Source organism: Cajanus cajan, chromosome 4, assembly GCF_000230855.2.
Source record: "Cajanus cajan strain Asha chromosome 4, NIPB_CcT2T_4, whole genome shotgun sequence".
In the NCBI taxonomy this organism is placed as follows: Eukaryota; Viridiplantae; Streptophyta; class Magnoliopsida; order Fabales; family Fabaceae; genus Cajanus; species Cajanus cajan.
The window spans coordinates 71,808,147-71,946,695 of NC_138520.1; the positions used below are offsets into that span (position 1 = coordinate 71,808,147).

Sequence of the window (138,549 nt, forward strand, 5' to 3'; positions counted from 1 at the left end):
CTATTTTAGTTCCTCTAATAGGGAAGAGCTGCAAAGAGAACCCAGATAGATTCTATTGTAAATGTTACCAAGAACCAGATGGAAGCTCCCAGGGGATCTTCTGTGATGAATCTGATGGTCGGGATTTCCCTGCAAAAGTGGTTGCTGCTTTAGGTATTTTTGTCCGAACCCTCTTCATGAAGAATCAAAATATACTTGTATTGAAATTTTGGATTTTGATTTTTAACATAGCATAGCTATTATTTGTGAATCACACAACACCCATAATGAGGTAAAGGTTTTGGTTGTTGTTATGCATCACCTAGCTGAGTGGAGGCAATAGAGTCGTATAAGGTCTTGTTTTAAAACTATTTTCAAACACAATTGTCTGTTTTCTAAAATTTATTTTTCCCTTCAGCACATTTGAATATGTCCCTAAACACATTTCTGTTTCTAAAAGTTTGTCCTCTAAACACTAAGAAAACAGAAGAGGATGACAAAACATCTCCCAGCTGTTTTTACTTTTTGGTTTTTAAAACAATGTTCAAAACTTATTCTGAATGTAAAATTGATTGCTGATTAGTGTGGAATTGTTTTAGAAAACAATTTAAAAAAAAAATGATAAGGAAATCAAATAGACCCTAAATGACTAGAGTAGTAACACCATGCCAAGATTTAATTTTCACTTAAATATACTGAGTACTTTGAACTTGCAACTTGCTATATACAAATTGTTATAAAACATGAGGATCTTTAGTGCAGTTTATGCTTCCACCTGAAGTTTAATATTTTTTTAATTTACAGGTGTTGGACTTGGTGTATCCTTTCTGTGTTTGTTTCTTTTGGGGTACAAGTTATATCAATGCATACAGAAAAGGAGAGAAAGTATCCGTAAGGAAAAGCTATTCAGGCAAAATGGTGGCTACTTGTTACAAGAGAAGCTCTCATATTATGGAAACGGAGAAATGGCAAAGCTTTTTACAGCTGAGGAGCTACGAAGAGCAACAGATAACTACAACAGGAGCAGGTTTCTTGGTCAGGGAGGCTATGGCAAGGTGTATAAAGGAATGTTACCTGATGGAACCATAGTTGCAGTTAAAAAGTCCAAAGAGATTGAAAGGAACCAGATAGAGACTTTTGTCAATGAAGTGGTCATTCTTTCTCAGATCAACCATAGGAACATTGTCAAACTCTTTGGTTGTTGTCTTGAGACAGAATCTCCCTTACTAGTCTATGAATTCATTCCCTATGGAACACTTTCTCATCATATCCATAGGAGAGACAATGAACCATCCCTTGCTTGGGAAATTCGCCTTAGAATTGCGTGTGAGGTTGCTGGCGCAGTAGCATATATGCATTTTTCAGCCTCTATTCCCATTTTCCATAGAGACATCAAACCCACCAACATACTTTTAGACAGTAACTACAGTGCCAAAGTGTCTGATTTTGGAACATCAAGATCAGTGCCAGTAGATAAGACTCACTTGACCACAGCTGTTGGAGGAACTTTTGGGTACATAGACCCTGAATATTTTCAGTCTAGTCAATTTTCAGATAAAAGTGATGTGTATAGTTTTGGGGTTGTGCTTGTGGAGCTCATAACTGGGAGAAAGCCTGTTTCATTCTTGAATGAAGATGAGGGTCAGAATCTAATTGCACAGTTCATTTCTTTGATGAAGGTGGACCAAGTTTCTGAAATTTTAGATGCCAGGATTCTCAAGGAAGCAAGGAAAGATGATATTCTTGCCATTGCAAATCTTGCAATGAGATGCTTGAGACTTAATGGGAAGAAAAGGCCAGCTATGAAAGAGGTTTCAGCAGAATTAGAAGCATTGAGAAGTGTTCAAAGCTCCTCCCAGATCAACCATGATCATGAGCACACCACTAGTGATACAGTTCATGAATTCACAGAGGAAACCACGTCATTTTCCTTACGACTAGAGTCCACATCCTTCTAGGAAACCAGATTGATGTAAAGCGATTCTTCTTTAACTATGCTGTAATGTTTCATTTTCATCTATTAGCATGTGTATACCCTAATATGCCTAATTATAAATGAAAATATTTATATTTCTCCACTTGAATTGCTGTTTAAAATTAGAAATACTCAAGTTTAGTAGTGATTTGAAAAATCTCCATTCACACTTGTGAATAGTTATTCTATTATAGCTGATTTTATCTTTGTTTTTCATCCTGTGCAATATCACTTAGTATGCCAAAAGTAATATTAGGTACGTTAATTTTTTTTTCTAAGAAAAAAGATAGTTCCAATATTAAAAGAGTAATTAGATATTGACATGCGTGATATACGGATTCATATATAAATGTAAAGATAGATTTTTAGACTAAAAAAATAATCATCTATTGTGTTTTATATAAATTTACTTGAAGGATATCATAATAATTTATTATCTATTTTTTTAAAAAAATAAAATTCATTTATTTCTTATATCTCATTCATTCTCTCTCTTCTTTCTTCTATTCATTTCTCTCTCCTTTTTCATTGTTTAGAATGATTGTTCTTCTTCTACACATGTTCACTCTTCCTCCACCCATTTTGCTTTGATTCTAAGAAAAAACAAAACCACATACATATACAATCATTTAGGAGTTTAAAGATAACATTAAATGCTGAAAACAAGGGGGGAATGTGAAATAAAATCTTAAATAATTTTCTATTTCATTTGTATACACGAGGATAGCCGACCAGACCGAACATGTCTAATGTGGCCAATCATACTGAATAGACCTAGCCCAGTCCACTCGGTCGACTCGGTACAATTGGAGTTGGTCGGCTCGGCCAATAAGAATCATATACTCGAGGACACGGAGTTAAGTCAAGTGAATTAGGACAAGATTAATTCACTTAATACATCAGTTTATTCTCCTAATTTCTCGGGGTCCATTCCCTAACCACGGCCCAACAACAACTAGTATAAATGGACCATCAACGAGATACGTAACTAACTCTAACTACCGCATTTAATACGCCGATCACTTAGTTGAGCGTCAAAGTGTCTTTTGCAGGCACCTCCCCCTCCTCGAATCACCTAGAGCAAAACGAAAAGACCTAGACCAAAGATCATGATTGTGACAACTCAGATAAGCAAGGTGTGTCTCCTGATATAGGAACAATTTGTTTGTCATGGGCATTCTCTTTTAACATAAATAACAACAAAGAATATAAAATGTCATAGTTCATCAAAAGGGAATAAAAAATGTTTCTATTGTGATGTTCCGGTAGCATTAGATTTTCAAGAGCAAAGGAGACGGTCACTCTTAACAATGGAAGAGGAGAGAGGAATGAGTGGAGGAAGGAAAAGAGAGAATGAGTGGATATGAAAAATAAATAATAAATTATTATGATATTTTTTTAATAAATTTATTAAAACATAAGAGTTAATTTTTTTTTTCAAAAATTTTGGTGTTGATGTTAATGTAGTCTAACTAAAATTAAGGTAACAATATGTTAGCGATCTCCATTTTTAAAATCTAAAATTAAACTAAAGTTATTTTCAGTTTTTGAATGGAAAAAGAAGAAAACACAATAGCATGTGATATAACTTCATTGATATTTACTTTTTCTCTTCTTTTCAAAATATCTATTGTTTTTATAGTCTTTGTAGAAGAAACAATTTTACTTATGTTTTGCATGCTCCAGTTGTTTCTATATTTTGTATAACTTTTTTGTTTATATCATGCAGGTTATTTGCATAGTTTTTTTTTTTTCTAGTTTATGATGTTGTTTTCTCCTTATTTTCTTTGACCATTAATAGATGTAGCGCATGAGACACCAAATATTTCTCTCTTTTTTTCTTTAGTTTGAGCCATGCTCCACAAATATTTCCTTTTTCAATTTTAACTTATTCCAATATAATGTAAAATTAATTGTTTAATAAAAAGATTAAATCAAAATTAAATCTAAAATATTTGTTACGTACAATTCTAAAACTAAAAGATAATAAAGTTAAATAAAAGATGCATAATTTTTAATATTATATATATATATATATATATATATATATATATATGTGTGTGTGTGTGTATTACAAGCATAATCATAAATAGTATAATAAGAATATGGGATACGATCATCTATAATTATTTTCATTGTGATATTTTCAATGTAATATTGTTATTCTTCAATTATTTTTAATTATCTTTTCTAACTATCAATTATTAAGAAAACGTATTATTATTTATGTACATGTTTGACGGCACATTAGTAATCTTCTTGTATCCTAAATGTCGACTGAGAACTCTAAGTGGCAATACAAAAGTGGGAGGTACTTGCAAAAGTCAATCTAATACTCAAATCAGGACAAGCACGAATATCGATAGTATTAATAAATGAATAGTAATCATATCTCATTTTGTACGACTATTTATACTAACCATAATGGGCCCAGGCGTGGTGGGCCTTGTTCCATGATTACCAAATTAGGTAATACAGTGTGTTACCCTTGCTAATTGTGATTATCGCATACTAATCATGTCATTGTCTTGGCTTTTTCGGTCTTTGATCGGGTCGAGAGGTTTGAGCCGTTTGGTGAAAACCATATGTTTCTAGTGGTATACTTGAGTATCTCGGGTGAGGCAGTGTTTTCGATTCTCGGTTGTCGAAAAGGTCGAGATGGCCTTAACCGTTTCGAGGAAGCGTTACAATATATGTTTCGTTTGCCGAGACAGTGTGATCGGACGATTAAAGGGGTTAGAGAAGACATCGAAATATTTGTTCATTCAGTCATCTCGATTGCCAATATGACTGAGACAGTGTAGTCGAATAGTTGACGTCGGAATGACTAGGTGAGTTGGTACCTGACATGTGGCAGGTCATGTGTCATGACATGTGGTCACCTCATTCCTTCCGGTACAATTTATTTTAAAATTTGTAAATTTTATTAAAAATATATTTTATAATTTTCTTTTAAAATAGTTAAACCAAATAATTTTTTGAATATTTTCATTTTCTAAAATTAATATTGTGAAATTAAACTGTTTTCTAAATTTAAAAATTTGAAAATGAAAATTATTTTTTGAAAATGAAAATAGAAACAAAAAAAATTGAAATAAAAAAACCTTTATTTTTTATTTTTCTCCATCTAATGTTTAATTCATTATGTGAATGCTTATAATTAACACTAATTATAAAGATAAGAGTTATGAAAGTTTTGATATAATTATAATGACACTTTATTTGATCCTTTAATTTTAGTCACGTTGTGTCAAAAGTACAATACACTAATTATATAGAGATGAGAAATATGATAAAGGATGACACATTATATTAGAATTTATATAAACATGTTTTATAAATAGATGTCATCATTATATGATCTTTAACATCATTTTCAACAAACCATGCATATCTTAAAACACATATCAAATCATCATCATATTAAACATAATATTTTCTCAAACATAATCACAAATTTGGGAATGTCCTAATTACAAAAATTCACTAATCTATGCATTCATATCCAAAAAAACAAGCATTGCAATACACAATATTTTGTTAAGATGATAATAATTTACAATAATAATCAAGATTTAAAAATGCCCTAATTACAACATTTGTAATACACTACAAAAAAAATAATTTAACTATTTATGCACAATAATATATCAATTCTTTGATAAAGTATATCACCATCAAATATACAGTTTTTACATATTATCATTATTATTCAATTGTTGCTTTAATTTGTAACCAAATAAATACTAAGAAAATCAAAAAGGAATAAAAATATAGATTTTCCCAAAAATAGCTAATACCAAAGAATGCATTACTGACTAATCAATATTAGTCATTTTAATAGATTTAGAGAATGGGCATGAAAAGGGTGGGAAGGTGGCAAGGGATAGTACAAGTGAGGGAAGAGACATTATCATACTAGTTAAGAAAGATGGAATAGAATGTCGACACAAGAGAAGAGACGATTATGGGACAAACAAGCGTAAACGTGGTCTTGGTGTGGATTGGAAGGTCAAAGGCAGAGAAGAAGAGGTTGATGTCAGTGACGTCTTGGAGGAGGCAGTGGAGGAGAGGATGATGAACATATCACAATCGATATATTAGATCCACACTCAACAATAATAGTGAGGTTGTCAATCTTCTTAGTGGGTGTAAGAGAGACTAAATTTTCAAAAGTGAATTTGTGGTTAAGTTTACATAGATGGATATATATATATATATATATATTAGGGGGAAAAGATTATAAAATGATATCAGTATGTTTACTGACATGATAACACCTAAAGTTTATTTTAAAATGACGTGTCATTCTAATACTAATTAATATTAATTATAAATAATAATAGAGTAATATTAATTAATATTAATTATGGATTAAAATATTCAATCATTAACTTAGTATTTAAAAATTTAATTTTATTAAATTATCCGTTTCAAAAAATAATAATAAATATTATTAATATTAATGTTAATTATAAACCATCATTAAAAAATTTACTTTTGCTGAAACCTAATCCTTACAAATTAAAATACTATGATATTTTTATAATTAATATAGAGTCAGATACTTTTAAATTATTATTAATTGACATTTATGTTCATTAATAAGAAAAATAATAAATTTTTTATTAATATTAGTTTTAAACAATAAAAAAAAATTGGACAAACCTCTCAATAATTGGATTTATATATAAGGAATTATATATATGAAAATAATGAATATATGTATATTCTTTATTATTAACTTATTAATTTGATAAAAATATTGAAACAAATTATTTTATAATTCAGTTATAGAAAATATTTATTTGAATATATTACCTTTAACTATAACTTCTTTAAAATATTTATTCACCTAACTCTTATATTTTTGAATTTGAATCTAATAAACAAAAATAAAGAATGAAAACAAAAATTAATAATTTAAAATTAAATTATAAAAGATTTCATTCCAATTATTATTAATATATTACAAAATAATTTCAAACAATATTTTGTTTAAAATTATAATACAGTATTTCAGTCTTTTTAAGTATTTAATTTATACGATATTTTTCTTCTCATTTTATCCATTTCATTTTGATTTTTATTTAACTCTACCTCTTTAATAAATACTAAAAAAATATGAGACATATGACAATCTATTATTTCAGTGAAATAGTCAAACAAAATACTTTAAAAATTTAAATACAATTGCATTACAATATTTTTGTATATGTTGCAAAAATACGATAACATATAATACATCTTTAAATTTGATTTGCAAATGATAAAAAAAAAATTTGCTATGCATAATGATAATTGATAAAGACATTAATATATATATATATATATATATATATATATATAATTTTAGTAATAATAAATGTAAAATATAAGATTAAATAAAAAAAATCACACATTTAAAATATGAGAGAAAAAAGTTGCGTTAAATGAACTCATTTATTCAAGTATGAATTTTTTTTATTTTTAAATAACTTATTGAGTTAAATTTTCTTACTCTGAATTAAATTAATATAGATATATTTACAAACAAATTCACTTTAAGAAAAAAGAGTAATAGACTTTTTTCTAATTAAAATTATTCCACAAACTACTAGAAGTGGGTATCGAAAAATCTATCATGAAGCTGATTTAATTTCTGTCACACATAAATCAAATAAGTAACTTTAGTATTATTTTTTTACTATGAATAGTAAATATAGATTTATTTTTTATCTCATTTAATCTTATTATTGTTATTATATTATGTAATTTTAGTATTAATGTATAAATGTTTGAATATTCATTTTAAACTAAGTTTTAAAGAGATTAATGATAGATTATTTATATAAATATAAATACCAAAAATATTTGTAATAATATTTTTCTTTACAAACAATAATAAATTTATTTGTTGTAAAAAATCAATAACAAACTTATATTACATAATTAAAAAAATTATATTTAAAACTTATATATATAACTAATAAAATAATATTTTTAATTTAAATAATTTTTTTAGTTGTACATTGCACAAATTTATATCTAATTTATTTATAATATAAAAGCTGAATCATTTTATATTATAACGACATGTCATTTTAAAATAAATTTTAAGTGTTGTCATATAAAATATTGTCACATTATTTTATAATTTCTTTTTTTTTCTAATATATATATATCCATCTGAATAAACTTAACTACAAATCTACTTTCAAAATCTTAGTTACAAATTCACTTTCAAAAATCTAGTCTCTCCTGCATCCGTCAAGAAGATTGAATCCTACCACTTTATTTATAATAAAAAGTTAAGTTATTTTGTATTATAACAACATATCATTTTAAAATAAAATTTAGGTATTGTCATGTTAACAAAAATAAAGACATGTCATTGTATAATCTCTTTCTTCTTCTTTTTTCTCTAATATATAAATCTCCATTTATGTAAATCTAACCACAAATCCAATTTCAATAATCACAAATCCACTCAATATTATTTTTATTTTAAAATCTTAATTATTTTTTTATTACAATTATCTTCTCTCAAAATTTAATAGAATACAAATATATAAAATATAACTTTTCCGTACTAATAATTAATAAATACAATGCGATATAATAGATAAGAAATCATATAACATTTTTAACACTCATTTATTCTCCTCTTGTATTTCTATCATGTTGTTCCTTCGAAATCATAAAATTTTCTTATATCCTTTGTGACACATCTTAATTAACTTCTCATTTCCATCATGTTGTCCCTTTGAAATCATATAACATTTACTTGTATGCTTTGTGACACATCTTGATTAATTTCTCCATTTTGTATCATTGATCCCAAATATTTTAACTTAAAATAAAGAAGTATACCATTTTTTCCCAATTTCACTTCCAAGAAGTCATATTCCTCTTAACTACAATATATATATATATATATTCCAACTTACTCTAACTCAAGAGAAAATGCTTTATTCCCAATGTTTGTCTCTAAAGTTCAAGTTTAAAATTAACCCTTAATTCTTCTATCAAAATTATACCATTTGCAAAAACCAAGCAATTAAAAATCTTTTATAAGTCCTTTATAAGCACGTCCAGTATTAGATTAAATAAAGCACACCCCTTGAAAATGCAAGAACAAAATGGTGTTTGACTTGAAAATGCTTCAGATTTAACAAATAGATATTGATATACAGACAGATTGGAATTTCATCAACCTATTTTTTTTTCTCTCAACCTATACATAAAACCTGATAAACTTTTTCAAAAGAGCTTCTAAGAAAAACATATACGAAAAAAATAAATAAATAGATCTCTCCAAAAAATAAAATAAACATAAGCTTCTTTGTAATTTTTTAAGAGAAGTTATATAGAGAACTTTTCCATATTAACTTGTACATAAATAATTTTTAACTTATCATAAAGAAACATCTCATTTTCTTTTTTTCTCTTCTTGAAAGTGCTTATGAACGAGTTTATCTATAAAAAAATAATAATAAAAATAAAAACATAATAGCAAAATAGTGCATTTCATCTTTTACTGTTTCCTCAAATAAATGGAAAGCATTTAATACCCCTAAAAAATTCATTTATAATATAAAATCAACGTTCATTTAGCAGCAAATCACATAAATCACCTACGTTATACAGATTGCTAAGCTACAAAACCATGCATCATTCACCTACAACCTTTCTACACCTTACAACAGTTATTAACCAAAGTTACCATTTTATCAACATCAAATTCATTCTTCAGAATCTACAAGCTGGCACGGTGATCATCAGATATGGTCTCTTCAGAAGAAGTGTCACTATCAATGATGATCAAGTCATCCGGTTTGCGGACACGTTGTTCCAGAGACTTGTTCATCTTCACCACCCCACATTTTCTTCTTGAATAGGTTGAATAGTGAGAACCATTTGGCATATGTAACTCATGTGGCCTCAAACCATTGAACCAGTTTTGAGGTACAAAGCATGACTTGCCGGCATTAAAGCAACGATCTGAAGCTCCTGGCATCTCGGGATGAGAGCTCAACGAAATCGCTGCCGACATATTTGGCACAGCTGACTTCAGTGAAGGAGTGTTAACTGCTTCTCTGAGCCAGTGGGGCAAATTATTTGTCGTAGCCGAACAATTAAATAGATAATCATTTGAGTAAGAGTTTTCCCTGGAAATACTCGAGCTTCCTGGAGAATTGAAAAATCCTAACTCATACTTATCTATGTTGTTGCAAGAGGCCTTTCTGGAACGAACAGTTGGCCTATGACTGTGTGCAGTGGTGTTACTTTGAAAATTAAATCTGGCAAGAGGCTTCTTCAAGGGGTTACTCTCCCAGAAACTTGAAGTAGGATCCAAGTAGCAAAAGTTTCCTTGCAATGACGCCGCTGTTGCTGTCCTTTCAGCCGCTGGATACATGAACTGTGGAACACCAATATCGTTCAAAAGTTTTAATTGTTCATCCTCCCACCTCTCAGCAAGTTCCCTTGGTACCCTTGATGGTGAAAACCGCAATCTCGGATCCCTTAGCATAGCATCCCAATTACCCCTACCATGTCTCCTCACACCAATCCACAGAAAATCCAACTCCTCTTCAGACCACATGATAGGGTGTGGCCTCAAATTTTCTTGAAAATTTCCTCTTTCACTTAAAGCTCTTGTTCTGTGTGCAATGTTGTCAAGCACTATCTGGTGCCTGGGAAGCAATGGTCTCCTGTTTGGTGATGATGACCGGCATAATCCATCTTGGACAATATCTCTAGTTTCAGAGGTTGAATTTGACAAAGACAACACTGACAAACTATCAATGGAATTGTTGCCTGTCTTGAGATCTATAGGCAGGGACAAACCCAAAGAAAGAGAAATCATTGGCATGGGTTTTGGTTGATCAATTTTTCCTTGTTGAACATTCATTCTTTCTTCATACATCATTAAACCAGCTGACTGAGGTTGAGTACTACTTGAGCAAACAGCATCTATAGCCTTTCCCTCTGAAATCAGCTGGATATACAAGAGAGCAAGCAGAATCAGATATCAATAATGAGCAAAACTATCATCTTGAAAAGGAAAGATATAATATGAACTTCTTAGTTGATATTCCCAAACAGCCACATGCTATGCACATATCTCCAAATAAGGATAAACATTTATTTCCTAGTTTTTTTTTTTTTTTTTTTTTGGGGGTACATTGTTTGACCACTTAAACACTATTTCCCCCTTTGGTTAATTCTTCCTAAATGGGAATATGTTTGCCGGGATTTGCAACATAGTAATTTGTTCTTTCTATAATATAAAATATAAAATATCATCTTTGAAATTATAGAGATGTAAAGGAAAAATATCCTTTATACCTGTGTATTTCTAGAGTTTAAAAAGTCCAGCTCAGAAATTTGATCTTCAGCAATGGCAGAACTACTGCTTGTTGATTCCAGTTTGGCCCCAAGAGTTCTCGTCCTCAAATGAAGGGAATGCTTATCAGCACCCAAGCTCAAATCAACGGTGTGCTCATCTGTATCACATGCAATATGAACTCTTCAAATAAAATGAGAAAAGCATGCTGAAGCTTCCCATAGAAATACACAACACTAACAACTTCATGATTACAGAAAAAAATATATTCATATTCATGATTTCAATATTTAAGGCTAAGTGACAAACCATACCTGCAGAGTTAACAGGCAGGTCAAACTGAGGTTGGTGTTCTCCAATTTTCATCATGTCATTGCACCGAACATTTCCAATGACCTCACATGCCAAGAGCTGGGACTTCTCTAGATCCTGATCAGCAGTTGTGGCAGCAGGATAGAGATCTCCTGAATCAACTTTAATAGAGATTCCTTGGCAATCCTTATGAGGATGTTGGTCTTCCTTTTGAATCAGAAAACTGTGGCTCGGTTCTCCTGTTGTGTCTGTATGGGGGACATTTTTTACCATGTCTTCCCCATGACAAAGTTGCTCTCTCATGTCTCCTATACTGTTATAATAAAAACATTGATATACAATTTTCCCAGCAGCTAATGATTTTCTATTGCATTTATAATATTAAAAAATTACAGTTTTGAGTTATATTAAAATATACCAGGTTTCAGAAACAACGCCAGGGGAGCATGGAGAATCAGTACTCTTCACCTGTCATAAAATTAAAAGTTACTGTGATTCACGAGGTCTGCAATCAATTCATTGATGATCAACATTAAAATTGGTCACAAACTCAATCTCTCTATGAAACCAAGGAAATTTCAAGATCAAGATTTCCATTAGCAATGCTTAATATTTTAGAGTTCTATTATAAGCATGCTTACTCTCATGTCATTTAAGCTATCTATCAGTTGACTTTGTCACTAAATCTCCAATGCATATTTGGTATTAAGCAATAAAAAGAATTAAAAGAAGAGGATACAAAACTTTGTATCCAAGTTGGATAATGAATTCTAAACCAATTAAGTATTAACAAACATTTTAGGATTAATTACATTTTTGGTCCCCCTCTAGTTTCAATTGTGTATGGTTTTGATCCTCCAAGTTTTTTTTTCAAGCCTATTAAGTCCTTTCATTTTTAAAAATTAAGCAATTTGGGCACCTTCCTCCCTTTTCTTCTACATAAAATCTTTAAATCCTCATTTTCTTACTAAAAATATTCATAAATTGAATAAATAAAAATGTTTTAAGCATCCTTCATATGTCACACTAAAATACCAAATTTCATACAAAAGAATATATATATATATATATATATATATATATATATATATATATAATTCCCACTTTAACCCCCAAAATGATTTCATATGTCACAATTCAAACTAGAAACCAAAAGTGCAATTAAGCCAACTTCTTAAAATAAGTTGAGTGCAGAATAGGGCATGAACATCATTCATGGATAAATACTCGGGTTGAATTACAAGATGATTTTAGTCATGATCTAAAAAAAACAATGTGGAAATACACAAATCCATGGAAAATAACTACTTGCAGTTGCACTAACATACCAATCGTGTTTCAATAGATTACATGTTCGCTTGGACAGTATGAGGTTTCCATGCTCAAACTCCTAGTTCCACAACATAAACTAGTCCAAGAATTTGATAACAAAATCCCTTTTTCGTAGTGAATAAATTACTTTATAAATCATCCCATGATTCAATGCATTGATCAGTCAATACATATATAGATCAGCAATGAGGGAAAATGATAATCTTAAAATGAGCTCAAAGGACTAATACAAAATTTAAAAAGCTTCTACAAATTAGAATAATCTCCAAAAAAAATTATTATATAATTCATGAATCAATCAGAATTTTGAGTAACAAACCATAAGGTTCAAGAGAATCACCAGGAAGCCATACTTTTTCTTGAGTTTGACAAAGCTCCCCTCTTTCTGAAAACTCAGCAGATTGATTAAGGTCTGTCAGAAAAACCTTAGAGCTGCTTCTACAAGATTTTTCATCTAGAGTTTCATTCAATGCCTTCTCTCTTTTTGAAAGATCCACTGATTGATTAAGGTCTGGTACATTTTCTACAGGACATTCCTCACTAGATGATTCATCACTAGAACATGAATTGCCATTTGCAAGCATACTCCACTTGGTTAACACTGAAATGTTTTCCTTCTGTTGTGATATGTTGCTCTGCCTATCAGCTCCATCCAAACCCTTTTTTCTTTTGTAACATCGATTGAAGGTTATTAACGAACTGGTCAAGTTGGTCTGCAAAAGCATACGTCCAGATGGATTCCTGAAATTATCTTTGGAGTGTGAATCAGTAGGTTTGTCCACTGAATTATTCAAAACAGGAGATTTATTGACATTTGCAGAACTGAATTCCCTTGTGATCAATGTTTCTGAGTTGTGTAAATTAAAATCATTCCCAGCATCCAATTCAACTGGCAGGGAAGCAATTTTTTCATTTGAACAGTTGCCACATCCACTACCAGAGTTTTCACTGGCAAAGGAATTTCTTTGAGTAACGCAATCATTCTGTGAATCCTTTTCTACAGGGGGTAATTTTCCAACATCACTCTTGATGTTATCCTCGCTTGGATGTGTTGTTGAAAATGATTTGTGTGTAGTAGTCACCATTTGTAATGCATCGCAAGTTCCAAGCTCCCCTATCTTAGGGCCACCAGAATTTTGAACTGGATGCAATGATGAACAATCTGGCTGTCTGAAACATGGCAATTTCTCATCACTAGTACCCTACAAAATGTATAGATGAGTAAGCCTGACAGCATGCAATCAAAAAAGCTCACCATATAACAGGAAGTTTAAACTCTTTTTCTAACCACTAGATATAATTGACTTGCTCTTGAATTGACAATTATATTATTGATGGCAGTCAATACAATGCATCAGATCACCAGGTAAACCGCATGAAACAAATCCAAGATGAAACTTCATACTTGATAAATTTCTCTAGCACTTCCATTATTCTTTAAAAGGAAAAAAAGAAAAACTCAACTTTAGTGTTGTTTGTGGACATGATATACCAGCTCTTGCATTTAAAGAACTTTCGTAACAAAGATATACACCTTCCTAGCCTGTAAATAGTGCAAAATGGTAAAAATTGGATTTGGTTGTTTAAATTTGTTACTTGGTTATCAGCTACTGCATTCCTCCCCTCACATCCTAAATTGTATTAGGCTTTCTTGCTTTCATGTATCACACAGTATTCTACAATTTTATGAGAATGTTAAGAGTATTTCAAAAGTTGGATATTTGTTGGATATTTAATAAGTATAGTTTTAAAGGGAACAAGTCTCACATCGAGTAAATGAGGAATAATGAAAATAATTTTATTTTTAACACAGAAATTTTGTTTATCTAAAATTTTGTTTTAACTAAAAGTTGTAACAAGGCCTTCACAATGCTAGACACAAGTTTTAGATAACCACATGAGCCCCAGAAATATGGTATTTTGTTTTATCAAAAAGTTGTAACAAGGCCTTCACAATGCTACCCTTACTTGTCAGACTTGAGTTTTAGACAACTACATGAGCCCCAGTAATACGGTATCAGAGCTTTTCACTCTAGAAATATTATCTTCAATACCAAAATACAGCAATGCACTTAAATCAAGTATTTTGTAAAAATAAAAACCATTTTTATTTGATAGAAATGCATGAATCAACCTAGCTACTAGGTAGTAGTTTATGCCAAGGGTTGCAAGAGGTTTGACAAATCTTGCTAGAAATGGAATTGCAGAAAAAGAAAAGGAGAGGGAGACATGCTTGATGCTCTATGAACATGAGAACATGTCAACAAAACCAGAAGTTGCATTTTAAGAACCTCACCAATAGTTCTTCTTCAGGCTTTTCTGATGACTTTTCTGCAGTTTGCTTCTCCTGTTTAACTTGTGCAGATAAAGAACAATTATGAGCATCTTCACTTATTGAATTTTGGCTACAACTCCCATGGATAAAACCACTATTTAGTGATTGCCGCTTTCTTTTGTAAGTTAGCAACACTTTGTTGCCCAACATTTATTCTTCTACAGATAAGAATCCTGAACTACTGGATGCTAGGCTTCAAGCACTAAAGACAAAAGTAAACGTGCGTCACAATACAATGAAGTCCATTCCATGAGGGAATCGAGTGTTCAGAACTGATCAGTGAAAAAAATTATGAATATAGAAACAAAAGACACAGATTGAATATATCTCACAAATCACAGGACAACACTCACGAATTTTGGATTCTGATAACATATATCTTCAGTCTACAAAGCCGTTTTAAGTCCTTTTTTGTAGTTCCCTCTTGATTTAACCTGCAAGTTAGTTGAAAATTTCTTAGGAAGTTGTAATTGGCATCATCTCGTGTGAATGAGTGCAAGATGGTAAACAAGTTTCACTGTAGAATTTGAAATATCAATACTTAAAACTCCATTAGAACCTTACTGGAGCATATTGTGATTGTTGAAAGTCTTAAAATGGTTTTGGCATCATGAAATTTTCATTTTTATTATATGCAAAAGCAAAATGGAAACTCATACATTTTATAATTTACACAAAGAAAATGACCAGCTAAGCATGCTGCCAAGACAAAATGGCACATTCAAGAAGCAAAAGTAAAAATGTTCATCTTTCTTTTTAAGTTCAAGACACCACTGTGAGTCTGTATAAGACACAATATTCATAAACCATAAGTGTCCATATTCCCTCAAACTTCTTTCTCCATGGATAACAACAAATTCATCAAGAACCCTTAGCCAACAATAGCAATGACTGGACCAATAAGGTCCTTATGAGGTTCTCCAACATAGATATCCCAATTTAGGCAATCCCTAACAAGAGAAACTTCTACAGCTGCATCTTCAAAACAAGAATATTTACTTTCAGTGACTATAATTCCCAATTCCCATTGACATTGAACACTTATTTACCACAAGAAACCGCACAAAAACTTTACTAACCAGGCCTCCACCAAGTCACCACCATCCACACTCCACGATTTTCAAAGCACAAGCACGAAAATGCTCCATTTAACACAGCAAGAGTTGGCAAGATAAAAAAGGGGGAGAAGAAAACCAAACACAACACAGAAAAACAAAAAGAAAGAAACTTTGCTCATAACCTGAAGCTTCACATGCTTCAGACACAAACCCCACCATTTATTTTTCTTTAAACCAAAGGAAAGAAAGAAAAAAAGATTCCTTGCAGCAAAACCTAACAAGAGAATGGGTCCATTCACACTAAAGAATCACAAGTTTCCATTCACTGTTCAGCCATTTTCCACAGCACCCAAATGAATTAGTATAATCCTAAGTCATGCAGTTAGCAAAAAGAATCAAACTTTGGCAAGCAGTGAACTGTGAACCCAAAAAGAAAAAAAAAAAGAAATGATAAAAATGGAGAAGTGCCAAAAAAAAAAAGGAAAAAGAAAAGCAGAAACAGCTTACAAAAGATGAAAGCAGAGACAGGTAAGTTGAACAATAATACACCAAAGTTGAAAGCTCTTCTTATTGTCAGTATCTGTGTCTACTCTACTCTATAGTACTTCGAGAAACTTGGCAAGAGGTGAGAGCAGTCCTTGTACAATGTATTTGGTTCATGTTTTTTCATTTTTCTTGTTCATGTTTTTTCATTAATATTAATAATTAATAATAAGGAACAACACGAGCCACACTCGCTGACAGAAACGTTTGCTTTTGCTAGCGTTTTTACTCCATTGTGTACACGTCACTTCCCAGTGATTATGACATAGCCCAGCCTACCAACTTGTCAGGCCCACTTTACAACCCAGTTTGAGCACATAGATTACTGTTCACACTCCCTATTTTACTATTTGAACTTGTTATTATTTTAAACAAATCTTATCTTTAAAGAAAATGACGATTCACACCCCGGCCCCATAACACAATATATTGTGGGATGTCATATAAAATAAATTTATATTGTAAAAGTACTTCAGATATTGGGGACATACACAACAAAAAAAAAAATACATTGTATATCTGGTTTTGTTTTTTCGTTGTAAATAAAAATAATAGTTAAAACACATTTCAAAATTAAGTAGTGAATTAATTGTTGGTTATTTAGAATAAGTTGATAGTGAAATAATAAATAATTTTATAAACATAAATGAGGTGAGAATATAGAAGAAATAAAATTAGGATATAAATACTAGTCTTTTATATATATGCGTGTGTAATTTTATAAACATACAAGAGTTGAGAATATAGAAGAAATAAAATTAGGATACAAATACTAGTCTTGTGTGTGTGTGATGTTTAACAATAAACTACAAAATATTAAAATATCTATATCTTTTATGTAGATATCTGTTTTGTATTTTAAATATCATTTATTTATATGTGTTTACTCTATTTTTGGTTTGGATTATGCCAAACAGGAGAAGAAAATTGATGACATAATTTTTATATTTTGTGTTTATATGTTATATGTTTTGTGAGAAAATTGATAGTATTTTGTGTTTTATATGTGTTTATTTGATATACTTGATCATGGTGAGTGACATTATTGATGATATTAATGATAATTGATCTGAGTATATGGAGAAAATTGATGATAATCAATGTTCTAAATGTATGAGAAAATTGATCATTTGTGTTTTATTGGATTAATTTGTATTACAATTTGTATTAAACACAAATTTGAAAATTGAAAAAGAAATCTACATGATGTTTTTGTATTGGAAGTATTCAAATTTTATACTATGAAGCAATTGGTATTTGGCTCATCAAAACCAAAAAGGAGAAGATTGTTCAGATTGTTGAGTTAATTACTGAAGTCCCTCTTGAAGATCTTTATGAAAATTGAAGAAGATATTTTAGTTTTGATGATATCAGCATTAACTTTGTGTAGCTTCAATAAGTTTGCTTCATTCATTTTTGCTTCATGGCCTATGTTGAAAAGGATATTGTATTACTTGTTATTAAACTTAGGCATGGATGTGTTTGCTTATTACTATTATCATGATGAATTAATTTCAAATTACATCTTGTTTTAAAAAGCATAAAACTCAAATGTTTCTCATTTCATGTGAAAACATAATGTAAGAAATTACAAAGTATTTTGACATAAAATGGAACTTGATTCATTCAAAATAATTCAAGGTTAAGTCATGTAATAGATTACCATGTGAATAGATTATTGAAACTTAGTTTTGAAGTGAAATTCAAAGTCCTCTCTGTAATAATCGATTGCCTATTGATGTAGTTGATTACCATGACAACTTTTGAGTGAAAACAAGTGAAACAAATTGAAAAGGTATTGAGATAATCGATAACCAACATTCGTAATCAATTACTTCTACTGAAAACTGAGTTTTATGGTTCCTGGAACATGTGTTAATCAATTATTGATAGGGGAAACAACAACAGAATAATCAAGAGTATCAAAGTACGCAGTGGAAATAATTCCCCCAACTTGCAAAAACTAACGAGGAGCAACAAAATAAATAAAAGACAGAAAATAATCACAAAGAGACACAAATATTTTTAACGTGGGAAAACCCTCTCAATGTGAGAAGTAAAATCCCACGGGCACAAGCCAGTCAATCAAGCTCCACTATGATCAAATTAGGGTACAAGAGAGTCTAATCAAATGCATAAACAAATGCTTACAACCAACTAATATATTAAAGCAACGAGGCTTTCCAACTGAAAATAAAGAAGAAGAAACCTCAAATTAGAGCAACTGTACGAAATTGATTTCTCTAACCACATACCTCCAATCCACGATCCCAACAGTCAAAACGAAGATAACTGTGTTAAGAACCTGCTGTCAAATTTCCAGCCCAATCCAACGGTAAACGAAGTGGGAATTGCAATTTTACTGAAACTGCTCTGTGTGTGGGAACCAAATTTTTGCTCTCTTTCTCTCTTCTTTCTCTCCCTGACGGCTGTGTAATTTTCTCTCTCTCTTGTTCACCCTAAGAGACCCCTCTCCACTTGGTTTTTAAGTGAGACAAAATTGGGCTTCTCAATTGTTTTGGGCCTTTTCTCCACATACGAAGGGAGCCCAATACCCAACAAATCTCCCTCTCACAACTATGTGGAGATAACCGCCAAACCGGCAATCTCACAACAAACTTCAAATTTTCCTCTTGGCAATGCTTTAGTCATCATATCAGCACCATTATCATCAGTATAAATTTTTGCCAACTCCAACAACTTAGCATCCAAAGTATCACGTATCCAATGATACCTTACATCAATATGTTTGGACCTAGAATGGAAAGTTGGATTCTTGCCAAGATGGATAGCACTCTAACTATCAACAAATAAAGGGTATTTGTCTTGCACAAAACTAAGCTCCTGCAAGAATTTCTTCAACCATAGCAACTCCTTACATGCTTCAGTAATAGCAATGAACTCTGCCTCTATAGTAGATAATGTTACACACCTCTGTAGCCTTGATTGCCAAGCTACAGCTCCCCCTGCAAAGTTAATCAAATAGCCCGAAGTGGACTTTCTGGAATCAACATCTCCAGCCATATCTGAGTCTGAGTAACCCACCAAAGTAGGCTTATCTCCTCCAAAACAAAGCCTTAAACCACTAGTACCATGAAGATACCTCAAAATCTATTTCACAGCATTCCAATGCTCTCTACCTGGATTTGATAAGAATCGACTTACTGTACCAATAGCATATGCAATATCTGGTCTTGTACATACCATTGCATACATCAAACTACCCACCGCAGATGCATAAGGAACTCTGTTCATATATGTCTTCTCAGCTTCATTTGAAGGACTTTGCTCAACACTCAATTTAAAATGAGCTGCAAGAGGAGTGCTTACTACTTTAGAATTTTCCATCTGGAATCTCTGCAATACCTTCTTAATGTAGTGCTCTTGTGATAGCCAAAGCTTCTTCTCTTTTCTATCACGTGTGATACTAATACCAAGAATCTTTTTAGCAGCTCCCAAGTCTTTCATGGCAAATGACTCCCAGTTGCTTCTTTAACCTATCAATCCTAGAAACATCTTTCCCAACAATAAGCATGTCATCAACATACAATAACAGGATAATAAAGTCATCATCAGAAAAATTTTTAACGAAGACACAATGATCAGAAGTAGTCTTCTTGTAGCCTTGCTCACACATAAAAGACTCAAACTTCTTGTACCACTGTCTTGGAGCCTGCTTCAAACCATATAGGCTTTTTCTCAACCTACACACATAGTCTTCCTTGCCTTCAACAAGAAAACCATCGGGTTGTTTCATGTAAATCTCTTCCTCCAAATTACCATGAAGGAAAGTTGTCTTCACATCCATCTGTTCAACCTCTAAATCAAGAGTAGCAACTAAACTTAATACAATTCTAATGGATCACATCTTCACCACAGGTGAGAAAATCTCATTGAAATCAACACCCTTTCTCTGTCTAAACCCTTTCACCACTAATCTGGCTTTGTACCTCGGAGATGTAGAATGACTTTCTTGTTTTACCCTGAAAATCCACTTGTTTTCTAAGGCCCTCTTACCCTTAGGCAATTTCACCAAGTCATAAGTGTGATTATCATGCAAGGATTTCATCTCATCTTGCATTGCATCCAACCACTATTGCTTTTCTTCACTTTCCAAAGCCTCTTCAAAACACTCAAGTTCACCTCCATCAGTCAAGGTCACATACTTATCAGAAGAATACCTGGAAGACGAGTGTCTCAACCTATTGGATCTCCTAGGAGGGAGTTGTGGTAATTCATGATCAAGATCATCATCATGTATCATATCATGTTCCTCTTGAGCATCATCAAAAGGAACTTCTTATACATTTCCATTTTGTTGATCATCAACATCACCATGTTGCTCATCATTCGGAGCATCAGTCTCAACATTATCCAGATTGTGAACAGGCAACCTCATGGGATTACCATCAGTCAAATTATTATCTTTCTCGGGTGTAGTCTTCTCCACCTTGTTAATATCTTTAATGGTTTGGTCTTCCATGAATTGCACATCACGGCTTCTAACAAGCTTCTTTTTAACAGGATCATACAACCTGTAGCCAAATTCATCCTAACCATAACTAATAAAGATACATTGTCTTGTCTTCGTATCCAATTTGGATCTTTCATCCTTTGGAACATGAACAAATGCCTTACAACCGAAGACATGCAAGTAATCATAACTTGCATTTTTGCCAAACCAAATTTTGTCCGGCACCTCACTGTCAAGAATAACAGTAGGAGTGAGATTAATAACATGCACTGCCGTGTATAGTGCCTCACCCCAAAAATGCTTAGGTAATTTAGCATCTGAGAGCATACATCTCATCCTCTCAAGCAATGTCCTGTTCATCCTCTCTACTAAACCATTCAATTGAGGAGTTTTAGGAGGAGTCTTTTCATGTCTGATACCCTGCTGCTTGCAATAGACATCAAAGGGTCCACGGTACTCACCACCATTGTCAGTACGAATGCGTTCAGCTTCTTGCCTGACTGTCTCTCAACCAAAGCATGAAATTCTTTGAACTTTTCAAGCACTTGGTCCTTCCTCTGCAATGCTAGACCCATAGCTTCCTAGAACAATCATCAATAAAAGTAACAAAGTAAAGTGCACCACTAAATGACTTTACCTTCAATGGACCACATACATTAGAATGCACCAATTCAAGCAACTCTGACTTTCTTAAGGGAGGATGCTTATTAAAGGATACTCTAGTTTGTTTACCAGCCATGCAATGAGAACATTTCTCCAACTCTGCACTTTTCAATCCCAAAAACACATTCTTTTTAGCTAAGCAATTAAGCCCCTTTCACTGATATGACCAAGCCTTCGGTGCCACAAAGATGCCTCCATATACATAGCATTCACACTTTCCTTAGCAACCAAAGCTTTAGTCCAATATAGTTTAGAATTTTTCTCCCCTCTAGCCACAACCAAGTTACCTTTAGTGAGTTTCCATTTTCCAGAACTAAAGTGGTTATCATAACCACCATCGTCAAGCATCTGCACAGAAATCAAATTAAAACGAACATCAAGAGCATGTTTGACTCCTCTAAGCAACAACTACATTCCCATGTTGGTTTGCAAGCAAACATCACCAACACCAATCACTTTAGACACACCATCATTACCCATCTTTAACACTCCAAAATCACCAGAAGTGTAAGATGTGAAGAACTCTTTCCTTGGTGTAACATGCAGTGTAGCACCACTATCAATAACCCACATGCTCTCATCTAATACAAGATTAATTAACCCATGGTCACTAAGAATAACAAGATCACCACAAGTAGCAGTAGCAACACGATCATCATCATGATCCTTCTCTTTCTGCTTACCTTTCTTGCCTTTGTTCTCATTTTTCCATAGAAAACAATTCTTTTGGATATGCCCAGGTTTATTACAATAATAACACTCCACATTCTTGTATCTTGACTTGGACTTGCTCCTGCTCTTCTCCCTACTACCCAGTTCTTTTTTCTGACTTCTCCCCCTATTTTCTGTGATAAGCACCTCAGACTGAGATGAAGAACCCTGTGCCTTCCTTCTCATCTCTTCATTAAGAACACCACTCTTTGCCGCTTGCGAAGAAACAACACCATTAGGGGCTGAGTTGGTAATAGAAACTCGAAATGTCTCCCAAGACTCAGGTAAAGTATTCAGTAGCCATAGTCCCAAAACTTCATCATCAAATTTGATACCCATTCCGGATAACTGATCTAGGAGCCCTTGAAATTCATTCAAATGATCTGAAATGGAAGAACTCTCCTTGTACCTCAAATTCATCAGACAATTCAACAAATATAATTTATTATTCCCTGATTTAGAAGCATACAAGGACTCAATCTTCTCCCGTAAAGCTCTAGCATGCGTCTCATTTGCAATGTGATTATAAACATTGTCTTCTACAAATTGCCGAATAAAACCACAAACATGTTGGTGCTCAAAGTCCCATTCTTCTTCAGACATAGAATTCGGCTTTTGAGTAGCAAAGACAGGAAGATGCATTTTCTTCACAAATAGCAAGTCTTTCATCTTGCCCTTCCACAAATGATAATTTGTACCATTCAAATGAACCATTTTTGTATTTGCCTCCATCATTTAAGCAAGTAAATATAGCCCTAAACCAAAAAGCTCTGATGCCACTGTGATAGGGGAAACAACAACAGAATAATCAAGAGTATCAAAGTACGCAGCGGAAATAATTCCCCCAACTTGCAAAAACCAACGAGGAGTAACAAAACAAATAAATGGCAGAAAATAATCACAAAGAGACACAAATATTTTTAACGTGGGAAAATCCTCTCAATGTGAGAAGTAAAAACCCACGGGCACAAGCCAGTCAATCAAGCTCCACTATGATCAAATTAGGGTACAAGAGAGTCTAATCAAATGCATAAACAAATTCTTACAACCAACCGATATATTAAAGCAACGAGGCTTTCCAACTGAAAATAACGAAGAAGAAACCTCAAATTAGAGCAACTGTACGAAATTGATTTATCTAACCACAGAGATCCAACCCACGATCCCAACGGTCAAAACGAAGATCACCGTGTTAAGAACCTGCTATCAAATTTCCAGCCCGATCCAACGGTAAACGAAGTGGGGATCGCAATTTCACTGAAACTGCTCTGTGTGTGGGAACCAAATTTTTGCTTTCTTTCTCACTTCTTTCTCTCCCTGACGGCTGTGTAATTTTCTCTCTCTCTTGTTCACCCTAAGAGACCCCTCTCCACTTGGTTTTTAAGTGAGACAAAATTGGGCTTCTCAATTATTTTGGGCCTTTTCTCCACATAGGAAGGGAGCCCAATACCCAACAATTATCAAGATCAATAATCGATTACTACAGTTCTTGTTTCAACTGATTTTAGTTTCATTAAAAACTAGTAATAAATTACCTGTTATTGGTAATAGATTACTACTATTACGAGTTTTTAATTTTGAAATCTTATTTGCTCTATAAATATAACTCTTTTCAAAAACTTAAAAGAAGGATAACATATTTGATTAGAGAAATCAAAGAGGTAAATAGAAAAAATATTTTCAAGATCTGAAAATCATTTTTGAGTGAAGATCAAATATTTTCAAAATAATTTAAGAGCAAAGAAAATCAAGAAAGGTGTTTTCTTGAAAAGGAATTCAAGAACTTCAAGATTATTGTGCTAATCTTTGTGGAAGACCACTCTACACATCAAGTGTATCAATTCTAATCTTTAAACTTTGTTTTGTATGGTTGGGTATGTGACTCTTTGAGATAAGGGTATCTCAAGAAAGAGTTTAAGAGAAATATCGAGATAAGTTTTCTCAAGTAGATTCTTGAGGTGCGAGAATTCGGTTGTTTGTGTAATCTTATGGATTAAGATTAGGTAATTGAGTTTTTGATTATAATTTTGCTTGTACATGGTGCTTGTAAAGAATATTATAGTAGAAAGTCTAGATTTAGCGGGAAGTTAAGTTTGAAACTAAATGTAGGCCTTTGTATGGCTGAACCAGTATAGATCACTGTGCAAATTCTCTCTTAACCTTCATACCTTGTTGTGATTCATATTGAATTGATAAAAAGAATTTCAAGAAGTGCAAGAAGCATTTTCTTGAATATTATAGATTGCTAATTTGTGAAATCTCATATGATATATTGAATCTAGTAATAAAGTGGAAGAAGGTAATTGCTAAAATCAATTTGGATTACAACATTTGTTCTACTGTGTAGTAATCTGATATACTTTGTATTAAATCTAATATATTGTGTATCTTGATTGTATTGTAATCTGAATGAGACTAGTGAAATTGTTATAAGAAAGAAACAAACTAGAAAGAGAGTTTGAAAGACCATTAGAAGTCGTCTAAGCGAAGAATCTATTTAACTCCCTTTCTAGATTTGTGTTCTGCCCGGGACCAACAATTAGTTCGTCGACTACCCTCTAAATACTACGCCCCTTATAGTATTTAGTTAGAGATTTTGCCCTTCGACCTTATATCTTACTCGATTTGGTCACTTTGTACACATATGGCTCAACCTTGCTCTTATACGGATATACATTGGTCGCTTTATATACATATGATTCGACTTCAAGTGACAAGTTTTTAATAAAGGTTTTCAACAACTAGGCTCACAAAACACCATAACAATATATCCTCAAAATGGGATATTTATATTTTAAAACATCTCTCCTCTAGTCCTAAGTCAAGAACACAACCCAACTATTTACATTTAGCATTCTCAACACAACCACATCAACACTGTACAACATACTTTAATTGTGAGTGCGTGTTGAGTAGGCATGACAATCTAACCCGCCCCCGTGGGTACCTGCTAGAACCCACCCCTATTTAGACAGGAAAAACCCATGTTTATCGGGTTTTCCCCGATTGATAAAATTGGGGCAAAGGTGGGGACGGGGATGTTAATACCCGCCTCGCCCCCGTCCCTGTACCTGCCCCTGCCCTCGTCCCGCTTAATAATATAATTAAAAAATTATTTATATATATATATATAAACTAAAATTAAAAATATTTATATGTAAAAATTTGTATTATTTTATTTTTCTTTTATTTTTTTAAATTTGTTCATATTTATTTAAAGAAAAAAAAAATAAAAAAGGTAGGAGCGGGGGCGGGGCGGGATGGGGAAACCCGAACCCCGCCGGGGACGGGAATGGGTACCCATATTTTACCATCGGCGGGTATTAGGGGCGGCGGCGGGGGTGGGGAACGTAAAACCCGCCCCCGCCCCCGCCCCGCCCCGTTGCCATGCCTAGTGTTGAGTGGTGAGCTTGGTTAAGTAGGGTTAGCTTGGGAAGAGTACTTAAGGTCTTCTTAAAACCAAATCCTCATAAGTTTCAGTTTCAAAAAAAAAATTAGAGAGAGGCTAGTGAGAGTTTTCCTTGAAAAAACCCAAGAATTATTTTCTTTTCTTCTAACTGAGAATTGTCCTCTATTTCCTCCTTGTAGTTGATCCAAGGTAACGGTGTGAGATTAAAGCTTATGGAGCTGAAATCCCACCTCAAAGTCATATGGGGTTTTCTTTTCTTCTTCCTATTTTAGATTAGTTCTTTAAGAGGTGAGGGAACCTATGATTTTGAATTATTTTGTGCATTGTGTGGTTGTGTTGATGAAATGAGTTGGTTGTTAGTTGTTATGAAGAATTGAATGATTGAATTGATGAAGTTGTGTGGGCATTGGGCTTTTCTTGAAGCACTTGAAGGGAAGTGGAAAATTCTATAAGATGGTTGTATTTTTTTGGCCTTGATTTGAGTTATTCATGATGCTTATATGTATTATATTGTAATGCAAGTTGGGAGTTTTCTAAATTTTAGGTAGATTGCACAAAATTAGTATCTACATAAGTGAAAAATTGATATCATGTCAGACGAGCCTTCGTGACGTCGTGTGTAATTCCAATCAAAGGTCTTTGTCTCATCCACACTAGTAGGGATGACAAATATACTCGTACCCGCGGATAATACCCGAACCCGTCCCGACTTTGACGGGAAATACCCGGTTTGACCGGGTACGGGTAAAACCCGATATATTAAATCGGGTACGGGTACGGGTACGAGTATGTACTTACCCGCCCCCTACCCGTACCCATCCCCGTTCTCATTTTTAATTTAATACTCACCTTCAATTTAATTATATTAAAAATATTAATATTTTTTATGTGTGATTATTTAGTATAATATGAGATAAAAAAATAACTTAATTATAATTATAATATAATAAAAAAATAATTTAAAAATATCATTTTTTTACAAAAAATAAAAAATAAAAAAAATTGACGGGTACGGGTACGGTTATACCCGATACCCGACGGGGACGGGGATGAGGATGAAAATCTATACCCGACAGGTATGGGGACGGGGATGGGTTTAACTCGTGGGGACGGGGACGAGTATCATGAAACCCGTACCCGACCCGCCCCGTTGCCATCCCTACACACTAGGCACAAAATCAATGGCACCTGTTGTGAGGAGTGAGATTCATCTCAGGTTGGGATAATGTTGGGTGTAGTTTGAACGATATTGAACGTGAGAAATGGAGAGTCTTTAACTTGGTGACATCGAATCCTATTGTTGTTTGGGTGACATCAAGTGTGATTAAGACAGAGGCTCTTTATTGAGTTGAAATCAAGCGCCGATGAGGTGATGCTAGATGTGAGTCATGTATAGGCCCTCTACTTGATTTAGGGTAGGGTGTGGGTTTTACTACGCCAAGCATGAGAGAGTATAGGAGACTTTTTGTCATAACCACACTAAGCACGAGTAGTTTGGTGTTGGGCATGGGTGAGATAGGGAGTCCCCTTGCCTCAATGGCATCGGACATCCTTATAGTGGTGTCGAGCATGAGTTGCATGGTGAAAAATTGTTTGAAGTTGTTTTATAATAGATTGATAATGAATAAGTTGTATAGGTGATGATGCAAGATAATATACATATATATATATATATATATGTATATATGTATGTTGATACATCATAAATTGAACATGTTGCAATATTATGAGTGGTTTTAAGTTGCTTAAGCTAATTGTAGTTGTTGTTCTATTATAGTTGTTCATGCTGTAAAGATGTATGATGTTTAAATTGTTAGACACGCGGTTGAAATACATGTTTTAATTAAGATACATAAAAATTAGAGGAGAGTTAGTGATTACTTTGAAAACTAAATAATCCATTGTGTGAATATGAGATGTGGTGCTTTGAGAGCCTAAGTGTTGAAAAACCTTTAGTAAGTAAGTTGACTTTTGAATGGTAAGTTATTGTGTTGTCTCCTCTAGTGTTTTATATGGCCTCTATGTATGGGCAAGGTCAAGACACACATGTATGAAACGACCAATCGAGTACAGTATTGGGTCGAAGACTTAGTATCTAACCTAGTATTGGAGGGGTATAGTACTTGGAGGGTAGTTAGTGGGCTAATCTCATAGATGACTTAGTGATACAAGTTGATGTCGTGGTAGGCTTATATCAAAATTGTTTTACCCTAATAATAGTACTAAACTTTCTAATTTATGTGACAAACCTAAGAAATCAAATTGAGTTGTTAGCTAACTTGGTTGAGGTAGGTCACATGATGTGGTTTGGTAAGGTCTAATTACTTAAATTACTCACCCTATGTTGCATGAGATCTTTATAGTTGACATGCGTGACGACACATTAGACATAATTATATGTATTGTTGTGTTGAATGTCCTAAAGTTGATATTAAGTTGTTGTGTTGAGACTTCTATGGTGTTTTGACGACACATTAGACATAATTATATGTATTGTTGTGTTGGATGTCCTGAAGTTGATTAAGTTGTTCTGTTGAGACTTCTATGGTGTTGTGAGTTGTTGTATTGTGATATATGTGATGATGTTGTTATGAGTTAATTATGTTGTATCGCTAAATTATTTTCACAAGCTTACCTTGTATTTTCCTCGTAGTTAATATTGTAATGATGATACTTAGTATAAAAATAGAAGAGAATTAACAGGTTAGTTTGTCTTGTTGTAGAGGGTAATGCTAAGGATGACTAGTTCTCTTTTGTTATTGCTGCTATGATACAATTTAGATTTGTATAAACACCAACTCACACTTAATAATATTAGTTATTGGTTATATCATAAATCCTAAGTCAAATTTATGTTGTTTAATTTTTCCGTTGCTTAATAGCTGAATCATAACAAATGTAAAAATTTGTCAGATGTTTACATTTTGCCTCATAAAAATGGAAGTAATTATTTAATAAAATACATTAAATGCTTCAACAAACATTTAAAAAAATAAAAATAAAAAAAGACGAGTCCAAAAGATTTTCAACCGTCACAATTTTTGAGCTACATACAAATACACTATTAGAAGGCACAATAGTTTAAAGGAGTGGATAGTTTAGAGTTTTCACTTTTATTTAAAAAAAAATTTAAAAATTAAATAAGGAAAACTCAAATAAGGGTGTGAGTATTAACGTGGTTTGTATACCCACTAAACCATATCTTTATACTTATGGACCACATTTGAAATTATATTCATATATCAGAAGGCATTATTTATGGAATTTTCTACAATATTTATTTTTTGTTTTAGTTACTAAACTTTACCTTGAAAAGTTAGTCATGGCAGGTTCAACTTTTCCCTCAACTTCACCTGTCTCTATTATTAAATTTAATTGAACCTGAAAAATCAAGTTCACTTCAATTCAACTAAATTTGGAGAAGATTGCCAACCTATCGCAATTATAATCAAACGGATTCGAAAACTAAAATCAATTCATATGTTAAAACTTCTTAACAAACAAATTGATTAACAAATCAAATTATTTTTTAAAATAAGAAATTCCAAATATGCTATTAGATGAGTTTTTTTTTTCTACACAAATTTAAATTAGGAACAGACACAAATTCGTGATAATAATTTCTTATTAAATGATTAATAAAATAACAATAAAAAATAAAATGAAAAGAAAATTATACAGCATGTTTCATGTGAAAACTTTCTTAGCATTAAGCAATTTCAATATTATTCGTGATGGGTTTGAAAGTGTACACGAATACTTAGGTTCAATGAAATTTAATACAGTATTATTAAAGTTTTAACAGATTGTCAGGAAGAATTAAATTCAGTCATCAAAATTCAAATACTGTGAAAGACTTCCTATATATTGATTGTATCAAAAGTCAATCTCACAATAATGACACAAGAATAGAAAAAATTACACTTCGAAATTAAGAGGAAAAAAACAGCTTTATAAAAAGGGGTGTTATGCTATTTTTCTTAAATTATAAACTAAATAATAAGAACTTATTATTATTTTATGTCTATCCTTTCTATTTTGATTTTATTAACGTGAATTTTAAAGATTGATTTAAATAACTGAAGTATAAGATTTTTATTAGAAATATGTATCACACGAATAAATACTTTATATATTAATAATATTTTTTTTAACTTAAGTTATTTGAGGTTAATATTAACAAAACTATTCTTATTTGTCACCATAATAAAAATTTAAAAAGAAAATGAAAAAAGCATGCGTATGGCAGTTGGCAGTGGTAGTGCGAGAGAGAGAGAGGCATGCAATTGCATGCGGTGGATGAATAGTAGCAGTTAACCTACAAGTTATAACCGTTCCCCTCCACGTGGCAGTGTGGCACCCTCCTTCATAGTTTCTCACGTCTTCTCCTTTTCCTTTCCCATTTCTCCAAAAAGCCAAAAGCATCAAACGATACCTTCCCTTCCCCACGCATTCTCCCATGGCCAACCACCACCACCGCGCCGCCTCCTCCTCCAGCGACATCTCTGTCTATTTCGACGCCCACGCCGCCACCTCTTCTTCCGGTAACCCCCTCTATTTCTCGCCATCTCCCAATGCTCTCCAATACAAATTTTCACCTGCTTATGTCTATTGCTTCTTACGCAGGGCGTGTTGCCAGGGATTCATCCGCCGCCTCGCGTGACGCGCCTGCACCTCAACCTCAACCGCCGCCTGATCAGGTTAACGATGACAATGCTGTTGCCGCTAAGGGAGGCAGTGCACTGGCGCTTGCTAAGTTCCTCGATGAGAAAGTTCCCTTCAAGCAAAAGGTTTCACCCAATCACTCTCTTATCATGTATATTATTCTTCCAATTTTGTGCACTTGAAAACTCCTTATACGAATGTCGTCCTATCATTTATGCATCGATTATAATTTTGTGTTGGCTTCAAAAGGTTTTTGTTCCATACGGTTTTTGTTTTAGTCAACTTCTTGTGATGTTAGCAGTCACTAAGGCACGACTTGTTACGAAAAACATGTTTTACGTCCCTGCAGTTATAGTGGTTTCTGTTTTAATCTGTATAGAATATAGTGATTTTAGTGCTTTTGATTTCGGTCAAGCAGTCCCGTAAGTGTCGAGAACTAAAACAAGTTATGGCAAACATTGCAGGATAAGAAACTCAGGAAAATATCGCTGGGAATAAAAATAAAAGCTTTTGAACCACCAAGGTTGGTGTAGTAACGAGGTAGATGGGAGTAAACGCACCAGATCTAAGTTTGATTCTCATTGTTGTCATTGAACACTAAAATAATAAATAAATAAATAAAAGCTTCTATATTTTTAGAGATGTAAAAGATATTTAAGCCTTTTATATTAAAGGGGTCTGAATCGTACATATTTCACATACAAGAGAAGCATTGTGCACTTTGCTTTGTCTGTCAAAACTTATTTGGGTTGCAGAGTGTGATGATAATCATTCTGTTTGCCTTTCATCTCCTGATGTTACTTAAATGATTTCATGACTTTACAATATTTAATTTAATGCTCGGAAATTCTCTGCATGTTTATTCATGCAAAACTGTCTGCAAATGTGGTAGATGCGATGGATAAAACGGGCTTCCGTACTTAAGGATGACGGTACAGTTGAAATTAAAGTTCCAGGAGCAGGAGGTAGCGTTGAGCCTGATGTTAAACACCATGAATCTCATGATGGTTTTTCGGATGCAATACACAGTCAGGATATTCAGCCAATTCAACCACTTCAAATTGTAATGCTTATAGTTGGCACACGGGGAGATGTCCAGCCATTTGTTGCCATGGGGAAGCGTCTGCAGGTTTTTCCATTCCTAGATTCTAAAATATTAGTTTTACGCAATGATCATTTTACTAGAAGAATGTCTTGTACATCATTACTTTTGAGCGATTAGGTTATATTTCTTTATGCCGAAGTTATATATTCGAAGTTTTAAATCGTGGTTAGGCTTGCAGTGTTACAGAGTGATGTAGTCCATAATTGTGGAATGCTGCAATGTGATCAGTCTACTGCAATTTAAAACCTAGCTTATATTAATGGCAGGTGCTTTCAGAAACTACATTTAAAAACACCATAGTCTGGATGCCTATATCAGTCTTGATCAATCCTTGGACTAAAAATTGTGATAAATAAGAATTAACGAAGGTTGGACAAACCCCTTAGTGTTATAGTTTTGCAAAATATTTTTGCACCAAGCAAATATTTTGTAACTTGCTACGTTCAATGCGAAGACCCTGCTTTGGCTTGCTTAATTGCTTTCAGAAGCCTGGAACATAACTGGTCTCCTCTAAGTAACGTGGTCCAGATTTTCTGTAGCAAGTGACCTTACAGTATATTTGTCGTTGTAACTTTTACAAATTATCTCAGACAATCTTGCTCACGTCTTCCAGCGATTTCAAAATCACTTGATTTACCTCTCTCTCTTGAGGTATCCAAGTTGAAACTACTGTAGTCTGTTGTAGTTCCAAAGGAAATGGCAGCTTTGTGCCTTAGATGGCCACTTGATTAGGATGAAAGCAACTTTTTTAGTTTCACAACTTGTACACAGAACATAGGATTTTAGAAGTGCAACTACAATATCCCTTTTATATGGCTTCCCATGTATCCACCTCAGGAATCATGGCTGATCCTAGAGCTTCATTCATTTATTTTCGCTATGATTGAAACTGACAGCCCCTTCTTTGTCATTGTGGATCACAAACTTGTTTTAAATCATTTTAATTCTCTCCTCCTTTATAAGCATATTTTTTTCAAGTTAACTACTTAAGTCAATTTTAATTCTATGAAATGCAACCCTAATTAAGGCTGGTGTCTTTTGCAGGAAGATGGACACAGGGTTAGGATAGCCACTCATAAGAACTTTGAAGATTTTGTCTTGAATGCAGGCTTGGAGTTTTACCCTTTGGGTGGAGATCCCAAAGTTCTTGCTGGTTGTAAGTGTTTCTTGTCTTATCCAAAACATGATCTCACTAGATCCAACTTGTTTTAATGATCTAACATGAATTCTTGTTAGTAGGACTACAATTGTAGTTTTCTTTATAGTTCATAAAATTTGGATTTATGCCTAACTCAATCTCAAAAACTAACTCATGAAACAACGATTATCCCCTACTTATATACACTATTTTAGTCATATCACTAGTTATGTAGGAATTCCAATAAAAACACTTCACATTGAATACTAGACATTTCGAGTATAAAGTTTACTGGATTAGACATGTTGGTAATTTGTAATCGGATAACTTGTGGCCTTATAGGCTCAACAACAACATTAGTAGAATAAACTTTGATACCATTTTTGGGTTTAAACTTAACTCCAAATGCTGGCTTACTCAGTGAGAACTTCTTTCACTTATATACACTATTTTGACCACATCAAAAGTTAATTTGAGATCTCCAACAATTCAACTCATAGTTAAATGAATACAGTCATCTTTGGTCTCACGCGTCTCTCCTTCACAAGAAATGGCATTTGTACTGTAGATATTTGTCAAAAAAGATGTATATCCAAAAATATAGAGAAATCTATATCCTGAATAGAAGATAAGTGGAAGAACTAATATAAAATCAAGAAATGAGATTTACTCCTCAAGAATGAATGTTACAGTTTTTCACATATGCCCGTCTTTTAGGTGAGGGTGGGGGGTGTTTGTACCACTGTTTTCGAATATATATATTTGCAGTCATCTGATCAATAGTATTTCTTCTCTATTCATGCTTTCAAATTATTTATATGCATGTTTTCTTCAGATATGGTCAAGAATAAAGGCTTCTTGCCATCAGGACCTTCAGAAATACATATACAAAGAAATCAAATCAAGGATATTATTAATACTTTGCTTCCTGCATGCCACAGTCGTTACCCAGAGTCTAATGCCCTATTTAAAGCAGATGCGATAATTGCCAATCCTCCAGCATATGGTTAGATTCTACTTAAAGCAGATACGATAGTTACCCACAGTCGTTGCCCTATTTATTATGAAGAGCTGAAAAATTTATTTTGTTTTTTAAAGTGTATGAACTTGTGCAGGGCATACTCATGTTGCTGAATATCTAAAAGTTCCACTTCACATATTCTTCACAATGCCATGGACGTAAGTCATGTTTGGTGACACACTGACATGGGCTAATTCTGCACTTAATTATCTATATTTCTATTTAGTTCTGTCCTATGTTTTCATGCATTGACTTAGGAATTAGGATAATTCTCCTTTGTGCATAAAGAACAAATAAGTAGATAACGTGGAGGATATTTTTATACTGATTTGGCGTGAGGATATTTTACTATATTTTCAGGCCTACTAGTGAGTTCCCACATCCTCTTTCCCGTGTTAAGCAACCAATTGGCTACAGAGTGAGTTCTACAGTCTGTCTGTTAATCTGAAGTTGGCCAATCTATTAATTTCCCATGGCATGTCTAAGTTATTGTTTTGTTTTGTATTTCGAGTCTTTCAGCTGTCATATCAAATAGTTGATGCTTTAATCTGGCTTGGAATTCGAGACTTGATAAATGAGTTTAGGAAGAAGAGGCTGAAGCTAAAGCCTATTACTTATCTAAGTGGATCTTACACGCACCCCTGTGATGTGCCCCATGGTTATATATGGAGCCCTCACTTAGTCCCTAAGCCAAAAGGTTAGATATTTATTTAAAGTGTGCTCTCACATTATTGTCCTCAAATTCCAATACTGATATACCACTATAGTTGTATGCAATTGTTATAACTATAAGTAGGTTTGATACGTACTGCCACATAATCATTATCATCACTCATCAGCAACTCTTTATTTGCATTTTTTCTTTCTCTCTGACCCGAGTTTTCCTGGACTCGAGCCGTTTTTGAAGGATGTTGTGATAATCTAATTGTGTTTTACTTCTTGATCTGCAGACTGGGGATCCAACATAGATGTCGTTGGATTTTGTTTCCTTGACCTTGCTTCAAAGTATGAACCACCAAAATCCCTAGTAGATTGGCTTGAAGAGGGAGAGAAACCTATTTATGTTGGATTTGGTAGCCTTGTGAGTTTCACTCTGATGAATCTGCAGAATACACTGTCTAAATATAACTTTTCCAAGTAACATTTGCTAGTATATATATGTTTGTGTGTCAGACTCTGGCTTGTTCCATACTCGCATTGAAAACCAAATGAGCCTTAACTTTTCATCTTTAATTTTGTTTGGAAAGTTGTCTATGAGAAGGCAAGTTAAGAGATCATTTTTTCTGATTTGTTCCAGGAAGTGTCCGTAACTTCAATGTTAGTTGTTCCAAACTAACTCCACTAAAGAAGAAAGACCTGTCTTGAATGAAATTCTGTATGATTATAATATAGGATTGTATACTCATTGAAAAACAAAAGTAGAAAAGGCTTTACCTAGAAGTTAAAAGAAAGTCTCTTCTATTTCATGTATTTGCCAAAACAGAGAAATGAAACGGTGGAGAAACAAACCTCTTTATATTGAGCTATAATTCTGCATTTGATTGTAATTATCAAAATAGATCCAAGCCATTATTAAACTCTGCAACCTGTCTGTTCTAATGTAGTTTTTTGGTTGGAGTTTTATACAGCCTTTGCAGGACCCAGAGAAAATGACACATACCATAATTGAAGCTCTGGAAAAAACAGGGCAGAGAGGTATCATCAATAAAGGCTGGGGTGGTCTTGGGTCTTGTGAGTCATGATTTCTACTTCAAACATGCCATTGGTATACTATTTTTGCTACTTTAATTGTGAAGCATTTAGTAATTTTTGTTTCTCAGTGGCAGAACAAAAGAAATCTGTGTATTTATTGGACAACTGTCCGCATGATTGGCTGTTTCCCCGATGCTCCGCAGTGGTATCTGCTAAATTTTTCTCAGTGGAAGTACTATTGTTCTTTATATTTAAATTGAATTCTGCTTGAAAGTTGCCAATCTCAGGTACATCATGGGGGTGCTGGAACAACTGCCGCTGGTCTTAGAGCTGAAGTAATGTATCGTGTAATCTGAAATCTTGTAACTTTAGTGTTATATGCACCTCACAATAAGATCATCTCTATCCTGCATTTTTGTAGTGTCCAACAACTATTGTACCATTCTTTGGGGACCAACCGTTTTGGGGAGAGCGGGTGCATGCAAGAGGAGTAGGTCCTGCACCGATCCCGGTGGATGAGTTTTCACTGGAAAGGCTTGTTGATGCCATACATTTTATGCTGAAACCAGAGGTAATATTTAACTAAGATCACTAATCGGAGCAGTTAGTATTGTGAATGTAGCATATAGAATTTGTTCCGGGTCCACCCATGTTTACAGTCCATAAATATCTAATACCATCATTTACCGGGAAAAAGGATAATATGCTCGTCATTTTACATTTTACTTGGCCATTGTTATTAGTTTATGCATATCAGATATCAGTTTATTAACTGGTATGATATACCCATTTATATAATTGCTGAATTTGCTGTTACTATGGATAGTAGTGACATTTCTGAGACAAAACCAAGTAAATGAAACATTTACCATTCCCCCCTGAAATACAGTATGGTTTCTGAGTGTTAACAACTGGAAGTGGTCTTCACAATTTCAGTGCCCGTTAGTTATCTATAACTAAAATAAAAATAATAAAAGTGATATATCCATTTGGTTTACACAATTTTAAGACCATGTTCGGAGAAAAATTAGGAAAATACTTTTTCAAATTTCAATGCATAAAACGAAGAAAATGTTGCTTTGAAAGTAAAAAATGTTTTTGAACTCTCTTAATTGAAATCCAAACATGCACTTTACCCCTCCACTGAAATCTCATCAACTACCCCACTGCTCTCACTAACCGTCAGTTACCTTCCCATCAATAAATAAATATATTTTTACTTTATTAAAAAAATTTAGTATATTCAAGTTTGAAAAATTCTGCTTATACATCTTCAATTAACGTCTAGATAAAAAAATAATAAAAAAATATGGAGTTTTATGGTAATAGGTGCTGTGCATTCATAGTCAACTCCTTTTCACTGTCATCCTGAAAAGCTTTTTGTTTGCTTATTACTCTTGCTGATATATCGCCCCGGGCTTATATGCAGGTGAAAAAGCGTGCTGTTGAACTTGCTAACGCCATGAAAAATGAAGATGGGGTGCTAGGAGCGGTTAAAGCCTTCTATAAACATTATCCGAGCGAAAAATCAAAGTGCGACAAGTTCAAGCAATTAAACTCCACAGCCGATCCCCGGCCAATGCATAAATATTTCTCTATACGAGGATGCTTTAGTTGCAGTAAATCTTATCTGGATAAATAACTTTATGCATTTTGCTGAGCTGTAACATGTTTGTTGTTCAGTCTAATTCTTATATGTAAGCAGTTGTGAGAAGTAAATTGCCCTGGTGATTTTGTTGAGCTGCTCCAGAAGCATTTCTGAAGGTTCCATTATATAGTCCAATTTACTGTCAAGAGCTACTTTACTTTCTTCTTTAACATCATGTTTGTGTCATATTAACATGAACCAGTGTTTTGTAGAATACAACTAATCAATCATATTCTTTGGAGAAAAAATTTGCAAATTTTTTTTGGGTTATTTTTGTGCGTACTGACCTTTCCCAAGCATTTTATTCAAATAATGACTGTCCCACCTGCCCCTTTGTTGTTTATTAAACTATTTGATTGATGTATATATTACATTTCCTTAGTAGTTGGTTCATTAGTGCTTATTGGGCAGAACTTCAAATTTATTTTGTGCAGCCTCTTCTCAAATTTCTTTAAAGTTGTATTACAAATTTATAATTTGTGAATTCTAATTTTTTATAAGAATTGTAAAGGTGTGAGGAATGCGAAGTATTGCTCTCTTGCGAAAGGAGAGGGGGTGGGAGATTGTTGGGACATAAAGCCTTACTACATAATTCACTCAAGCAGCTGAAAGAATGAAAATAATTCTACTTTTCTTTTTCCCTTTCCACTCATTTTATATTGTATGGTTTATGATATGTTACACTTACACCAGCAATTAGGACTGAGCCTGATAAATTTCGCCTTTCTGACTTATTTCATCGTTATCAGAAAGGCTTATGGATGGATCAACCTCCAATGTTGACATCTGTAATGAGGGCACAATAGGAGGTTTTATTCTGTGTGTTACTGTCATCTTCAACCCTTGTGTCGTATGAATTGTAGCTCCAGTAGTCATCTCAACCTATGAGAGACAATGAGTCAGTCAGATCCTAGTAACACATTGTGGCTGTGTAGTTCATTGTAGTATCAGTTTGTTAGTAGTATCATGTTTGATCACCATTAACCTAAAACTTCATTAAGAATGTTCAAGAAATCATCTTTACAACCATTATTCTAGAACTTGAGGTTTTGCTTAAACCAATTTTTTAAAAACAATATGCTGAGACTTTACCAAAGCTTAAAATATCATAACAAAGTAACAAACTTACTGGTGGAGCTCCAACTGCCATTTGAAAGTTGAACCGTCTAACAAGCATTGCAAGTGCTACTACAGTCTTTAATTTAAGCATCATAGAAGCATACAAAGAAATAATCATTAGTACGCACAATAGCATTAGCTCACTGTCAAGATAACTGAACCCACTCATAATTATAAGGTTCTCTCAACTAGCCCATCGGCAAATAGCAGATAACCAAAAGATTTAACAACGTAGCAATGAACATTACCTCGTATGAAGCAAACAAATCTCCTACACATTTCCGTGGTCCTCCACCAAATGGAAGATATCTGAAAGAAAGAATAACAATTTTACTTTACTTGCTTGCAAATTACATTATTGCATAGATAAACTTTTCGCCTAATGTAAGACAACATCCTTCTTAATGTAAGAGGGTAGAAATCGTACAAATAGATTAAATATAAGTAACATACTTGAAGTTTTGATTCGTCTCATTAGGGTTTGGTCCGTCTAATGCCCATCTTTCAGGTTCAAACTTATCAGCATTATCCCACAGTTCTGGACTGCGATGCAGGTTCCAGACAGATATGAAGATATCTTCACCTCTGCAAAAAATGATACAAAATCACCATAGATCAGAAAGGAAGTCTCTCAGTATATTGCATATTGAGATAAAAAAAAAATATTAAATCCCTTAAGGCTTCCCTATATTACACTCACATCTTCATTAGTTTCAGAAAAGTGTCTTTGGTTTCTCACCTCCTAATATGTGTATCGACAAATTTTATAAGGGTCTATTTAGCTATGAATATGGGAACTCTGTTTTTTAAGTTGAGGTGATTTAATCAAACCTTAGGGAGGTTAATATAATTTAATTTACTCTATAACAAGGAACATTGAGTTCAGTAATACTAAGAGAAACTTGAAGATGAAATAAAAAAGAATAAGACTTTTAAACAATACAAGATTGGAAAAACTATTTCTTAACCAGCTAATCAAGACCAAGTATATATTGGAGTTACCTTTTTATAGGGTACTCTCCAAGAACATCCTCATCAATAGAGCGACGAATTAACACAGGCGGTTGTGGGTAAAGCCTCAATGACTAAATTTTGAATAAATTTAGAAAAGTCAATTACATGATGTAGAACAATTAGATGATAATATAATGAGAAGTATGTCATTTTTATACCTCGTTGATCACTCGGGTTGTATATTTGAGTTTCCTCATATCTTCAATAGTTGGAAATCGATCTCCAAGTACAGAGTCAACCTATGAAGAAACATATTATTAGATTCTTCTGATCCGGAAGCCTAACATGATATTTGCTACTAGCTTGAAAGTTAAGAGGCTGTTTGGTCCGAGAAAATTTTTTATGCTTTCACATCATTTTCTGTTTTCAAAAATTTGAAAAGGAAACAGCATAACAACTTTTTATTATTTTCTGTTTTCTACACAAATCTTTGAAAACGAAACCGAGATTACTGTAATTAAAGGCGAAAATAAAAAAGTGTCTCAAACGAAAGTCCCTAAGAATCTCATGAAACCTCTTCTTGGAGCTTGGACATGACTCTAGGCTCCTGCAGCCAACAAAAAAAGAGAAGAAAAATATTCTTGTATTAGCCATCTGCTATAAATTAGTCCTTTACATATGTGACTACAAACAAATAATTGTTAAGTGTGCACATCTCAATCTGGGGTAGATGAGAAGAAATAACTGCAATGTTCTATCGAACATGCATTATTTACCAAGCTTTTCCTGCTGGTTAAGTAAAACTTTTGCAATGGAAAAAAGAAAAAAATCTTGCAACTCTATAAAAAGCAGCAGTTAGCCTAACAAGGGATGGGATGAACAGCATCAGCATATACAAGATCACCAGAACGATTCTCCCCTTTTTCAACCTTAGCCATGTATAATTACCTTGGATAGAAGATAAAAGGTCCATGTTAAAACAGCAGCTGATGTTTCATGTCCAGCAATGAGCATTGTCATTAAGTCATCACGAAGTTGCTTACTTGACACCTACAAAAGAGTCATTATTTCATTCATCACATCCAGTTTTTTATTGAATAAAATAATTTGAGACACAACTAACATACATCATCTCCTGACGCCAACAAGAAGTGCAGAATACTTGGATCTTTTTCATTCATGTACTCCTCATGAAACTGTAACTCTTCTTCATCTACCATTCTCTGAAAATTGTAATGGAAAAAATATATATGAAACAACAGAGTTATAATGAATCTTGGAATTGTATTTTGGTGCAAGACTGAAAATTTATCATCATATAAAATTGATATTTGTATTACTAACATGCGCACCAAAAGCATGTATCTTATATTTCCAACATCAAAAAGAAAATCACCAAAAAACTACCAAATGGCAACATCAGAGATACAATCTTTGTTGTGCAGAAGTAGGTAATTAGCAAGACCAATATATATAAGCACATCCATATTCTGGGTAAGCTACAAAATATTTGAAATCTATGCTCTAAAGATCTAACCACTGAAGTTCTCTTAATCTAACTCATGAACAGAAATGGAAGTAAGACTAATCAGATGTCAAGTGCTTCAATTTGCATGAAACTTAAATGATGAGAAATTGAACAAGCATGTGACTCATTTTATATGATGGCCATGTTAATCGCCAAGAGGTTCCTCAAAATATGACTTATGCTAACAGTTTAGGAATCAAGCTCTGGTACCAAAGTTTAGCATAGAAGATAGTGTCAACAATTGTGAAAAGATTGCATGTTCGTGATGATGAAAGTAAATTTATAATGATAGCTGAATCAAGAATGTGGGCAGCATATCAATATTTACAAGTGCCTTTCTGAAGTGGAATCACATATTGCATACCATCTTATGCGAACCTATTTTGAGAATACAAGCTTGAGTCATACAAATGACAACATTACCTTGCATATTGCTATCAGATCATCAAGCGTATCATTGATCAATTTGAGAGCCGCATTAACCTTCCTTAGACGTGGTGATATGTCTTTCCATATTGGGATCTCCCATACTGGAATTGGAGCAACACTTCGATCTTCTGCTTCTCTCAGTACAGTATAAACAGCCTGATATAATTAAATAAAGTACAACAATATGAAGCTTGTATATAGAAAACTTCCTTGGTATGAGCAAAGATAAATTGTAAACTGGAAAAGTAAACAGAAAAGGCCAAAAGATAAGCGAATATTCCAAAAGCTATACCTCAACTATACCAGTGTCATTTGATAAACTATCAAAATCATAATTGAATACTGCCTTGCCAATGACGTCCAAGGTCAATCTAGAGAAAAGTGACTCCATTTCAACATCTTCTCCATCAGATGCTGCAGCATCTAGCTTCTTGCAGAGCCTATCTGCAGCTTGTCCAAAAAGGCCAATCATAGCTGCTACATACTATAATCACAATCAGGAAATGTAATCAAAAGCAAGATAGAGAAGTTGTAGCATAGATTTAAGAAAAAGTAAGAATGATGTAGTAAGTAGTAACAAACATCTCTCAACACCATAAAATCAATATATCAAAATATGATGCTCTGTTCATACCATGTCTTAAATGACATTCTGACGGTAATGAATACTGAATGGTGGATCTATGTTTCTTCATAAAGTAACAATACTAACCAGCTATTAAAATTTCCAAGTAACTATCAAATAACACAATTATACCTAGTTTAATAAGTGTTTCGTTGTGGAGATTCCCATTCTCACCTAGATACATTAGCAATTGTTTCTTCAACTTAAGAAGGGAACCCTTTTGAAATCATAACTTTAGCAGCCAAGAAATCTATGTAGGATATGATTCAAATTTCAAAGTGACTGTAAATAAACCAGTCCAAAAACACTAGAAAACCTTCTGGTGAAATGCCGGGACTATGGCTCGTCGTCTAACTCGCCATATTTCACCATCAGCCGGGATGAGCCCTTTCCCCATTACAAAATCTAGAATCTCAGCCAAGATACCCTGCACATGAAGAAGTACCAAAAATTAACATGCAAGTACAATGTATCAGAGAAGGGCCAGAACAGAAAAACAATTGTACAGTGGCAGTCATTCCTGATTGTTGAGTTGAATACCTTTGAATAAGCCTTTGAATTGTCTCTCAGTATGTGTTTTGCAATGGACGGATCAGATACTATCAGAAAGGACTGCAAGACAACCAAGAGCAAAACTCAGTTATCCCCCCTAAAAGGTTCCCTTTTCTTTATTAATAAAGTTCATGGTGAAGGTAGTTTCTCCCCTTTCCAATGCCATGGCAAACCATAAGTAGGATCAGAAATCTCCTAACATTGGGGGACACTGGACTTAAACCCAAGTCATGAAAATATCATAAACATAAGGTCAAGCAAGTAAATCAAAGTGTCAAACCCCATAGCTATCTCACAAGGTTTTAAAAATCGGTCTGCCACCACAATTTCATCTATAACATCAAGGTTTACAGTATCTCCACGACTGCAATGCAACTGCAATGGTGGCTGCAACCACCACATTTGTCTGCAATTTCCCGCAATATTAAGGAGTACGACCAAACCGCAACCGTAATTTAAAACCTTGGTATCCCACATATGCATTGCTTCCAAAGAAAAATAAACTACACTTTAGTTAAAAAAAACCATCAGAACTAACCTTTGGTCCAAAGGTCAACCTAAAAATCCCACCATAGGTGAGGTAAAGTTCGTACAAGGGAATGAAGAAGGCCACACTTCGAATGGCACTGATTGACCCTTTTGCCTCAGGAATTTTGGGGTACATACCACCCCCTTCAAGCCAACCAAATACAAATTCCAGAACTTCATTGGGCACCCCCACCTTTGTCAAGCCCTCAAGTACAGAAAGAAAACTACATCAAACCCACAAAATAGAAAAACCAAACAAAAATGACTCTTTGATTATACCCAATTCAAATCACGCACCACACAAGAGTTAGACCAAAATTGAAGACAGATGGGGACATTAACAACCACTCCATCATTGTATTAACAAAAAATTCCCACGAAAGAAGGAAACATTTGAAACTTAAAAAAAGGATTTTTATGCATACACAGATTTCTGCTTCACGGTGAATTCCCCTGAGGCAATCCTAGCAGACAATGCAGCTCGCCGCTTTTCCTCAAGAATGCGCTCCAGTTTCCGTACTTCACCATCAATATCATCATCCACCGAATCAGGGTCTCTGCCATTCGAAGAGGAACACGCAATCACCGGGGAACAAGACCCTCTTTGTGTTGCTATGGAACATGGAAAGCATGAAGAAGAAGAAGAAGAAGAATAGGTGGGGGGCTTGAGACCATTTATGCAAATCCGTGTGGCACGAAAGCGTTGAGTGGAGATTGAAAGAGGAGGGGCCTGAAGAAGGGTAACGTGGGAAGCCATGAACGACACAAACAAATGTTGTGTGGAAAACAGATAAATAAGAAGAGATCAGTGGTTAATGCACTAACACACTAATGCTTTGTACTGTGCAACTACCGTGTGTAAGGTTCTAAGTGGAATCTTATGAGTAACCAACGGTGTCAAGTTGGTTAGATGCTGTTTTTGGACTCTTGTTTTCTTCTTTTTTCGTCATTTACTATGGTTTTCTGTGGCTTTCTTCGTATCAGAGTAAGCCACGTTTTTTCTTTTTGGGGTACAACCCATGTTTCTTTTTTATAAGTACATACAAGCCACGTTTCTTTGATCAAACAGCTAACGTTTGTTTGGTCCAACAAATCCACTCCTATATAATTAATTATCTTTTAATTCCTCCCCCTCCTCTCCTATATAGGGCTATCTTAATCAATTATGGAAATAGAATAATAAGAAAACGGAATGAAATACAATAGAATGAAATAAGAATGTTCTTTTATTTTTTATTTTTTTAATTTTATACAAATTTCTCACTCATATTTATTTTATATCTCTCTTCTAAACAAATATATTTTATTGCTACTCATAGTAAAATCCTTAGCATATTCTCAATCTTTCTTTTCAAAACATGATTATGTTAATTTAATAATTTAATTAATTATTATATGTGAAGTTTTTTTTTAAAAAAAAAAGCTGTTAAAAATCATTTTCTTAAAATAATAAATTAGAGAATTATATATTATTACCTCGTATTGTTGCATAAATAAAAGTCACGTTGCCACTTTCAGAAAAGAAAAATTAAAATAAAAGAAGAGTAGTTAAAGAAAACCGTGACTGACGATCTTAGAAACTTTCCAAAGAGAAAAAGGGAATGAAAACATTCAAACGATACCATGAGAAGTTAAATTTATAAATAAATAAAAAATGGTAAAGATGATATCACTTCTTCATGACTATCGTGCAAGTGGAAAGGAAACTAATGATACGTTAGAGATTTTTAAATCAAATAATATTGTTTATTTTTAGTGGATAGTCAAAGTTATAATAGATATTTAATTTGATTCAAAATCTTATTTATCAAATTGAAAATTGATAGATACTCACTAAAAGACTTAATTTTTGTTAATGACGTAAGAAATCTCTTAAAAAATATATACTTATCAGATAAGATTTTAATAATCTTAAAAAGTGTTAAACTCATGTCATAAAAGACACAAAATTGGACCGAATTCTTAATTATTTATACCGATGAACTTCACACCCAAAGAAATTAAGTAAATATGAATGAAATTTTTGTATTTTTCAGAGTCTCATGATTATTTATAGTGAATATTATTAACTTTGCACAGGATAGAAAAATCCTTGGGTAAATACGCCTATTCCACTTCATTGTTTAGTAAAATGACATAATGGAATGAGTTATGTATCTTAATTATCATATTTTTATTTTAAATATATTATTCCTAAAAATTGATGATTATTAGGATACAAATTGTAAAAATAAAATAGTCATTTATATAATTTAAAAGTTTTGTTTCATCAGTTGCATCTTAAATTTATGGAAAAGAAAATTGAGGTTAGGTAACGAAATATCTTCATCCATCTTCTTCTATTATAGGGTTCGTATAATTTGCTAAAATCGGACAATACTTTTAAAAATGTATTGTGAGACAATACAAATTAAATAAATATAAATAAGATAGGAACTTTACTTTTTGTTATCAAATAAGTATGGAAGAACTTTTTGTGCTAGAGACATGTTACTCAAAAGTCTAAAATATCATGTTGTTGTCTTGCCTCCGACTTTAATTTAAAATATATGATTCTTTTTTGAGGGGACAAAATATATGAATTAATATAGATAATTTAGTATATAAAAATATTTTTATTATAAATCTAACAAATTAATATATTAGTTTTTATGATATAATATTACTCTAGTGTTTTAGTAATATTTATTTATTTATTTATTATTTTTATATATCTCTTAAGTATATGTTATAAATCAACTTTTTTATGGAGATATATATATATCAATATAATTTATATTAATGTCATATATATACCATTAATTATTTGTAATTAATTTCTATGTATCTTGCGCAATAAAAAAATTATCTACATAAAATTATTTGTAATTAATTTTTTTACATTAAATAAGTTATTGATTTGTTTAATTATCTTATAGTAACAATTCTTATGTGGATTATTTTTATAAATTATGTGTATAATTTGAAGTTTATTTGTGATAAAATTCTAATTGAAAAAGTGACTTTGATCAATAATGGAATTGTTCAAATGAAATAAAATTTTAGTTATCAGTTTTGTAATATTGGGTGAACTATATCCATACAAAAAAAAAAAGTGAAGTGAATTTAATAAAGAGTGATATTATAATTTACGTTTAACATAAAAATTAAAATTCCGTACATCGGATGAGTGTGAAGAGTAGTGGATTATAATAAAGAGAATTACATGTTCACGAGTGAGATTTACATTTTTTTTATATTTCTTTTCTTTTTTGAAAATGCATTTCCTATGCTATATTTTTAGATTAAAAAAAAAACCTAACCATATGAAATTACCTTCTCGGTATTATATATCGTCTATCTATTTTAAATTATTCTCTTATTTCTTTTTTTTTTAAATTAAAACTTTAATATTTTTAAAGGACATATCAGTAGTTAAAAATATCATTATATCATAATTTAAATTATTTGTTATAAATTTAAAATGTGATTTATATATTGAAATATTTTTTATTGTAAATTTTAATTATCAAACTTCAAAAATGTTTCCACTACATAAATATAATAGAGATGACATGTTGAGATGGATCTAGTATAAGTAATTAAAAGAGTTTGGACTACTAGCTAAGGCCTAATATTAAGGATCTAAATCAAAAGACATAAAGGGCAATACCCTACCTTACCTTTTTGTTAATGTTGATGCACATAAAGACTATGGTGAATGATGTACAAATCAAACTTAGAATTGGTACATATCATTATGAGTGGCAAAATAGGTCACTTTGACTCTTTTTTATCACTTTGCTATCAACCTAAAAAACAGAGACAGGTTACAATAACTGTTAAAAGTAGATCAAAATTCTTGATTCAACCATTAAGAGTGGGCTGGTGGGGCAGTGTGCAAAATTGAAAATAAAAATATTTTATTATTAATTTGAATAGACAATTTTTTTTTTTTACAACAATTGACAATTTTAATTAAAGTTCATAACATAAATTTATCCTTCAACTTTAACACTACAACATAAAATATTAAATTACAAATTATTAAAAAAAAAACTTTCTCTTCCAATCAAAGTCATTATTAATATTCTTTCAATGAGACAAAATTATTATAGTCCTTAAAAATTGCAACATAAATACTAATAATTTTTTAATAATAAAAATATATAACAACACAGAATCTACATAAACAAAATTAAATATAATGAAATAAGTTTAAAAAATAAATTTAAATTTAAAAATTAAACTAACTATCTGACAGATGAACATGCCATTTTGTCACCCTTGCAAATCATTAGTTGCCTATGACAATTTTTTTTATATGCATCAAAGATATTCTTAATCCATCATTAAAAACTAACTCCTTTAAAAATTACTAAAGTAACTTTTGTTTCTTTTAACAAAGTCTTTTTTACAAGCAAATGTCCAAAAAATCAAACAACGTTGAGATATTTAAAGAACTTCATTCTTTATCAACTATTTGTCTTTTTTTGTTAAATTATTTAAAGGAATAACATTTAATTGGCTATTCAACTCTAAAATAGAGTTAGCAACATTGAAGTTAACACTCAAATCTTGGTGACATTAAGAAAACTGTCTAAATAAGTATAGTACACAACGATGTTGTGTATTAGAAAATTATAGGCAAAGACATGGGAGATTGGACTAAGATACAACCTATATTGTTAATAATAAATAAATATATATATATATATATATATATATATATATATATATATATATATAAAAGTAGAACAACTACTTGTACATCTATTTTGCAAATGTCCTTAAGATCATGCTTCTTTTACTGTTAACTTTATTTTTTTATTCATCAAAATCAAATTTGATATATTTATAACAATTCACACATTTCACTCTTAAGAATTTTGAAGGTATCATTCAAAGGGCATGATCCATACTCCATAGTTGATAGAAACCCTCCCCTAGTGTAGATAAGCAAACATTTCTTAAATTAACTATTCTTCTTTATCCATATTCTACCACCATTTTAAATTGAAGTATTGATTATATATACAAGAGTTCATATCTAATGCAAACTTATATCTATCCAATTAGGGTAGTATGTCAAACAAAATTCGACATGTTTGATAGACAATTAAAATCCTCTACATGAAGTTCCTGATAATACATGTCCATCATCTAGATTCTAGATCACTAAATCAAGTAAATAAAATAGTTAACACATACATAAATATTTAATACATATATAGCTCCCACCCATAAATGAATTCTTACATTAAACAAACACGAATTAATTCTTAAGTTTAACTTAATTAACAAATAAATTAAAGGTTTTTAACTTACGTGGAAGGTTTTTTTTTACACCAATGTAGAAGGTGTTAAACAATCAAGTAGTTCACCAAAGAAAGAAATCAATTAAGTACGAGACTAGGAATGATGTCTCATGTTCTAAACAAAAATAAATAAATAAAAGGATTGATGCTCATGAATTATGTGTCTCCGGAACTATATAAATGTATCAATTACTTGTATTTATTTTCTCCCTTTATTTTGTGCTTTACTCTAACTTAATTAATAAAGTATTTGGTGCAAGAATTAACTTTTGAAAAGAAATTATTAATCCTTTAAATGTTGGGTGTTTTTATATCGTCAACAATGTTAAAAAAAAAAAAAATCAGTTGTAAGTAACATAAAGAGTAACTGCTTTATAAGACTTACTTTACTTAATCTTAAATCATTTTGAAAATTTTGAAAGAATTATTTTTTATTGACAAATAATCATTATTAGTAATGAGATTTCAAACGCACTCCTCCTTTTTTATTACTCTAATTTTATATCTTTCCTTTAAAGTTACAATACCACCTTATAACTCCTTTGAGAGAAAATTTCTTTACTTATTACTAACAACCAATTATTGAAATTAAGTATAAATTCATAATATTTTTATAATATATTATAATCAATAATTTTAATATCAATACATGGTTTAACTTCTTTGTAATTGATCGACATTTTAACTTATTTTGATTTTTCTAGGTCAATTAATCAATTCGTTACATTCCCTAATAACACAACCCAATTTAATGCTAAACAGGCCAATGGACATGTTTTTCAATTTAAACCCTACTAAAATTAAGATAATCTTGAATTATTAATAGTAATCTATAATTACAAACAATTCAGTTTAAGATTTTCTCGTTCCCTAATAAGATAATTTAGCCAGCCACCTGATAGAAAAGGAAAGAGAAGATAAAGAATAAACGCTTAAGAAAATTTAATTTTTGTCATTAAAGGTAATCGAAAATAACATTTTTGTCATTAAAATAGAAAGAAGGAAAAAAAAAAAAAATCCTCTGAAAATAACATATTTTCTTACAATTAAAAATGAAAACAAAAATCAAATGTTTTCTCTAACCAAATAATTTCTTAATTAATCTTCTAAAAACACTTTCAAAAACAAAATCATACTAAATGTAAATTTTTTTTAATAAATGATTATATTCATAACATTTATCTCATTTTTATGAGTTTTTTTATTATGTATTATTAGTATTAAAATTTCATGCCGATAATGGGTCAGAAGTTATAATAGATATTTGATTTTCAAGACATTTATTGTTGAAATTAATAATTTATAATACATAAAAATTATAATTAAATAAGTACAAAAATTCCTTTTCTACTTCTTATCGTTTAATCTATATCATTCACTTGAAATACATTAAAATTGCATATTTTTAAATAACACGACCGTCATATAATGTGGAGATAGATGTTGCGATGTTTACTGGATTTTGACAACGTGTATGCTTTCACGAGTTGTCTCATTCTTAAAAAAGGGGGGAAAAATAAAAGCAAAAAGAAAGATAACGATTATTTTGGTAGTTTTCTGCATAAAAAAAGTTTTAAGTTTTAAATTTCTACAGAGCATTTTTTTTTTCTTGTATAACGAATTAACTTGGCTACAAATAAATCAAGTTTTTTTTTTGTCATGAGATGTATAAATTAACAATCATGAGGATGGAAGGATTTTTTATTTTTATTTTTTATAGATGGATGATAATATATTATTTTTCACACATATGGGTAATTAAATTATTTGTAATGTTTATTTAAATTTGGGTTTATTAATGAATTTAATTTAATTTAATTATTTGATTGTTTTAAATTTTATATAATATTTAAACAGGTTAAATATTTTTCACAATATCATTAATATATATATATATATATATATATATATATATATTTAATGGTATTTTTTTAATTGTTAACTAGTTATTATCTACATATAGAGACACTCTTAGTTATAGGTATTACAATATTTATAACATACCACATATGTTAATAAAATATTCACGAGATAAGAATTAATACTAAAACTCGTTACAAGTTCACCTAGACCAGTTCGATGAGCCATGTCACTCTTTCACTAAAAAAATTATTTGGTTTGCATTGAATCACATTGGTTTTGTAATGTTCACATGAACAACCAACTCGAACCAACCATCAATCATATAATATGCTTAGAACTATAATACTTTCTAATTTCATATAATAGTTTTTATTTTACAACCATTTCATATAATAGTTAAGCATGTATAGTGAATAGTCCCCTATATGAATAAAGTTGTTACGGTAAAACTAGTTTTGTCAATTTTAAAATAGAAAAAATAAAATAACCATGTAACACATCAAATTTGACATTGCATTCCACACGCTGATATTTCATTCAAGTTTTCATTATTAGTTTCAAAATATTTTATTTGTTAAAACCTTCAACAAGTAGTCTTTGAACACTAGAAATTCACATACATATCTCTATATTTTTTTATTAATAGAAAATTAAAAGAAACAAAAAAAGAAACAAAGAAATTACTTTTTGCAAATGCAATAAAGAACACGTGTAATAAAACATTTGGCAATAATTGTAAACTAAGTTGGGGAGGAGAAAAATTCCAAACTACAAAACTATTATCCATAAATGATCTATGTTAAAGGTGAACATGTCAATTGAAGGATAGTAAATGTTGTATCTTGGTTAATAGAGAAGTACAATTATCTTTATATTAATATAACATTATTCATTTTAAATTTAATTAATCCATAGATTTATTCGTCTTACTAATATATATATTTATAAACTCATACTCCTAATGTAATTCTAATGATGTGAAATTTTATTTTTTTATCTTACAATTATCATTCTCAACCGTACAATTTTTGAAAATTTTTTCTTATTTTGAGGTACGAGGAAGTTACAGTGTATATCTGTTGAATGGTTTGGGAATTGAGTTTACAAAGGGGATCCCTCCCTAACATCCCTCACGATGACTCTCCTATCTATACAAATTAGGATTAAAGCCATAGTCCTCCCTGGAGAGTTTGAAACAAAACATTAAAAGGTTATAAACAAAACAAAAATTATAGTTTTAAAAATATTAAATTGATTAACAGATATGCTTTTGCGTTGGTTATTTCATCAGAATAATGTCGTTGAATTCTTATATTTTCTTCTTTAAAATTAAAAAGTTGTCAATTTTTCCTTGTCTTTAAGAAGTTCACATTTTAATTTATAACAAAAATACATGTTATTTGTACCCTTTAAAATTCCACTTCCATTTTCTAGACGTTAAAAACTGCAACAAATATCATTACTCTAGTATATTTTAACGGATAGTCATTAATTTCCCATTGAAATAGAAGAAAATGAAAGGCTTAAATATTTATTGATAGTTGAAACAAAATTTTTGTTTCAGATGAATGGCACATGGGAAGAGACATATCTTCTCCACATGTGGTGCCATGAATACCAAAATGAAAATAAAAAAGAATAATAAAAAAATGGGGGAAAAACAATGGCTGAAAATAAACAAGAAAGATGATGCTATTGACAAAAATGATTAAGTGGTGCTTTAATCAGTTCTTTGTGTTCATGTTCTTCTTCACTTTCTCTGCATTTTCTTTGACATATTCAGCTGATTCTTTACTCTTTTCCACCACACAGTCTGAAGCATTATTGGCTGTGCTCTTAGTGGAATCCCATGCACCTTTCATTGTTTGTTTTGCTCTCTCAGTAAGGTTTTGTGCACCCGCTGACATCTGATTAGCCACATCCTTTGTCTTGTTAATCACCTGTTTGAATATTAAACATTAATCAATTAAAAAATAATATTATTTAATCATACAATAGTGTAAAAATAAATTATGTTGCATTTAAATTTACATGTTATAAGAATAAAATATTTATTAATTCTATAACTTGAGACTTTGTTTAAGAGATCTAAATTTAGTTTCTTTTTGACTAATGATATAACAATCGAACTTCTAGGTTCAAAAGAAATATTATTATTATTTTTTTATTAAAAATAAGAAATATGTTCTAGAATAAGTTTGTTAAAACTTATTAGAAATACATTTTGTTTCTTACTTATAATATTATGTTATATATAATCATTGTATTGCTCTGGTAGAGTTGAGAAGAATTAATTAATCAAGATTTAGTGTTTATTTCTTTCTTAATTTCTTTTGGAGCCTCCCCTTTCTTGAAAGGGGTTCATAACAAATGACTTGTCATGTATTTGTTGATTTTAATTAATTAGACTTTCATTGATTTTATGAGTTGGTTAACACAATAAGTATTTTCTAGCAATAATATAATATTACATTTTCTGCTGTGGTGAAAGCCTTGTCTTGTGTTGATTCGTTCAAACTGTTATTAACTGTTTCACTAGCTCCTTGTTTAGTGCCTTCAACGGATGCTTTGCCATTAGGATGTGAAGGTACCTGCAAATTAAGATACTAAAATTATTGATGAATGACAAAATATTTGGAAAGAATAGAATATGTAAACAATTTTTGACCCAAATACTAAAGTACACCTAAGCATGTTTAACATGATAAACAAATATAGTTCTCAGGCAAAACTCAATACTATTACACTAATTATATATATATATATATATATATATATATATATATATATATATATATACTAGTATGTTTATTAAAATAGTATAGATAACGTGTTACTATAATAACTCTATCACACCTTGCACCTCTATTTGCCTTTTCCCAAATTACCTCCATCTTTTACATTTGCTTCACACACTTTGGGGCTTAAAATTCAACATGAGAACCAAATGATCCAATCTACATCTAGATATAATTCATTTCTAATATTGTATTTGTACCTTAAGTACCATTTCTACAATGTGATCAATCAAGATTGTTAAATAAGGAAATTTAAAGCTAATCAAATTATAAAAAAAAAAAAACTACTGTGAACTTATTATCTAATTTGAGCATTATAATTTAACAAGAACATTTATTGTATGAAATGGATTTGGACATTATTATGTAATACAAAACAAATATCCCACCATCTCAAACACTCAAACCAAATCATAGAGAAGAGAACATCTCGTATATATGTTACCTCAGAACCCCAATTATATTATAGCAAAAACCAGATTTAATTTGAAGGGTGGATGTGAGAATATCCTTTCTAATTCTAGTTTCTACACATATAATAATCAACGACTATAAGCTATTCAACTTTCTATTTTCCCATTTTTCTCAAATAATCACGCACAAATGACATATATGTAGAGACAAAATAGAATTATTTACTTGGATAGGTCTAGGGGTAGCAGCTGCAAAGACCCTAGGATTCCATGCACGAGCCCTAGCAATTGCTGAACCAGCATGGCCAAACTTTGGGAGGGACGTGACTAAGGTGAAGCTTGCCATTGTCTTCTTTATTGCTTATTTTCTTTTATTCACAATACGATTTTATTGCATTGCATTGTACATCCCTATGTATATGCATATATAGGGCTTTCTTAGCGGTTTGTTCGCGCGCCAAGAGTAATTCACGGCAACTAGTGGTAGAAAAAAGAGAGTTAAAGTGCTATGAATAAAATATTATAAAACTTGATAAATGCAATTCATTATGTATTTAACAACTGTACGTTACAACTAATTTTTTTCTTCATTTTTTTTTTACTTTTCTAATGAAGAAATGGCTGACTTTTTCCCCACTTAATTATGACCTCTTTCACTATATATATGATAATCTCTTATAATATTTTTTTTTTAATTTTGGTTCCTGATACTTAATTTTGTAATTTTAGTTATCCAATTTTATAAATTTGATTTTAGTACTAAATTTTCATTTATTAATTATTAAAAAGATTTAAATATATTTTTAATCACTTGAATTTAAAATAAGTTTGATTTTAATCCCTCAAATTTAAAATTAATCTTTTTAATTTTTATAATTTCAAAAAATCTTATTTTAATTTTTATACTTAAATTTTGTTAAAAAAAATTTTAAATGTTATCACATAAAATTTACTTATGAGTATGTCTATTAGTCAAAATAACGTATTAAACTCAGTTGATACTACATAATTGTCTCAATCTATTATTTTTAAATAAATTATTGATGATTTGAGGAATTAAAACAAAATTTTTAAAAAATTATAAGGACTAAAAATAATAATTTTAAATTTAAAAATCAAAAACAAATTTATCCTTAATTTTATGGACTAAAAACATATTTAAGTTTTATTAAAATTATAATATTAAGAATGATGCGATATTAAAGTAATTGCTATGACAACCAATTTTTAATAACGTTCGTTTTTGCGAACTTGCACTTTTATTCTTCATTATTATCTCATTTTTAGAAAATAAAAATACAATTAAACTTGAATATTATAAATATTAATAGTCATAACATCTACTTAAAATCAAGTCAAACAACATTATAATTTTAAGAATGAATGTTTAATAATAATAAGACTAAAATTATTTTATAAAATTAAAATCAAAATTATAAAAATAAAAATTAAGGATCAAAATCACATATTAAATATTATATAAGAACAAAAATATAATTGAACCTAATTTCACTATATATGAAATAATGGATAAAACTAAAATTTTCATCTTTTATATATATTTAATTTAGGTTTCAAATTGATATTGATCTTTAGCTTTTCTTATTCAATTTAGTCCTTCACATTTTAACTGTAAACATTTTAAGTTTTGAACTAGAATTTCCTCTTTTTTCTTTCCACTTCCTCCCTATTTCATCATAGAACAGCTATTCAAAATTCTCAAACTGACACCGGAAACTTTTGTTGCAAAATGTATTCTCTTCTTTGCTGCCACCTCGTCCCATCGTCTCTTCTTTATTAGTCATTTTAACTGAAACAGTCATTACATATACCAAAGCTCATGATGATTATTTTTTCTCATGAATCATCTTTAGACTAAACTATCATTTTTAAGTCCTTAAAATTTTATGACGCAGTCTTAGTATTTCCTAGATTTACAAAAATGAGAAATAAATACCTGAAATTGAATTGTGAATAGAAAAAACTAATTAAACAATAAAAAAGACAATGCAAGCTTCACCTTATAGTCACATCCCTCCCAAAGTTTGGCCATGCTGGTGCAGCAATTGCTAGGGCTCGTGCATGGAATCCTAGGGTTTTTGCAGTTGTTACTATTAGAAAAGTGTCATTTTTTTGCTAGTTTTTTTATAAAAAAATATTCGCAAAATTTTTTTACGAATTTATTTACAAAAAATAATTTACAGATATTTCTTACAAATTTTGCTATAATTTTAATAATCATAGATTTTTTTTTCATGATAAAAATTTACAAAAAATATTGTAAGAAATTTATTTTGTTTCTTGCAGATTTTCTTGCAAAAATAAATTCGCAAGTAATGTTTACTAAATGGTAGAAAAATTTTGTAGGTAACTTTTCTTGCAGATTTTCCTGCAAATTTTAATCCGCAAGAAAAAAAAATATTTAAATTTATAAGTTTAATATTTTAAAAAAATTTAAGGTCCCATATCGATTGAAAATAAAATAATTAAAGAGTATATAAGTTGGGACAACACTTACCTTACAAGTTGATTAGTATGGTTGAGTGTTAGGCTTATAATCTACAATATTAGAATTTAAAAGATTATGTATCACATGTTGGAGGCATGGAAACAAATGCTTTGGATGAATTCATTGTGAGCATTTGAAAGTTGAAGAATTAAGAATTATTTATAAAATTTAGGTTAAATACCTCTTTTAGTCCCTTACAATATTTTTTGTTTCAATTTAGTCCCATTTTAATTTTAGGTCTTAATTTGATCCTCAATAACTTAAATTAGTGCAATTTGGGACTTCCGTCCAAATGATTTACACGGAGTTAACTATTGGCCACGTGACATCTACGTGGATGTCACGTGGATGCGTACGTGGACGCCAAAATTCTCGAAAAAACTTGAAACCAGAATGACCCATTCTGAAACCAGAACGGGCCGTTCTGCTTTTAGAACGGGCCGTTCTGCTTTTAGAACGGGCCGTTCTGAATTCAGAACGGCCCATTCTAGAACGCCATGCTTTTTATTGTATTTTTTTATTATATCTATATTAATAAATATATAATAAATTAATATTCATTTATGAATAAAACTATAAAAAAATCAAATATGATAAGACCTTCCAAAATATTTCTTTGATTTGAACTTATCCAGTTCAAAATCTTGACTAAAATGCCACAATGTGATTCAAAAATTAAAAATAAAAATTCATAATATATCATAAATTCAAAGACAGAAACATGGTTCAGAAACTGAAAACAAAAATTCAGAACATAACATATACTAAAAAAGTTTAAAGAAATTATTAAGAAAGGAAATCATCTAGGTAACGCTGAAGGGAAACTCTAAACCACAAAAATTCAGGTTGTACCTCCTCAAAAACAGGTTGTTATTGTTGGGGTACATCGCCAATGACTTCAAGGAAAAACACTGTTTCGTTTCATCCTTGACTGTATAGTGTCAATTTGGTAGTAAGTGGTTCACTCCAGTTTGACTAACTATAAAATAAAACTTGTTACCATTGTCCTTAGTGATACACTGCATCATCCTTAATGATATATTGTATAGCCCAAATGTTTAGCAATTGAAGTTATTAATCCCCATTAACAATATTACCAAATCTAGTATTTGAAATGCTTTGTATTTTGGTTTTTTTGCACGAAATTCTAGACCAGAACGGCCCGTTCTGGTTTTAGAACGGGCCGTTCTAGTTCCAGGTGTATTCAAGTATTTTGGGATCCACCTACATGACATCCACCTGGCATCCACGTGGCCACCAGTTAACTCCGTTTAAATCATTTAGACGAAAGTCCCAAATTGCAATGATTTAAATTATTGGGGACCAAATTGAAACCTAAAATTAAAGTGGGACTAAATTGAAACAAAAAATATTGTAAGGGACCAAAAGAGGTATTTAACCTAAAATTTATAGTAATTTCTTTAATTTTTTTGTAAAAAATATTCCCACAAAATTTCTTGCGACAAAATTCGCAAGAAACTTTCCTGAGAATTTTTTTGCAAGAAATTTCGCAGGAAGATTTCCTGCGAATTTTAAAATTCGCAAAAATATATTATCCATGAAGGTATTACCTGCGGATAAAATTTTGCAGGAAAATTTGTAGGAACAATATTTCTTGCGCAGAAAAAGTCACATGTAATAAGAGAAATTCTAGTAGTGTGCTACCCCTAGACCTATCCAAGTAAATAATTCAATTGTGTTTACATATATGTCATTTGTGTGTGCTTAATTCTAGAAAAAATGGGAAAAGAAAGTTGAATAGCTTATTATATTCATAAATTATTATAAGTGTAGGAAGTAGCATTAGATAGGATATCCACCCTTCAAAGTTTGGTTTGTTATAAGAAAATTCGGGGTTCCGAGGTAACATACAAGATGTAGAATTTTTAATGAATTCTCTTCTCTATGATTTGGTTTGAGTATTTGAGATGGTGGGATATTTCTTTTGTATTACATAATAATGTCCAAATCCATTTCATACAATTTATGTGCATGTTAAATTATTTATGATGTTCAAATTAAATGATAAGTTCACAGTAGTTTGGTCAATTTGATTAGCTTGAAATTTCCTTATCTAACAATTTTGGTTGATCAAATTGTAGAAATAGTTAAGATACAATCTTAGCAATGTATTATTGCTAGATGTAGATTGGATTATTGGTTCTCGTGTTGGATTTAATTCCCAAAGCGTCTAAAACAAATGTTGAAGATGGAGGTAAGTTGGGAAAAGGAAAATATAGGTGCAAGGTGTGAATTTTTTTATCCTGTTGTTTGTGGTGATTTTCGTTTGTAAGTTCTTTTTATTCGAACTAGCACGATTTCAATTTAGGCATGTGTGACGTGATAAGCTCTTACAGTTTTTCATGGGTGAGTCATACATACAACATACGGAGTTGATTAATTAGGGTGCAATTAAACTTTGTTTAGCATAACAGAATATCTATGCTTAACATACAATCAATTTCATGCATGTGAACATTGATATGAACCAAATAAACAACATGTATATTGACTGCAGAAATCATATCCTTCATTCGATGATAACAGAATTATAATGCATAAGGATAATAATGAGTATTCAGAAGACTACACTACACTAAACTATGTTACGCTATGCTAAAAAGGAAAAAGAAAGGGTGGTCAAGAAATCGTACTCAACTGTCTCGTACACGTGAGCCTTATGCGCAGGCGAGGAGTGCTTGTGAGGTTTCATGAGTAATGCAATTTCTGACCATTTTCAACGAGCATGGCTCGTCAATTTATAGAGATTTGAGGGATCATAAATAACTGTATCTGGCATGTCACGAATGTGTAACCGTTCTAAACCGCCAAATCGTGGGTCACTTCATGCACGTATTTTAGTAACTTCCAGAACCGCTTATAACCTCTCAAACCGCTTATAACCTCTCAAACCGCTCTACAGTCTAATACTTATCCCTTCGATTTACTCCGACCTCCCTTAATCGTCTCTGCCCTAAGTTCTTCATTTTGAGAGGTTGCGAAGTGTACTCATGAATGTCCGGGTCCCTGAGATTTTGAGTGATTCACGAAAAATATACTCGAGTGTTTCCTGATTCTTTCTGTACTTTGAGACGTTGCGAAGTTGTGGAGCCTTTTCATGAGTGGTAGCTTCAAGGATTTTGAGTGCTTCACGAAAGATGTATTCGAGTATCTCCTGATTTTTCTTGTGCTTCATATGTTTCCAGTTTTAGAACTTCTCTTTTGCTATTTTCTGATCACCTTTAATTTCGAAAGCCTCTGTATTTCGAGCATTTCCAAATTACCTCTTTTGGTGCTAACACCTGTTAAATGCGTTTTGGGTGTGCTTTAATTTTTGGGTCAAAATTTGATTATTTCCAAATATTTGTTATGATCAATAATTCCTCTATCTTAATTTGTAGGAACCTTCGCATCCTGACGGCTCAGCAGCCAATATTGAAGGCACCAAACAGGGAGCTAGTGAAACAATCAATAATAGTTTGAATGAATCAACACAAGACAAGGCTTATAGCACAACAGAACATGTAATATTACAGTGTTATAAAATATTTATTAGGGGTATTCAATTCATAAAATCAATGAAAATCGAATTAATTAAAATCAATGAATACATATCGGAATTTTTTATGCAAATGGAATTTTTTAAAATTTTTTTACCAAAAACGCACCTGTTACACTTTATTTACGTACATCTAGAACCATTCACTGTTCATACTCAGAATTCGGTTCCCATTCTGAGTTTCAAATTTTTTTTCTTTCGTGATCAGAATTCGGTTCCCAAGGAACCGAATTCTGGGTAGTTTTTAATTTATTTATTTTTGGTTTGTGACCGAGATTGCGCGAATCTTGGAATTGGAACGGTCCATTCTGGAAGTAGAACGGCTCGTTCCAGAACTCAAGTTATGCGTTAAAACTTAACTCTAGAACAGCCCGTTTTGCGGCCTTTCCAGTTTCAAAATTATCAGTCTACGTGTGCAAGCAGAACGGGCCATTTTGCTTCCAGAACGGGCCGTTCCAGTTCCAAGATTCGCACAATCTAGGCCACAAACCAAAAAAAAAAATTAAAAACTACTCAAAATTCGGTTTCCTAGGAACCGAATTCTGATCACAAAAAAAATTGGATCTCAGAATTCGGTTGATGTGTAAATAAAATGTAACAGGTGTGTTTTTTGTAATTTTTTTTCAAAAAAATTCCAGTTGGGTAAAAAATTCTACATATCGAGTCGCCGGTCCGAATAAAACCGGATTCAAAACTCTTAAGCAAAGTCTTATTAAAAAGTTGATGGATACTTTAACTTGTAACATACAAATTTAATTAGAATGTGTTATATTTTTTTTACACTATCATATGATGAAGTATTATTATCATTTATAATAATTATAATCTTTAAAAAGTAAAAGAGAAAGATGAACCGTTGTTGCCCAATACAATCACTATTGTCGTCAATCGTCATTGTCACCACAACCTATCACCACCACTACTGACCATCATCGTCACCTATCACCATTATCCCCATCATGATAATAATAATTTATTATAATAATTAATTTTAAATAGGACATTATAATAAATTTAACATTTTTTCATCCATTATTATTCATCAAATAGTATATAAAACAAAAAAAAGTTATTTAGTAACTTAAGTTGTTTAGTCACAAAAGTAGGTCAAATACTCAAACTTTATAGTGATACACATAACTCTTTCTTTTCTTTCACTATGGTGTTGTTTTAGAATTTCACCATGGCTGACCAAGGCTTGTTATGATGTGTCTCACTCTCAATTATTTCTCTTCATATGATAAAGTGATCTAACTCTAAACAATCAAATGTTTTACAATTTAAAAATTTTACAATATTTATTTCACTTATTTGACCTATAGAGGATGAAGTAAAAGTTATAAACTTACATCTCTGCATCTATGGCTACTAGTTAGTGTGTCATATACATGCAAAAGATATATCATATGAGAATAACTTTCTTAAGTGATAAAAAAAATGTTCAAACTCAATCCTTAGATTAAAATAGACAATTTAAATTCAAAGATTATAAATAAAATTATCATATACTACCATTGTCATGGTTATCATTGTCATGATTATCTCTATCATTATTCACATCACCATTGTCATTGCATACTAACACCACCACCACCATTGTCACCTCACCACCACCACCACCATCATCACGATGAGCATATATAATATATAATAGTGAGGGCAACAACAATGGAGTCACCAAGGACTTCAAAAAAGCATTGTTAGGGTCAGAAAGTGTTTGAGGTTTGTTTAAGACTCTCCACTAACATTGGAAATGGGGCAAGGAAGCACAACAACAATGAAGAAAGGATAGATTTGCATAGAATTCACATGGGAGACAAAATATATAAATGGGCAATATGAAAGTGAGGCTTGCATTTCAAAGTTTAAAAGAACATTTTACATTGGTTCAATTGTTAACTAATGTAAAATGTCCCTTTTTATGTTGATTAAAATTTCATCAGTTTAGAAATACATTTATATCAATTAAAATTTGAACAAATGTAAAATATTATTTCTACAACAACTAAGAAGGAATTGATGTAAAAAAAAAAGTTCTCTTAAATTTTAAAAATATTACTACTTCTTTTTTTACATCGGTTATTTAACAACTTTTTAGTGCATGTTTGGATTAGATTTTCAAACGTGATTCTACACTCTCTCTCCACGTTGAATATGAATTTTACGTGGAAGTAAAAAAATTTTGCTTCAACTAAACGTGAAAATTCACGTTAGAATTGGAACTCAAACATGCACTTAGTGTAGGAAGTCCAACATAGTATAATCTTTTTTTTTTTTTGTACTAGTGCATACTAATAAACTTTTTAGATGTTAAACCAAATATTATTAAATATAATTAATTAATTAATTTTCATTTTATGATTAAAAAGTAGCTTAAAAATCATGTAAACTTTTTTGAAAACAAATACCATTAATATATTTTACTGAATAAACATTAATTTTCCAGTGAGAGAGAATAATAGAAAGAAACAGTTAACTATTTATTGATAGTTGAAACGATTTTTTTTGTTTCAAATGAATGGCACATGGGAAGAGGCATGTCTTCTCCACATTTAATTTGATGCCATGAATACCGAAATGAAATTAAGAAAATTAAAAAAGAAAAAACTGAGAAAAAAACAATGGCCAAAGGTACGTAAACAAGAAAGATGATTGTAGTGACAAAAATGATGAAGTGGTGCTTAAATCAGTTCTTTGTGTTCATGTTCTTCTTCACTTTCTCTGCATTGTCTTTGACATATTCAGCTGACTCTTTAGTCTTTCCCACCACAGTGTCTGCAGCACTGTTGGCTGTGCTCTTGGTGGAATCCCATGCACCTTGCATCGTCTGCTTTGCTTTTTCAGTTAGGTTTTGTGCCCCCGCTGACGCCTGACTTGCCACGTCCTTTGTCTTGTTAGTCACCTGTTTTAACATTAAGATTATAATTATTATAAAAATAATAATATTTAATCATGATACTGTAAAAAAAATGGTACATTCCGATTAAATTTGTATGTTACATATGCTAATTAAAGTATCATCAACCTTTTAATGTAAGACTTTGCTTAAGAGTTATGAATCAATTTTCATTCAGAATAACGACTTGTTATGTATTCATTAACTTTATGAGTTGGCTATCCCATTAAATATTTTCTAACACTAGAAATATTACATGTTCTGCTGTGCTATAAGCCTTGTCTTGTATTGATTCGTTCAAACTATTATTGACTGTTTCACTAGCTCCTTGTTTGGTGCCTTCAACGGTTGCTGAACCATCAGGATGTGGGGGGTACCTACAAATTAAGACAGTAGAATTATTCATGACAAAAGATTTGTAAAGAATATATCATAAAACAATTGACCCAAATACTAGAACATCCGAAGCATGTTAATTAAGAGGATAAGAACAAATGTAGGTCTTAGGCAAAACCCACTCAATGCTACTACATTTTTCCATTTTCCTCAAGTTAATCAAACACACATAAATCACATATATGTAAACAGAAAATAGAATTATTTACTTGGATAGGTCTAGGGGTAGCAGCTGCAAAGACCCTAGGATTCCAAGCACGAGCCCTAGCAATTGCTGCACCAACATGGCCAAACTTTGGGAGGGATGTGACTAAGGTGAAGCTTGCCATTGTCTTCTTTATTGCTTATTTTCTTTTATTCACAATTAGGGAATTTTATTGCATTGCACTACAAATCACTATGTTTATGTGTATATATATATTGCTTTATCAGCGATTTGTTCGCGCTCCAAGAGTAATTCACGCTTACTAGTGGTAGAAAAAAAAAGCTAGAGTGCTCAATTCAACGATCTAAAAGACCCGGTATTAAAGGAGGGCTAATAATTAGCTACCTGTAAAGAACATATACCATAAAAGAAAAAAAATTATTTTCTCGAAATAAACAAGTGTGTATATTTTTGTATAGTGTGAGAGCTAGTATGGTCAGACGAGCAAATCTAAAGGAAATATTGTGTGATAACAAACATTATTCATATCCTTTCTGCATCTAGGAGGACGAAATTGTAAACCACTTAATGTTTTCATGTCTCTTCTCTTCATCTGCGTTGAGAAAGTGTTACCAGTGGCTTGGAGTTCAAGTGGTAATGCCTATTAACAACATGAGTCACTTCTTACAACCTAGTTATGGTCTAAATGGAGAAAAATAATTAAAAAAATGTTTGCTGGGCAGCATAGTTTGCAGCAGTCTTAACTACATGGTTGTAAATCATATTATCTTTAAAGACGAGCTTGTAAATGGAAAACATGTTGTTGGACCTTATAAAACTCAGATCTTAGTTATGGTTAAATATAAAAGTGAGACGAAAAAAGTTAATTATTTGTACGAATGGTCAGTAAATTTTATGATTTATGAAAGGTTTGTAATATCTGAACTTGAATGAGTTAGGGTATCCTTATAACTCGTCTAATATATGATAGTTTGTTTGCTGATAAAAAAATAATAGTCAATATAGTATAACATGTTAATTTAAAGGTAGTATTAGTTTTGTATTGTCTCAACAATTTTGTTTTAACCAATGGACATGTTATATATATTTTTTGTAAGTCCAAAATCAGAAGTGTTATTTGGGTTTTTAAAAAAAACCAATTAATATAAAATATCTAGTGTTAATTATTTTTTACAAAAACAATACTCTTAGTTAAAGATTTTTTTTAATTTAATAAGTAGTTAGAGTAAAGATCTCATTAATGTTAAAAATAGTTTTGAAATATATATATATATATATATATATATATATATATATAATTTGGACAAATTTAATAATTTTAACTAAATTAACTAAGGAGTGTTTTTTAATCGCCACCATGACAACTTAACATTTATAAAATAATTGATTTTAACATAGGGGTGATTTTTAATCTCCACTATAATAATTTTAGTTTATTAAATTTTATAAAAAAAATATAATAATAAATTACAATTAATAAATTTTACTTATTCAATATTCTTAAATTGTAATAATTTTATTTTATTAAGTTTTAAAAATTATAATAAAAATAAATAATTTTTTAATACTTTTAAATTATATAATATCTTTGTTTTACTGATATTATATAATACTTTTACTAATTTTAAAATATTATAAAAATATTGTCCAGCACACTTATCAGTTATAAAAGACCCTTATTTTTTTGTCTTAGTAGTAATAAAATTCACAGGTGTTCAATAAAATTTCCATGTATTAATTAATCTATATATGGGTTAAAAATATGGCATGTGTATAACCAACATTTTGTGTTTGATGGAACCTATTACCCGCACCGCATATATTTGCGGGTAAAATTCGTTACGAATAATAAATGGATAGGCTAATTGGGTACTCGCGAATAATAGGGACGAATAATTTTTTACCCGTTTATAAACGGGGCGGGGGCGGGTATGATGATATTCATACCCACGGGTACCCGTTTAATAATATTTCTTAAATATCTTAATTATCCTTGTACCACATAACCCTAAAACTACACTCTCTCATCTTATTTTCTTACAAAAGTGAGGTTGATGAAGTTACTAACATGTGTTAAACATGTTATAGAATTATGTTGGATGTAATTTGATTAATTTTCTAACTTTGATTGAATCAATAAGATTTATGTATTTTAAGTTGTTTCCTTTTGTTTGGAATTATGAAATTGAATTATTGTAACTTTGTGATGAGACTCTAACTTACTTGTGAGATTGATATATTTTAAGTTATTGATTATCTTGAATTTTTATTGTTATTTCAACAAAATTAACGTTAAATACAAGTTTAAAATTAACACTGAATTTTTATTTTTAATATTTTAATGATATTAAATATAAACTTAAAATTATTTATAATATAATTTTTTTAATTTCTTAAAAAATTTATAAATATCTATGAATATCCGGCAGTATTTAAGAAATTCATGGATATTCACTTAATAGATACCTGCGCGGATATGAAATGAGTATGGGACCAATTTTTATTTAGCAGAGCAAGACAAATTTACTATTACCTGCTCTCATAGGCTCCATTGTCATCCCTAGGTTTGAGGTTTAGATAAGATATATGATAGAATACATGAATGTTTGATAGAATTTACGGGTAACTTCATGTGATAAGATTGGGTTTTACATCAGATATATTTAATAGAATTTATATCAACTAGAAGCCATATTCTGTAGCTGATATTTGATATCAAATCATGATTGTTAATATTTAATAATTTAATTTGTATAGATCATAAGCACTATGTTTTTATTGTTTCAGCCTGCCTTTGCAAATTTGAGTGGCGCTTTATCTTTTGTATACTCAAGTTAAATTTGCATTTGTATTTTTATTTTAAAAAAAGTTTAAATTATGATAATGTATAATTCATTCAAATTAGAACCAATTAATCTCTATAAGAATTTTTTATAAAATTATTAATCATCTATCACATTCTTAACACAAACTTGTACGAAAAGATATAAAATACAAGGAAAAAATTATATTCCATTCTAGATCTTAACCAATATAAGATAAAGAACTTAACTAGCTGGATTATAACAATTTGCATTTGTATCTGGATTAGCAATAACCATTTTAATGATACCAGCTAGAAATGTCTCTCTAGCAAAATCTTTAGTTATACAGAAAACCACACTTTATATATTTCAATTCATTCCATGTTTAATTTGTTTTTCACCTACTCGAGTTGATTAAGAATGTGAGCTGGAATGAATTCAGAGAGAAGTTAAAGCTGTATCTATAGCTGATTTTCTTTTGAGAAATTCTATGGTACCCATCTTATTTGAAAAGGTACCGGTACAATTTTTTATATTTTATATTTTTAATAATTTATTTAAATAATATTTATGATATTTTATTCTTTCAATTTTTAAATTATTTAGTCATTTTATTTTTATTTTATATATTCTAATTTATTTGTAATAATATTATTATATATTTAAATAGTTTAATTTTAAAAATATTTTAAGTATATTTTTATCTTTTCACTTAAAATTTTTGAATTTCTATATTTTAATTTTAATAATTTTTTATTTCTACTATTTATTAATTTTTTTTATTTTTTATATTTTATAATATTATTGAAATCTTATAATTTTAATCTCTATAATTTTATCTTACTTTTTATTTTATAAGTATAATTTGAATTATTCATTTTATAATTAAATTAATTTTTTTTAAAATTTTTTATGAGTTTACACTGATTTTCTTTCCTAAATCCTAATTATTCCACCTCAAAAACATTTGTGCGAATTGTGCACATCGTACATATGCACACGTTTCTAAAACAATATTTTTGCTGTTATAATTGTACCCTTTTTTCTTAATGTTTTGTTTATGAGAAATCAAGATGGATGCAAATTTAAATTTTAACATTAAATGTTATATTTTCTAATAAAATACTTTCATTCTTTTTTAATTTCATAATATTGTATTAAAGGACAATGATTAGCAATAGAAAAACTAAGAACTTATAAACTACAAATTACTTCAATTAGCTTATGAGAATATGTTATAAACTTTTAAAATAAATTAACATATCAAATAAGTTCATTTTTATCAAATAAACTAATAAAAAAACATATAATCTCTCCAGAACAAACTCTTTATTCTTTATCCCTCACCCTTTGATTATAACCTTCACTAATAGCATTGGAATTCTTCTAAGTGACACCCCCATCCCCATCAAGCACAAAAAATCATCATTAAAAAAAAACAACTTATTCTTCTAAGACTGCGAGCCACCAGGTACTTGATCCCATCCTATTTAGCTTAAGAAGAAAAAGAAACAAAAGATCCAAAGTAAAAGGGATAACCGAAACTTTTTTCTTCAGTGTTAAACCGAAATTATAGCAACACAATTATAATTTGTTTCCTGGCAAGTCAATTATATCGCATGAAATGTAACATAAAACTTGAAGCCATCTGGGTTTTTTTTTTTTTTTGACGCAGAGCCAATTATTTTCCACAATTAAGAGAAAAATTACAGGTCAAAAGAAAATTTGAATTCATAAGCCGTATATAAAGAATTTGAACAGGGTAAAACGTATCCATTTTTATTGACATTTATCCCATTAGATAAATGAGTTTATTTTCTTCTAAAGTCAGAACACCGGTGATAATATAAGTAAAAGAAGAAAAAAAAGAGATATGAACATTCAAGAATTTGATCAGAACGTACAAAACCCCAGAGCTATGATAAATGATAAAAAGATTGTAATCAGAAGAGGAGAGCATGAAGATTATAAAGATAGCTGTTTGTGTATAATAAAGCTCTCTAACTCACTACAAACTTATTCAACTTCATTTTCTTATTTATAAGAATTAACGGAATAATCATTTTTTTCCTTTATATAAAATTTAATTCATATTATCTTATATATTAATTATTTTTAGAATAAAATATCCATAATTAAATTATATTCTCTTAATTTAAAAAAATATATTAATTATAAACTCTTTAAAAAAGTGTGCACTCTAATTAATTAAAAGAAAGAAAAGTAATAATTAAAAAAGAGAAATAGTATAGAACATGTCTTTAATGTTAGAAAATATATGTATATTAATTAGGAAAGAGAAGTAATATAAATGTAATTTAAAATTAAAAAAAAAAAAAAAATATATATATATATATATATATATATATATAAGACAATTTTATTATTGTCGATTAAATTAATTATTTTTCTATATAAGAAGAAAAGTAATATCAAATAAGCCAAAACAAGAAAAGAAATATAAAGATTCAAACTTTTATGTCATCACCAACTAAAAAAAAGATTAATAACGAGACTACTTTTGTAAAATTACTATTCTTATCTATTTACTAATTTTTCTTGGTCTATGTAAACAAAAACAAGGACAACATGATTATTATGAGTCAGAGGAAGTAATAATAATTGTTGAAAATTTCACATTATCTATAGATAAAATCGGCAAACTCAAATTCTAAAAGGGTTTCAGAATTCAAAACCATCCCGATAGTTGTTTAAGCCAATCAGACCAACCAGTATTGACTAATAGTATGACTAATAACATAATATATATAAGAAGAAAGCAATTCTACTTCATGAGCATGACTTTTGGAATTTAATAAGGCCTAAACCCAAATTTAAGAATGACACAATAGAGAAAAATGAGAATCAAGCTACTGGTCTCCAAATATTACATTGGTTAGAAAAGCAATTCGAATCATGTTCTAAAAATTGTTTCCTTGTCACTTGGGATCAAATCTGTTAGTAAACATCAAAACATTTATTTTCTCTTTTTAGAGAGGTTGTATAGCAACAAAGAAAAATAGCAGACTCAGAATTCTGTTTAAAGACCAATCGATAAAGCAAGACAAAGCATTTATTCAATTGTCACAAAGCCAATAAGTACTATCTCATCATTTTATTCAACCTTCAGTCTAACTGTGTCAGGTAAAATGTAAGCTTAGTTCACTACAAACTGTAAAAAAAAGTGGATATAAATTAGTTTAATAAAATAAAAGAAATATAGAAGCCAATAAGGCAATAACCTTCACCCCTACGAGAGTCCTCGAGTTCAGGGAGCTTCAACCAGATCGAACAGCCTTCCAGAGCTTGACCCACTCTTCCATGGCTTCAGCAGCCTGAGAAAACATAGGATCAATCTTCCCCAGTTGCTCCTTCACTGTTTTGGCCATCTCCACCACACAACCCTCTGGTGTAGTGGCTGATTGTGACAACCTCAATGACTGAAAGAAAGGAACAACATCCTCCATCAATTTTACCCCTTCCCACTCTTTCTTCAAGCTCTCTACGGCATCACCTCTTTCTGTCCTCCAAACATAGGGTAACCCACTTTTCACACCAAAGCCTAGATGGTCACATATGACTTTCACACACATTCCACACCATATATCTTCCACAGTTTCCCATCTCAATTTTCCTTCCCCTGCCAGCCTCAGAGCCGGGACTAATGCCGGGCCAACAGCTTCACGGTTAAAGGCAATGTTGATTCCACTCACGGGCACCATGGCTCTTGCAGGAACAGTCAGAACTGCATCCACATATCGCATATTCCTCTGTCCTGGCTTGAGAGCTTGCGTTGGAGCATCAAGGTCAGCCAGATTGAGCCACAACCCACATGACAGAACACAATCAACTCCACTTCGCAAGCTAAATGGGTACCCGCGAACAAAATCTGCACCCTTACGGAATGGATCATATAAAGTATTAAAGAAGAAAGGAGTGGCAGGAGTCTGGAGGTTGAAAACATGCTGAGCCACAGCATCCACCAAATTGCCTGAATTATCTTTTGCGGGAACACAATCATCATCAATACAGACAACATACTTTTTCTTTGAAACTAGGAAGCCAAAATATCTACAAGAGTAGCCAGAGAAGCGGACAGAAGTGGAAGAACCGACCACTCGCTCGATATCAGAATTCGTATACACATCTGCCCTGAATCCTCCAGGAATTTGGAGATCCTCCTTGAGGTCAGGATCTTTTACTATTATCAGGTGAAAACGGGAGAATATTGGCTTCCATTCATTCATAAAAGAGGTGAGGTCAGAGCGCAGTGCACCAATCACAATGTCCACTTCGTTATCGTTGATAATTGCTTGAGACATCTTGCAAGGTAGAATACAGATAATAGCTTAACCTTGTTTTAGAATTTCTCACAACACCCTGTATATAGAAATTTAAATTTCAGAAAAGAAACATTGGTCACCACAGGAATAGCTACTATAAGCATTACATAAAACCATAAAATAACTCACTGGTGGGAAGCACAGGGGTCAAAATATGTTGGATATTGAGTGCCTGAACAAGTGAGAGAACTTCATCCTTACCAGTTGCTATAAACAATCTCAGAACTTTCTCAGTGAGCTTTCCAGCTTTCAATATTCTCTGTCCATGAAAAACACATAATGTAATGAGGATGCCGAACAATAGATACAGAATAAAACTTCAGTGTAGAATGAAAGAGCCACATAACTCATACACTTGTATAGACAACAAAAAGATTGGAACCAGATCCATAATTTTTGACATTTCTTCCCCAATTATGAAACATGTGTCCCAAATTCCACATTAGCATAAAACTAGTAAAAAAGCCTCGCATTTTCGACCCAGTTAAGAACCAAACCCACGTTTACAGCAACGGGGAAAAACAAATTACAAATTTTGATATCCCAAAGAAAAAGGCATAAAGTAAAGGAAAATCTGACTCTAGGAAATACCCAACTTCCCACCCCCAAAAAACAAAACAATAAGAAAACATAACCATCAATGCAATCATACAGCAGTAAGAAATGAGATTTGTTCCATAATTTGCTTAACACAAATCCTTGGAGTTTTCAAAATGTACAAAACCTAGATTCAATTCCTAATGTGCACTTGGTACCACTCTCTAATCAAAATTAAAATTTCACCTCCAGAATTGAAATTTCATGTAATAAAGGTTTTGTATTAAACAACCCCATAGGTAAAAAACGAGATTTGTTTCATAATCAGAGTCCTTGGGGTTTTCAAAAAGTACATGCAGTTCCTTAGGCACTTTTAAAACTATTCTCTAATCAGAATCCACATTTCATCTCAGTAATTCCCATGATAAAAATCCGTACTTCGTATCAAACACCCACATAGGTTAGACGAAACAAAACCAAAATTCTGATCGGAGAACACGACATCCAAGTTTTTCTTTCAAAAAAAATCACAAGAACCGAAAGGCAAAAGAGCTTGCATGTACATTACATAACCTCCCTTGACCCATTCAATAGCTAGGAGCAAGAATTGATTTTTACAGGAGATCTAGAGAAAATACATGAAAAAAAGCAAAAGGGGACGTCGCAATCAATCAAGCAAAGTCAATAAGGGAATAAAGGACATGGATGTGGAAGTGGAAGTGCAACCTTGGTTGAGCAGAAAGTAGGAATAGGAGTAGGATGTAGGAGAGAAAGAGAAAGAGAGAGAGAGAGAGAGAGAGAATTGTAATAAGAATAAGTACCAGGAAGAGGTCTCGGAGGATGTGATCAGGGATATGGGAGAGATCGGAGATGTCGGAGAGATTAAGGACGGCTGAGTCAATGGTGAGAGATAAGAGCGATGGCGGTGTTTTCATTCATTAAATTAAAAATAATTATAAAAAAAAATGATGGGTGGCTGTGATTAAAGAAATGGACGCAACACAAGGAGAAGGTGAAGGAAGGAAGAGGCAGCAGATTCCAGATCCTCAAATCTCTCTCTCTTTCTTGTAACCAAACCAAATTCATTAAACATTAATCATTAATCATTATTCCAAAAACAAAGTGACGCCGGTTCTCACGCTTTCGGCTTTTCTCTTTACACGCTTCTCTCTCGCACGTGCCATCTGGCGCAACCCACGGCAGTCATACAACACTTTACTTCTTTCTTTGTTCAAGCTCCGCCTCAGGCCTGCTTTTCAAACCCCATCTAATTTAATGTATATAATTCTTTTAACAATTATGAATTAATAATAAAATCATTTTATTTAATAGATTATGTTTTTATAAAACATTATATTATTTGTTTTAAAATATATCTTTTAAAATCTATCTTAAAATAATTCTTATATCATTTTTTTCTATAATTTATATTTTTTATAACAAGAAGTTTAAATTAAGATAAAGTACAATTTTATACAAAATTAAAATCAATTACCAATTTTTTTAAAAATTTCTGGTAAAATTATGAATTATCTATTTTATCTTCGATACAAGTCCTCATAAAAAAATATAAAATATAACAAAAGTCAGATTCAATGTATGTCCAAGTCCTAGTTAATAAAAGTAAAAAGACTTAATTAATTATATCACCGGATTCTATAATTTAATTATACATGATGTTAATATTAATATATTATCATAATAAAATATTAAATTGATATAATTCTATCTTTATTTTTTATATTTCAAGTTTTGATAGTCCAGTGAATTTTAGGTTAAGTCAAAATAAGATAAATTTAGTCTAAACCATTGTTGCTTCACTCTTGATCAATTTTGTGTTTATCAGTGTCTTTTTTATTATTAAAAAGGAAAGCAAAGTAAAGAGGAAAATTAAAAAATATTTATTATTTTATAATATTTTTTTATTATAATTGAATCAATAATGAATCTAATTTTGATAATATTCATTAATATAACATAATAATATATAAAGAGATACTCCCTTATGATATTTATTTCTTCAATGACAATTATTCTTTTAAATTGTGTTTTATGTTTTCTTATTAATTTATATTTAAGAAAAAAATAGTAAAAAATATATAAATTTTTTTATTATTTTAATTAAAAATAATAATTACCTATTTGTTTAAAACACTAATTTATTTTATTTTTGCACATAGGCGTGATTTTTTCTCTACTAATAAATAAGTAAATAAATGAATAAATCCAAATTTTCAACAAATTTTTTCTTCTTATTACTTTTGGTCCACTTTCCTCTTTATTTCTGCTCACATTCAAATGAATAAAAAAATATCGCTTTGTTCATATTTTTTTTTCTTTCCACATTTTGTTTTCTCACTATCAGCTGTCTTTCTCGTTCCCCCTCCCTTCTTTATTTTGGCATCTCTTTCTCGAGGTAATTGTTTTATCTAGCATGCTATAATGTTATTTGTTGTTAGACTATTTATTTGTAGTTTACAACAATTTTTATTATATCATGCTATAATGTTAGACTACTTATTTGTTGTCAAACATATCACATCTTTTTTGTTTACGATCCTAGTGACATGAAGAAGGTGCAAATTATAAAATGGATTGCTGTTGTTGGTTTGGATTCGGATGTCGTGTCTTAAACCTCATACTTAATGATGGTATTTCAATAAGTAAACCATTACACCATGCTATTTACACACATGAAATAGATTACTTTCAAATGACTATATTAACTTGATGTAGATAGATGCCATATGAATTGGATTCTAGTTAATAATGAAAATTGGACCGATATCCAACGAAAAATCTAAAGGAGGAATTCAATTACCGAAAAAATAAAAAAAGTATTTTACTTAATAATTTATATTTTATATCAAATTTTAATAATTTAGTCATTAAATTAAAAGTTTTTATTATATAAATTAAATTTATAAATTTTTTAAAATTTTAAAAATTATTTGATATTTTATTATATAAATTTAAATTGATGTATAATTTTTTATTTATTATCTGTCAATTTGAATTAATGAAGTAAAGTATTAAATAGTTTTCAATTTTTTTAAAAAATTTACAAATTTGATATATGCATTTAAAACTTTAGTTCAATAGTTGAATCATTGAAATTCAATGTAGAAGATGAATTATTGAGTGAAAAAACTCTAACAAGACTAAGGGTAGATATACAGGCTAGCTCGGCTCGTTTAAGATCCGGCCCATGAAACCCACATTTTTAACCGATTGGATAAGCCCAATCCATGAAATAAATGATCTTTTTTACCATGGCCCATATCCGTCATGTGAACACCCGCAAGTTCAATGAAATAAATTTCTTCCCTTTTTTTATACAAGGGAGAAATACAAAGAAAAAAAATATTATATAAAAATATAAATGTCAAAAAATCTTTAAAACAAATGAAAGTCTCAATATACAAAGGTTTACACATTTAAATTAAAACATTAAAATATTAACATATCAAACTTCTACATTTAATCTAAAACATATTTACACATAAAAAATCCAAAACATATTAAGGTAACAAAAATGTAGTATATTTCAAATATAAAGTATACAAAATTCAATACTTATTACTTATATTTAATTATCAATAAAATACTAAAATCACTCATTATTTAAAAACTCTCATGAAGTTAGGAAAAAAAATTTAATTCTATTACATGGCGGCTCCATTGGGTTCACAAATTAAGTTCGTAAAATCCCTGGACTTTGTGGACTAGACTTAATTTCTTTTATAATTATGTGAATTTTTTTAAAATAGGTCTATTAACCGTTCGAGTCGAACACTTTGTGGGCGGCCTGTAGATTTTGGTCCATATACTTATCTTTAACCAAAACTTACTCTTTGAGTAAGTAAATTCTTCCTTATATATATATAATATTAAATTTCAATGATTCAACTATTGAGTTAAAAGTTCTTACCACCATCACTATCATCATGCCAAAATAGTTTCCACCTACCACCATCATTGTCACCATTGATAATTGCATTGATATTTTATATACATATTAAGTGATTATTACGCATATCTTATGTTTTAGAGGAGGGCGTGTTATTTGCAATCATAATGGTTATTTGTTGTGGTTCATTCTATAAGATTGGAGTGTGTTTGATGGTGCAAGTTGAGTTGTGAGTCATCTATTATGAGATTAAGCTAGTTAAGGATAAGGGTAAACTTGGAGAGGTTTATTTGGAGTTGGATTCAACCATTGCCATTTAGTTCTTGAACCAATGGTGCAATAGAAATCATATTTGGTATTCCTTTGAAATGAAGTTGTAGCATGGCATAACATGTTTGGCTTGTAAGTTGTAAGCATGTCTTTAGAGAGAAAATTAAAGTGACTGATGCGTTAGTATAATGGGGTTTGAGGTAGAGGGTGTTTAAGTTCCTGATACTCCTCCAACCTAGATTCAGACAACTATGTTAGTAAATATGTTTGTTGTTTCTTTCATGGTTTTTAGTTTGAGCATTTAACAAGTTTCATTTTTTTTTACTTAAGTAATTGATAATTAGAAGTAAATAAATTGAAAATTAGATGTTTTGGTTTGTTAAGATTTATTTTTCTTGCAAAGTTATAATAAATGAAAAGTTGAAGTATTGGAGAAGAGATGGAGAAATCAAGTGTCAAAGTTAAAGTGTTTAGAGGAGAAGACTCACTTAAGCTAGAATTGGCTAAGAACAAACCTTCTTAGGTACTGAAGGCTTGCTTAAGCAAACTATTTTTTGATTGTTTAAGCAAAACATAATAGAAAACACCTTAATTTTAGACATGAAGACTTGTTTAAGTAAGACAAGACAAATAATATCTATAATGTTCTTTGAAAACTCGCTTAAGCGTGATCTATTTACCTAAAATTAGAAGACATATAAAAGACGTAATGTAACGTCCTAAAAATTTACTAATACAATAGTTAATTATCATTTATTTTATATTTATAAAGATTATTAAATGGGTTTTATATTTAAATAATAAATATTATTTATTTATTTATTTTATTATTTTTTTAAAGACTTAGAACAGGTCGTTCCAAAAAGTGGAATGGGCCGTTCCAAATTATGAAAATAACCTATTTTTGTTGTCCCAGAACGGGCCGTTCTCAAACTGAAACGGGCCATTCTGAATTATAAAAAATGCCTAAAGACCTTAGTTGGAAACGGGCCGTTTCAATTATGATCGTCATGAGTAAAATCCAACCTCAGAACGGGCCGTCCCGGTCTTAAGAACGATCGTTCTAGTTATAAATATTACAGATAACAAATTGGTCCAGAACGGGTCGTTCTGGCCACTCCAAACTTTTATAAATAGGAGTGAGGGCTGTGAAAAATTATAACGGAGTTGAAAAAGAGAAAGAGAAAGAGAGAGAGAGAGAGAGAGAGAGAGAGAGAGAGAGAGAGAGAGAGAGAGAGAGAGAGAGAGAGAGAGAGAGAGAGAGAGAGAGAGAGAGAGAGAGAGAGAGAGAGAGAGAGAGAGAGAGAGAGAGAGAGAGAAAGAGGGAAATAGAGAAAAAGTGAGTAGGAAGAGGATCTTGAAGATTTTTGATAAATAAGTCGATGTTCTGAGGTAAGAAGGAGTAAAACTTTATCTCTTTAAAATTTTATACACTACTATGTTTATTTATTTATGTTATATTTTATATATATTTATTTAGTGAGGTGTCCCTAACCTCATTTATTTGTTTAACCTATGATTATTTTTATCCATAATAATTATTAAGGTGTTCATATTTTATATTGTTTAATTATTTTATAATGATTGTCATTTTCATTTATATGATTGAGACTTTTAATATACTCTTTTTATGTAAATATTATTTGAATTTATTTAATGTAAATATATTTTATAATCAACTATAATATAGTTTTGATATCTTTTGTTATTTCTTCGTGTATTGATGAAGATAAATATTATTCTATGGCCATGGAAGATAAAATTTGAATTATTTGTAGTTGGAGGTTTGATCTTGGAGATTTAAATAAGTAAGAAATGAAGGTGAAATATCTTATTATTGGTTAAGGTGAAATTTCCTTTTGTTGGTTGGTATTATGATGATGCTCATTTATCCTAACTAGTCACTACAAGTATAATTCAAATTTTATTGTAACATGAAAATCTAATATATGATCTGTATATATATTTATATATATATATATATATATATATATGTGTGTGTGTGTGTGTGTGTGTTTAATATTGATTATAAATAATTCTGTACATTCTTTTGAATTATTGTATTTATTGGATATTGTTCTTACTCCTTGTTTTTCTTTATTTTTTTAAATTAAATATATTACAAAATAGATGGATCTACTTAGGATTCCAGATTATTTTGCAGTGGTTATTGCTATTGTTTTCCTTGGAAGGAATTGGAATATAGAGATTGTTTGATGAATCTATTTTATTTCAATTGTAAATTTATTTCCACTATCAATGTAAATATTGTAATAGAAGTAAAAAAAAGAAATAATGTGTAAAATAGTACACTATTACAAATATTATCTGTAAAAATATTTCATTGTTATCACGTATAATATTATTAATAATATATTTTTATTTTCAATATATATATATATAATACTATGATTTATAAATCGGGCGTTTCACATAAGAAAATAAACTCGACATTCATTTTATAGAGACTTGCATTTTCTAAAAGAAAAAAAAGGAGTAAGTACTCATTATTATGGACACATTCCAAAACTAGTTTTTCTCTTATACTAATTATGAGCTACTAATTCACTTGTGATGTAAATTGACATAACTGACCTAATTCCCTATACTTTTTTTTAATTGTATATTAAGATTTTAATCCAGTTAATTATTTTTTTCTCCCCTCTTTAATGTTTATTTTGACATGATCACATTGAATATGAACTCATATAATTGAATGTTATTGAGAAACACTTTTAAAATCATGAATTGAAAAAAAAAATCTTATTATTGAAGATAATGGGAGGTTCATTAATTGACCTCTAGTTTTAATGCAAATTATTTGATTAACTTTTTTCATAAAATACAAATCTTAATAATTTTAATATTCATAAATCATAACTCATTTTAATTTCAAATTTTAATATTAAAAACTTAAAAATATAATTTCACTATTCTTTTTCAAATTAGAACTTTTCAATTTATGTAACAAATTTTTAGACACAATCTTTTCTTAACTAGCATTAAATTGAATATTAAGTGAATATTGGACATGTTACTATGAATTTGATATTTAGATTTTTGTTTATTTTATTTATTTATTTATTTATTTATAATTTTGATACATTTGTCAAAATACTAACAATTATCATCATTACTACTGAAATTTTTGTCAACTAAATTATATATGAACGATACTATATTATATCCCTTTAAGTTAGATCTTAGATTAAAGTCTTATATTTGTGCATGAAAAAAAAACACTATTGTTAAATTCTAGACATTAGATATTTCACATCATTAATATAATTCAAAAAATAAAAATACGATAATTTATGATGATCTATAAAATTACTTTACAGTATAAACTGTTTTTAATTTTTGAAAGTGTACATAATTTAAAAAAGAAGAAAATAATAATAAATATAGATATAATAAACATTGTCATGAGAACATTACTATATACTATAGTATACAATTTAGAAAACGGTAAAAAAGAAAAATTAATTAAATCGGAGTGTAAACGCATGCATGACTCCGAAGTCGGAACTCAGTTTTCCAGTAAGCCAAGTTACACCTTAGCACTTAGCCCTCGCACTGTGCTTCCTTCCGCCGCCGATGGCGACCGTGGCGGCGCTCTTTTCTCACCTCCGCCGCGCGCGGCCATCCTCCTCTCTCCTCTATCTGCCACGCGTCCTCACCTCTCAACGTCCTCCTCCACTCCCCGCTCCCGCCTTACCTCACTCTCACTCTCACTCTCACTCTCCAACCCTCGCATTTCTCGACGCGTTCCGCTCACGCGCTTTCTCCACTCGCTCTTCCCACGACCGCGATTCGTCGCTGGACTCGTTCGGTGTCGACTCGCCGGCTAACTCGGAGCTTCTGAAAACAATCACCGATAGCAGTGGCGGCGGTGAAGACGACGCCGTTTTTCCCGTTCGCGCGGTGATTTGGTTGCTCGAATCACTCCACGATATTTCTGGATTTCCGTGGTAAGCTTCTAGGTCTCGTATTTCATGTTGCCATTGCTACTGTAACATTTGTTTCTCTGTTCAGTTTTCGATTCTGAAACGAACGTTCGTGTTAATCCAGTAATTGAATTTCAGGTGGATTACTATAGTTTCCTCTACTTTGGCGCTCAGAATTGTTATCCTTTGTCCTTTGATTCTGACACTTCACAAGCTTAAAAGGATTGGAGAGTTCTTTCCTAAATGTGAGTATCATGTGCTTTACTCAAATTAGTTCATAGCCTCTTTCTTTAATATGCGTAATCTATTTACTAGTTATTCTATTTTAATCTGAAGTAAAATTTAATAAATTAGTTTATAGGGTTGTTTAGATAAACTTCTCCTAAGAAAATAAGAAAGGAAAATGAATTGTACTTCTTGCACAAGCTAAAATCAACTTATGCACTTTTTTATGTAAGCTTTTTACTTCTTTTCGTTTAACTTCTCCAAAAGTTAAGGTGCATCAGTTGATTTTTACTTATGAAGAAGCTCAATGTATTTTTCCTTCGTATTTTCTTCTTCTGTAAGTGTTTACGGAAAAAATTATCCAACCAGGGAATAAATAGATTGATTCTGCTAGGTTAATTCATTTGTTTCTTGTTTGCAAGTTATTATGCTGCTGTAGCTAATTATTGTCACTTTTTTAATTTTATTTATTTATTTATTTTTTGTATAATGCTGTTTGTTGCTTCAAACATGTGTTTATAATTAGGTAGTATTTAGTACTTTGTTAGTGCTGATTGCTATATCCTCCCTTGAGGTCTGTCAAAATAACACTGACCTCCCTTCTATTTTATTAATTGACACCCACCTTCCTTATTTTATAATTTGGCTTTCACATACCACCCCTTCCATAACATCAGTTAACTTACACGTTAAAACTCACTTTTTTGTTTTTACTATTTGAACCTTTTCTTGCTGCTGAAAAATGCGTTGGGCCATTAGTGCCATATTTGTGCTCTTGGCTTCATAGTAGCCATAGTGCCATAATGAAGATATAAAGGAATGCCATTTGCTAGACTGCACAAAGGCATGAGTGATTAATATCATCATTGATATTGATTATCCACAACTAAGTTCAAGAAACTTAAATAACTTAATAGATGTATCAATTAAGGATGTACTTTTCAGTCCCAGCAGTATGTTTCTTTGTAAATTATCAGAACCACCAAAAGAGCAATTATATAGCATTTACAAAGCTACATTTCTGTTATGCATAAATTAAAAAGAAACAATCATAACAGCAGTTTCTCAGAAATGGTAACAAGTTTGCAGAACATTTCAAGTGTTTAGAATTCCAATTGTTAACCCACAACATGATGGATTAGCCAGTAAACAGAACATTTCACTGATAAGTAACTTGATCTAACATCATAGTAATTACAGAAGCGACTTACTAAAACAAAACTACTCCATTCAACAAAGACCAGGTACAGAGGAGATTAGAGGAGCCCAATGCAATTTCTTTTTTTTTTCTTTTTCTTTGTAATCTAGCTTTCAATGCAGTTATTGATTGTCTATTTCCTCACTTCTGTTGCATTGAATGACTTTTCGTCCTAGCTTTTGCTACCATTATGTGCAAATGTTGTGTAATGGACATATAGATTGTGTTTTTGTGCACGTATGCCAACAAGCCTCCTTGTTTTGGCATCATTTTATTTTGTTGTGCACCAGACTGTTCTTAATCTTTAACATGTGTTTTGTTCCTTTTTGTGATTAGAAAATGGGAGTGGATACTTCCTTACCACCTTATAACCCATACAAGAAATCTTTTTTCATTTTCCATTTCTAGTTCATCTACTTTAATTGTTATTAATATTTGTTTGGTTCCTTCAATTCTTAAAGTGCCTCCTCCATTCCCACCACCTTTCTCAGGAAAGAGTTATATTCGTCAGTTTCTATTCTTCCAGAAGAAGAGAAAAGCAATTGGATGTCCCTCTTATGCGTGGCCACTGGTACCATACATTGTACAGGTGATATATCTAGCTTCATGGGAAACATTGTTGATGAATCCTTCAGCAATGAATTTGCATTCTTCTCCCCAAATTGTATTTACTAATAAGATCACAGCCAAAAGCAACCTCCAAGAACAGCTGCTGCTGTGATGAGGATGAAGGAAATTCCCAGGTTATCTGATATAAAAATAATGAAGGAAAGAAAAACCTCAGTTAGTGTCAGTCAAAATATTGTGCTTGCTAATTAAAGAATGTCTAATATCTCAAAAGGAAGAAACAGCAGCCACTCCTGAAAAAAATGTTTTTTATTTTATTTTTATAAAGTGTTAGTGTTCAATTGAAAATTTCTTCCTTCCTGACTTACGACATAGCTTATGTTGCTGCATTGTCATTTTAAAAAAGTTATGGAGTGATATGGTGTTTAGACTTAATTGCTTACAATTTCTAAAGACTGCATTGGCTTATGACCTACCTCCACTACTTGAACTGAAGAAAATTTGTGAATAACTGAATTCAAGCTTTCCAACAGAGTTTCATGGTTCTTTCTTTATATTTGAGCTTGTCTTCACCTTCCTAAGTATTAGAGGGAGCATCCATGCTCTGTTTGGAAGCTGAAACCTCTGTCAAAGAGGTTCATTTAATCTAAAAGAAATTGTGCTTTATATTAATTAATCTCATAACCAAATTGTTTAACTGGTAGCTTTTATTTTGTGGTACAAAAAAGCTTTGGTGGAGGGGAAGTTGCTCCATTCCAAGGTCCAACCATGCCCAATCTGAGCGGAAGGTTACAGATGAACTACCAATAAACTACCTCCAGGAGCCCAATACCTTTTAGTTGATGCATTTTGATCATACTTGTTGAGCCAACCCTCATTTTCAACTGTTAGTTGACTTTTATCAAAGGAAATTATTTTCATTTCACACAATTAGGGTTTAATTGAGAGAATAGGAAAAAAAGAAACTCTAATACAATGGGTCAGAGAACAAAAGGGGGATGGGAACAGATGGAAAGAGAAAATCTGATAGATAAGGTAGTACCGTAGTAGCAGGGCTGCCCAATTTCTGCAAGTCTGAAATGGAAACACTGTGGGCTGAACATCAATGGAGTATGAAAACATAATATTATCCAAAAGATTGAATGGTGAATACACAATCTTAAAATTGTGTCTTCTGCTCCAGCCAAATGCACCAAATAATTGCATAAACTCACACTGCTGCTAAATTTTGGCCTCCTTCCTGTTAACAGAACTGCACAGAACATTTGTCATTTGGCACATTGATGCTGTAAATAAAGTTGTAGAATTTATTTTTTTTATCATCAAGAATATGGAAGAAAAGAATAACATGATCATAGTGCTGCTTCACAAAAGTTTGGTCATAATTTTAACTTTGGTCTTTTATTTATCTCCAGGTTCCATGCTTTTTCTTGTGGATGATTAGTGTAAGGAAGATGTCACTGGATGGTCACCCTGGTTTTGATTGTGTAATGCACTAACTTATTAAAATGCTGTTTTGACTGTGTTTCTGCTTTATGTATCTTCATATTTTTTAGCATAATATATATATGTTGGAGATCCCACAAGTGATATGGTCAAAATATAATATATAAGTAGATAACAATCTTCACCTTATATTTTTTGTAGGGTTGAATTAATCCCAAATCTACATTCTTGATAAAGTGGAATTGGGTCTAACTACAATGAATAAAATCATGAATGAGAATATATCTAACATAAAGAACTGACTAAATTGGATAAGAAGGATTAGAATGAATTACAATAAGCTGTAAAGATGCCACCTAACTTATAGACTTCGGCTATGTTTGGTTTACAGTTCAACGTGAAAAAAAATTCATGTTTAACGCCCAAGCAACAAAATGTTGCTTCTTCATTTCCTGCATAGGAATGTGTGAAATCCCGTTTGCAATGATGCAAATGGGTTCCCAAACACGTACTTCAACATTTGGAAAATTTATTGCTGTACGGAAGCTATATCAAAATTGTCACAATATATGAAAGTATCTTATCAATTATCCTTTCCTAGATATTCCTCTAATATTAGTTTTCCTATTTATTGGTTATAATATGATTTGTTTTCCTAATTAGTTAAGATTATGGTTAGTGTAGAAAAGGTAGTACTCAAGGTTTTATGAACAAATCAACATTGTAATACATTTCAATTAATATCAATTCAATGTTTCAATCTCTCTTTCTTCCTCTATACCTAAAATCTCAATATTTCAACATTAGTATTGAGTGTTGACAGTTATACAAATCATATGCAGACAGACACTCATTGTTGCTGAAAATTGAAACTTGTTAAATATCTCGCAGGGTGGTGCTTTGTGGTTCCAGAATTTAACAGAACTCTCTCACGGTTATTCAGGGTTCATCTTTCCTTTTCTGATTGCTGGTTTGCATTACCTCAATGTTCAGGTAACGGAATACTGAATCCATATACATGAGGGATATAACCTTAAAATTATATTTCTACTTACCTTTTGTTGTCTTACCCCCATATTCATGCCTGTGTAGTGTGTACATTAGAAAAATGGATCCAAGTGTCTGTCAATTAAAAAAACGAGTTGGATTTATCATTCTGTTGTGGCAGCAACCCTCTTGGTAAGGGTTGGTCTGGTTGGATGTAGTTGAGCCAAGTGTTTAACAAGATATTTTGGGCCAGCTGTTATAATAAAGGTAGAATTACCAAAATCATAATAGCTGGTAATATTGATGGATCCAAAAGCAACTGGTTAATGGCGAGTGATTAATCCAGTCACAATCTGATATGCATTGTTGGCCTACTGGCTCTGCTATTCTGCCTATGATAATGAATCAAACTTGGTATTAGGTTTTATTCGTTATACAAGCTATATTGCTTGGCTTAATGCTAGTTTTTTAGCAATAAATGAATAAAGTAACATAAAATACAGTGTAATAAGTTAACAAAGGTTTTAAATAATGTTGTGTTTTCATTTTCTATTTCACTATTAATTACAAAAATTCCACCATGTTTGCATACACTCTTTTTCTATTCAAACTTTGAAAATAAGAAACAAAATGAAAATAAGGTGACAATTTTGTAATTAAAAGTGAAAACAGAAAATGAAAAGAGAAACCAAATAATCCCTAATATTTCATGTGCTATAAATTTTAAAAACCAAATAGTCTCTAATATTCATTTGCTATAAAATATAGTCAAATGGTTTGATGTATGGTAGGGTGGATTGCTTGCTTTCTGTTTGGGTTTTGTTTAGTGTATGCAATTGTACCTTAATTCTCTTTTTCATTCTGCAAGGGGCATGGATGAGTTAGTCATATAATGTCTAATAATTTGTGTTCATTGATTTATCAGATATCTTTTGGGAAACCTTTGGTTGCTGAGACAAGGGATATTTTTGACTTATTAGCCAAAGTGAGTATAACTTCTTTGGTACTTCTAATGTATTGCTTGTTCTTGGGCAAAAATGGAGTTGATACTTGATTTTTTAGTTGTGCATTTTCTGTGATATGAATCTGCTAATTTCATATGACTAATTGTTTAAGAATCTTGTTTATATGTTGTGATATAAGGGAATTTATCCTTTTAATCAAATTAGAATACAGTAATTCCACCATTAAGTGAGAAATGCGTTTGTTGCTGCAGTATTATAAGCGATACTTGGACTTTCTAACGGTGCCTATAGCTTTCATGGGCTTTTGCATTCCTCAGGTAACTTTAATCCTTACATGTTTTGTGTTGTTAGGATGTTAGTGTTGGATAACATCTTTTTTCTCTCACTATTAGAGTAGTTGTAGTGGTAGCCGCCTAACAGTATCTGTAGACACTAGAGGTATGGTTTACAAAGAAACCTAGACTACACTTTTGAATATAAGCTACAATTTCTTTACAATCCATCTGATACTATTGTCGTTTATTCTAGTTAATCTGAATGCCTGATTAGTAAGGAAACTTGAACCAGCTTAACTATAGGAGTAGAGTTAAATTTCAGCAACATTTAAGTCTAGTGGTGCATTCTCCTATTTTGAAACCAAAGGTGCAGGTTGTGGTCACAGTTTCTGGACTCACATTAGTAGGTTAATTTTCCTGTTAAAAGAAAAGGGGGAACTTTTGGTTATAATTTAATCTCATAATTTTTAACAAGATTAGTAAATTGTTGCTGTATTGCATGTCCCATTTTTCATTCAAACTGTATTTTATGGTAAACTTATTCCATCTCTTGTCATGAAGGTTTTAGTAATATTTTACTCTAATATACTCTTGTAGGGGAGCCAGCTCTATTGGATTACCAATAGTTCATTAACTTTCATTCAGGTAAGTAAGAAAACCTTGCATGTCTGTGGGTTATTTTAGTTTGAACCACTATTGTCCTACAGCTCTTAAAGCTGACCCAACAAACAATAAACTTTGCAGCACATAGCCCTTAGACATCCTGCTGTCCTTGCAAAGTTGGGGTTACAAGACAAGAATAGTCCAAAGGTAGCTTCTAAGGAAATTGATGCTTCTAAAACAGCTCCTTTGCCAGGGTTACAAGACAATAGTTCAACAACAACTATCAAGGAAACTGTTTCTCCTAAAAAAAATCCTTTGGATTCACCAGAAAAGTGGCATAGAATACCTACAGAGGAGATGTCCCCTAAAGAACTGACTGCTGTGAGTGAATTGGAACATGAGAATATATGATGTGTGATATATCATTAAATTCAGATTGGCTCCAAGAATGTGATTAATTAATGGTTTGATTGTTTACAGCTTTCTGTCCCATTTCTAAACGGTGATGATAAAGAAAGTGCCATTCCCTTACTAAAGTAAGTTCTCCTTTTTAGTTTGTGCAGTGGGATGAAAAATTGGAAAGAAAACCCGTTGTTATATTTTTAAGCTTTATCTCTGGTTGATGGTGCTTTGCATTGAATTCCATGTACAGACTAGCCCTTGATAAGGACCCTGAATATGTACGAGCTTTAGTTTTGATGGGTCGGGTTCTATTGCTGAAGCATGTTAATGATGAAGCTAACGAATACTTTGAGCGTGCAATATCAAATGTACGAATTCATACCTGCCTTCACGTTTTTTAATTTGTTGTGCTGGTTTTTAACTACTATGTCAAGTATTTATTCGACTGTGAACTATGATATTTTGCATTGCTCTTTTTCATTTTTGCTTATACCAGAAAATTCTTGTCTCATTTCACTTCCGTCAGTCCCTAATTATTTTCTGATTTTTTATTAGCTTTCTCTTGCTGGACATCCAACTGATGCGGAAGAAGTTGATCTTTTGATTCTTTCATCCCAGTGGGCTGGAATTGCCTGCGAGCGACAGGTGAAACACATACTTCAATTTGTTCTGAGCAAACTTTTGTCTGAACATATTTTTGGATATATCATATATTGTCAAAAAGGCTTGGATATGCATTTGACGGAGGGAATATTTGGATAGCTTGTGCATCAAATGCGTGTCTTGTAGAACAATTTGACGGAGGGAATATCTCGTTAACTGAATGAAAATTGCACCTCTATTCCTTCTAAAGAACAATTTTTGGAAGTTGGTTGTGTTTTAGAGGCAGTTGCTGTCTGACTCGAGTGGAACTAAAAGAACTGTGATATTGCATGGAACTGAATGTTGAGCAATGAAAAGTTGACAAAAGAATAAACTACGTATCGGTGAGAATGTTGCATTGTAGGGTGGAGATGCTAGATGAGGTAGCATTAGAAATGAATGCGTTAGGGAAAAAGTTGTGGCAGCACCTATTGTAGAAATGGTGGTATATTTGTCTTTCACCTTATGTGATTTGGACATGTGTGGGAAAGACCTATAGAAGCCCCACTAACACTAAGAAGAGTGGACTAGATGGAGGTTAGCCCAGTAACAAGAGGCAGAGAGACTGATAAAAACTACAGAAGAAACAATTAAGTAGGATCTAGAAGCCAATAATTTATCTATAGACATGATTTAAGTTAGAACGTTATGGTGTCATTTGATCCATGTAACCAATATGACATTGTGAGAAAAAAAGGCTTAATTGTTGTTTTGGTGTTATTTCCCAACTATTGGCAGACAATATGCCTGCCAATTTTAGAAGCTTCTAGATCTTCAGTAGGATTTGCTATGATTCTCATTTTTCTTCATAATTTTATGTATGGCAGGGAAAGAGGGCCGAAGGAAGGGCACACTTTGAAAGAATAGCAAATATGGAGGAGCCAGAAGATCCTACTAGCAAAGGCTATTATTTTGATGGGTTGCTGTTGCTTGCCAGGTATAATTTAGGTCAATTACCTTATTTTAGTGTTGAAATTTCCTCTTTTAACACTGTTATTTTCATTTTGTTCATTGGATTGGATTTAATTTGTTGGGTATACAGCACTCTATTTGATTCGGGTCAAAAGGCCGAAGCTGCAAAGTACCTACGTCTTGTTGTTGCTCACAAACCTGCTTATAAAAAATTCTTGGATCAGTGTGAACAAGATGATGATATTGCGAGTGATCTTGCCCGTAGTAGGAGAGAACTCTGAATTTCATAATTTTCTTCTGATTTTATTTATTATATGTCAGAACAATAAAGTTTGACCTAAAACTTTGCATTAATATTTTGATTATTCGTCAGCTTAGATTTCAGCTGCGCGACACAATAATCTGTAGAGGATTGTTTCATCATTGAAAGAGCAATACGTCCTACTCCTTATAATTATAAAAATACAATTTTAGTCCTCGAAATTATCAAACAGCTATTTCATTATTGATGTTACTAAATGATGGTTAAGTCTTTAAAATTATAAAAATAAATATTAAATGATTAATGTTTGGTAGGCTCATAGACTAAATAAAATTTTGTACTTAAATGGATTTAATTGGCAGCGTTTGTAATTTTGAAGATTAATTTTGTGTGTATAAGTGGCTTGTTAGTTGTTACCAATCATAAAAAATCTATATCTTTTCTTGGATGTGTGTGTATAAGTGGTTTCATATTTTTAAGATGTACATCCAGTTGAATTCCATAATGACTTAATATGATTTCTACTTTAAATTGAGTTAATTAAGCTGGTTCGAATTAATTTGAATGATTATTTTTCATCAAATTGGATTTGAATTAGGGTTTAAATTCATTATTTTTCTATTCAAGACCGAAACTTTTAGGTTTTTTGATTTGTTGATAAGTATAATTATTTCAGATTGATTTATAAAAAGATTATGGGACATGATAAAAAAAATAGGACAAAAGTCTAATTTTTTTGTTAATAAAAGGTGGGATAACTTTTTGTTTCAAGTATAAAAATATTCACTAACATAGTGTTGTATTAATACCACTTTTATTATTATTATTATTATTATTATTATTATTATTATTGTTGTTGTTGTTGTTATCGTCTAATATCATTGTTGTTGTCATCTATTATCACCGTTGTTGATTATCATCATCTTGTTCCTATCACTCATAATTATTGTTATTGTTGCCACTGTTACTATTAATGTTATTATCATTATCATAATTTTTGTCACCATTATTTTCATTAAGATAATAATAATTTATTATAATAATTAATATTAAAAAAGATATTGTAATAAATATAATATTATTTTGTTTGTATTGTGCATTATTCACCAAACAATATATATTATCTAGTAATTTAAACATTTGTTATATATTACTCCTTTATCATGTAACTTAAAGTTAATGTGTATCAAACACACTTTTAAAGTGAACTTTAATAGTAACATTTGAGATTCGTATCTTGAAGATGTCATTTTAAGAATGAATTGACTTCGTTATTATTTTCAATTGAAGAGTTGTATTATTCTAACATATTATAACTATCATATACAAGCTAACAAACATCAAGATACAATGATTATGATAGTGAGAGTTTTACTAGTTATGAATTTGTTTGGATATAAAATTAAAAGAGTTTTTTATTAAAAATATTTTTTTATTTTTATTTTTAGTAGATAAGTTTTCAATATCTCTTTTAAATTTGTATCTTAATAGATTTTATGAAAAAAGCTAAGCTCCATCAAAGTTGCTCTAATGGTTGAATTCAAGTCGGGTGGCTTTAGTGGTAATGGTAGGTACATCAAATCGTCCAAGAACCAAGCCTTTATGGCCAACATAAGCTCTTTGTTGTTTCTGTCCCACATGCTACAAATAGAGCAAAATTCCCTCTTTAGTTTTGGTTCATTGAGATTTGATTCTTTCGTGAAGTTGTTCTATTTTTCACTTTCAAATGTTCATATTTGTTTCTGCTCTCAAGTTCTTTTAGAATGCTGAGTGTTTTGTTGTTTTGTTGCTTCTCCAAGCTCTTTGTCGAGTTTCTTTCTTGGGATGTTTTTATCTAGACCTTGTGAAAACACACCTTAATAGGATTAACGATATCAACGAAATTTGAGGACAAAATTTTCATTAGAGAAAGTTGTATCATTAAAAAAATTTAGGATTAAAGAAATAGTTTTAATTTTTTTTATTTAAAAAATACAACTATTTTCTAGTTTTCTTAGAGTTTAAATAATTGCAAATTAGTCTCTAGCCAACTTCAGAAAATTGAAAAAGATCTTTAATAATAAAAAAAGGACATCATTTTTTTAAATGAATGAAAACATAGAAGAAACAAAGTTTTAGAGAAACAAAATTAGGATTAGTCTAACAAACTATATGAGCTAATTTAACTATAAATTATTAATGAAAAGTTGTTGTGATGTAATTATATTAAACTAGAGTATTATTTTTGTGGTGAATATTTTAAATTAGAGTAATTAGTAATAAGTAAGAATTTTTTTTATAAAAAAAATACAGGATTAAAATAAGAGTAAATTACACCAATACTAATGAAGTTTTGTGAAATTACAAAAATACTTTCTACTTTTTCTACCTCTATAATAACTTTCTTTAATTATTTGAAAATAATTACACTAGTATCTCTTATACATTACTTTAACTCTTCTTAATTATTTTAAAAATATTACATTGTTGTGACCCTATAATGGAAGTAATTGTAAATTTGAAAAAACCAGAAGATGTTAGTATAATTTCGTATAAGTTCATGGATATCAATGTAATTTATTCTTAAAATTATCTTTGAAAAAATTAGAGAGATAAAGTTGAAGAATTATTAAATAGGGAATTATTAATTTAAAATTTTAAAAACATTAATTTAGGATTAGGAGGACAAATCTAGGTCTAATTCACCTTAATCACTTTAGTTATTTTACTCACTGTCTTCATTGATTTATTTAGTACCTTAATCACAAGGTTAACACAAATTAATTCACGTTTTACAGAATTAAGCATTAATTCGTGTGGTGTCATGCTTTAAATATCAAAACAAGTTGACAAAAACTCACCTAGCCTTTGTAATTCTTGGCATTCAATGTTCTTTTTTTTTTTTTTTTTTTTTTTTTGTGGAACTCTCAGCCACATATGCCTGCAATTACCTTAAATTGAAGTCTTGTATAATTGTTAAAACATTTCACAAAATTTTTACCATGGTTTCACACATAGAAAGTCAAAACCACTTACTTTCTACACGCTATTTCTCCTTCAAACTTAGGCCCACATGATGCAAAAATAAAACAACTCAACTTGCCCATGTATAGTAGTTGAAGTTTGGATTTTTTTCTCTCTAAAACTACTAATAAGAGAGAAAAAAACTCTTTTATATAAGTTAAAAATTAATTTATCTACAAATTAAAAATAAGTTTTTGAAATAACTAATATGTAAGAGTTTCTACAAATTAGTTTATGTATAAATTAATATTAACTTATAAAAAAGTTTTTTTTTTCTATTTTCTTTTCTTATAAATATTTTTAGAGAAATTTATAAAAAGTAGTCTTTAATCTAGTTCGAAATGAACTATAAAACTCGAATTATATTATAATTTTAATTGTGTCATAATTAGCTAGAAAAATTAGATTGACCATTGAATTAAGTGAACAAGAACCATGCAAATTGTGCAGCTAAAGCTGTCAATTTAATCCTAAGCCTAAGGGTTCGCACCTTCATAACTTAGTTTTTATTTAGATCACTCAATGAAGGGAAATTTTAAGCTTCTAAGTTCCAAACCACACAAAAATCCAATTAATAAGGGGAGTTGAAAACAAGGCTTAAGAAAATGGACCAACAAATATACAAGTCTAGCTGTTGTAGCCAATAGTTAAATTGATCTAGCCTGTAGTTGACCTTTTACATTATTGTTTTTATTTCCAAAGTTGGCTTTAATAATGAATTGTAAATCAACTTTTATGGGGAATAAATACTTTTTCCTTTCTTTTTAGATTTGTGATTTATAACCTAAATACAATAGCTTGATGCCAATATTGCATCTTGCTTTATTGAAAATTATCATGATAACAAGTATTTTAGATGTATAGAATAAAATTTCATTTTATGTAACTAAAATACATACACTTTTTCAGGGCACTTAAATAAGGAAGAGAGATAAAAGGAAAATAAGGTAAAAGTGAAATGAAAGAAAAAGTAAATTAATGATGATTATTTTCTAAATGGCAGTTTTGTATTAATTCCTGTTTCAGATAAGGAAAAAACTCCCGCACACAAAAGTTTTACGCCTTCTATTCACCAGCCATCATATGCGGTTAAATACATAAATGAATATAATTAATTAAGTTAATCATCCATACATGATTGTAAAGTTTTTTATACCAAAAATTAATTATATCTTTCAAATTATTTTATTTTATTTTTATTTTATTAAATGAACAACTGACATGATACTATTAAAAAATATGATTGGTTACCAATGTAAAAAAACTTTACACTAACAGTGTATAGGTGATTAACTCTAATTAATTTTGTTATATGTGGTTAATAATATTTTTTATTAAATATAAATGGTTAATAATAAGTATAATTATTTTGTATATGTTTTATGCAAATGACACTTGCATACCCTTCACTCATTCTCTTCAAAAAAAATTATATCAACAGCTAAAAAGATCAAAATTGAAATGTATTAATCGACTCCTTTTAAAGCAAATTATAGATACCATAATTTTTAATTTATTAGCCCTTATATATATAAATAAAACACTATCGGTAATATATGTTTTTTAAACTTAAGTTATAAATAATATAGTTTAATTGCGTGAGAATTGAACTGAAATAATATAAGACGAATCTTAAAGGAATGAATTTCATAAATCCATAATTCTTGAGTTTTAGAGAGAAATTAGAGAGAGAAATTTTGAATCTTAAGCTACTTCCTTCCTCTCCCCAACCTTCATGATGGTGTAGCAATTCATGGTTGAGTAGTAGAGTAGTGATTTGAAGCCATAAAGCTAAAAATCAAAGTGGTTGTAGTGAAGGTTTCGTGCGAAGCTCATCCTCTTCTTCCTTCTCCATTTTCTTGGATTTTGGAGGTAATGAAAACTAGAACTTGATAGTTAGTAGATTGTGGTGTTGTGTGCACCTTAATTCTTGTTGAATGTTTGTTGATATGCTTAATCTCGAGTGGGTGTTGGGTTATGAAGAACTTTGTGTTCTTGGTGGAGAAGGAAAGATTGGATGATCTATTTGGTGTTTTTGTTGCATGTCTCATTTTCTTCAATTTATGAGTTGCATGTTGTTATAACTTGAAGATTCTCAATTTGCATGCATGTATTGTTGTATGGGTTGAAAGGATTTTGTTGGGATACAAACAAGTCCCACATCCATAAAATAAGACAAGAAATAACAACTTATATAGTACAAACGTACTTCAATGATTGAGAGACCTTTTGGATGATGATCAAAAGAAAAATCGTGAGGGCTAAGGCCCAAAGAGGATAATATCTCATCATTGTGGAGTATGCTTGTGTAATAACCTTATAAAAATAACCTTTATAAAATATTCTCTCAAACAAATACCACAAAATAACCCCAACAGTGTTATCAGAGATTTAGAGGCCTTTTGGGTGATAACCAAAAGCAAAACCGTGAGGGCTAAGGTTCAAAGCGGACAATATCTCATCATTGTGGAGTATGCTTGTGTAATAACCTTATAAAAATAACCCTTATAAAATATCCCCTCAAATAAATACCACAAAATAACCCCAATAGATTTGAGATCATTTTTGAGTTGCTATGTTTTCTTGAAGTTATGCATGTTTTTTTTGGATTTGGTCACTTAGAGTGCCCATAAAGTCGTTGTCGCTCCAAGCAAGCTTAGGTGAACGTTTATAGATGCTCTCTGACTTAGGTTGCTTAAAGCAAATTTTGGTCACTTCAAGCAAATTCTGGTTGTTTAAAGTGACTCGTTGATCGTTGTGACCTAACGGTTTGGTAGCTTTGAGCTATCTGTTTAATAACTTTGAGCTAGTTGTTGACGGCTTTAAGTTAATTGTCTAGTAGCTTTGAGTTAGCTATTGGTAGCTTTAAGCTAGTTGACTGATAGCTTTGAGCTAGGTGTTGATAACTCTAAGCTAAGTGTTAGCGGCTCCAAGTTAGGTGTCAGTGGCTTCAAGTTAGTTGCTGGTAGTCTCGAACTAGGTGTTGGTAGTTCAAAGCTAGTTGTATGTAACTCTAAGCCATTTGTTGGTAGCTTCGAGCTAACTGTTGGTAGCTCCAAGTTAGTTATTGGTTGTTTACATGATGCATGATGAAGATTGAATGTAATTAATTTTATATTGACCTATGATGATGATTTAGGTTAAATGGTCTATTGTTATAAGTTGCTTAAGTAGTATGATGTTTTAAGTTGTTTTATAATTATATTGATGATAAATATGTGTGTTGTAAGTTGACACACTAGTTATGATGTTATGATGATAAGTTGTAAGATGAATAATGATATTTAAGTTGTTAAAGTTGAAAGTTGTATGTTGATTTAAAATGTTGTTCATGTTATATACATTGATCTATGAAGATGTTTATAAGTGATAATAGTTGAAAGATGAATTGAGTTGTATGTTGTTCAATTGAATACCTATGTTGAATATGCTCCATGCATGATGTTGCTATGTTGTTGAGATGATGAATGCTGAGAATATTTTACACGTTTAGGCATGGTGTTGAAAGTTAAATTGTGTTGATCGACCTTGGACTAGAGGAGATATTATTTTAAAAGTATATATCTCATTGTGTAGATAATGTGTTGTGGTGTTTGATGCTAGTTAAATATGAGATGGGATAATGCACCTTGTTATTCCTATGTAAAGTTGACAAATGTTAATGGTGTGATGATGTTAGATTTAGTTGAAAATGTGATAATATGAGTGTTGTTCATATTATGAGTTGTTTATATTTACTCTTTGAACTCTAACTTACCTTTGCATGTTTTTATGTAGTTGAACTATATGATCATACTTAGTATGAGAGTAGAATAAAAATAGGTTTGAAATATTGCTATGGAGATCATCTGACAGATGATGAAGTGATGTCTTTTGGCACTACCCCCATGTAATTTTTGTATAAATATTATTGATTGACATGTAGGGTTGCATTTACAGTCATCTGGATTACTATATAGTTATATATATATATATGTTATGTTTTAAATTAATTGTAATTCAGTATGTATATATATTAATAGTTGAATACCCATTTACTGTTGAATGCAATTCTTAAGGAGTTGTTCTTTCTTTTTTTGTTGCTTGTTACTGTGTCATGATAAGTAGTTATATCTTACATGAGAATATTTTTAAATTTTTTAATAATAAAAGTGTTTTGGAGCTTTTTTTTATAACTTTTATATAATTCAGTTTTTATGTATCATAATTATATATAAATTAATTTTTAATATTTTAAAATAAATTACTAATAAATAATAATAATCTTAAGTTACAATTAAATTATTTATCATAAATTTAAAATATATATTACGCATTTAAAATATTTATTTATATAAATTTTAAATATAATTTATATAATATTTATTTATATATAATTTATTATAAATTTTAGTTATGCATAATAAATATTAATGTATAGACTAAAATACTATTTTTTATTTTAAAACCTAAATAGAGTAATTAACATGTTATAAGTTGGATTTTCTTAGAATAAATTTAAAGATATAATTCGTTAAAATATTATTTCTTATAAATAACAAAGTGTGTATTAACAAATTCCTTTTAGAACATATAGATTACAAAGTATACACATATCGATCTAAATTAACTTTATCTCGCAGCAATAAATAAAAAAAATTAAAATTCTTAAGCATGATACAAATCTTTATCACAATATAACATATTATTAGTATTATTATTCATTTTAATATATATTTTACTTTGATTACAATTCTTATATACAAATATTATTGTATTAAAAAATACTAGGATACTCAACTTTAGTCCTTTACGCTATCTTAAAAATAATAAATTTTAATAATTATTTCACTAAATCAGGTGAGACTAAATGTGAAATTTATAATTTTTAATAAATACCAATTATAAGAGTAACATTTCCTTTGTCCTGAATTATTTTATACAGATAAAAAATTTAATATATAAGTAAAATTTTACAAAATTAATATTGTGATTAATTAAATAAAAAATATACTTAATAATTACTTATTATTTTTAGAAGAACTTATTTATTTTTCCGTTCAGGTATAATAAAGACAATGTTAGAAGAAAGTTAGTAGTTTTGTTTGTATTTTTTTATGAGTTAATCATCTATATATTATTAATATAAAAAAAATTTATATTAACAATTAATCATATTTTTAATAATATTATATTATTTATTTATTTAATATAAATAAAATAATAAAATAAAATAATTTAAGAGACATGATTAAAGACTGTATAAAAAATTTTACATTGAAATTGTACAGATATTAATTCTTTTTATATAGTGTACGTGTCACTGTTGTATGATTTAGATTTTAGATATCGTGGCGCACGAGCGGTAAGTAACACGTACAAGATCATCAAAGTTCAAAATATATATATATATATTCGATTGCATATTCCAAAAACTAGTCCAGAGGAGACGTGTGTTACGCGGAACAAGTAAACAACCATTGACTGTTCTCAAGGAAAACATAACACACAAATATTATATGCATTTTTTAATAATATCTTTCAATTTAAACTCTAAATTATTTTCTTCATACTCTGCCTAATGATGATTTCAAGCACTTGAATCAAAGATTAACATTAATTTAAAGGGAAAATTAAAAATCAAATAATATGTGGTTGCATCAAGCTTTTATAATACAAAAAAGAGATGATATTTTCATAACCAAATAAAATGTTACTCACTTAGAAACAATCTTAAATCAGTTAATTATGTCACAAATATATAACTGATTTAAGATTGTCCTAACTTAATTATCTGTGGCATGTCCTAATGGAAAACTAATTTCATGACATAAGACTAAAATAAACAAAAAAAAAAAAAAAAACTTTAATTTATGTGGTTTAATTTTTTTTTTAATATTAACAAGCTTTAATACAATCCCACCCACTTATTCAATTCCATTTCTACATAAAGACATAAATATAACGATAGAGGATGATCCACGCTTAAACAAGGTCAGGAGTTTGAATTCTATCTTGTGTATACAGTCGCGTTAAATTTTGGGGTCATCTATCTTATCCTTTGAGATGCTTCCCTCGTAGTGAAAAGATTAGTCAATACTATCTAGAATGGATACTCCAGAAAAAAAAAAAAAAAAAGACATAAATACAATTTTTAAATCGAAAGCATTCATTCATTCTAAAAAAACAGGAACCAGTATGAAGCACAGAACACATCATCACCACAGCAAGAACAAAACCACATTACAAACAACAAAACCCAGCTCAAAAGCAAACACCCCAGTATTCAATTCTTTTCTTCTCTCTCTCTCTCCAGTTCTCTCCTCTCCCCACAAACATCCCATACCCTCTGCTTAATCACGAAGAAATCCAACCCAACCCAACACAACACACATTATTCTCCCATGTTCCTGTTCTGTCTCAAAAAATGATCCACCCCTTTTCGTTTTTTATCTTCCAACAACCAAACTCTCCATAAAGTTAAACTCTTTTAGCTTCTTCCTCAACTGGGTCGCTCCCAAAACCAAAAGGGTAGATCTCAAATCTTCTCAATATAAGCTCCAATGGCGTGCCCTGCGAATTCCGTCACCTACAACGGCACGCTCTGCGCGTGCTCCCCCGGTTACGTGCTGGAGCGCGTGAGGAACGCGTGCGCGCTTTTCGAAGGCAACGCCACCATCGCCACGGACTCCGGCGTTGACTACTACGCGCTGAGCTTCCCCGAGACGCTCTTCGAGTTTGACTCCATCAAGAAGTTCACGCAGTCGCAGGCTGTGTTCTTGGAAGCCACGCTCGTGATGCTTCTCTCGTGGCTTGTGTTCTGCTTGTTTCTGAGGTTCACGAAGCTCGGTGATGGACGCAATGTTTGGTTCAACATCAGGTGGTGGATTAGTAGGTTGGATATCTGCTTTGCCACGAGGCACTGGCTGGTTAGTTTTATAACTTTTGGTTAATTCATCAATGAGATTTTAGTTAAGGAAGGAATTTGAATGTAGTTCTTTTGATGTTTTTGGTGCTTTTTTGGAATTAGAATTAGAGTTTCATCCCGGTTTTTAATGCAAATGTTTATTATATGGATTGATGAGATGAAACTCTAATTATGATCGAAGAACAATATAAGTACATTTACGATCTATCATGATTTTAGCCTTTCTAAATATTCCCTCAGGTGCATTTTATGAGATCCAAATCAAAGTTTCTTGGTAATTAAAGTCATTTCTCTTGATTCAATAAGCAGTTTATAGAGTAAGAGTTTTTTTTTTTTTTTTGGATAAATTTACTCATAAGCACGTATTGGAAAAAATAAAATAAATAAACTTGTCTATAAACTTAAATTAGCTTGTATATGAGTTAAAATATCTATTTTGGAGAAATTAATACGAGAAAGCTTCTACAAATTAGTTTATGTATAAGTTAATTTTAGCTTTTAGAAAAACTTATTTCATTTTTTTTATTCTTACTATTTTGTTCTCCTATAAGTGTCTTTAGAAAAATTTATCCAAACAGACCCTATGCCTATGTTTGGTAAGGTGATTTAATAGGGAGGGAGATGGATTAGAGTGGAATTGAAAAAAACATTTGTATTTGGCAGAGGATATTTAAGAAGAATTGTGAGGAATTAGAAGGTGGTTCCAAAGTATTTTTTATACCCTCTCCATTGAGGGGATTCTTGTGGAATTTGGGAAATGTGTAAAATTATATAATGCAAAAAATATTAATTCAAACTATATTATAAAGTGAGGGTAAAATAGTAATTGAAAATATCAATTTTATTCTATTTCTCACTTAATTCTACTCTACCAAACAACTACAAATTTCATTCTATTTCTTATCTATTTCCTATCAAATCAATTCTCACATATTCTCTCTTATTCTCTTCTATTCCTTCCTCTCCCCCAAACAAAGCATAAGAGTCTTGTTAATGTTAGGGGTAGTTTTGAAAAAGAATATATAAATTTAGGACAAATTTTATACTATCAACTAAATTAACCAACTTCCTAACCTTATAGGTTGGAGTAATGATTAGGCGCTCAAACATTATGGGATGGTCTATTTAACAGAGAATTCCGTGTTTGATTCTTGTTGTGTGCAAATATCTTTTGGGCCCTACTACAGTCAAAGTACCACGGATTAGTCTTTGATCTAGTGGATTGGGAATACCTATGGCAAGACCAAGAAAAAAATATTAACCAACTTCCTTAATCATAATAAAATAAGTAATTGAGTCTTATAAAAAGGTCTGGAAGAGAATCATTTCTTGTGAATAAAGAAGGTTTTTTATGTTATGATATGGTTATAAGTAGGTCATTTTAACCTTAATTGTTGTCATGATGGACACAGCAGATTAAGAAAATTGTGGCCCTTGCTTTGCCTGATTTCACTCTTAACTACTCTTAACTATGCATGATTGCCTGTTATGCTAACAATTTTGTTGTGGTTGAAATTTTGTTATGATATGTTTTACCCTTTTTGTGCCCTTTTATTATACTCATCAAAGGCACTTAAAACAATTGGCATGTTATTAACTTCGTGTATGAAAAATCCTTTATCGGTTGCTGCTTTTCTTCACCTGTAGGATGATCAGAAAGTGGTCACCAAACGCAAAACAGAACTTGGTGGAGCTTTCTCCATGGCAAGTTGGATACTATTTATTGGTTTATTTGCTGCGTGAGTCTTCAATGCCTTATTTCTTCAATGCCTTATTTCGCCATATTGACACACACACACACATACATACATACATACATATATATATATATATATATATATATATATATATATTTGCCTTATTACCCCTTGTTTCTCTTTGTCATGTATCTTCATTTTGACTCAACCTTCCATCAGGTTGCTATACCAGATCATATCAAAGCGATCAATTGAGGTGCATAATGTAAGAGCCACAAATGGACCAGAATTAGCCACTTTTTTCAATGACTTGGAATTCAATATAACAACTGTATCTAGTATGAGCTGTGCAAATCTTCGTGGTCTAGGTAATTTAGTTACTGGGAATCCTGGCTTTATTGACCAAAGAGTTGTTCCTGTGTCCACTTTAGCAAACTACTCTTGTTACAACTCAAGCGTGGGCCCAACCATAGTACTCAGGTGTAGAAACTGCAAGCACATCTATGATCACATGTACATTTCATGGCAGTTTGTTGATCTCCCCAATAAACCCGCCATGGCTGTTGGTTTTCAGTTCAAACTCACTTCAACGGATGTTGCCAGCAAACATGTGAGTTTTGTTAGTGGAACACTAAAGAATGGAAGTGCTTTTGATGATAGCCCGGTTACATTCAGAGGGAAGCAAACAAATATTTTGAAATTCAATTTATTCCCTCGAATATACCATAATTTACATAATCTGAAGCTCATACAGCCTTTATTTCACGAGTTCCTCTCAGGATCAATTTCTCGTGATACAAATGAGCTTCGATCATCCCTTGAAAATTCTGCTGATGGACTAGTCAACACTACATTGTATATCAATTTTCTCTCTGATTATGTTGTAGAAATTGACAAAGAGAATATTTTGGGTCCTGGTAAGTACCTTCTGTGCATTTTGTATATACAATCTGTCTTCATTTATTCTATTAAGTTATATTTCGTTAATTCTTGACTGCATTTTTTCCCCTCTTTGCAGTACTAAAATTTCATTTTTGTCATGTAATATTGTTGTTTGCTTCACTGTTAGCTACTTTCTTCCATCTCTTAAGAGTGCATATTCTCATTTATAGTTTTCTAACTTAATTCATTCACAGACTAGATACTATCTGCTTCTTCACCATCAAGTTCAACCACCCAATCCTTCTATATCTAATTACTTTCTTTCTATATCTCAATTTCTAAAATGAGAATAACCTATATCTACAATCTGAATGGTTAAATTACCTACTTGTCAAACTAATAAGCTCTACGCTTTGGTACTGGTTTAGGCCTAATCGAAATTAGTAGATTAAACAAACTACATTACTAGGCAATAATTGAATAAGTTTAACCATGGAAACACCAGTTTTCATTTTAAAGATGCTGTATCATTGTTGAAAAAATTGTCATAAATTAAGTATTTTAGAGTATTAAAATTGAGAATGGATTGGGTGGCCTAGCTCAGCCTAAGTCATTATAAGAGGTATTTTGAGTCTTTGACCATGTACCCTGCCGATGTGGGATCTTAACAAACATTGTTGTATCTGTGATAACCTGTCTGCATTAATATCTGTTGTTGCTTCACACTATTTATAATTTCATCCTTTTCTGTTTTCACGTGCAGTGAGCTTCCTTGCGGACCTTGGTGGCTTGTATTGTATTAGTATAGGCATCTTTTTTTACCTGTTGATACAGGTATACTTCTTATTCCTTTATATTCGGTTATGATTCTTTCATACTTCAAACTTCATGCTGTACAAGGGTTTAGGTTAAGAGTCTAGGACTTGATCTTTAATGTTGTAGAGCTAGGCTGTCACTCAGTTTTATATATTCAACAAAATATGTTGTGTCTTTGAATCTTATGATTCAAGAATTAGTTTGGTAGTTCATGATTTGAATTGCAAGTTGATAACCTTAGTACTTGCAGCTATCTGTGCCTGCCTATTTGCTAGAATGGGATGCAATATATATCCTAATTAGAGAGCATAGTTATTTTCTTATTCTGTGAATTCCCTTTTATTAGTATTTAACTTGTTACTATTCACAATATTATTTCCTTGTAAAGGTGTGCACATTCTGTATATTTCAAATAATGCATTATAGATATTTGATTGCTATGGATTTTAATTGCTTGTAGGCTGATTAAATCATATTTTTCATACCTATATATTGTTCTAAACTTATTTTACATTCTAGTGTGAGTATAGGATAAAGAAGCTCAGAAATGAAGATAGCATTATGCGCAGAATTAGAAATCGGCGTAAAGCTCAAGAACATTGGGACAAAGTAATTTATCTATCAACTTGTTCAAACATCTTGTATATGTCACATTATTTTTCTTTTTCTTAATTTTATTCTTCTTATTTGTTGTTATATTACTGACATTTCCCCTTTAAATCAGTTGAGGAAATATGTAATGTACACATATGGCTGCCCTACAATAGATGACAACTATAATAGCACTAGAAAGGAAACAGATTGTGGTGGATTTATGTTGCATTCAGTTCGTGGTAGTGGTTCAACACACAAACGAAGGTTGAAAAGCAGAAAAGACTCTATAAGTTTGTACGAGAAACCCAACTTACCTGCCAACAAGGTAAAGCTTTTACATTGCACATTCTTTGGTGCAGTTTTGTTTTCAAAACTGGATCGTTTTCTTTCTTTCTCGTTTCTTTTTGGTTTGTTAATGCTCATGATTGATGTCACGTAAATTTGGTAAATCTACTGCCATGATGTTGGTGAGTGTCTAAAAGTCCAATTTTTAAAAGTGATCAAGTGAACCTGCATTTTATTTTTCCAGTTTCCTCTCTTTAAACTGAAAATAGGGCATTTCACACGAGGAGTGTTTTAATATCGACCGAGTTAAACCTTTACCACGAAGAATGTTTTAAGGTTTACACCAACATTCACCTTTAACACAAAGTGCTTTAAGGTCTTCACCAACATCTTCTCTTAACACTTAGAGTGTTTTAAGGAGTTTACCAACATCTCCCCTTAACACGTATAGTGTTTTAAGGTTGACAGAGTTAAACCCTTAGTACGAAGAGTGTGTTTCATTTATTAATGGTCAAAATGTTCCTCTCATCGTATGACAAGACTCCTTTGATATCACATGTCCTCTATGTATGCAATCTAAGCTATGCAGTTATCATGATTGGCTTGTAGCTAGTTTTTCTATTAAAAAAATATTTGAACCTGAGTATTTTTTAATTTTCATCTATCAATGTCTTGTGTTCCAGTCAGTGAGCTGCAAACCGCTTGGATCCACAAATGAATCCAAGCTGCATTCTGAAAATACGGCAAAGCTGCAGAATGTTGGCTTGAGCAAAGATTCCCCTCAGTCTCAATCTCAAGAATCTTCTATTATTGATGAGAACTTCATTCCTCCCCCACCTTCATTAGGTACAGATTAATTTGAGTTTATACCAGCTTACTAATTAATAATTATTAGTGTATTTGTTACATGATATATTGACCAATATAATTGTTAGGTGATACATGACACCCTTAAAAGGTGTACATGACTTTTTAGGTAATACACGACACTTAAAAGCAACCTCTTTTGTTGCTTGTTACTTTGCTAAGTTTCAAAAATTGGAACCGAGTCTTAGATCCATTTTTCCAGCATTATAAATGTCTTCCATGGCTAGTCGTTTTATGCTACTAATTACTTATTACCTTTCAAAGGTTTGCTACTCTTGTTAGATCATGGCCCATGGGTGGCATTATGACTACAGGCTTCACAGCTGTTGTAACATGACACACACATATACACTAAAATAGTTATTTTATTGTATTTATATTTAACTTAGTATGATTATGTTATTTAGCTTGAGCTTTGTGCTCGACACATTTAGCACTAGTTCATGGGTACAAAAAACCATTACACTACAACCTATTTCAACCCTTACTATAAATGCAACAATTATGTTTCAATTTTACATACAAATGGTTTATCTGCTCTATAGCTATTGAGAGTATCTATTGTCATCTGTTATTGTCGAAGCTTGTTTCGACATTGTTTTCTTTAATGATTCAGCATACCTTTATAATTTTCTTATTTTAAAAATTGTTTGTTAATGGAAATGCCTTTACTACCTCTCATGTATTAAGTTGTATGCAAACTCAATTGCAGAAATTAAGGGTGGCTCTGAAATGGACATGGCCGATATTCAGAAGAATTTAAAAAATTTATTCGAGTATAATGCCATGCTAAGGGACAAATTATTAGCTGCACAGTCTCTGCTCCATTCTTCCTCATCTATGCACTCTTCAGTAAAATCCAAGGAACCTTAGCGAAGTCTTTATCAGCGTGCCTTGCTCAGATTGTTCCATGATTTTTACAAGCATGGATGTTCCACAATGGAAATTGATTCTTGATTGAAAACTGACCAAAGAGAACTAATAATGATAAAAATATATTTGCAAATACAAACAAGAGAATGTGCTGCATGGACCTCCACAACTCCTGGTCAGATATTCCTTCCTACATTTAAAGCTGCTAAGTGTGGACAAAGTATTGTGGTTCACATTTGTGTGAGAAAGTGGTTTTGGTTCTTTCATGTCAAGTTATTTTCCGTGTCAATATTGATTTCACATAACCTTGTATAGCCATTGTTTTGTTTTGTGCACAGTAGAGTAGCATCAAACTTGTTCTTACAGGGCATTGTTGTTGCGAATGCACAGCTCTTCTGAACGTAAAATCTCTCTGTATGTTATTTTTAAGCTTAATTGTATTTTTAGGCTCGTGTAATGTACAATTTTGATCTTCCAAGTTCTTTGATTTCATCTAGCATGAGTCATTAATTTTCTCTGAATGAAAGACATTCCTTTGGACATCTGTTCATCGTAAGACGATAATTTATCTACCACAAGTATCATTAATACAACTACTAAATCAATACAATTATAATGTTGAATCACTATCACATTATGTCCAAATTGTCACGTCAACTAATTTTGTTAAAGATTAGATCAAAATTAAGATGGTGATTCCAGATGATAAATGCGAGAGACTTAATCAGTACAATTTGAAATTTGAAAGATTAAAATTATATAATTATGATACCTGAAAGATTAAAGATTTAATTAAATTTTTATTTTATAGATTTCATTTTTTAATGTTATGATATGTTAAATAACTTCAAGACAGATAATATTGCTACTTCACCACAAGGGTAATACAACTTATGGCATACAGACAAAAAATGTTCCCTTTGTTGTTTGGAACGGACAGACAATCACACACAGCTATGGCCATCAAAGACTCAAAATTAATTTGAGTGATATAACGTTTATTTCAACGACATAAAGGGTTGAGTGGGTGTACTTTTTCAGGCTTATACTATTTAATCTTTTCGCTTACGTGAGATAATTCTTATGTTGACAGCATTAGCTTCCAAATTGAGCCTGACTTTTCCTCTGGCTGTTAGTGGAAGCATTGCTTCACTTGGTTTTGTACTTTCACCTTATAAATAAGTAATGAAATCATAGAAGCATGTTTTAATTGTTAGTGCTTGGTGCTTTTCCAATAGTGACGCTATATCCTTGGTTCCCATGTTCGGGAAATAACGTATTGGCTGTAGTAATATTGAGCATAAGTAATGTCATGTCAGCCCTTTTAATGAGCATGAATAATTGTACTTTTTCTACTTTGACTTACACTACACATTTCTACTAACCTACCAACCTTAGTTCAGGTTATGAATTATAAAATAAAATGAATGAATAAACAAACATGATCGGATCATATGGTAAAGTTTATAAATACATAATCAAGCTGATTAAAAAATTAATATATTTTCACTCCCTTAAATATGAGATAGTCTCTCAAATTTAAAATTAATTTTTTTAATTACTATAATTTGAAAGAAGTTTAAGGCTTTCTACTTAAATTTGCCAAACAACTTGTCTACCGGTGCCTTTTTTTAGTGAGAAGGTAACATCAATCTCAATACATAGTTAACTTAATTTGTTCTTGTCAAAAATACTAAAAATTTGAAATTATATGGACTCATAAGATTAATTTTAAACTTGAGAGCCTTAAAATAAATTTACTCCAAATTTAAAAGACAAAAAATGTGTAAGAAAAAAATGATGATTTATCAACCAATCAGTATGGAAATAACCTAAAGTAGGATAAATATACACATTTAAAAAAATAAAAAATAAAAAAGGAACGCAAAATTTAAACAAAAAAAATTAAAAGTTATTAAACCATGAGAAATGCAAACAAACACACTCTTTTCTATTGGGTGAAATTCATGTAAAGTATGGATTTTATTCCCAAATTAATGAGACTTGCATAAATTTCAAAAAATAAGAGGGTATGTTGAAAAGAAAGTTCTAGAAAATGTCACTAACACTTCTTTTTCCTTTTGGGTGGATGGGGGTAACCCAATTTCATAAACCAACCAACTCAATAACCATTTCTATATGCAGAAACAAAATAAACTACAAGGATCTTGAATCAATACACCATTACTTAAATAGTGCATTATAGATTTGGCTCATACAGGTAATATCATCATCATATTGTTTTCCCCATGGATAATCTTCTCAAACTATCATTATGCTATTACGAGTGCTAATTCCATAAAGATCAAGCCCCACCAGCCCCTTCATGGTGATTTATATTGAATTGGATTTTACATTTTAAATATCAAAGGCATAATCTAGTGCATAGGACTTAAAATTCCACCATTATTACAATATATAAATGAGTACTCACAACACACTATCATACTCTTTCTAACACTTTACTATCAGTTAAAAATCATTGAAAACTGCAAAAATAAAAATAAAACTCATTAAATGAAGAGTGAGATTCACCAATTTTTTTTATTTTCAATAAATTTCAACTAATAGTGAAGAGTGTATTCAAAAGTGTTAGGATTTCTCTTCCTATATAAGGAGGGTCAAGTGCACTTAAACTTTGCCCATAAATGGAGAAGCTGATTCCTCAACAAAAAGATGTATCTATAAGATGACAAGTAGCAGCAACATGACAGTTTTAAATGGTTAATTGAACAGGGTTAGCAGTAGCAACTAGTACTTCAAAAGTCTATTTAATGAGATATCATCAAACGACATGTCCGTTTTGTATTCAAATAATTGTTGACACAATGCATCAAACAATTTATTGGTCCATTATCACTAGGCCACGGTATAACTTTGGGAAGATTACAAACTTGGGAAATCCTCTCATTCCTTGCATGTCTTCAGGATAACATTGCCTTCTCCAACAGCTCCTGCAATTGCCCATTCTGATATGCCTCTATAGCAAAAGAAAAAAAAAAAGTGAGAGGAGAGGAAGTAATTTCTAGAAATCTAGTGTGGTAATAATATGGCATTATGATCTAATGAGAAAAAGATAAACCCAATAACTGATTCTTATGCAGTCAATTATAACAGCAGATTACACAGATAAAAGCTGGAGAACCTTAATAAGATTATAACATGTTTGAAAGCAACAGTTTTTGTGTTTGTTTTTTACAACTTTAATGGATCAATTGCAAAAAAGGAATTAAGGTACATATATGTAACAAAACATATAATAAATTAAGGTTAATGTGCAGTATACTCTATCATTTTTTAGGCATCAATTTGGCAATAGCTGATTATAAAACAGCGTCTCTGTCATGGCAGAATACCATCTCTATCTTCATGTTACATTGACATCAATCTGATCAGCTTTGGCATTTGTAATTTTTCATTTATCAATCAACAAGACTCCTTTTCTTTTTAGGTTCAAGCTATAGTGATTTTTCAATCTCCAAAGAGTGAGATGTTATGGTGTAGGCTAATCCTAGAATAATATTTTCATAAGTTTTAAGACGCTAATTACTAGTAGCAACTTGGTTTTCATATTTCCTAGGTCAAATGTAAAATGTGAATTTATGGTCGCTCTACCCTTTAACTTGTCTATTTTGACTCTCTTATTTATAATTACTAATTTAGTATCCATGTGGGTCATATATAATAACATAAAAGCTTAATTGCACATTTTTTCCATCCATGTTTCACAATTTCACAAATTGTCACCAAACTTTCAAAATTTTTCATATTTTGTCACCATATAAGTTGAGTATCCAACACCATTAGTTAATCGCTGACATGGAACATTAATTGTTGATGTGATATATTATGCCACAATATCATCCATATGCCATATAAACAATCAACTAATGACGTCAAATGGTCAACTAACTGAGAAACAAAATGTACAATTTTAAAAATTAGGTGACAAAATTAGTGAAATCGTGAAACATGGGTGATTAAAGGTGCAATTAAGCCTAACATAAACTATTGACATGTCTTCATCTAACGGCATAAGCTTTTGCAATAATTGGCTCATTACAAGGCCATTATTATATAGCAAACAATGAGAGAGGCAAAATTAACTAATCAATCAAGTATTAGAACTAAAAATCTAAGTGAGACATCACATACCAACAGTGATATCACAGCCACCAAAGAACTCTCCCTCTATGTAGAGTTGAGGAAAGGTAGGCCAACTGGAATACTCCTTCAGCCCTTGGCGCAACATGTCATTTTCAAGTATGTTTATGGCTTCAAAAGGAACATTAAGAGACTTCAATATTTGCACCACTGTGTTTGAGAATCCACACTGTGGAAAGTCTTTAGTTCCCTTCATAAACAGAACTACTTTATTTGTAGCAATAACCTTATCCAAAGTAGACTTCAATTGAGGAGTCAACGCTGAAACAAACCAAAACCCAAAGTTACAATTTTTGCCGCTGAAAAAAATTTGGATGCAATTTTTTTAGTTATTTTTTCTGCTATTCTCTAATTACGATTAGAGTTTCACATGCTAACATTTAGAGCAAACCTTTATTTTCGAAGTAAAACATCAATTAGAACACTCAACTAACCAAATTTAAGTTTTGTAAAATATATGAATTGACAATAAAGGGGGTACTTAATTTATTGGATTGAAGCTATTCCCCAAAATACTCAACTAACTAAATTTAACCATGATTATTATTTTGACAAAAAAAAAGGGGGCACTTAATTGAATTGAAGGTATTCCCCAAAAGGGGTTGGGGTGAATTGTGAAAAGTTGAAGTTTGCAATTCATATGAGAACAGTAAAAATTGAAACTTTAGCTTGTTAAAAGAAAACCCATGAAAGGAAAGAGGGGTGGCAGTACCAGAGGAGCAGCGAATGGATGTGGATGCGCGTTTGAGTTTGGGTTGGAAGTGGAAGTTGTGGGTGAAAACAAGAGGAGAAGAGGGTCGAATAGACATTGATGAGGTTGTAACTGTTACTCCTCCACCGTGGGAATGGATCAATGAGGCTGGTCTTGATTGCAATTGCAACTGCAACGTCAGAGGCTTAGCGCAAGAACACCACGACATGTTTGTTCTGTTCTGTTCTGTTCTGTTTCCAAACACCACAATTTCCTCCAATCCAAATATCTTACACTCTTCACTTCAACTTCTACCTACCCTTTTGCTTTGCCTCGCTAAAATCTAGAATAGCGTTATATTAATTTGTTAAATAAAATCAGGTTATTGGTTAAGAAAATATTGCATGTTTAATTTTAATAAATGCTATTCTTTTTTTTTTATATATACAGTCCAGAGCTAAAAATTCAAACTAAAAATCACCAAAAACAAAAAATAAAAGGAATAGCAGAACTATCTGCAAATAAAGGAAGATGAATCTATTAGGGAGGATAATTATAGATATGAAGTACTTAGAATGTTGAAAATCACACTTAACAAATTTATTAGTCGCTGATTAGCTTATCTGAAAATATGATAACACTCTATAATATGATTGATTTCTCATACTAACCATCTTTTTCATAAGTGTATAATAAGAGTACTTTTTGTTACATCTCTTATTTAGTAAGGTAATTATTAAAATAGAACAATAAAATTTTCTATAACTTTACCTTTTTTTTATTTTTTTTATCTCTGATGATCTATAAATCATGATAAATAATTCACGGTTCAACTAACTTATCGAAATAAAATCTCTATCTTTCACAAATTTCTATTTAGTACTTAACTTAATTGTATTATGAGAATAAAATTTGATATTGTTTATTAAATTGATATAACTTAATGGAAGTTGATTTATATGTCACTTTATCACAAAAAAAATTAAAAAATAAGTTATAAATAGTATTCTACTTGTGCTTGTTGAAGTAAAATACTCCAGTTAAATTACACACAAAAAAAATTATTATGGGTCGATATGAAATATTTATTAGTGTAAAATATTTATCATTTAATTAATGTCAGAATTTAGAGTATGTTTGTATATTCGTTGAATTTCCGTTAAACTTCAATCAATCAAGTTTTTTCAGTCACATTTTATTCTGAGAAATATATATAATGAAAGTTTAAATGATAAAACAAACACACATTTAACTGATTAATGTGAATAAATTTCTCTCCTTAATTACATTTTCTTTATTATAAAATTCAACTCAAAGCCATTACATGCTTAAAATACAGTAGAAACTCTTTAAATTAATACTCGATAAATTAATAAATTCTCTAAAATAATAAATTTGTCCGGTCCCGATTTGGGTTAATGTAAAAAATTGAAAAACTCGATAAAATAATAAGATAATAATTTTTCGGGAGATCCCTTTATAATTTTCGGTCCCAAGAAAATCATAAATTAATAATTCATAGAAACTGAAAAAAAATATATTACACTCTATTGAAATATGATTCAATAGTTGTCTGTTTTCCTTTAAAGTTCAAGTCTATTTGGAGCTCATCTCTAACTTTTCTTATTTGCAACACCTTTTAGATGAGAAGTCATCTTGTGAGATATGGTTTGAATACTCTAACACATTCATGTAATTTATATATGCCAAACTTGTTTAAGAATACATTGAACACATTTGTTCCTCTTGTTTATATTTACTGTACTTCAAAAGTCATTATTGATTTCCAATGCATATATACTTCAAAAGTCATTACGTATTGATTTTCAATGCATATGTACTTCAAAAGTTACTAATTTACGTTGAGTCCCAAGGTTCGCTACAACGTAATTCTAAGAGGCATGGACTAATTTGCTTTTTTATTTGGTATGTACAGTATAATTACTTAAAAACTCTTTAAATTAATAATTATTAATTTATCGATAAATTAATAACTCTCTAAATTAATAAATTTCTCCGGTCCTGACATTATTAATTTAAAGAGTAGAACTTGTATAATTATTTTAAAGGTTAAATAAAAAAATTAAAATATTAGGAATTGTAACGACCCGTCTGGTCACTACACCCGGCATAGCACACTAGAAACACCAGACAGATAGAACAAGTATATAAATATAGGATCTAGAATATATAGATATACAAGGTTCCAGTCTGACTAGAGTTAAAGTGTACTAAAGAAAATTACAACCAAATGCTACTATCCCAAGTAGCCACAAGCAAAACAACATCACCAAGCAAAACAGCTGCAAGGTCCGCCAGAGACTCACCACAAGACGCCCATCTATTCCTGCCCTGCTCCCATACATAGTATGATCATCGCAGTCCAATAACATGGAAAACAACAAAAGGGTAAGCTAGTGAAATTAAAATTCAACATACAATTATATAAATATCAATATAAATAATAACAGATACAGTTATCAGCACACTTGTACAGCTTATACCACTCAACAATATCAGCACCGCAATGCGGCAATATCAGCACTACTTAGCAGCAACAATAGCACCACTCTAGTGGCTATAACGGCACCGCAAAGCGGCAACAACAGCACCACTCTAGTGGCTATAACGGCACCGCAAAGCAGCAACAACAGCACCGCCTTAGCGGTTAGAATCAGCACCACATGTGTGGCTAACAACAGCACCGACTTAGCGGCTATAATATCACCCAACCCAGCATATCTCAGCACAGCACAGCACAGCACAACACAGCAATTCAACAAAATTATTACTTTCTGCAATTCAGCCCAACGGTCTATAATTCCGTTATACTATATAATTTCTCTTATTAATCCATTGATTCCAGCTCAACAATACACCTCTAATACAACTAACATATTTATCTCAGCTTTATCCCCTAATCATCACAGCATATTCATCAAATTCGCTTGGCTCAGCATATAACATCATATAAATCATCATCTCCTTACGCGCCCGGCGCACTCGAGGTCGCGCCCAGCGCGGCTCAACCCGAGAGCACCAAGGCTCTCCCGCGCCTGGCGCAATTCCAAATTGCGCCCAGCGCCTGCCTGGCAGAGACTCAAGGAGTCTCGTGCGCCCAGTGGGGCCTAACCCGCGCCCAGCGTGGGGAAGGCAGAGACCTACCAGGGTCTCGCGCCCAACGCAATTCACAATTGCGCCCGGCATGCTCTTGGCAGAGACTCCCAAGGAGCCTCCGTGCCCAGCGAGTCCAAAAGTGCGCCTAGCGCGGTCCAAGTATCCCAAAAACATGTTACTCTTGATATCGCGCCCAGCGCAGCTCGAGTCACGCCCGGCGCGGACCAACCAAAGACTCCCATTTGCAAGCTCGCCCAGTGCACACAGCCTTGCGCCCGACGGGCTTGCCTAAACAAAGTCTCTTGGTGGTCGCGCGCCCGGCGCGAAGAACAGCGCCCAGCGCGAACTCATCAGTAACTTCCCCAAGTTCGAAAAATTGCTCAAAACCTGCAAATCTTAATAGCAAACAAGCATGCAATCCAGCCAAAATGCCACATTCTCATCAAACAACAAGAAAAATACCTCATTTTCCACATGCAACCACAATCCAAGAATTTCCTCAAAATTTCTCAAAAATCCCGAAAACCCCAAAAGCTTAACTTTAGAAGTTCTCAACCACAATCATCAGTTCTCAGCCGGTTAAATGAGTCCCCAGACCCTCCTTTAACAAAAACACAGCATAAAACTAACTTCCCTTACCTTGAATCCAGAAATTCGAGCTCCGGGCACTTGAATGAAGAAGGAGAACGAAAGGGAGCTTGAACAAAGAGGAAGAACAAGCTTGGGGACTCAGCTCTCGGACAAGGAATCAGTTCTCCTACCACTTGCACCTAGAGTCACCAAGATTCACCACAAGGAATTTTTGAGAGAAAAGAAATGAGTAAGGGTTGAGGAGAAGAAAAATGAGTGAAGGAGGAGGTGAGTGAGAGAGAACGGGGGTCTCACAGGAATGACGTATTAATTTTCGGGAATGTACTAAAAGTTAAATCATACTTAAAATAATATACTCTAATTCAGCTTATAAAAGTGAATTGAAATAAATAAATTTTAAAAATAAATAATTAAAATTTAGAGAAATTGACCAAATTCTTAGGTAAAAAAGAAACTTCAAAGCATAAACAATTATTTTTTTAAAAATAATATAAAACTAAAATTAATTAATTTGGTAGATTTTTTTGTAGTGAATTTGGAAAGAAAAAGAAAGACAATACAATAAGATATTATCTTACTGAAATGAAAATTTTATCTTATTACAAAATGATCTATGATCAGTCAATCTAATATTAAAAAACAATTGAGTAAATTGTATCAGATAAAGATTCAACGTTCAAATCTCACTAGTATTTTAATCTATATGTCTATATAATGCATATGTATTTATTATATATAATATAATTAAAATATTATATTTAAATATATAAGTTATATTTAAAATAAGTATATATAAATATTTTTAAATATATAAATTATATTTTATATTTATGATAGATAATTTATATTATAAAAAATATTTTTTATTTGTTAATAATTTATTTTAAAATATTAATATTTAATTAATTGATAATTATTATAAATAAAAATCAAATTAGATAATAAAATAATTTTTTTTATAAACATCTTATTAAAGAAAAACTCTAAAAATACTTTCAGATAAAAATCTCTATTTAATATATAAAGATTGATTTCAGCGAAAATTAAATTGGTTGTTACCTTATATTTTATTTTTTATTGAGATTTTTCCACCAATTTTAAATCATTAATTTTGTTGATTATTTAGGAAGATGTTTCAGAAATTGATTATATAAAAAGAATTTATATACGGCATATAGCGTAGGGAGGCACACATGAGACTATTGAATAAATAAAGAATATGACGTTTCTTTTTTCACGTCTCTTAATCCCAACAAGATTTTTATTTTTTAATTACAAACTAGTAATTTAAGCAAGTCAAGGGTTTGAATCGTGCTTTGTGTATGCAGCGCGTTAAATTTTGGGGTCAGTTATCCCACCTTTTGAGTGCCTCTAACGTAGCGAGGAAATTAGTCACTGTTATCGGCGGTGGATACTCCACGGACGAACAAAAATAAAAAGTTGCTAATTAAATGTAATTTATAATTTCTTTTGATAATTGTTTGGATTACTTTTCCTATTAAATATCAATACTAGGGATGGCAACGGGACGGGTCGGGTACGTGTTTTATGATATCCGTCCTCGTCCCCGCGACACAAACTCATCCTCGTACCCGTACCCGTACCCGCCGGGTATGTGATTTTCATCACCATCCCCGTCCCCCATCAGGTATCGGGTATACCCATACCCGTAAAAAATATTTTTTTTTTTTGCAAAAAAATATATAATATTTTTAAATTATTTTTCTATTATATTATAATTATAATTAGATTATTTCTTTATCTCATATTTTAATCAAGAGATTTCTTAATAATTATACAATTATAAATATTTCACATTATAATAAATAATTACACATAATAAAATATTAAATTTTTTTAATATAATTAAATCGGGTACGGGTACGGGTACGGGTACGGGTATGGGACGGGTATGTATATACTCATACCCGTATCCATACTCGGTTTAAGTTATCGAATTTTACCCGTACCTGTACCCGTACTCGGTCAAACTAGGTATTCCCCGTCAAAATCGGGACGGGTTCGGTATTACCCACGGGTACGAATTTATTTGTCATCCCTAATTAATACAAACTTCAATTTCATTATAATACTCTTTAAGGTGTGATACTCTAAACATATTTGTTTAAGTTAATTTAAAACAATTATTAAATTCAAAATAAATTTTAAATTTATAATTTTATCGTAATATACCTAAACTTTAAAAGACCAATACATAATCTATTAATATACTTCAATTTCAATTAATTCCTCGGTTATGTAGTTTAAAAATATAAAAACTTGATCATTTGAAGCGTTAAAAACATTTCTTTTTATTAGTACGGCCAATTCAATACATATTTAAATACCTTTTAGTAAAAAAAAAATCATTTATTACCTTCTCATATTAAAGTTATTACGAATTTCTACATCACTATATAAATATCGGAAGGTGTTCTAAACCTTAACGTAAATCGTGGTGATATTGGTTTTCTAAGTTTAAATGTGAAATATTTTTACAACACAATTTTTTTTTTTGGCAAAACTTTTTTGTGCCAAGATTCCTATTAAAACTTTTTTTTTAAAATCATTATATCATTATTTAATTTTTAAGATTATAGTCGTATTTGATAAATTTAACATAATGTATCAACAATTATATTTTGTTGGATACTTAATTCATAAGTATCCAACAAATATTTCATAATTATTTTGTTGTATAATTTAATAAAAATATATTTTTAATCAATTATAATTTCTCTAAAATATATCATTATCCATTTATTTATAAAGAGTTAATATTTAGTTATAGGATGAAGATTGAAGACACAAATATTCTTGTATATAAACTTGTGTATATGAAATATGAGTTTGTCCTGTGACCCTGAACATGAAATACATTATGTTAGAAAATAAATACTTACTTTATGTGCATTTATGGTCTCTAACAGGGATTACCAAAAAAAAAATGAAATATGAGCTCACCATTACTCAAACTCTGCTCATGAGTTTCCAGAAGCACACAATGAATATGCATTGAAGGAGGGAAAGACTACTATCGTACCCTCTGCATAAGGAATGATGTATCCAATGCATAGTGTCAATGTTCTTGAGAAAAATGAAAATATCCAACTCCTTAGTGGACAAAAAAGAAACTCAAACTAAGTTTGTGATGGCACTCATAAGATGTGTAAGAAGTCATTAGTGAATGGTAAATGATTGAGGCTAATAAGTAATAACCATATGTTCCTCTCATAGATTAACATAATTTTCATGTTCAAAGTCTTAGAAAATATATTTGAATTTAATTCAACATTATAAAAACCGATTTGTAAAATAAAAATTATTTTTTACTTATATACATTATTATAATCATATCACTAATCGATATAGAATCTCTAACACAATCCTTCACATTAAAATCTAAACATCTCAAACATAAAATTTATAAAACTATACACTTGCGAGTGGCTAATAACAGTCATATGCCTTTAAGTTATTTAGTGATTAATCACATTGATTAAGTTCAAGACAAACCCCTTTACTAAGGATTTACATATGCAACACAGATCATTCAACCACACAACTCATCTGGATTCTTTTTCCTATTTTTCTACCACTTCATCAATTCCAACAAATGACCAGTTCATCTCTCTCTTAGAACACACACCGGTAGACTTCCTATTCAGAGACACTTTACAGAAACCTCTGGTGTGGTCTGCGTGGGAGGGAGTGAAATTTTTTTGCAACTGATCAAAACAATAGATGAGAGGAGGGAACCCATTAGATTAACACTTGAGATAAAATGTTTTGACATCCATTAATGACAATTATTGATCTAATCCAAAGGTGTGGAGAAATGGTATCAAAATATTCTATAACATTTATTATAGGGTGTAGGAACCACATCATTTTATGGGTCTCATCACCAAATAATAAAAGTAGGTTTAAAAAGTATATCAAAGTGAATTGCTAACATTCTTCATGAAATATATTCATGCAGCATTGCCCCGGTCCAAAGGGGTGCACCATGGCTCTAAACTTCTGAGTACATTCACCTAGTTCATTTTCACTCCAATAACACCCTTAATACTCGATAGCTGAGAAGATAAAGTTGTATTGTTGTGGGGGTAAAAAATCAGAAGTCACTTTAACAAAGCTCAATAGCTTGGTATGAATGGTATATAAAATCAATAGTTTGGTACATCCCCTTTCCACCAAGAAAAGAAATTGGTGTAGTTAAGAAACAGAATCAAATAAAACTTCATCTGTTGAAATGTCAATCCCCATCAATGACAGTTTTTCACACAGTAAATTGACATTCTTGAAATGTACACCTTTGATGCCAACTTCAATTGCTGCATCCACATTTTTTTGCCTGAAACAGTAACCATATAAATTATGCACACTTTGAAATAAATTAGTTCTAGAATTCACTAATTAGCAAATTTAAATAAATTCAACTCTTTTAATCCACCGCACACTTTATTTACAAAATTATTCAGTGATTTTGTTGCAGAACAGACCAATTCTGGAAGAGTGCCTCTCCTTTCTTAAGAATCATAAAAAGAAAGGGTTTAAATGTGTTTTAGACCCTGTAAATACTGCTTCAATTGGTTTGCTGTCCTTCATAAAAAAATCATTATTGCTAAATGGGTCTAAATTATATAAGTTTTGGTTTTAGACCCTATGAATGTATCACAGATAAATGATGTGATTCTGTGGTTTGATTTTGATAAATGAACTAGTGTATAAGGAGAACAGGAACCTGTCATCAACAAAAATGCAATTCGTTGGATCAACTTCAAGATGCCTCAGAGCTTCCTTATAGAATTCAGTATCAGGCTTCCTCTTTCCTGAGACACATTGTACAGTGTAAACGGGTCTATATTCAGTAAAAGGTTAGCATAACAGGATAGTTTGAATGTATGCTTTAGCCATCACTAACGGTAAATCATGAATTTGTTTTGTCCCACTAGAATCTAGATATTATTCAATGGGAAAAAAATGATCAATGTAAGAGGCATAAAGATAGAGAGAGGGAGAGAGAAGAGCCAAACAAATGGCAGACAGATTATGTATTATACCAAATGCATGCGAACAAAATGTCCACGATAAATATTTTGATAGTTTTAGCTTGTCTTCAATCAACTGGTACCTACAATACAAAAGATTTAGTAGGACGATACGAAAATAAAAGCACAAATCTCAATAGAAAAACAACTATCATACCATATAGGATAGTTTGTAAAAGCATGCATCTCGTAGTTATTTTGCTTTAAGGAATGAAGCAATTGTTCAATGCCTTCTATGTATGAATATCCACTTCTCATACAAGTTTTAAGGCCTGACAGAAAATTGGAAACAAATCTGCAAGTCAGTCGCTTTACAAAAATAGAGGAGGGCGGGGGGGCTGCTTGGAGCACAAGAATGATACATTTAGCCTACTTTAGGTGTGCTCATATTGAAATTCAATGCTGACACCCAATGTGTAAACCAATTTCTACTCGCAAATAAAAGTAACATGATATTGAACAAGGGAGGTTAACATCAACCATAACATATTGGGGATTGGGATCTTGTTCATTCATAACATGTATCACTACCACTGTTCGTGCCAAGGTCATCAAACACTATTCAAATGGTGAATTGACTGCCAAGCTAATTTTTTAGTCACAAATGGTAAATTGCATTGAGTCATAAAATTCAAAAACACAATGAAAATAACTTGAAATATATTGTATAAATTATGTACAGTACAGTGTAAAATTTTAACTAGGAATTGGTAAAAACAACTTAACCATAAGTTTCACAAAACAAAATACAAGCTCTTTGTCATATGTAATAAATTAGAATGAAAACCGTGCAAATAGCCAAATTAGATGCATATGGGTTATGAAATGAGAAGATGACTGTGTGAAGCTTTTATTTAAAAAGAATGAAATAAGGGCAATGGAACAATCAAATATGATGCATAGATTGAATGAATGAGTGGGTATGGTGTGAATTTCGCAAGTCTCCTTCAGTTACCTTTTTAATTAACAATTTAAGCATACTGGACTTTTCTATTATTTGATGAGAATTGGTGAAATAAAAGCAAAAAGGAAAAACAAATTAATGAATCATTGAAACGTACTTATATCAGTGATACAGAATCACATGATTCAAAGCCATTTGTGATCCATCAATTGCTTGCTAAATCATATCAATCATGTGATTTTAATCGTGAATCATGTTATTCTAACAACTACTATGAACAGTATTAATCTGGTCTTAATAGCAACTCGACATAATTACTAATACTATAGGCCGTATACCTTGCATTAAAACAATTTCACACCTTTTTAAATATGATGTTATAATTTTATTGTCAGAAAAATTACGGCAAGCATTGGTACAACAAGTAACAAACACAACAATTGTCTTGAATAAACACAAATTCGCTTAAAGATTCTTTTAACTTCCCATCACAGACTGCCACTATTGACCAACTGCTCAGGCACCACCTTATTATAGGAGAAACAGTAACTGTTACAACTTCCATAAGGACCATAACAATTTTTTATAGCAAAAGCAGCAAGAAAGCTAACACTTTCTTAAGTGTATATAATACTCTAGAATACACCACAAGGAAGAACCGAAGCCAATTTTCAACTCATCTAAATCAGCTTGATCTTGAAATTCAACAAAAAAACTCAAAATACACAAGTTCTAATTCTTAAAGAAAAGAGAGAAAGATATAGATTTTTTATGTTTTAAAACTAAACAGTAGTATAGAAATATAATAAAGTTATGTAATGCCTGTTTAATTCAACATAAACATGATTAAGGTCTATTAGAAATCTTGGACCAACCAACCTTCTAAATCGAAATCCCTTCCATCCTTAAAAAATTTTCTTGCTAGCTCCATCTGGAAGAAAATGTGACAGATTAATAAGAAAACTGTTGTTGAAAGTAGAAAATGTCAAACCATTCTATGAAGAAGTTCTAATAAACTAGAAAGTTATGAATGAAGATCACAGCAACACAAGCAGTGTTGTTGGTAGGCGAAAAATGGAGGAGAGTGGAGCCTGTGGAGGAATTTTCTTTTTTGATATTATTATGTTACATCAAATGACTTTTGTCTCCATTTCTCTTCAACCAAACAAAAAAGGAACCTCTCCTTCTCTCATTTCTCCTCCTCTCCATTAAAATCTCTCACCAGTCACCTCCCCTTCCCTCCTTTGAATCATATATTGTATGTTTAGAAGATTCAAATGATCCTTTACCTAGATATGGCAACATAATATGTTGAGGAGAAGATAAGACATGATTGAAACACTTGTAAACCCATCGAACACCCCACGTGCAATTCAATTCAAACTCCAAATACTAATTCAATTTCTACCAAAAGCTTTGACCTTTACACACAACATGAAAGAGGGTCCATACTAGGCAGTGAATTATCATTTTATCAAAGTTGGTGTTTTTTTACCTCATCAATGAGACCCTTTTCAAACTCAATCCAAGCCGTTGGGTGTTTGCAATCTATGAGTTCCTTCATGGACATTCCGAAGAAGGCAGGGACATCATGGTAGAAAGGGTCACGAACAAGGGTGTCCATTATATCAAATAGCAGAACGGGAAGCTTCCTTTCGGTGGTGGTGGTGTTGTTGGTCAATGCCATGCTAGTGATTGAATGTGAAAGTGAAGGTTTCAATCTGAATTTGAGACACAAATGTCTCGCGGGCTTTGTTTGGAACAAACAACAGAGCGAGGTTGAGATTACTACAACTCCCATTAACACAATTTTCATAAAACACTGCAACTCATGGCATCTAACTTTCACTTCCTTTTCTTCTCTTCAATATCCTTTCCGGTCTTGATTTTTCAATATTTTTATTGATTAATACAATTTCATGTATTTTAATTATTGCCTAAATTATATTTTTAGTGTATATGTTCGTTTCGGTGTAAGATGTGGTGGTGGTGGTTGAATAATCATGCCCCCCTTCATCATTGGACCTTAATGGAATTTTCTATTAGCAACACTTCTTCGAATTTACTGCAGGTGTCCAGATATAAATCCAACCCTTAAAATTAAATTTATTAATTTTTAAACATTAAATTGGTATATAATAAAATAAATTAAATGGACGATTTCTGTGAAGTTTTACTAATAACCGTAGAGATCGAAGATGATTAATTGTAATTAATTCTTCAATCAATTAATTATTCTAGTTTATATTATTATTATAAAAAAAAATAACAAGACAGCACCGCAATAATTTGTCTTAAAATATATAATTGTATGTGATTTTAGATATTGCGATATTTTATTACTTTTATAGGACATTCTTTTAATGATATTTTTAAGTCATTTTTACTAATTCTAATTAGTTTATTAGATTATTAAATGATAAATTATTTTTAAATGTGTAATTCAATTGCATGTTTTATTTATTATTTTGTATAAATAAGATAATTACAAGTAATTGACTTTTATTATTTATTTTAAATTCTTATTAATCACTTAAGTTGACGGCTACATACACTATTCACGCTGTTAACCACAGATGCTGTCATTATTCATGCTGTTATCCCATGCAAAGACATAAAGGGGTGGCAAATTTTTCCTTCTTAAATTATATTAACTACCAACATTGGTAAAAAAAAAAACAAAATTATATAAGAATTATTCAAAATTATTTATGAATCTACTACTTTTTCAAAATCTCTTAAATTATAATATATAATGTTTACTAAATTGAAATTTTAAAAGATCATTTGTAACTTTTAAAAGATTATATAAGAATATAATGACTTAAAAAAATATTTTAAAAAAATTATTTGTTTTAAAACATTACTTTTATCAATGAATTTGATATTCATGTATGTATGAAAAAAAATTGTTTATGAATAGATTAAATGAATTTTTTGCTTTAAATAAATTAATAGATTATTTTTATTAAATCCATTATAATCTGTTTAAAAAAATTATTCATTTCATCTATTTATTTTGCCACCCTTAAGTAGTTTGCAAGTGATTAAAAGAACAAAATAGTCTAAAATCTATTTACATCATATCTCCTTTTATTAATAAAATATAAACATTGTAAGAATTGAAAAAATAAAATAAAGGGTAGATATCTAGCTTTCCTTCTCTCTCCAACTGCGGGCAATCCACATTCCAAAAGACTAAGTTTTCCTCATAGCAGTCAATTCCTTATTTGTCGGAAAGACCTTTAAATATATTTCATATTTAATCAGTTACTTACTTAACCTTTGGATGAATGCCCCTAGTTCTAGACGCTCATAGTTCGTTCACATTCCCCCTTACTACCTCCAACCAAAATCTAAACTAAAACAAGGTCACCTCGACAAAAAATGATATTTGCAACTTGCAAATGCACACAGTGCACAAAATTTGAACCGTGAATAATAAGTTCAAGTAGATCCAATAACAAAAAACGTTCCTACATATTATGAAATTAATTACATTACATCTAATTGTTAATTGTTCTTCAAATAAAAATGTTAAGAAAACCCAAAAGATGTAGCAAATATACCACACACAGCCTTGTTGCCTTACAAAAATTCACAAAATGCTGCCAAGAAGATTTCCCTTCTGGTTAAATTCTTGACATGCAAAAGAATAGTATTACAAATCAATTATGTCAACAAAATCACAAATGTAATTCATATATCATAGAGACGGATTCTTGTAACTTAACATGATCACAGCCACCAGGAGAAAGGGGCAAATAGCAGGAAGATTAACTCTTTCGCCATTCCTTTTTCTTCTTTGGAAATTTGGATTACATGCCTGATGATGTCCGGTTTATCCGCTGAGCACCTAATTTTGGAGCAGCAGGTTTGGTTCCCCTACCTCTTCCAGCCGATAAGGGCTTGGCCTTGGTAATGGGTGCAGGAGCAGCAATGGCGGCCCAAGGATCATCATCTTCACTTCTAGATGCTTTCAAATTTAAAGGTTTTGAAGTTTTTGGTGCAGGAGCTGCTATAGACCCCCACAAATCCTCATCCTCATCCTTGTTCAATTTTGGTGTACTTTTGGAGCGCAAATTTGAGGCTAAAAGTAACAATGATTTTAAAATAAAAAAAGCAATTAATACACCTCCTGTATATGAAGTAACCGAATATGTAAATGAATACACTTAAAAATTTGCCTGGAAATTGTCAAAACTTGAATTTATAGATTACAAGCTATCAAATAAAATGGAAACATCTCTCAAACACTATTTTCTTCAGTAATAATACTATCTACAGTCACAAATGGCAAAAGCTTTCTGTGCATTTCTTAGTGAGATTAGTAATTCAAAAATAACGCCAACCCAACATTTAGTGCAAACTGCAAACTTGAATTAGGAATTCACTCACATCGATCACTTGGTGGATCTTGTCATTATTTATAGGCATAGAACATGCAAAAGTTTTTCAACTCCTGGATCTTGTCATTATTTATCAGGCATAAAACATGCAACAGTTTTTCAAGTTTCAATCATAGATTATTTATCATTATTTCGTGCCTGGAATAACCATAGATGTCAACTTTCAATCGGAGACTGAAACTTATAGTAACTTGCAGTCATGGAAATTCATACCATAATACCAACAGAAATAAATATATAATACCTTGTTTTGCCTGTGAAATAGGTTGAGAAACAGGCCGCCTTTGGGCTGCTTGAATGTTTGCAAGAGCTGGAGTTGGCTTTATCTCTTCAAGTGGTTCTAGTTCATCCCACCCATCCCTGTCACCTTCATGCTCCTCATTACTTCCATTCTCAAGTTCACCCCAGCCATCGGTTGATGTAGGAGATGTAGGGACAGGGTGTTCGGCCAAATCTGTTGTAGAGCTTACGCGGGCTGGCGCTGTTGATGGCATCTCTATATCTGAATTACCCCCAAAAAAAGAAATGAAATAAACCTTGGTATATGTCATAAAAATAAAAATAAAAAGTAATAATGGAAAAAAGCCATCCTAATTAAGTAAAATGAATTAGGGCATCTTCACAGATAAGATATAGAAGCAGGATTAATAGCTCGGCATCTAGGGAAAAGGTATGAGGATGATGGGTGATATCTTAAGTTGTATCTTCCCCGTGTTATTCCATTTTTGTTCCTTTCTTTCTCTTCATTCAACAGTTAAATAAAATCCCATTAATACAAAATCATATCTATTAGCTATAGTCAGGTGATTTAGATCAATCCTCCAAAAAAAAAATGACATCAATTTAGTCACCCAAACAAGAAAAGCAACACCAAAAACATCCTTCTGTTTATGGACTGTAAAAACAGTTTATTCATCCTTTGATGGATTGTCATTTTCCTATGAAAAAGGAACCAAGTTCATGTTACTTTCAATAACTGAGGGACTAAATGTCAACTTTGGAGGACCAAATTAATGGCACTTTCTATGCCTGATATTAAAGTAAGTTTTCTTTGGAGACTAAAATGATGTCATTTGTATCATAATAAGGGTTTACTTTTTCTACAAGCTCTATGTTAATAAAACTAGAGAAAATTGACAGATAAGTCAAACTGCCAATTTCATAGTTTCCTCTACACGAAGTGGTAGTTTCAGTTAGGATTAGAGGCATACCTGTGGTGCCATTAGAAGATGTTGATGTGATTGCAGTTGAACTCGCAGAAGCAACTGGAGCATGATCAGAAGGTTTACCCTTCAAGGTCAAGGAGCTCATAGCCCATCTGAATGACGACAAGGGTTAAATCAGCACCAATTTCTTGATGAAAATGTATATCTTATGGGGGGTAATTGACGGGTAACAATAATAACTATTGTGAGCAGTCATGTATTATTAGATAGTTGTACTATTGGATAGCAGTTAGGACAGTATTTCATTGTTAGAATATGTGATAGAAAATAATTTATCGTGCATTAACAATTCTGTATTAGAATTAGAAACTACCTTGATGACAGTTATTCATAGAAATAAGTCAAATAAATGATGGAAGTAATATATAAGGGTATAGTAGGGTACAACAAGTTTATTGCTGTATTGTATGGGATTTCTGTTAATATATTTCTGGTGCTCTATCAGTAATATGCCTCATGAAATTGGTAGATTTACTAGTATTGGGTCCCTACCAATTTATCTAGTTTATATATATTATGAATTTGCAATCAACTCATGCTTCCCAGAATATGACAACCTCTTGTATTTTAAGATCATTGTTGAATTAAGAAACTCTAGATATTGAGGAAAGGAATTGAGAGATGAAAGACTAAATAATATTTTTTTCATATTGTGATGTGCTACAATGAGATGATAAACATGAAACACTAACTCTTATTTATACTAATAATACTAGACTCTTAATTTTATAGAATAAATAACTTCCTAAAGATATTAAGATACTCCTTGATATCTTTCATGCATTCTAACAATCATATCACAAATATTTGTATACAAGTATGAATGAATGCATGTATGTGTATATACCATCAGTAAGTAAAACAAAAAACGTTTAATCACCATCAGTGGTCCTCCCCATTTATCATGATCATATATGTGGCCATTAAATTAAGACTTTAAAAATAGATTATAACATATTAATAAAACTTGTTATATAGTACAAATGTAAGCAATAATCAATTATCATGTATGTGCATTTTTAATTGGCACTGATATTAAAAAAATATTTTAAAAAAAAAAAGTTAACATACACGTGTGTTTGGGTTAGTTACTTTGGCTTTCAGTTTTTATAATGCAAAATGCATGAATCTTTTTACATAAAATCTGTTTTTGAATGAAAAATAAGCTACTCACCAGTGAAAATCTAACATCAGATGTTCATATTAACTCTCTCCCCCTCCATTCTTAACATTTGAACTTTTAATCACACAAAGTTTTAACTGACTTACCCAAGCAAACTAGCATTTCCTGGAACAGATGAGCTTCCCAAACTTGCACCGCCAGTGCTATCTGCTGCATTTGTCTTTAACAGAAACCAGAAGAACATCAGCATCACATCAGATGATCATCATCAAAGACATTATTCGTCTATATACTCGTGCTTTCTCAAAATGATAGTTTACTTCTAATGGAAGATATTTTATTTAAATTAAAAAAGTTAACAAAGGATATTAGTAGTAGGGGGGAAAACATATTATCAGAGGATAGATAGAAATGTTGATTAAAAAATAGAAGTCACGCACACTCTGTGTGTGTGTATACACATATATATATATATATATATATATATATATATATATATATTCTCAGCCTGTACACCTAATTTCTTCTAAAAGATATACATTACATGCTGACTAATTTAGGAACCATGATAAGCATCAGAACAGTACCAAAAAACAGTTTCAGAGTATACCTTCTCATAATGTTGCTTTGCTATCTGCAAAAACTGATCAACAGCTTGAAACGCCTTAGTTCTAACATCACTGTTTAAACCATGACAAGAACACAATGCAATGATTATCTCAAATGACCAAATAACCAACAGTACAACAATAAAAATGACATATATTTAGAACCTAAAGACAAGAAACAAACAACAAAACATAACATAGCACTAATATATAGTGAGCATATCAATATACAGTTCAGGGGGGCAAGGGAATCGAGCAGCAACAAATTACAATACCATAAAGATGAATCAACCCATTAAAAATACTAATTAATGGGATAAGTTAAGTTACTAGAATATTCCTCATCTTCACGTGGTAAAGGGGATACAAGAAATAAAAATTCATAGTGAAATATAACCTATCAGGATCAATTGTGAGCACAACAACATTAGGAAGAATCCGGGTTGCAACTTCAGTGATGTCATAGTAGGAACTGGTGGCGCATAAAGCCATTATGCCTGAATAATCAAAATTCAAATTATGAGCAAAGAATGTTGGAACAAAAGTATAACAATGAAGAAAAGCTAATAAGTTATAGATACGCGTGTATGATTTTGATACCTGCTCCTCTAGCAGGTGGAAAAGTATCACGTAATGCTCGGACTGTAAATGCATTAATCAAAACTCTTTTTCTTGTCTGCAAAAATAGCTTTTAAGTTAATCCACCAAAGAAAAATATGCTAACATTATTAAATAAAACACAGCACACTATTTGAAACATACTCCTTCGTTTAAGTAACTTCCAATATTGCCTAATAATATGGTAGTATTTGTTCTAATTGCTGGTTCTTCATCAACCTGCAAAATGCAGATCTTACACATTTTAGAAATAAAAACCATGAAGGCATTAACATGAAGAAGCAAATAATATAAATAAAAACCATATTTTTCCTGACTAAAATGCTTGCATTCAATCAAAATTGGCAGCCGGGTTATCAGTAAATTTTCAGATAGAAATATGCATATTCTTCAAAAAAAAGGAGCTGTGTACTGATCAATATATTATAAAATTTTAATGGGACAGTTCAATTTTTTCTGCTTCATCATATTGGTCTCCCAAATCCAAGATTCTTAGACAGAGTCTATAACACTTTTTTTATTGAAAAGAAAAAGTAAAAGAAAAGCCTTATTGATTCATCACTTCCTCAGTAAGAAACATGCAGCTAGACTTCTGATAATTTGATTCACTAAACAAAACTGGTTGAGGCAGTACCTGCAACTTTGACAGATATTTCAATAACGACCCTGACATGGTTCTTTGAGACAACTGCAATTACAAGACAACCCACAATTAAACAAACAATACTCCAGTGAAGTTTCACCAGATAAATAGGTGAGAAGATTTAGGAAAGGAAGGGGAAAAAGAAACGGACCAGTAAAGATACAGGATGCAAGCTCTAATGTACATGATACTTAAGAGTCAATCAGAATTTGATCACCATTTAGTATTATAAATATCAATATAAAGCAAACTATGCATCGCATTTATGCAAACCCAATCTTATAGTTTCATATCTGAGCATCTTATGAACATTTATTTAAAATGCACCAAAGAGCAATAACAGATCTGTGCTATTTCCCAAGCTCTGACACAACTTAGACCTCAGCTGAATTAGAAAAGTCAATAGCTTACTGAATTAGAAAAATCATCCCTCCCCTCAAACAGATATTTCTTCAGTGTAAATTTAACAATAAAAGGTCAAACATGCTATACAAACACCAATTAGCTGTAAATGTTATATGTATCAGACATTCCAATAAGACAAATAACACATTTGAATTTTAAAAATGAAACCAAGGGAAAAAAGCAAAATCCATTAATGTCAAATTCTCAATATATGACAGACTTACCTTTGGAGCCAGAATTAACATAGACTTAAGAGTCAGTTCCCTGAGAAAAGCAGATGTATCAGAGAACCCAGTAGCAACATGCGGGTAAACCTAATTACATGTGTCAATAAGAATTTTTAAGTATCCACATTGCCAAAAAAAAAAAAAAGTTAGCATATTGTACAAAGGAATTGTCAAGAACAAAATGAAAAATAGAGAAATTGACTTCATACTTGCTCATCAACAACTTGTGCTGATAAAGACTCCCCATATTGATCAATATGTTGAAGAAGGCCAACTCGAATAGCTCGATCATTGGAGGCAAAGAGTTTTACAATTGTTGGAAGCACCTAGATATGAATATAGAAATCCAATACAAGAATGGAGTTGAATCCTAATTAAAAAGAGTAAAATGGAGATAAAATTATGCACTGCATGGAAGGGAAAAGAAAATGGTTGACATGAAATGAAAGTGTCAAACTATTATTTACCTTGACATTAAACTCCTCAGCTGAAAGCCATGAACCCATTTTCAACAATGCAGTCAAAGCTGCGGCGGTAGCTGAACCAAATTCAAGGGCAGAAGCTAATAAAGGAACTAACTGTGAAAATAAAAAAAAAATCAAATATCATAAAAAAACTGGATGACAAAGGGTGATCCCTTAATAGTTAATAAATAGAAATTCCATAGAAATATACCTTCTTCAACACTATCTGGCGAGGAAGTTGCTCGGCTAAATTTGGAAGCTTGCGAAAGAATGTGTCTTTCTCCACACTATCTTTCAAACTGAGAATTTCCATGAAATGTATTGTGTCTACTAACTTATTTTGAAAATACTCTGCATATCCATTATTAAGAAACTCAAACTATATAAAAAGATAGGATTAAAGAGAATTACATCAGGACTTAGAAGCGCAAATTATGACAATCATCAAATTAAGAAAGTCAAATGTTTACATAGAAAGGGTTATAGGATGTGGAAGCAGATTTTATTTTTTGTTTACAGGTGACCATGAAGCAGAAAAATCCCCATCTAAATATGGACAAGCTAAAATTAATTTACATTAGAAGATGCTAATATAACTCTGTTTAAACAGTGACCCTCACTACACATATATAATACCATGATAAAGTGAATCCTTCTTCTCTGCCTCGCATGACCCACCCACACATATTCAATTGTCTTCACAAGAAAACTAAAATTCATCAAATTTTTCTAATGTACAATCCTTCTTATACAATTAATTATGCATGTATAGGATCCTATATAACTTATAATATAAACAACAAAACACATGAATCCTTCAAACAAGAAAGCAAAACTACTTTGATGTTAGATGAACCAATTCCATAAATGATGAAGTATAAACATATCAACAAGCACTCACCGCTGTTTTCTATAAGCTTTGATGTATTTAATCTACGAGAGGGCATGGAACTCAATAATCGTTGGTAATCTGGAAGCAGAGACTGAGCAAAAAAAAAAAAAATGACGTACAAAGATGAAAAATGAATTTTTCAGAAGAATGTAACATTAGAGCAACCAGTAGATAAACCTATTTTATGAAATCATAAAATCATCAAAGAAAAAGAGAATTCTAAGCAGGCTGCTGACCTTGGGAATGGAACCAGTGTTGCGTAACTCCTCTGTTTTGCCCAACCGCAGACCAGAGAATACCTCATAGATTAAGCAGCCTATAAAATTGTGATTTTTAAAAACCTTAGAGAGGTATACAAAGAAAGGAAAATAGACAGTAGACAAAAATTATTCAGCAAACCTACAACATATGTCCAAGTTAACATAATTTAAACTCTCAAGAGAGAAAAGGTACTTCTAATATATGAAGAAATTCCTACTGAAGTTTCATGTGAACAAAAAGGTTTTACATAATTTGTAAACATAATTTGGAAACACATCCAATTATTCAGGTTTGCATGAACAAGATTATCGGCAACAATTATGCAAATGTTGTTATAAAATATTTCTGATTTGTTCCTTGGGTACTAAATTGGCATTATGATCCCTTCTCAACGAAAGAAGCAAGTAGAAACATCCCCTCAGATATAAGTGGGCAGAGGAGAAATTATAATAATTGCACCTGCAATATGTAAACAAGAAAACAAGGGAATGCTTGGCAAATTTTTAAAACCAGATATACAGATGGAGTGGGGGTGGGGGTGGTTTTTAGATATAGGTTGTTTGGTTATTATACCATTATTGAAAAACTAGTTCTTATCTGAGCTAAATATGGGACAAAACTGGCTCAATCCAACTCTTTGTTTCCTTGTTTGTAGTCCAAATTTTTCCAGGCTAACTCGCCTCCATTTCATGTTCCCTTTTTCTATCCTTCAGCCAGAATTAAGAATGGTTATTGGAAAAGCTAGTTACACGGACAAATAATTCATCCAATGCCCAATTGTTGATCCCTACATATTTTCCAGATTAACATGCTTACTTTATTGAAAATCACAAACTTTGACATTTATATAAATAAATCAATATTAAATTAGTTTTGCAGTAAATTCGAACCAAACTATGCCCAGTTAAGAACTGGTTTATTTTCATATTACCTTGTGTAAGCAGCTCCATTGTGTACCCTTTTAAACTAGTTTTAAAATTTTCCTAACACCCCCTAGTGTAATTTCTTACAAACTAGAAAATTTCATTTGATATTCTCAGTGTCAGTGGAACTACCCAGTTCTGAGTTCTAAATGAGAACAAATTGTAACATATATGTTAGGGTCATGTGACTAACTGACTAGGCTTGGCAAGACTGAAACTTTTTCCAAAGCTAGCAACTAAAGATGCAAAAATAACAGATTATTCTTGTGTACCACTCCACTATATAAACCAAATTTCTATCACTATAAATTATCATCAAAATAAACAGAAGACGACATACCCATGCCCCAAGAATCAATTGCCCATGGAGGAGACTTCTTAACTGCATCCCAGTCTGATTTCGCCAACTCCATCGGTTTGTATTGTGATCCAACAAGCCATGCATATTGCTGAACGGGAAGCACTAAAACTTGTGAGGACTATATTTGGTCTCCAAACTCCATATCTTTTATTTTAAAATAAAGAAAGAAGGCCAGATCGAGATCAAATCATTACAAGGGAGCATCTGTAATATCAATTTTTTCATGACATGAACGTTAGAAAGGTTCATAAAGTTAGAAATGGCCAATATATGAGAACGAGTTTTAGTTGACAGACTTCAGTCTACCAAAGAGTTTTAGCATGCCATGACCTTCTAACCTCATACCAAGAAGCTTTCACCCTCTAGAGTAAAGTAAGTATTTCGCTTAATGTATATTCAAATAGAAATGTGAGAACTAACAAGACAATGCATTGCAAACAAAAATGTCAATTTACCAGCATTTGGCCAGAAGACGTTTCATTGCCCCCATCGAACTCTGATAGAACATCAAAAGCATGAAGCTTCCAATCCAAAGTTGGTGTTACAACAACACTAGCCAAGCAAACATTACCATGAACCTACAACAGATAAAACTTGTCAAAAAAAAAAATTTAAAATAAAATAAAAAGAGCCAAAAAAGGAATCTCCTTGATACTTACAAGTTTACAATCATTATTCAAGAAGCTCACAGCTTTAGCTATTTGATGAAGACCCCAAGCATAATATTCATCCCTACAAAGCCCAGTAACACACAAAACAAGCAAGTAACCACATCGGATTCCTCAATTCACCGACCAAATGATGTCGCTCATTCGAACAAAAACACCATCACACAGCATGTCAAGTGCAATTTCATAACCTCATGCCTGATATTAACAACTCAATGGATACTCGAAAGTCACTCACACGATCAAAAAAAAAAAAAAGACATCACACACCACGTTATGTGCAATTTTAGAACCACATGCACGATATTAAATTATCAATAACTCAATTGACACTTGAAAGTACACAAGTGACTCACACGAAGAAACAAAAAATACATCACACACATAGTGCTATTCACAACTTCAGAACTCCATGCATGACATCAAATCATGAAAAACTCAATCGATACCTTTGTGTACCTTCAAGCCCTAACTCCTTGATCTTCTCAGACAGCGGCATCACCGGCTCCGTCACAATGTATATCGTGACCTTAGGAGAGCCTGCATCGTGAGTCTCGATCTCCGCGCTGTGAAGAAACGACAAGATGTTCGGATGCCTCACCTGAAAAATCAGCAACATCACAACACAAGTCCACAGCACAATCAAAACGACGCAATCCAAAATAAATACATAAATCCGAAAATTAAGAATCGGATAGGTGAAACTCACAGTTCGGAGGCGCTTGACGCCGTTGCGCGCGGCGGCGAGGTGACCGTCCTGAGCGTTGGAGCCGGAGAGAGAGAAAACGGAGACGGGAGAACCGTCATCCTGAAAGAGAGTGACGTGGCAGTGTGATTTGGTTATTTATAGTGTTGAATTGGAAGGTGAAAAAGCGTTGTTGTAATTGTACCTTGGAGGTGCCGCGAGAATGAGTCCATGAGCCCCACGCGGAAGGGTAAGGTTCGGCGACGGTGTAAGGGAGATCCTTGATGCCGGTGCCAGATCCGCCGACGACCTCCTTCAGGAATTTGAACATGCTGGATCGGAATCGGCGTGCGGTGGCGGAGGGTGGGAGAGGGCGTTAACCACCGACGCTGGGTGGATCTGATTGGGTGTTACGCGGTCTACTACCGTTATTGTGGGGCAAACAAGCGAAGGGAAAATGAAAATAGTGGACACGCACGCAATAGCAGCGGGTGAAATGTTTCAGATTCTTTTGGTTGGCTGGTTCCTTGAAATTGGGGAATATGCAGGGAAATTACGGAATATGGAGTAGAACAGGATTTCATGCCTCATAATAAGCCACTGTTTGAGATTATTTTTTTCTTCGTAATTCCCTTTTCCTCAAACTTCCTTCGCAAACTAGTGTTACAAGATTTGAGAGGAAAAGTAATAATTTTATTCAATGACTTTTAATTGATTTGATTTGTAGAATAATTATTATTATTATAAATGTTAATAAATATTATATAATTATTATTTTACGTAGAGAAATTGAATGCGGAGGAAATTGTTTAACAAACTTAATTTTCTGACATAGAAACTATAATTTTTTTTTTTTTACCACACATGTAAACTAGTTAAAATTTTAAATTTATAAGTTTCCACACAATTGAAAATGTTTAATAAAAATTTGTTTAAATATAATTTTTTTAAGTAGTATTTACTGTTAATTGCCATTAAAAAAATCCTACATGACAAATAGAATATATATCATATTTGATATATTTCAATTCAACATTCTTAAGTAAGTAAATTTATTTTAATTTTTAAGACAAAATTTAAAAACACATTGTATTACACTTAAATTCTCACCCTCATCCTTATGATTGCCTCTTCGATCCAAATTCTAATGGTTCAATCTCCTTGACGAGGAGCAATTTCTCACACAATTCACAATATCGATAATTTTTACTGAGTTTGTTCTCAATAATCATCGTTTTTGCAAAGTTACAACCACTCGTTATCTCATTATTGAGGAGTTCAACCTCATGCTCGACTACTCCCCAATTATATAGAAACTCATATATTGCAAGAGCATTCACCACTTTGTTGGCACCACCGTCAATATCGTCTCCTCCAAGACTAAAAAGAATTGTGCCAATTGGTTCAAGATCATCAAGATTGTCCCCTCCTACCATGACCGCCGTAACAATTATAAATAGGACACCCCATCAAAGAAGAGAGGTCAGGGGTCCAACTCTACCACCAATGCTAGCTAGGATTTGGCATTCTATAGTTTGAAGAAGGGGCACGCGCAAAGTACAAAGTAACAATAGTGAAGTGCATTTTATAATTTTATCTAAAAAAATAAAATCAGTTTACTTATGTGACAATGGTGAAGTGGAATATAAAGAATATAATATGTTTTCAATTTGTCAATAAGATTTTTTTAATGAAAATTGATGGTAGAAACTATTTTTCAAATGTTACAAAAGGTTAGGGGTGAAATTTAAAAAAAAAATACAAGGAGTAAAAGTAAAAAAATGATAAATTATTAATAAACCAAAATTATATTTATAAGGTAGTTGGTTAATGTAAAATAACATATTCAAAAGTTTATAATATGATATAAAAAATATTTTAAAATAAAATAATGAAAATGAAATGAAAGAAAAAATTAGGAGTTTAATAAAAGTTATAAGTTAGATGAAGTAGTTTATAAAAATAAGTTAAAAATTATTAATGAAACCTTGATTAACAAATGAGTTTATGTTGGTCAAATTAACTTATAAAAAAATTGTTGATGTATGTATTGATATGTTTGGTTCAAAGGAGGAGAGGAGGGTTAAAAATCTTGTTTAATTAAGATGAAAGGGAAGAGGGGATTTTAATGGAGGGAATGGGGAGGATTGTTTGATTTACGATGGGAAAAATATTTTAAAAACTAATTTATTTTTATATCTTTTATAATTTTGAAATTAAAAGCACAAACTAAAATAATTTAGACATTATATTGAAGATAATTTAAAAGAGAATTAGATGAAGAGAGATTTTACTCCCTGTATTTCTCTCTTAAAAATTGAACTAAACAAAAAATAAAGTTCATAAAATTTTCTCCGATTCATTTCCCTCAAACTAAGTTATGTGTTAAGTATCTTATTGCACATTAATGAGCCTTAAATTGTCACATTATACATAAAAGACAATGTTGCTCAAGTCAAGTAAAAGAATTATAGGCAACAAAATATATTCTTCTTGATAATTAATGCAATTGCATATTTAAGACTCAAAGTCAAGATTACTAATTAAGGGAGAAAATATGTCGGTTAAATTGAACTTTAACCGGTTATAGAGAACAAAGAACCCAAAAAAAAAAAAATTAGTGATATGTTTGTAAGTTATGATTCATTTATTGATGAAAAGATTGCAAAAACATATTTCTTACATAATTTATAACAAATACAACACATCTATGAAGCACAATTTGACTTAACCAACTCTCAACTAATATAACTATCTAACAAACTTTTGATTATGTTGTAATCATGATACTCCCCCTTAAGTGAGATGATAAATGTTTTTAATCCCTAAATTATATATCAAACTAAGAAACTAAGAATGAGGAATGGTCGTGAGACTTCATATGAATAAGGTTAAGGAAACCAAGTTGTATGTGTTGATGAATAAAATGGCAGCATATGTCAACATGCTTTGGTCTTTCATGAGTTGTGGGATTATGTGTAATTGAATGATTGGTTTATGTTCACAAAACATTATTATTATAGAGAAAAAAAAAGACACTAAAAGGAGGGATTAAATAATATTTCTCAAAACTCTCACTTTTTTATAAAGTAATGAAGTAGTAACGTAACTAATAGGAAAGGGCAAATAAAACAAAGAATGAACTCAAAAATTTATACTGGTTCATTTTAACTATTGAGACTACGTCCAATTTTTTATCCAACTAGATCAAATTTCATTATCTTATCAATGATGCAAGTGTTTTTTACCAAGTCACTTATGATTAAACTTTAAGTATTTTTTGACTTGCTTCTTTAAGCAACAACTAAAGTATTTTTTTTTACATGGTCTCTCTAAACTTCAATACAAAATATTATTTTACAAACAAGTCTCTCCAGACTAAAACTCAATAACTCAAAGTTATAAAAAGGTTTACAAAGTTGTTTTGTCTTCCTTTCAAAACGTGATACAATAGGTTAACTACAAAGTTGATTACAGAAAGAATGAAGAAATAATGTTTCATTTTTCAAATTGTCATCATTGTATCTTTCTAAAATTCAAATTTCCTTTTATAGGATTTCAGTGAAGATGATTGTTGCAAATTTTTTAGCTTCTCTCTCATGGTTTGCTTCACCTATCTTCATGATTTGCTTATTGAGAAAAAAATGTTTGTTAATGTAATAAATGTTTGCATTAAATGTTTTCATCAAATTGTCATGTCTTATCTAGTCAAAAAAGTTACTTATCACATTTTAGGTACCAAGTGGGTTGAGTCATGTGTGTGTCGAGACATTGCAGTGATGAAACAATTTTTTACTGCAACTTTTTTATGATTAAGGGTTCGTCTTATTTAATAACAAAATCGTCTTAATGTAGCTTTCATCTTATACAAAGATTTATCTTATTAACGAATTGTGTCTTAGAAGGTTCATCTTAGTTGTTTTTTTTTAAACTTTATACTGTTGATCAATATCTTTTTTGTTTGTTAACACTTGAACTTAAAATTGGAGGATCTAATATTGTCTTTTGACCTAACAATTATGAAGTAGACTGCCACTTCAAACATACACGGTGCTTGCTTAAGCTACAGTAATTCAATGGTCAAAGTGACAATGACACAATGCTCAACTTCAATTAAAGAGAACATATCGTAGATTTTTTTTTGGACTTCCATGATATGAGTGAATTAGCCATGATGTCACAAAAACTAGTGGTTGATGTACGGGTTTCATGAACATCAATAAAATTAATAATTCAAATTAGAGCTGTCAAACGGGTCATAACTCATGAGTCAACTCGATCCACTATGGGTTTGAGTCGAATTAGGCTCAAAAATTTTTACAAGGTTTAGTACTTCTAAAACTTTAGCCCAACTTACTAAGAGTTCAGCTCACTCAAGTTGAGCCCGTGGTGTGTCAGGCTAGCTCACCAACCCACTAATGTAGAAAAAAAATGAAATCACAGACCACAACTCACTGGCATAAAAAAATTTAAAATCCACAGCCTAGTGAGCCTAGCCCTCAAAAATCACACACACAAACAAATTTGGTTGGATAGATTTTATGATTTTTAAAAAACAAATTTTTGGTTGGACATGTATTTTAAAAAAAGATTATGGTTAGAACTGTTGGAGTGTTGAACATTAAAAAAATATATTTTTATTTTATTCTCTTAAAATTAAGTAAGTCAACCCATGGTGAGTCGGGTTAAGTTCATTTTTTGTAAGCTTACTAGAAGGTGAGACTGATTTGATTAGTCCACCTATTAGTCAACTTGTGATGGACTTGATCAAACCAAATCGAATGATCCATTTTGATAACTCTAATTCAAATAGAGGAATTAATAAGGGGAAAATACCCTATCTTATAGCAACTCTAAGATATTATAATAGATTATGAACAATCAAAATAAAGTGTTTGAGGATTTTCCATAAATGGATCGAGGCAATTCACAACATAGGTGGTATCTTTACAAGACAGAGTGAGGTAATTAAGACAACCAATTAATACATAAAAGGATCTTAGTGTTGCTCATCACCTCGATCATTCAAATGAATGTTGGGGTCCATGTAGAGTTGGAAAAAGAACTACCCAACCCATTGCTTGGCCCATTGTGAACTATGAGTTGTAATGATTGGATTAAAACGACTAGATTGAATTTGATTATTGATATTCTAAATTGATGCCTAAGTTCAACCTTATGTGAGCTATAAACTTTTTGGGCTGGCCCATTTTTAAAAATATTTTTAATTATTTTTTTTCTTCAAAACTCAGAATCGACAACTATTGTGATAATTATTTGTATGAACATGTTTTTATTGCAAAAAAATGACTATATATTATAAAACAATCTCATCTACCGATTTACAAAGCCGTGTAACAAAATACGTGTGCATAAAAGAAATTAAATTGTTTTATTTATAAAAAAAACTTATATACTTATTTAAAATTTTAGAGCCAATGCTAAAAATATATTATAATACTATAATAATTATTGAAATACTTAGTACACCACAAATTACATAATAAATATTACACAATTGTGAAAGAAAATTTTACTTCACAAAATAAGCAATTAATATAACTGTCTAACTAATTTCGGATTAAATTGTTATTGGAATATAGGCTGGAGTCTAATCTATTCATTTGTCGCAGGGTTCTTTAAAAGTACGAACTTCATAAAAGTTTGATGTGTAAGTTTGTTTTGTCGAGAGGCTTGTAAAAAAATGGTAGGCTTATTTATAATTACAAGCTTTTATATCGCAATGTGTAATAATATATGTATTACATATAACTATGCAACATGATATGAAATATAATAACATTATATAATATAAATTTATATAAATAGAATACCTATTAAGTTTAATAGGTTTTATTAAAATTACAAGTGATGATATTTTCATTAAAATGAATTAAGAATGATAAAATAGGTTAGTCTAATTTGTATAAATTTATCTCATCGTTAATTCATTATAAATGAGTTGGGTTAGATTGACCCACCAAATAAAATGGGTTGGATGTCTTAGCATCTCGTATTAGGGTGAGTTGTCGAGTCAGTGAGTGAGTTTGCTAAAAAAATAAAGAAATAAAGAAAAAAAATGTATATTTAGTTTGGACATCTTTTCTAACATTTTTTTTCTTATCAATATCTAAAGGGTTCATATAAGTTAGTGTACCTAAATAAAAAACTAAATATCAAATTATAATAGATTTCGATTGATTTATTACATAAAAAATTTCAAATTTGTTACATAGTAAAATAAAAATGTCATTATAATAATAATAACAACTCTTTTAATAGATTTATTACATAAAAAAAGTTCAAATTACATATAATAAAATAAATTAAATTATTTAAACTTAACATTAAAAAATATATATACACAAAAAAAAAATAGGTGGGTTAGGACGAGTGACATTTGGCATGGCAAGCAAACAGGTTAGGTGGAACAGGTTAAGTAGATCAATGGACTAAGATGCCTAATCCGACTTACCATTCTTTAGTGAGATAATAAATATGGTCCATGGGTCAAGAGACCCGTTTTACCATCCTATTTTTTTTTTTTGTTAGCTTTTTACCATCTCTTAAATGAGTTTTTTTTAAAGTCTTAAGTCTATATTGTTGTAAAAAAAAAATAAAAAAAATAAAAGTCTAAATCTATGCTTGTTTAATAAACAAGTCACACCCGCAAACAAAGTTGTGACAAACAAAAATATAATTATTTATTATATGAATAATAAATGAGAAAAATTACTAGTATGAAGTATTTATTAACTTTGTTGATTCTAATTTTTATCGAGAAATCTGACTGGTCACTTTTAATAAAAAATTTCCTTTTAGTTACATATTTTTCACAAACAAAACTCAAACCCAATACTTTACTTAACAAGATATTATTAATATTATCTTAATTACTTTCTTGATTATTATGTGGGTTTAAAGTTACTATAAATATGTAAATCTAAAAATATAAGACATATCTTATAATTTAATTGCCGAAAAAAAAGCATATATAATTTAATTTTGATTATTTTAGACGAAAGAAAACCAACACATGATGTTTGGATATATACATATAAAAGCAGAGTATATCAACAATTTAATAGTAACCAAAAGGATTATATGCAGTTTTATAAGTATTGTTAGTATTGTCATATGACTTATTAATATTACCTTAATTACTTTCATACTTGATTATGTCGGTTTAAAGTTACCATAAATATGTAAATCAAGTCTAGTATAATTACTTATTGATATTATCTTAATTACTTTCATACCTGGATTTCGTCAGTTT

The 138,549-nt window shown here is 31.1% G+C and overlaps 12 protein-coding genes across 26 annotated transcripts in view; 4 read left to right on the forward strand and 8 right to left on the reverse strand.

Moving 5' to 3' along the window:
- The window catches only part of LOC109814688 (wall-associated receptor kinase-like 1), a 2,934-nt gene extending 877 nt beyond the window's left edge, over nt 1-2,057 (forward strand). The window contains exons 1-2 of the mRNA XM_020379178.3: nt 1-153; nt 784-2,057. The exon at nt 1-153 is cut by the window's left edge and continues 877 nt beyond it. Coding sequence (XP_020234767.1) covers nt 1-153; nt 784-1,937 — 1,307 coding nt within the window. The 3' untranslated portion in view covers nt 1,938-2,057. The remainder of the gene's footprint in view (nt 154-783) is intronic.
- Nucleotides 2,058-9,499: 7,442 nt separating this feature from the next.
- LOC109814687 (uncharacterized) lies at nt 9,500-16,988 on the reverse strand. 6 transcript variants are annotated; one of them, XM_020379175.3, is made up of 8 exons: nt 16,827-16,988; nt 15,615-15,695; nt 15,223-15,463; nt 13,280-14,128; nt 12,013-12,062; nt 11,597-11,907; nt 11,285-11,442; nt 9,500-10,934 (listed from the first exon to the last, which is right to left on the reverse strand). In XM_020379175.3, exons 3-8 carry the CDS (start codon nt 15,409-15,411, stop codon nt 9,693-9,695), a joined length of 2,799 nt encoding a protein of 932 aa, XP_020234764.1. In that variant the 5' UTR covers nt 15,412-15,463; nt 15,615-15,695; nt 16,827-16,988; the 3' UTR covers nt 9,500-9,692. The 6 variants fall into 6 exon arrangements, with proteins under 6 accessions (XP_020234764.1, XP_029130473.1, XP_020234765.1 ...); XM_029274640.2 differs by having other exon boundaries at nt 15,223-15,533; XM_020379176.3 differs by lacking the exon at nt 16,827-16,988 and adding an exon at nt 16,502-16,808.
- A 13,479-nt stretch (nt 16,989-30,467) lies between these two features.
- On the forward strand, nt 30,468-37,658 carry LOC109814684 (sterol 3-beta-glucosyltransferase UGT80A2). Of its 3 annotated transcripts, none has more exons than XM_020379170.3 (14): nt 30,468-30,663; nt 30,746-30,909; nt 31,677-31,913; nt 32,934-33,045; nt 33,863-34,033; nt 34,143-34,206; nt 34,409-34,466; nt 34,568-34,745; nt 34,999-35,129; nt 35,677-35,779; nt 35,869-35,945; nt 36,028-36,075; nt 36,162-36,311; nt 37,170-37,658. In XM_020379170.3, exons 1-14 carry the CDS (start codon nt 30,579-30,581, stop codon nt 37,380-37,382), a joined length of 1,791 nt encoding a protein of 596 aa, XP_020234759.1. In that variant the 5' UTR covers nt 30,468-30,578; the 3' UTR covers nt 37,383-37,658. The 3 variants fall into 3 exon arrangements, with proteins under 3 accessions (XP_020234759.1, XP_082929114.1, XP_082929113.1); XM_083072988.1 differs by lacking the exon at nt 30,468-30,663 and adding an exon at nt 31,249-31,324 and having other exon boundaries at nt 30,773-30,909; XM_083072987.1 differs by lacking the exon at nt 30,468-30,663 and adding an exon at nt 31,249-31,307 and having other exon boundaries at nt 30,773-30,909.
- A 242-nt stretch (nt 37,659-37,900) lies between these two features.
- Nucleotides 37,901-43,965, reverse strand: CYP97A3 (cytochrome P450, family 97, subfamily A, polypeptide 3). Its single transcript, XM_020379169.3, has 15 exons — nt 43,549-43,965; nt 43,134-43,347; nt 42,584-42,655; nt 42,360-42,470; nt 41,711-41,902; nt 41,413-41,574; nt 40,589-40,684; nt 40,410-40,511; nt 40,036-40,068; nt 39,680-39,760; nt 39,510-39,592; nt 38,961-39,092; nt 38,756-38,816; nt 38,518-38,583; nt 37,901-38,270 (listed from the first exon to the last, which is right to left on the reverse strand). Exons 1-15 carry the CDS (start codon nt 43,878-43,880, stop codon nt 38,085-38,087), a joined length of 1,923 nt encoding a protein of 640 aa, XP_020234758.1. The 5' UTR covers nt 43,881-43,965; the 3' UTR covers nt 37,901-38,084.
- A 7,823-nt stretch (nt 43,966-51,788) lies between these two features.
- Nucleotides 51,789-53,901, reverse strand: LOC109814689 (uncharacterized). Its single transcript, XM_020379179.3, has 3 exons — nt 53,721-53,901; nt 52,755-52,874; nt 51,789-52,223 (listed from the first exon to the last, which is right to left on the reverse strand). Exons 1-3 carry the CDS (start codon nt 53,838-53,840, stop codon nt 52,008-52,010), a joined length of 456 nt encoding a protein of 151 aa, XP_020234768.1. The 5' UTR covers nt 53,841-53,901; the 3' UTR covers nt 51,789-52,007.
- Nucleotides 53,902-62,021: 8,120 nt separating this feature from the next.
- On the reverse strand, nt 62,022-63,250 carry LOC109814691 (uncharacterized). Its single transcript, XM_083072989.1, has 3 exons — nt 63,061-63,250; nt 62,715-62,831; nt 62,022-62,464 (listed from the first exon to the last, which is right to left on the reverse strand). Exons 1-3 carry the CDS (start codon nt 63,181-63,183, stop codon nt 62,249-62,251), a joined length of 456 nt encoding a protein of 151 aa, XP_082929115.1. The 5' UTR covers nt 63,184-63,250; the 3' UTR covers nt 62,022-62,248.
- Nucleotides 63,251-68,879: 5,629 nt separating this feature from the next.
- Nucleotides 68,880-71,865, reverse strand: RGP5 (Alpha-1,4-glucan-protein synthase family protein). Of its 7 annotated transcripts, none has more exons than XM_020379203.3 (3): nt 71,844-71,865; nt 70,297-70,426; nt 68,880-70,204 (listed from the first exon to the last, which is right to left on the reverse strand). In XM_020379203.3, exon 3 carries the CDS (start codon nt 70,144-70,146, stop codon nt 69,103-69,105), a length of 1,044 nt encoding a protein of 347 aa, XP_020234792.1. In that variant the 5' UTR covers nt 70,147-70,204; nt 70,297-70,426; nt 71,844-71,865; the 3' UTR covers nt 68,880-69,102. The 7 variants fall into 7 exon arrangements, with proteins under 7 accessions (XP_020234792.1, XP_020234797.1, XP_020234794.1 ...); XM_020379208.3 differs by lacking the exon at nt 71,844-71,865 and adding an exon at nt 71,526-71,819 and having other exon boundaries at nt 68,880-70,136; XM_020379205.3 differs by lacking the exon at nt 71,844-71,865 and adding an exon at nt 71,526-71,607 and having other exon boundaries at nt 70,369-70,426.
- Nucleotides 71,866-78,359: 6,494 nt separating this feature from the next.
- Nucleotides 78,360-87,521, forward strand: LOC109814686 (ALBINO3-like protein 2, chloroplastic). Of its 2 annotated transcripts, XM_020379172.3 has the most exons (14): nt 78,360-78,855; nt 78,970-79,076; nt 80,716-80,843; nt 82,237-82,308; nt 83,159-83,260; nt 84,180-84,239; nt 84,471-84,536; nt 85,092-85,139; nt 85,239-85,478; nt 85,578-85,633; nt 85,750-85,867; nt 86,055-86,144; nt 86,969-87,078; nt 87,184-87,521. In XM_020379172.3, the coding sequence occupies exons 1-14, from the start codon at nt 78,482-78,484 to the stop codon at nt 87,332-87,334; spliced, it is 1,722 nt and encodes a 573-aa protein (XP_020234761.2). In that variant the 5' UTR covers nt 78,360-78,481; the 3' UTR covers nt 87,335-87,521. The 2 variants fall into 2 exon arrangements, with proteins under 2 accessions (XP_020234761.2, XP_082929117.1); XM_083072991.1 differs by lacking the exon at nt 82,237-82,308.
- Nucleotides 87,522-96,470: 8,949 nt separating this feature from the next.
- LOC109814703 (uncharacterized) lies at nt 96,471-103,731 on the forward strand. Its single transcript, XM_020379194.3, has 8 exons — nt 96,471-97,226; nt 98,873-98,964; nt 99,142-99,839; nt 100,568-100,638; nt 101,140-101,229; nt 101,345-101,539; nt 102,183-102,345; nt 103,079-103,731. Exons 1-8 carry the CDS (start codon nt 96,861-96,863, stop codon nt 103,237-103,239), a joined length of 1,836 nt encoding a protein of 611 aa, XP_020234783.2. The 5' UTR covers nt 96,471-96,860; the 3' UTR covers nt 103,240-103,731.
- Nucleotides 103,732-105,900: 2,169 nt separating this feature from the next.
- On the reverse strand, nt 105,901-108,425 carry CXIP1 (CAX interacting protein 1). The gene is made up of 3 exons (XM_020379211.3): nt 108,116-108,425; nt 107,395-107,664; nt 105,901-106,219 (listed from the first exon to the last, which is right to left on the reverse strand). Exons 1-3 carry the CDS (start codon nt 108,321-108,323, stop codon nt 106,164-106,166), a joined length of 534 nt encoding a protein of 177 aa, XP_020234800.1. The 5' UTR covers nt 108,324-108,425; the 3' UTR covers nt 105,901-106,163.
- Nucleotides 108,426-115,878: 7,453 nt separating this feature from the next.
- FHY1 (Haloacid dehalogenase-like hydrolase (HAD) superfamily protein) lies at nt 115,879-119,755 on the reverse strand. The gene is made up of 6 exons (XM_020379201.3): nt 119,256-119,755; nt 118,640-118,691; nt 117,014-117,128; nt 116,869-116,939; nt 116,550-116,637; nt 115,879-116,159 (listed from the first exon to the last, which is right to left on the reverse strand). Exons 1-6 carry the CDS (start codon nt 119,574-119,576, stop codon nt 116,021-116,023), a joined length of 786 nt encoding a protein of 261 aa, XP_020234790.1. The 5' UTR covers nt 119,577-119,755; the 3' UTR covers nt 115,879-116,020.
- Nucleotides 119,756-121,221: 1,466 nt separating this feature from the next.
- On the reverse strand, nt 121,222-131,884 carry LOC109814700 (uncharacterized). The gene is made up of 21 exons (XM_020379192.3): nt 131,479-131,884; nt 131,298-131,396; nt 131,038-131,189; nt 130,580-130,652; nt 130,376-130,498; nt 129,900-130,008; nt 128,612-128,691; nt 128,385-128,466; nt 127,695-127,834; nt 127,487-127,597; nt 127,229-127,345; nt 127,017-127,106; nt 126,379-126,432; nt 125,889-125,963; nt 125,727-125,802; nt 125,524-125,623; nt 125,129-125,198; nt 124,665-124,738; nt 123,381-123,487; nt 122,414-122,671; nt 121,222-121,850 (listed from the first exon to the last, which is right to left on the reverse strand). Exons 1-21 carry the CDS (start codon nt 131,602-131,604, stop codon nt 121,579-121,581), a joined length of 2,388 nt encoding a protein of 795 aa, XP_020234781.1. The 5' UTR covers nt 131,605-131,884; the 3' UTR covers nt 121,222-121,578.
- Between the last annotated feature and the right edge of the window lie 6,665 nt (nt 131,885-138,549).

Excerpts from the sequence above, each read along its gene's own strand:
- LOC109814687 (XM_020379175.3), bottom strand. The coding sequence starts at position 15,411 with ATGTTGGGCAACAAAGTGTTGCTAACTTACAAAAGAAAGCGGCAATCA. Across the intron at positions 14,129-15,222 it reads AGCCTGAAGAAGAACTATTG|GGTACTAGTGATGAGAAATT; the intron begins GTGAGGTTCTTA and ends TACATTTTGTAG. Across the intron at positions 10,935-11,284 it reads TAAACTCTAGAAATACACAG|CTGATTTCAGAGGGAAAGGC; the intron begins GTATAAAGGATA and ends TTGTATATCCAG.
- LOC109814684 (XM_020379170.3), top strand. The coding sequence starts at position 30,579 with ATGGCCAACCACCACCACCGCGCCGCCTCCTCCTCCAGCGACATCTCT. Across the intron at positions 30,910-31,676 it reads AAGTTCCCTTCAAGCAAAAG|ATGCGATGGATAAAACGGGC; the intron begins GTTTCACCCAAT and ends CAAATGTGGTAG. Across the intron at positions 34,467-34,567 it reads AGCAACCAATTGGCTACAGA|CTGTCATATCAAATAGTTGA; the intron begins GTGAGTTCTACA and ends CGAGTCTTTCAG.
- CYP97A3 (XM_020379169.3), bottom strand. The coding sequence starts at position 43,880 with ATGGCTTCCCACGTTACCCTTCTTCAGGCCCCTCCTCTTTCAATCTCC. Across the intron at positions 40,069-40,409 it reads CCTTTTATCTTCTATCCAAG|GAGCCTAGAGTCATGTCCAA; the intron begins GTAATTATACAT and ends TGTTGGCTGCAG. Across the intron at positions 38,817-38,960 it reads GAGACGAATCAAAACTTCAA|ATATCTTCCATTTGGTGGAG; the intron begins GTATGTTACTTA and ends TCTTTCTTTCAG.
- LOC109814689 (XM_020379179.3), bottom strand. The coding sequence starts at position 53,840 with ATGGCAAGCTTCACCTTAGTCACGTCCCTCCCAAAGTTTGGCCATGCT. Across the intron at positions 52,875-53,720 it reads CTACCCCTAGACCTATCCAA|GTACCTTCACATCCTAATGG; the intron begins GTAAATAATTCT and ends CTTAATTTGCAG. Across the intron at positions 52,224-52,754 it reads CTTTCACCACAGCAGAAAAT|GTGATTAACAAGACAAAGGA; the intron begins GTAATATTATAT and ends ATATTCAAACAG.
- LOC109814691 (XM_083072989.1), bottom strand. The coding sequence starts at position 63,183 with ATGGCAAGCTTCACCTTAGTCACATCCCTCCCAAAGTTTGGCCATGTT. Across the intron at positions 62,832-63,060 it reads CCCCTAGACCTATCCAAGTA|CCCCCACATCCTGATGGTTC; the intron begins AATAATTCTATT and ends ATTTGTAGGTAC. Across the intron at positions 62,465-62,714 it reads CTTATAGCACAGCAGAACAT|GTGACTAACAAGACAAAGGA; the intron begins GTAATATTTCTA and ends ATGTTAAAACAG.
- RGP5 (XM_020379208.3), bottom strand. The coding sequence starts at position 71,639 with ATGAAAACACCGCCATCGCTCTTATCTCTCACCATTGACTCAGCCGTC. Across the intron at positions 70,427-71,525 it reads TCCTCCGAGACCTCTTCCTG|AGAATATTGAAAGCTGGAAA; the intron begins GTACTTATTCTT and ends TTTCATGGACAG. Across the intron at positions 70,137-70,296 it reads GACCCCTGTGCTTCCCACCA|CAATTATCAACGATAACGAA; the intron begins GTGAGTTATTTT and ends AGATGTCTCAAG.
- LOC109814686 (XM_020379172.3), top strand. The coding sequence starts at position 78,482 with ATGGCGACCGTGGCGGCGCTCTTTTCTCACCTCCGCCGCGCGCGGCCA. Across the intron at positions 84,240-84,470 it reads TTTTTGACTTATTAGCCAAA|TATTATAAGCGATACTTGGA; the intron begins GTGAGTATAACT and ends TTGTTGCTGCAG. Across the intron at positions 85,868-86,054 it reads TTGAGCGTGCAATATCAAAT|CTTTCTCTTGCTGGACATCC; the intron begins GTACGAATTCAT and ends ATTTTTTATTAG.
- LOC109814703 (XM_020379194.3), top strand. The coding sequence starts at position 96,861 with ATGGCGTGCCCTGCGAATTCCGTCACCTACAACGGCACGCTCTGCGCG. Across the intron at positions 98,965-99,141 it reads TTTATTGGTTTATTTGCTGC|GTTGCTATACCAGATCATAT; the intron begins GTGAGTCTTCAA and ends ACCTTCCATCAG. Across the intron at positions 100,639-101,139 it reads TTTTTTACCTGTTGATACAG|TGTGAGTATAGGATAAAGAA; the intron begins GTATACTTCTTA and ends TTTACATTCTAG.
- CXIP1 (XM_020379211.3), bottom strand. The coding sequence starts at position 108,323 with ATGTCGTGGTGTTCTTGCGCTAAGCCTCTGACGTTGCAGTTGCAATTG. Across the intron at positions 107,665-108,115 it reads ATCCATTCGCTGCTCCTCTG|CGTTGACTCCTCAATTGAAG; the intron begins GTACTGCCACCC and ends GGTTTGTTTCAG. Across the intron at positions 106,220-107,394 it reads TGGCTGTGATATCACTGTTG|AGGCATATCAGAATGGGCAA; the intron begins GTATGTGATGTC and ends CTTTTGCTATAG.
- FHY1 (XM_020379201.3), bottom strand. The coding sequence starts at position 119,576 with ATGAAAATTGTGTTAATGGGAGTTGTAGTAATCTCAACCTCGCTCTGT. Across the intron at positions 116,638-116,868 it reads ATTTTGTTCGCATGCATTTG|GAAAGAGGAAGCCTGATACT; the intron begins GTATAATACATA and ends AATGTGTCTCAG. Across the intron at positions 116,160-116,549 it reads TGCATTTTTGTTGATGACAG|GCAAAAAAATGTGGATGCAG; the intron begins GTTCCTGTTCTC and ends TTACTGTTTCAG.
- LOC109814700 (XM_020379192.3), bottom strand. The coding sequence starts at position 131,604 with ATGTTCAAATTCCTGAAGGAGGTCGTCGGCGGATCTGGCACCGGCATC. Across the intron at positions 127,346-127,486 it reads CTGAGGAGTTTAATGTCAAG|GTGCTTCCAACAATTGTAAA; the intron begins GTAAATAATAGT and ends ATTCATATCTAG. Across the intron at positions 125,624-125,726 it reads TCCACCTGCTAGAGGAGCAG|GCATAATGGCTTTATGCGCC; the intron begins GTATCAAAATCA and ends TTGATTATTCAG.